The following is a 129,307-nucleotide window of genomic DNA, read 5'->3' as shown; positions in this document are numbered from 1 at the left end:
GGGCCTTAATCCCTGTCCATGTAACCCCCATTTCATCCCCCCAAACTTGGGAACTGGAGCATAACTTACAGGGTGACAGCTCGGGAGGGCAGGGGAAAGCCGGTCTGTAACAATAAAACTCTCACAGATTGTATCTCAGTTATTCTTCCAGTGTGAAACAATAGGACAATAAATAGAAAGGGTTACTCTCAACCCGAACGCCTTGGATGAGGTTCCCAGCTGATGCAATTCAATACGGCTCCGTGGAGCTAGTAACCTTTTAGTACAGCAGATTGCACACCGTGAGGTAGAGCCTGCTGGTTCCTTGTGCTCTTAAAACCATTTGCAGAGCTTTTCTTTCCCAGAGGACGGGGAAAGCCGTTTTCTCTGCCCTCTCCATCCCGTCTGGGGCTGGGTGCTGCTGTCCCGGGGGTCTCTCCTTCCCTCCCAGCGCCGCTGCTCAGCGGTGGGTGTGCGGAGAGGCGGGCAGCATGATCTCCAATGCTCGGCCGAGACGCAAAGCGAGGTCAAAAATGTGCTGGCGAGGTTCTTGCGTCAGAGGCAGCCAAGCATCCCCGGGGCTCTTCCCACTGTTTGCAAGAAGTCCTCACTCCGTACAAGCAGCAATAGCCAAATAAGGTGCCGAAACGCACGGCCGCTTCCATCGGGACAGGGATGATACCTACCAGATCTGCCGGCCCGCCGCTCCTTCTGCCTCTGCTCCGTGGAACCCGGGATGCTTTTTCCGATGAAACCACTCGACGGGCATCTTTGGGAAATCAGCGATGAAGCTGAGCGGCTCCTTCCCTGTTGTGGGTTTATCTGACTTGTTTTGCCCCTTTTTGTTTTGGTTCGTGACCTTTTTTTGTTTTTTAAACTGTTAGAGGCAGTTGTGGAAACCAGCTGGCTCCGGGGCTGCGGGCAAGCCGGTCAGACTGGCTCTTTGCAGGGTGACCGGCCACGGAGCTCTGCCCTGTGCATTTGGGTGCCTCGGCTGGGTGACTGCAGCAGGAAAAGCAGCACGACTGAGCGCCCGGCCTGGGTCCATGTACAGAGGCAGAGAAATTCCCCAAACCTCCGTGTAAACAAAAGCTCTGTTTCCTCAAACGCTCCAGCGCGGGCGAGCGCTAACCTGGGGTGGGCAGCCCCTGCTTGGCCCCCGTCACCCCTCCGCTTCACCCAGGTCTCAATATTCCCTGTCTGCAGCTTCTTCCTTAACAAGGGCAAAGTTTCAAAAGAAAACCCAAAAAAGGAGAAACGCAGATGCTTATTTTTCCTCCGGCACTTTTTGTGTCTCTAACACCTCCCTGCCTGTGTGCGCCCTTACAACCCACTGCCACTGGTACCGCTCCTCTTCACACGGGGTTTGCAAGCTCTTTGCTTCTCCCCAAGTTTTACTCTGAGCTCTTTACAGACATCCCTTAAGCGACTGGGGACTTCGAGCATCAGTTGAGTCCCTCTGAAAAAATGTACTGCTAGAAATAAACTTGGGCAGCAACTGAACAGCAGCACAAACCACTTACTGCCTGTTCCTGCATCTCCAGCACCGTGTAACAGCAGGTGAGAGAGGTTCAAACCACCTGGGTGGTTTTCTCCATGTGTCTCTTCATCCCCTTCCACCTCTAAGCATCTTCAGGATGTAGCCAAGGTTCACTGTTCACAAATGACCATTTCCCAGCAGAGAGAAGGTCGTGCTCCTGGCAAAGGAAATGTGCTGGGTAACTCCGCTTCCTTGTTTATTCCCAGCCACATTCGTTCTTCCCTGATTTTGTCATTTCGGAAATGTCCATGTGACTTGGCGTTTTTATTTTTCTGGATGTATATGCAGAGTATGCAGCTGTCACAGATATGCATTGTACAAATGTGCAAGCACCTGGTATACGCATGGAGTTATTCAGCATCCTTGTAATGAAAGGATGGATAATATCTGGGATTAAGGTCTTGAAGAAGCACTTGAGTTGTGGAGGTTTAGCCTTTCTAGATTGTAGTAATTCCCTCTTGTGATCTTGCAAAGATTATTCAGCCTCTCCATACCTCAGTGCCCAGCAGTGAAATAATATTTGCTTATGTCCCTTAGGACACAACTCCAGCGATGCAGCCCCACCGCTTTGCTCATGCGTAGCCTTCCTCCAGGCTCGTCATCTCAGCTGGATGTATGTTTGCTTCTGATGAATGAGGTCAGAAGAATTCCCAGGAGTTTGTCTCATCTTTGGGCCTGTCCGTAATGGAGCCTCGGCACCCTTTTCTGGGAGGGTTCGTAGCTGACATGGTGTCTTTGTGTTTTTCCACTAGCTGTGGGGGAGAAATGACAGCAGGTATCAGAGCTGGAGGGGTACGTGGGGCCCAGGGTTGAACACATAAGGCAGCACTGTGTATCTTCAGAGAGTTTGAGGGCCAGGAAGGACTTGTAGGTCTGTAGATTCAAGTCCTTGCATCTTCAGGATAGGATGTTTGTCCTACTTACCCCAAGAGAAGTTCAGGCAACCTGATGTGGAAATGCAGCTGGGTGCTCTGGGCAAGGAGTGCCAGTGCCAAGATGGGTAATGCTTACTTAAAACAAGAGCCATCGACCTTAGGAGGGCTGTGTGGCTGGCTCTCTCCTCCTGATGGCCAGGGACACATGGGATGAAGCCAGAAACCAAGATTTGAGACTGTCACAACAATCCAGCTTGGTCCTTCATGCCCAAAGGTTACAAAATACATCCCTGCAGCTGGAATAAATCCTACCTTGCAAGAGATAGTTATGCTCAGATAAGAGACGTGGAGCCAGAGTTACCTCCTCCCTTGGTAAGTCAAGCCAAGGTTTCATTGCCCTACAGCTACAAAATCACATCTCATTTCCATGCTGCATGTGCCTAACATCAGCCGTGGTGCACTGGAGCCTGCTAGGCTTGTGCCGCAGGACAAACCCTGCTGCAGGGCTCTTCTCTGTCCCGTCTTCACCTTCTTTCCAGGAATTGGGGTCAATTAAGCTCTTGAAGCCTCAGGCTGGGAGGTTTGTTTCCCAGCCTCTTCCTCCGCAATCAGCTCTTCATAACAAATAACTCAGCTGGCTCTCCTGACTTGGCGTGTGTCAGGCATTAGTTTCCTGTTGACATTAAGCCCTGTGCTGTCGTTTACTTTTACCTTTTTTCTATCATGCGGTTGTGTCCTTCTGATGTTTCCAGCTGCCAGGAGTGAACTCCACAGAGTGTGACTCTTGCCTTGGCCCAGAAAGGAGGCAACGTGCTCCAAATCATTCCCCTGTCGTCCCCAGGATCAGAAAAGTCCTTGAACTTTGTGTCTCTTTGAAAGAGCTGGTAGGTCCTAGAGCACCCTCTTGACATCTGTTTTAGCCAGAGGGAATTGTTAGCTGAACACTTGAATCCATGTGATGGAGAATTTGGATAAATCCCAGGTAAATGCTCCTAAAAGTTGATTCATCCCAGGGGCTGAAAATGTCCTTCCAGCTCCCTGCCCGGTGTCTCACAATGGCCATACCCAGGACCCCGCTCCCATTGCTGATCTTCCTCTGCATCATCTGCGCCTGGCTCGTGGGTTTGGTACCCCTCATCATCCTCACCTTGGACTCTTAATGTCACCTCATGACTTGTGCAGCAAATCACTCTGCTCTGCATAGCCTGTGTTTTAGTAAAAGGTGGGACAGAAATGCTGCACCAAACAGCCCCAGGACCCCCAGGGATGTTGGACCATTGCCTCCATCCAGCCCACCACCAAGGTTTCCAAATTCTTTCGACAAAACCTGTCCCAAACATAGCTCTCAGAGGGTGCTCTCCTGCAGATGTTGCGGATGCTTTGCATGGTGCTGTCAGCAAGTGGTTGAGGTAACTCATTTTCTAGAAACCCAGGGTGGAAAATGCTGTGTTTTGATGAGGTAATCCCAGAACACAGTCAGTCTGTAGAGTTTTTTGGCTAAAAGTGACTTCGAAGGGTACTTTACTGCAGTACTGGTTTGCACTTGCCCAAGAGAAAGGGGCGTCCCAAAGGTTCAAATATCTCACACCCTGCCTCTTCTCCTGTAATATACAACATATTAAACCACTTTCTATTGTCCATCAGATTTTTTGAGCCTTTGTTACTCCCATTCTGGCTTTTCTCCACCTTCAGAAGGCCTCCTATTCTTCTGCCTTTACAAATACAAAGTACAGGCTAGAAGGCTGGATTTCTCCCATGGAGCAGGGGCTCAAAGAAACACAAATGTCACGCAATGCTCAATCACCATCCCTGGAGCTGGTGACTCTGGGGCGTTAGAAGAAACACCCAGTGTCGTTTATTTACTGCTAGTCAGCAAGAAGGAAAAACAAAAATCCCAAATAATTCATCTGATGGCTCCGACACCATCATCTGCAGAGCCGGCCAGATAGTGGAAAGCCTCTATTTGGAAGTGATTTACTGGGAAGCAGTAGGGGAAGAAAAAAATAAAATCCCCAAATCACACCATCAATTATCCACATCTGCTATTCAAGCCCTTTAAGGGCAACCACTTGATGGGAAGCAGAGCTGGAGGAAAGCACCCTGTGGTGGCACCCAGCAGATCTCCCCAGATCATGAAGGAGGGAAGGAAAACTACCCCCAGCACCCTGCATAGCCCCGTCCTGTGTATTTGCAAAGTGGCAGCCCCGCAGTCGACATCACCAAGCTACAGCATCAAAGCCCCACCCCAAGCCCTGGCACTGGCACTTCCCGTTATCTCTCCAGCCCCAGCTCTCCCCTCCCCAACGGTCTGGGGGAAGCTGGCTCCCAGCCCGCGGGTTTTCCCTCTATCAGTGCTGGGAGCAGTGAGGCGAAGCTCATCCATCACACTTTGTTGGGGGCCCGAGGGCTGCGGAGGCGTAGGGCATCCCTGAGACTGGCTGGGCCATTCCCACCCCGATGGACGCTCTCCGGAGAGGGGTCAAAATCAGCTCAGGATGTGTGGGCGTCAAAGACAATGCCCAGTGAGAGCAGATCTGTGTCCTGCCCAGGCCTGGGGTTTCAGCACACCAGTTTTTCTTTGCTCAGCATAAGATGAGCTCCCCAGGGCACTCTTTGACCCCATGGCATTGCAAAATTCCATGAAATAGAGTAGCAAATCCAGCCCTGGGGACTGTCTGTCCAGCAGTGCTCAAGGGACATCAGGATGGGGAGGGACTGGGATGATTTTCCCACTGTGGAAACCCCAGCCTGGGCCACCCATCCCCTCTGGCCAGTACTGGGATGTTCCGTGCTGGCTGCACCACCGACCTACTTGGTGCCAGTGTCCTGGTCCCCACCCGGCAGCCCCAGAAAGATGCTCTGAGATGGGTTTATTCTTCATCTTCCACGACCAGGGGTACAACAGCTGCAGCTCAGGGGGTGAGTGGGGATACCCAGACAGCACCCCACCCCCAGTGTGGAGAGCAAACACCAGTAGGAAATTGGGACACACTCGTGGACTAATTAGGCCCCAAAACCCTCCACTCCCCTTCGTTTGGCTTCCTGAGAAGGAGCCATGTGGCCTCAGGCTCCCCAGAGAGGAGCTGCCTGCTGCAGAAGGAAGGAGAGGCCAGCAGCAATGGCCTTACAGAAATTTTGTTCCCATTGCCCGGTCCCAAAAGCATCCAAATCCTCAGGAATAAGGGTTTCGGAGCAAGCCACACTGGCGCAGGGAGCTGGGAGTTCCCCACATCTGCAAAGCCCCAGGGGCCAAACAAGAATAGCAACGGGCCCATAAATCACACCTATCCTTTAAATCACACCCTCCTGATAAATCTCACCCCTGCTGCGGGAAGCTGTGAAGGTTGGAGGAAGAGGAGGAGGAGGGCACCACGGACGGAGCCACCGGAGTTTGGCCGCCTTTGCTCATGCGCTGCCTGAGAACAAAAAGCTCCGAATGAGGGTTTTTATTGAAACGCACGTCAGAGCTCTGCGAATGCCGGGCTGATAACAGACAGCCGAGCAAAGGCACCGACGCGACGCGGGCACTGGGGGCACCTGCAGCACAGTGGGGTATTTGGCCACGCAGCCCTCATGGAGCCGTCATGAAGGGCAATTTCATCCTGCACAAATAACCCAGATTTGACCCAGACCCCAGGTCGTGGGCGCAGGGGGAGCAACCCAGCATCGTCCCCTATGACCGCTTCACTTGGGCATCCGTGGGGCTCCCCACAGCCCCCCAAATGGCTCTTCTGTCTTGTTTTTAACCAAACACAAGCATATCTTGGCTCCTCTCGCTGGGTTTGGGGTGTTTGCTGGTCAAATCTGAGTACAAACGGCTGCAGCCAAAGAAACTGCAGTCATTTTCTCCCCATTTTACAGATGGAGATGCTGAGGCCGGTCACGCAACAGTGACTCACAACCACTGAGGATGCAGCTCCCCCCTGGAGCTGGGATTGTTCTGCCCAGGATGGCTGGTGTGGTTTGGTACAATGGAAAAGCACAACAGCCCCTGCGTGCAGGTTTGGGTCAAAAATAACCCCAAACTTCTTCCTTTTGCAGGGAAAATAATGCTGGGCTCAGATTTCCCAGCCATGTCTGCATCTCTCCTCTGTGGATCGCTTCGGCTCTCAGTGCTGTGCTGAAGTTTTCTGAGCTGAATAAAGGCATTTGGGGAACATCAAGCAGAAAACAAATGCATCTATTAAAGGGGGAGGGAAGTTGATACCTTTTACTCGCCTCTCAGACACCCGAGATGCCCTGTGTAGCTGCAGCGGCTGAGCACATTTGGGAGCCTGTTGCGCCGAGGGAGGCTGGAGATGGATGATGCCCGGACAGCTGGATGGTTTTGTGCTTTTTCAGCTTCAGTCTTCACTGGAAAGGTCAGATGCAAGCAATATGGTAATGCAGTTAGTGCTGGAAAAATAGAGACAAGAGCAGATCGGAGTGGTTTAATAAGGGAGATGTTATTGAATCAGCTGGGTGGGATGAACTTCACCTCCAAGCAAAGTGGTCTGAGGCGATCAGCGTCTCTCGTAGGAAGGAGAGGTGGGCTCTCAGCTGGTCATGAAGAGGCAACGCGGGGAGATGTTGGGAATCCCCAAAACCCCACTGAAGTGTGAAATTGCCATGTCCTGAGAGCTCCTAGAGGACACACAGTGGTCTGCAGCCAAGGGTGCTGTCGTGCACCTATAATTTCTGGTGCAACCCCACATTCCCTGCAAACTGGGGACAGGTGGGCTCAATAAGATCCCTGCTGGGGACCTCAACTTCCAGTTTATCAGCGGTTCATGGCGAGATGGCAGAGTGACTGATGAGGAAAGGTTAAAAGAATTCAGGCTGTTTACCCTAGAGAAAGACAAAGACAGATGGCCGATAACATCTTCAGGTAGATAAAAGAGGGTTTATCTGGAGAGGGAGGGGTGGAAGAGGGAGGAAATGCTCTGTTCCCCGTTTCCGCAATGGATAGGCAAAAAATAACGGGCAGGTCGCCCAGAGAAAGGTTCTGGTTAGCTCTTTGGGGAGACTGTTTAGGTGCAAAGGACTGAAGGACTGCAGATGGAGGGGATTCACCATCGTCAGAGGGTTTTAAAGCTGAGCCAGAAAACACGCATCCTGGATGGTCTGTGTGCCTGCTCTGTGTCAGTGTGGCTCTCCCACCTTCTCTGATCAGTAGAAGCTTTTGGTGGCTCATTGCTTAAACTGGAGGATGCTGGGGCTGCTGCCTGATCTAAAGAGCAACATCTTCATTCTCTCCAAAGATGGGCTTGAAATTTGTGCCATGCACAGACTTGGCCCAGTCCCCACTTGTAGGTAAATCTCTGTGCTCCACTGTGTGCTGCATCCAGCACCGAGGATGCCCCAACCCCACCGGATGCTGGGAGGATGGCTGTCCACTCGTGTCCTTGCAGCTGCGTGTGGCTAAGACCTCTGGATGGAGAACACATTGTTGCTAGACCATCTCATGGGCCAACAAAACTACCAGCAACACAGCCCAGGTGGGAGTGGTGGCAAGTGCTGGGGAATCAGGACCCTTCATCCCTGCTGCCCGTTACCGCCATAGAAAGGTGGTCTGGGATTGCTCCTGAGGTGCAGCAGGATGATACTCATGGGATCAGCAATGATGGCAGGTTGGTCACATCTTGGACCTGCTGCTCCCCGGGGAATGGAGAGGCCGAGACGAGGTCATGTTGCATGTTTTGCGGCCTGGTTAAAGCTGCAGCTCTCGTGCACCAGGCACAGTGAAGAGTCAAGCACAGTCACTAGGGCTAGAAACTGCAGAAACCAGCTGGGGCTTGGAAAAGAATAAAAAAAAAAACAGCCAGAAAATAACCCGCCACATTGAGAGCTGACTCTAAGCAACAGTTGTTTAAACATGGCAGAGTATCAGAGCGCTCAAGGAGCTGGATGTGTGTACAAGAGGAAGGTAGCCGGAGGTGGGTGCCAGTATTTTCTGGCAGCATTGGGTTGGAAATATCCTTCAACTCCTTAGATAGCAAGCCGGAGATTACGATGCGAAGGAATGCACCGCGAGCCGCTGCTGCACACAGCCGTGGGAGGGTGAGAGGAGAAGCCAAGCCCCATGGCAGCATGATAGGAAACAGCCTGGAGACGCACAGGGAAGAGGAGAAAGCCAGGCCAATGCTCTGAAGTGGCTTAACAGGCCATCGGGAAGCTCTTGGGAAGGAGACTGGAGCAGGGGGAGATGCGTTGGGTGAGAGGAGGTCTCCATGGCAGAGAGATCATAGAATTGTAGAATGATAGAATGGGTTGGGTTGGAAGGGACCTTTAAAGGCCATGTAGTCCAACTCACCACCATTAGCAGGGACATCTTCAACTAGACCAGGTTGCTCAGAACCGCGTCCAACCTGGCCTTGAATGTTTCCAGGGAGGGGGAATCTACCACCGCTCTGGGCAACCTGTGCCAGCATCTCACCATGCTCATCATAAAAAGTTTCTTCCTTATATCTAGTCTGAATCTACCCTCTTTTAGTTTAAAATCATCACCCCTTGTCCTATCAAGATGGGGCGATGGCTATTCCCCATGATGGACGTCATGGTTTCAGCTGGGACTGCTGCTCCATGCAGCACAAATGCAGTGAGAGCCCCGGGGAGCATGAACTGAAGTGACAAGTGGGGGGGAGGTTTAGTGCCACCTTTTAGGGGATGGCAGGGGCACTGGCCACATTTGAGATCCCAACCCAGGCCCTTGTTCCCCTCCCACCTTGGCCTGTCAAGCAATGGACAAGGCCAGGACATACAGACCTGGACTTCACCACGAGCGCCTCTTATGCAGAGGTGCTGTGCTCATGTGCTGGAGAGCACAGGAAAGCATTTATCACCGTGTTTGGCTCCCCAAAGCTCTCCACACCGAGCACCGGCTGCTTTTGGGAAACCCCATCTCCATCCGACAGCCCCAAACCTCACAGGTCTGTGTCACCCTGCATCCAGCACCGTCCCCCATGCTGGCGGTCACGCAGACAGGGAAGGGCAAGTCTTGAACGCTTCTCCTTGGCAGGGGACCGGAGGGAAGGGAAGTGATACAGGAAAGTATCTATCTCAACTGCATGTTTGAATGTACAGCCAGCAAAAAGATATTCCCAAGACCTCACTCATTTTCCCAACTACACGGAAACATGGCAATGGAGAGGAGGAGAGACCTATTTTGGCTGCCCAATGTGCTTTTCCTCCCCAGAGGGCTTTAACTAAGGTTCTGAGAAGCCACTGCCGTTTATACTGAGCTTGCAGCCTCCAGCTCTTTATTTTGCTCAGTTTTAAATAACATGAAAATTGTACTCCATCAGTTCCTTTGGGAGATTACTTTTTTTTTTTAAAGGCAGAGTCCAGGACATTGTGCTGCCAGAGTATTTTTTCCAAGTATCAAGTCCCCTGTCCTTCCTTTCAGGGCTGCGGTATGGCCAGGTTTTGCTTACATCTTTCCAGTGTTTTGGGCACTGGAGATGCTGCCAGCTGAGCAACGATGGCTTATTCCAACTTTTGTTCCTTGCAAGGAAACACCTCTGCTTCCTCGCAAGGAAACACCTCTGCCTCCTCCTCCATCTCCTGGGTGATGACACCCGATGATGACAGTGCCAGGCCAGGAAAAAACAGTGATAACAGCACTGGAAAGAATAGGAAATAAAAACCCCACAGAAAAAGAAAAAAACCCAAACCAACAAAGTTCTGTCAAATTGCATGGAAATTAGGCACCATCTTGCAGGAGTCACTCCTGGATCTCAAAGGAGAGGTTACCAAGGCCATGTGGATAACTGGCATGCGGTGGGTTGGTTATAAATGATGTGTCCTTCCTGGAAGGGACCCTGGCATGGAGACGGGACCTGCTGTCCGATGAAGCAAGCCCCTTCCTAGGAGAACCTGAGTCCTGGGAGCAGGGCTGGCATCTCAGGTGGCTTTGGCACATGACACCACGATAGCCACCTTCCGTACCCAAACGGCTTGTGGTCACGGCAAGTTGTCTCGGTGTGATATCCCAAGTGGCCCAGGGAAGAGCAGCTCTCAGGCTTTGCAGAGGGACAGGGAGGATCTGATTCCCAATTTCCTTTCCCTGGGAGGGGTGGGTGCCAGGTTCAGGCAGGGCCACCCTGCGGTGCTGACTCACAGTGCCCTTACGTGTCTTTTGCCATCAATCCAACATCCAGGGATGTGCTGCCGGAGAGTCACTCAGCTGGAATAACTGTAGCATCACACTAGTGGAACGGCCACTGGGAAAACTCCCAGCACGGGTAAGCCCGTAGTTAACTTTCCAGGCAAAGTTGTAGGAAATGAGAAGTGCAATAAGGGAGAGCACAAAGGCTGGCGCGTTTCGGCTCTCCTCCATCCCAGAAGATCAAACAGATGGGGATTGTCCTGTGAAGCAGAGCAATTTGGGGAGGTAAAAAAAAAAAAAAAAAAGAAAGGAGGAGATGCTTCTTTGCAGCAGAGCTGCTCCAGAGATCATGGGTGACATTTCCAGCAGGGCAAGGCATGCTACACAGTCATGTCCCAGCTAATACAAGGAAGATATGGGCTCGTTTCCAAGCACTCTGGCTTTGGGCCAGTCACTTAACTCTCAGCATCTCAGTTCCTTTAGCTGGAAAAGAGGCAAGCTGTTCTTCCTGGCCTCCGCTGTGCCGTTAGGTCTTTGGGAGGTGCGGGTGGGGTGTACACCTACAGCCCTACCACAGCAAGCTCTCAGTAGTAGGGTAAGATGGACACTGGTTTTCAGGAACCCAGTCCTATGCTCGCAGGTGCAAGCTTGTTTTCTGCAGGGTCAGGTTCAGGAAGCATCGTTTGAATGATTTATGGTCTGCTTTTTTGGGGAGCTGTTTCCTTGTTGGCCAAGTGCTGGAAGTTACCCACTGCTAAGGACAGGATGCTGGGAGCACTGGGTTGGCTCTGACAAAAGCCCCATGCCCTTAACTCGCTCTCTCCGAGGAAATTTGGCATCAGCAGTGAAGGTCACTGCACCGAGAGCTCTGGGGGACAGCAAAAGGATGCCTTAAAAGAAGTCAGGAAGGGACTTGTCTGTCTGTCTGTCCCTCTAAGCTGTTTTACAGCCAGCATCTCTCTTCCTTAACTCACAGTGATTCTAAAAGCATCGCGGGGCAAACAGATAAAATGTTTGAGACTCCCTTGGGCTTCTCCTAGACTGCCCAGGCACAACAATCCACATGCAGGATGCAAAAGGCACTGGCAGGCACCGGAGCAGGACTGCCTGGCTTCTGGAAAACTGTTTCTGGGGCGGGAGAGCTACCAAACACACAAAGCACCCAAGAACCAGGTAAGTGTCTTGCTGCTCCCTCTGCTCTCCAGGACACCCATCCTCTCCTTCCAGGAGCTGGGATGTTTTAGAGCTCGCAGAGGCGATTCACAAAGTTAACTGCAAACTAGAAAACCTTATGTCAGGAAGAAGTCACAAGGCATCCTAACCAGAAACATATTTGGGGAGTGAGTCAGTGGAGGGGGAAGCAAAAAGAAAGTTGCACCCTTTTACTTGATGAAAAAAGCATATGGCAACAGCCAGTATTGTGAACAACATTCCCCACTCCAGCAACCCAGCCAGAAAGAAAACTCATGACTCAACCATTGCGTTTCATCCAAATCTGAAGAAAAAAATCTCATTCAGGAGGGGTATCTTCAGGGAGAGTCAGCAAGAACTGATTTAGGCGGTTAATTAACTAAATTGTTTGGAGAGGGTAAAATTATTTTGCAGACACTTTTAGGCTCATTTTAAAGCCTTGATTTAAACACAGCTTAGACTGTGGAGAAACAAGTGCACTCTGCAGACACACATAATGCACAGAATATATGCATCCGTGCTCGCATACACACACGCTTTCTCCAGATACCACAGAATAAACTCGGGCGGACCTTAACGCTTACACAGAAACAGCTTGCATCCAGAGCTCCTGCTTCCCCCAGGAGGCTGCAAATATGCCACCATAAATCATAAACCCGAGGAGGCCAAGAATGCCATCACGATTATGGAATATAACTAGAAATTGGCAAAACGTTTACTGCAAAATCCATACAATTCTAATTTTCTTTGGGTAACTAGAATAAAGGAATAGGATGCATTGCAGAATGCAGGATGAACACAGTCTGCAGACGTTTTCAGGCACTGTCGCTGGCTGAGGCTGTTCAGAATCAAAATTCACTGCAGAGAGAGGCAGTGTGAAGCAGCCAGTCTTCAACTTTTTTTTTTTTTTTTCCCATGACTTTGTGGTTGCAGATGTCAAAGCTGTAACGCTCAGTCAGCCCAGTGACTTGGGAAAGAAAGTGAATAATCCCTAGAAAGCAGCCTGGCGATGCTGGGTGGGAAGCTGTTGCCTGCAGGAGGTCAGACAAAACACATTGGTCCCTCCTGATTTGAGCCATCCGTCAGCATCCAAGTTTAGGTGGCTCTGGGTGGGGAAGTGATGGCTCCTGTTGCCTCAGCACAGAACCGCAGCCCAGCTGCTCCTTAGAGGCTGCCCACTGAGAACGGGCTGGAGAAACGGGCTGGAGACCGTGCACCAGAGAACCCCCAGCATCGGGACAGGCTCAGAAAGGTGTTCCTGGAGCCACATGTGTGCACTATGGGCTCCCTGCTCCAGTTCTGGGAGGTCCCACCTAAGCAGACAGGACAGAGGTTGCTTTGCAGGACTGTCCCCTGACTGAGTGTGGCCACTGGAGTAATTAAATACCACCAGGACAAGCCTTGGGATAGCGATGTTCAGGGTGCGCAGCAGTACTGTGGTTCAGGTGTGCTCGCGGCGAGTAGGAAGGGATCTCTTGACCCCAGAGAGTCAGAGGGTGTGAGGGGCAGGCCCAGGGCTGAGCCCCCCGTGGGAGGAATGGGCCGTAGCTCTGGTCCTGCTCGCTGCCATCCGCCTTGCGCCCACGTCTCCTGATGGGAGAGCATCAAGCTACAACATGTGTTGAACACGTGCTGGCTGATAAGCATCAGGCTGTTCCACAACGCTGCCAAGCTTTGCCTTGATTTAATCAGCGCTTCTCCTGCCTGTTTTTAACTCCCCCTCCTTCCCCCGCCCTGTCAAATGCAGATGTGGTGTCTCCAACACCAAGGAGATCGCAGGTTTCTTTCGTGACAGCAGAGCACGCATCGGTGGAAGGAACATTTCTACCCTCTTCCTTTTTTTGCAACCACCACAAAGCATCCTCACCTCCCTCCCTCCCCCCTGCTGGTTTTTAATACTCTAGTTAATATGAAAATTAAGAGAACCCACACATTCAATTGCATGCAAGGGGCAGTCTGGTAAGCATAAAGGAGAAACCCTGAGGAGCGTGCCAAGCGACATAACTGTCCCATCCAAACATCGTGCTTTGTAAACACAGAATACTCAGCTGCTGTTTCAATATAAACCCTTCCTGCAAAGCACACAAGGCTCAACACCAGTGCCACATCCGAGCTCTTTAAAGATTCCTTTCCCAACAGTACCTCACCTTATACGAAGCACAGAGATTAACGGAAGGACCCTTCACAGTCCAGCAGTATTAAAACTAGTTGGGGAAATACTGGTGAAACGTAGCGGTGGCATCGCTGGAACACACTCCTCTAAGACACCAGCTGGGAGATAAATGGTGTTTGTTTTGGAAGCAGTCTGTCCTTCTTTGCAAATAAGTCTAACCATTTCCTTACTGAAAGCACGCTTAGCAACATTGAAAGTGTTATTTTTAAACTTACGTATTGGTCACTTAGAAGTAATTATGAACGCGAAAATTTTGGACAAATCCTGCATTATTAAACATTCTGGAAAGTTATCAGAGCAGGACATTGGCATTTTCAGGCTGCAAACGTGCATGCTCCTCATTTGGCCCTTCAGCACAACAGAACGGGAGCGGGATGAAAAGCGGGAAAGATAAAACATCTGTGCACGTTTCAGAGGGTTCTCCTCATCTCGCAGAGATTTTTGCTGTTTTGCATTTCCTGGCCGATTCACAATGGGAAACTCCTACCCTGGGAGGCGGCGGGGGAGCCTGTTCCTGCCCAGCCGGACGCCCGGTGGCAAAGCCCAGGGCTCGTGGCAGCCCCACGCCAAACCGTGGTGAGGGGGAAGCCCCGCTCGCTCCGTGCAGGCTGGCTTTTGTAGCACCGGCCAACTCAGCACCCAGGTTTCACAAGCACCACTGCCCCGAGACCACGTCCATTTACACCGGCTCCTCCGCCTTCGCTCAATCGTTCACAATTACCTTTTCCACTACGGAGGGTTAATCGAAATTGTCTCCATCCCCAGCCTGCTGGTCCTGATGCTGCAAAACCTGAATATTTAAAGTCCCCAAACCCCAGTGCGTGTTAGTGACTCAGTTCTGAAAACACAAGCTGTGAAAATACACCAGAGGCGATGTGGTCTGTCAGCCTCTTTCCGGTGGCAGCACAAACTCGTTTTCAGTTTTAGGTAGGTGTGAGTGACAGCAGTAGATGGAAAGAGATCACAAATTCAAAATCCCCCTTCCCACTTCCTGCTTTCCAACCAGTCTGGGCTTTGCAAGGCAGAGGAATATGAATAGAAAAGCAGAATTCAACCCTTTGCTTGCTGAGAGGCTGCTGGGCATAATACAAGAGTGCAACAGCGCACGGAGCCCAACACGGATCACAGGGTATCCAGAGATTCAAGGGTTCAGTGCTGGCCAACTTGCCAAAGTCTTTTATTCCCCCACTTAATCCATATTACATAGAAAAGGCAGGAAGAGTAACAAGCACTAAAGGCACTCAGAACGTGATCCAACACTCGCTGAAGTCGAGGGAAGCCCTTTGTTTCAACAGGGTTGGGATCTGGCTGTTAGAGAAGCAGCATAAGCAGGACCACACCGGTAGCTTGAGGTGGTTTGTCATGTTACCAGTGATATCATATCAGAGAGAAAAAAAATCTGGACTCTTAAGGCACTGGATAAGGTTAATTTCTACTTGAAACAGCTATCACGAGTTCAAAACCCAAGCTAAAGGAGCCTTCTTATAAACTGAAGAAAGTAGTAAAACCTGGAAACCTGAGATGCTTTGGCACAAACATGCTTGAAAATTCTGTTTTAAAACGGAAGTCGAGGATCTTCTTTATCAAGGAGTATGGTGAAATGGTAAGATCCTTTAAGTAGCTGCTCTTTAAGTACAAAGTATGGGACCACTCTCAGATGACATACTGACTTTTAAGGAGATATTGGAAGAGCCATAAAACCAGTAAGAAAAACAAATTGGACATGGGATCCTTGGAGCTCCAGCGTCTGGTCAGGGCTGCAGCCTGTGAAGTTTGCACTTTACCTCTCCCATGTCCATGCTTACAATCAGCGAGGCACCAGGGAATGGGCAGAGGAGCTGCAAGAAATGGTATTTTATTTAAGAAACAAAGAGCGAAGTTAATCTGTGGCAGATGCTCATAGAATTGTCAGATGAAAACCCTCCCTTTGGATAAATCAGCAAGCATTTCAAAACCACAAGATTGCTTCTGGGACATCTCATGTCTGCAGGGGACTCATTGACTTTTCACTCTTGAAGGGAAAGGATGGGCCAAGGTCTGCTAGTCAAGAGCTGCTGCAACTGCAGCTGGGGAGACAGGGTATTTTGGGAGGAAAAGGCTGATGTTGGAATTTGCTTCCTAATGGGACTGGAGAGCACTGACCTCTGGGACAATCTGAAGCTCTCATAGCCAGGCATTTCTCTCCATGTATTAGGACTTCTCTGATTCCCTGGAAGAGGAGACCATGTCAACACACTGTCAGCATCAAGAGCTGTGCATGCAGTTTTAAGTGCTTCTGCGATGGCATGCAGAGAAACACAAAACATTGTGACATCTACAGCAAAGTGTGGGTCAAATGGGCCTCAAGGGATGTAGGAGAAACCCAAAGAGCAAGGAACCCATCTTGGGAGAGGCCAGCCCAGATCCACTGCTCACTAACATGCCAAAATTCATTGACAATGACAGAAAATGCTTTGTCAGTCCCGGAGTTAAGCTGACTGATGGAAGACACAAACGCAGTGAAGGGAGAACATGCAAATCCATCCTGAAAGCTAAACACATCCAGCTGGGCTTTGCTAACGCTGAGCTTTCAAAAGTCTCCAGGATCACAACGTGCCTCTTGGGTTTCAGAGTTTCCACTTTAAGTCTTGAGGATGCACAGGCCATGGTCAAACATGCATGAAACAAGCTTCAATTCCAGCCGACAGAAATCAAAGCAGAAATGAAACGGTTCAGGAAAGGTTCAAGTGCAACGGGTAAGAGACAAACTGTGCTAAAAAATACCTATGGAAGAGGGAGGGGAAAGCCAAACCAAGAGAACTTTGCTTTTGTTGAAAATAATTAAATGCAGATCAAACACGGAACGCAAAAAAAGCGTCAGGCTGAAGTCTATCCGATAAACCAGAAAATGGGATTGTCACACGGGTGACATTTTAAAAAAAGATTTTAAAGCTTTTCGCAAGATCAGCAAAGACAATAGGCACAGACTCTGGGGAAGCAATGAAAAGTGGTCGCTACAACTGCAGATGGAGAGCAACCAGTAAGATAATGCTTGGAAAATGGAAAATAACTCAGTACATGTGGCGGTCTATTACCAGATCTGGGTGTGTAAAAGCTTACTGAACCCCGGACAGTCACTGAAGATGTATGGCAGAGACGGGGGAGATGACCCTGTAAAACACCACGGGTCAATCACCTGCAGTTCAACTTCAGTAGAAAAACGAGGTGCAGAGGCAGAAACCTAATCTCCAAGCTAGTAAGAGAAAAAAATGGGAAACAAGGGATTTCAAATAAACTGGCTGGGCAGAGGGCACACAAATATACATTAACTATCTAACTGCAAACAGTTGACATGGTGATTCATGAACTTGAAAAAAAAAAAAAAATCAATCCCCACTGATGTAGCCACAGGCAGAGTCATCTCGACTGACAAGTGGCACGGGACATGAGCACCAGGACAACAGAAAACCGCAACCAGGCATAATATATCTATGAGAATGCGAAACATGTTTCAGAGTTCAGCCTAATAATACTAATTAGGAAAGGAGATAAAATAATTGAAGTTGGCCAGCTAGACTACCACGGTGAAATAAAGCAAAGGGCCTCTGACTCCAGAAACACGGGCAACATAAGCAGAGAGCATATACAAGGGGAAGGGAGGCTTCCATGTAAAACCATGACAGAATAATTAGGAGCAAAGGGATGGAATTCAGAAAAACAAAAAATTAAAATTTAAAGCTTATTATCTGCAAAAATGACCTCAGAGCAAAAAACCTGAAAGGGTCAAATTTGGACAAACTACTCCAGGACAAGTTTCAGAAAACTGCTCGGTATCAGTCAGAAGACTGACAACAGTGCAGCACATTTCTCTTATCTTGGTTTCTCAAGAAAAACCACCAGTCAACACAGCTTGTAAAGCTAAACATTGTTCTTGCAGAAGAAAACAAGTCAGTAATTGGAAGCCAGGACATTCCAGCTCTATATTATGCCACGGACCATCTGACCAGAAAGTTTTAAGCGTGAAATTTAGACTCCAGCATGCAGAGACGTGACCCTACTTGGATCTGTGTTACACTGCAGAATAGAAATGGGGCAACCCTTTTCCTAACAACTTCAGAATTTAATTTTCAAATAGTATTTCATCTTTGCAGGAAGATAAGAGATCTTTTTTGAGGAATGGAAAGATGAAAGTCTGCCTACAACATGCTTAACATCTTTGCATACACTTTAGAATAAATCTCCATTTATTCTTTCAAGGTATGTTTTGTCCTTGTAATTAAGCTTGGAAATTACCAGATGCTCCATGAAGTTACAAATTAGATCGGAATCATACATACATATGTCCTTTAACTGAGCAAAAATGCAAAGCAATGAACAGGTATTGGTCCTTATTATCCCTTCTCCTAGCAGCAATATGGTTTACTCCTCAGCTCTATATTGTCCCTGATTTACCAAGGGGTACGTACGTAAAAGTAGGATCCCATCCCTTATAAGGAGAGCAGTCAGCAAGTACCAGCATGTTCTGATGCGAGAGGAACAGCTATTCCATAAATCTGAAACATGTTCTGGACAACAGCAGAGTTTACACAGACCACAAGAATTGTAGGAATTAACCCCCTTTTGTTTACAGCACTTAAATAGAGATCTAGTGTAGATCCAGTAGTGTAAGGGGATAACGCAGCAGCGACATGATCCGACTCACGGTGCTGAAAAACAAACCATGCACATTTGGAAACGTTTTGCACCTTCTAAATATAAAAGGAGATTCGCCTTTTGTGTTTAACTTCTCCTAATTAGGAAAAGCTGATTAAACAACTTATGTGGAAAGGCAGTAATGTAAACAAAAGCCTGTTTTCTGGAGCAGAGGTGTCAAGCTTCCTTCTCTTAGAGGGTTACTTTATTTTTTTTATGATTGTTCATCAACCAAGGTAAACATGTCAGGCAGGAGAGTTACAATTCACTGAGGCAAGAAGGAATTTTTTCAGAGATCTACACTGAAGCAAGGTCCTTTACGCCATCTGAACATCTTTGCTGGGTATTGGTTCAGTGCACTTATAGCGCTGTTTCTGTCATCGTCTTCCCTTCCCATTCCCCTCCACTCCTCCCTTTCCTTCTTCTTTGCCTTGTTTTTGATCCCTTCATAACTATTCCTAAATCCATAACCCCAACATAGAGGCCTAACTCCCAATTCCTCCCCCACTGCGCCACAGACCAGGGAAACAAGCAACAGCCCGAGCAATATTATTTGGGAGAATAATTTCTGGGAGAATCTCCCCCCAGAATTTCAGAAAGGGATGTGTGGGTGGTTTCCACGCCTCTGAGCCACCGGCTGAGGCTGTCTGCTGGTGTGGGCTGATGTTGCCACATCTGTTTACACTAAGAACATTGCTATTCACCAACGCCACAGCCTGATTTTTGGTTTTTAAAGAAAAGTTTAGATTCTGCAGCTTCTACATCTGCTATACAGATCATAAATACCTCGGGCAGAGGCAGCTCAGAGGCCATATATGACACTTCTACTCCAGAGCCTTCCACATTGTTTTAAAATCTCAGCAATGACCTTTTAGTGTTTCATTTGGAGATTATTTCCTTTCATCACAACACTTCTCTCTTGACTTCTTCCTGAATTAGTTTCAGATGCAAACCTAATCTAAGCTCTGGTATTCTCAGGCTTCACCAAGTTTATTTTATGCTGCTCTCTTTCCTTTAGATAGGATCCTTGTGCATAAATACACATTTATTTTTATACAAACACGTGCACACATAATACACATTTAATAATGGTAAGTGAAAGACAGCTGGATCCTCTGCAAACCAAGTCTAATGTGCTGGAGAAACACTTGGGACTTAAAAAGCAAAGGCAGTTACTTACCTTTGAGAAGAATGTGACTGATGTCATTTGTGTGAAACCACAAATATTTATTTTTAATGAAAAAATACTTAAAGTGTGCCACAGTGTCCATATATTCATTTGAATAGTAGTACAAAGATATGTATTTCTGAGAAAAAGTCTTAACACTGTAGAAAATAAATGTGGTTCTTAAATTATGTCAAAAGAAACCAGTAAAAAAGTAATGTTTTATACACTGGAATAAAATGAAACAATTAGAGATAATAATAAATTATAATTACAGTATTTCAAATATTTGCTTCATGCTTTTTTCAGCATTAGTTTCTAAATGTGTCACGTATAATACGCCCTCGGAAGCCAGCAGTCAGAATGGTCTTTCAATGATACTGTGGATAATAGGATGTGGAGCTGAATAAAGTCTTAGAAAAATGACACCACCATTTGTTATTTACTGATACACAAAACATCAGAACATGGCAGTTTTAGGTTTGTACCTAACATATATTTTTGTTAATGGAAATTAATTTAGGTTTTTTTTTTTTTAATCAACTAATCTTTTATACTTCAATGAACTAAACAGCAATTATGGTCATTAACAAGTATGTCACCCAAGCACACTGCACAACCGTGCTTACGGGATGCTACACGCTGCATTGGCTTTTTATACAGTCAAAGTTAACAAGAATTTGGAATCATTTCAGGTCTAATTAAGCACTGCAAAATGTTTAAAACTATAAAGTGCTTTTAAATATAAATCATTTTTGCTCTTTAGAAATAAGAAAAAATCCAAACATGCACTTAAACCTGAAACCTCCATGCCATATATACTGCAGTTTAACAGTAAAACATGAGTTTTGTGCCATTTGTTTTAAAATTTCCTTTCCCACCCCACCCCATCCCCAGTCAAAAATTCAAATAGTGTCTAAATTGGATTTGTCAGTATCTTCTTGGTCGGGTTTGCACATGAAGGTTAGAAGGAAAAGAGCAATATCCAGAGATGACCAATAGGCAGTGTGTGATGTGACTGCAGACCAGTATCTGCTCTCCACGAGACCTTCCCTGAGCTCGAAATCAATCCTGTGCTCCAGTTCCACTAGAAATTGAACAAGAAACAAAAACGTTGTTAGAATTATATGTCAGCAGAATAAAAAACACCGACATGTTTTTCTATCAGGTTTGGGTTCTGATTCTACTTGTTGCATATAAAATGCACAGAGTATCTCTATGTTTACATTTAACACTACACTTGTCTAAATCAACTGTGATTTTTTAATAATACATACATACATTCTGATGCACACGCATTTAGCACAATGACCTAGGAGTGGTGCTTAGTTCAGGGATAAAAAAAAAAGAAATTAAACCTTGGAAAAAGCTGGCATTTTTTTTAAGCAGCTGTTTTCCTTATAGGAACTACATAAATACATTTATTTATACTCCTTATAATAACCACACAGCAGTACCCAGCAAATGTTGAGGTCCTGTTAGGAACCACTGACTTTCAGAAGGTGGATGCTCAGAACTTTCTGAAATAAATGGACTTCTCGCAGCTTTAGTGGCTCTACAAGGAGACTACAGCCAATATTACAAGCCCTTTCTGAAAACCAGCCATCCCTACACAGCACTAGCTCTTTTCATTTCCAGATTATTCAAAATATATTTCAGCAGTTATCCTTTCATTTCAATGGCTGCTTTGATTAATACCACATTCAAAGCAATTTTCACTGTATGTTTAACTGGGCCAATGGCTAATCTATTGTTAAGACACTTTAGCAGTCAGAAAATCTCTACAAGGAGCAATAGAATAAAAAGGACAAAACTAAAAGCCTGCTTAGCTACAAAAGCCAAAACCCCATATTGAGTAAAAAATGCAGCCATTTATCAAAGCCAGTTTCAAGGAATTTTAATTCTTGGCTCCAAGAGCACATAAAGGGAGCATCGCACAGGCGCTGCCTCCGCCGTCACGGCACAGTGGCACCCGGGGAACGAGATGAGGGCCTCGTCTTTTCACAGGAGCACTGCACCGCTCTGCAAACGCAGCAAGGAGAGGGAGTCAGGGCCTTCCAATACCAGGAGACAACCACAGTCGTTTCCACTAAGACGCATACATTAAAAAAATTAAACACCCAACCACCAGTCCCTCTGCAGGAAGGACGCCCCGAACGACTCTGTCTCCCTCCGACGAGAGGCCGTTACAGGAGCTTGGGCGGCTGCCAAACCCCACCACAAGCCCAGCGGCCGCCCTCTCAGAAGCAAATACTTTGGCCATGGATTGCATCATTCAGCTTCAGCCTCGCTGGCCTCTGCTCCACGTTCTCCTTCTATGGAGCAGGGATGGGCTTGCAGCAAAGAGGGACGCAGGAACCGTTCAGAAGGCCCTTGATGTGCCCCCACCCCCTGCCAAGGACCTCATGGGCAGCTCCACAATACTCACTGTCATGCCACTCTATTTTCCTCAAGTTTAAAACAAAGTCTCTATCCTCAAATACTGACTCTGACAGATTATCTGTTGAAATTAGCAGTGATGAACGGACAGCAATGTATCATGTGAATGATATCACAAGATACAACATACTTGTGACTCCTTAGATTGCAAAAACCCTTGCCTTGCAACAGTGCCAATGAGAAGTTTAGAAATAATATCAAGTATGAATTTCTGTAAAGGAAGTACCTATACTTTTCCAAAAAAACTGCTGCTAAAGTTGCACTTTCTGTTTTGGGCAGTTCAGATCAGGACAAGGACAGCTTCTGTTTCCAGTCACACATGCCTTTAAATCCGGATTGCATCAGAATTGCAAATGTATGTGGAAATTTAAATAAATCCATTTTATGATAAATGGTGAGAGGGATTCTCTGCACCAATTATATTGCTTCTCCTAGTGGGAGTCTAGGAACTACTGATATGCAGATCTCATTAGCCAAAACTCATACATGCATATGTAAGTACAAACACATATACAGATAAACCTCCTTTAAGAGGAAAAAAAGATTAAACGGAGAACAGAGGCTGTCCTTGGACAGCAGGAATGGATTCAATATTTATCATTTTAGAGCAAACCAACAAAATTAAATAGTGGCGTATGTTGTTATGGTATTCCCAGCCTCCCACAACATACAGATGCAGCCCACTAAAGGTCTTGTTTCCATGGGGTTTGTAAGGTGGACTCGTCACTAACCTGTGGGCTCAAGAAAGCCCGAGCTGCTGTGAGGCAAAGGTGGTGTCCCAACAGTTGTGGCCTTCTTGTCATCTCCCCCCTCGGCTCCATCTTTTCCCGTCTCGAGTGTCTGTGGGGTGGTTGTACTAGATCGACCAAATCTTGAAAAAAGCATCCCGCCGAGGCCCTTCCCAATACTTGCAGCTCCTGCATTCATCATGGAGGAAAAAAAAAAAACCCAACAACTAAGCACGAGGGCAGCTAAATCAAACCGCAAATTAAAATCACTGTAGCACCCATCAATTAGAGTTGAGTGACAGACGGAGAAAAACACTATTCATACTTTTCTAGGGTGGGAGCAGCTTATCTGACTTAAGTGTACACTGTTTATCATGAGACTAATCTAGCGTATGAGCAAAGGCTATAATTTGAAAACTGTAGTTAGGGGAACAAAAATACTTGAGAACACTTCCTCAGCAAGAAATCTGGTACTTTTACAGACATGTTACATTGCAATTCCTCTTCGATAAAAAGTCTTAAGACAAAAATGCTTCATAACAATGTTAGTACTTTCTGCACGCAAGAATCCCATCAGGACATTTAAGACATTCCTCTCATTAAGGGTCCTTATTCTGGCATCACCCTTACAGACACTTAGAAATGCTACATCACCCTTTAAAAGGACTATTTTGGTTGCTCAGGAAGAGGGGTGTAAAAGTTAAGAACAGATACGTGATGTTTTCTTCTGACTTTGCTGCCACCTTATGGACAAGACATTAAAGTTATTACAGTAACACAGAAAAAGCAACCCTGCTTTGAAATACCACATCTTTCTACTTAAGGACTAAACTGCTTTTATATACTTTACTTATTTGATTGGGAAGATTCCTGGCACTAGCCTTCCTCCAAATCCCACGCAGAGAGCTAAAGAAAAGCCTTGAGTCAACAAAAACTGCAAGTGCGTGCTCAAATATAAGCTTTGGGGAAAGTGAATTTAAGCTCACTTAAACCAGGGCTTATTTTGAATCAGAAAGCCAGAAGGGGACAGACTTCATATTAAAACAGTCTGAATTTCCTATTGTAAAATCATGAGTTAAATGTAACAGCTTACATAGAGTGATTTTTCTCCTATTTGCCAATATCAGAAAATGTAGACACAAAACAAGCTGTATTTTTTTTTCCCCCATGAAGCAGAGTGGAAACTATTAAATCGCCAGGATGTTACTTCAACAAGGCAGACAACAATAAGGCAGCAATAGCATAAACTCCCTGACCCACACCCTCTCCCTGCAAGCCTTGACTCCAGTGTATGTAAACCATCTTTTCGCCAAAGTAAATGTCAGTTGGGATTAAAACAAGCCCCATACGCCTACATCGAACAAACCAAAACGGCCAGGAATAGTTTGCTTACGGTTGCACCTCAAACACCACCCCACAGAGTGGTGAAGCTCTACAAGAAGGTTCTATATCTAAAACAAAGGACATAAAGAACAATCACCTAATATACTCGCTTTGCCTATGTTTGTTATAGACTCCCCGTAGTGGCGTCGAACCATGACTGGTGAAGTAGTTGGGCTTGGTACAGTTGAAACACTTTCGCTATCGGTAACTGAGGTAGGTTCTTTTGTTGGGTTGAGAAAACTTGGCTTCATATGTTCATAAGGTAGAGGGTTTGCAGTGTTGTACCAGTGGATCTGGACAGGCGAAATGTTGCTGTAGTGTTTCAGAATTAAAGGTTCTAACCTATAGGCCTGCAAAAGTAATTCAGAAAAGAAAATCCTGAGCGTCAAGACTGAAAAAATCACCTTCCCTTCTCATACAGAGTCCTCTCCAACCTCAAATCCAAAATATCTGTAATGAGTGAAGCCTAGAAAGTGACAGAATGGTGGAGTTATGTTCTGGTTCACTTTTATTTTTACAGCCTGGAAAATATCTCAGCTGCCCAGTTGCTTGTGCATTCACTTTTGCACATTTCTCTGCAATGCTTCTACTACATGCTCTTACAAACATGCAAGTTACTGTTAACAGGTATTTGTTATTGTGCACTGACGGAGCCAATTTTACATACAGTTGATTCTGCACAATACAACAGAGGAGGAGGAACTGGCTTTGTAAACATTTTGCTTGATGACTGCATTGATCCCTGTGCAAACCATGAATTGGTGTGCTTATTAAAAAAATCATTTTCTATTGATTCTTTATTTTTCTTTGTTTACTTAGATATAGAAAAGCATTCTGCACTTCTTTATCTCAAAATTAAGTTACTATTTGCAGAGTGGGACCACAGAGTGCAGCCTGACCAATCGTCCTAGATGTCCCAGGGAAATTCTGGTTTTGGAGTAGCTGAAGCTGAACAAGATCTTGAGATGAGCAGAACCAGCATGTTTGGTCTGAAGTCTGAATATACGCAGATTCAGGTAGAGTTTAAACACATAAGTACCCTCAAATTACTCTTCTACTGTAGGCATGAAATCCCTAATCAAGCTTGCATCAAAAAAGTTGCCAAGGTGATACAGATCAAAGGCCCTTTGATAACAGCAAACACTGGCTGCCTATGGAAGAGTATAAGGACAGGGTGAAGCTGTACCAATACTGCCCTCCCAAGTGCTATCCCGCCCTCTAACAATCTGTTACTCTGGATCCCTTGGGGATAAAAACCCAATGATTTTGTTTTTCTACAGTATTTCGGAAACTGCTTGTGAAGCCTTTAGCAGCCGTAGTATCTTTGGACAGATGATGGTTAATGGAAGACTAAGTTAAACACAAGTTGGAACTTGACTGAGAAGGATTATTTCTCTGCAAAAAAAAAAAAAAAAAAAGCAGAGTAATCTCGAATCTTATGTTTATTAATATGAAAATAGAAGCAAAGTATATGGTATTTAAGGCAATTATTTGTTGGAACTGTTATTCTACAGTTACAAAAACCAAGACATTGTACAAAAATCATTAACAAATAGTCCCGTGCTGAAACATACTTGCGTTGATTCACGCGCTTTGAAGTTAACATCATCACACAGCTGATGCTTAAAAATAGTCAAGGTAAAAGCTTGCAACTGCAATTAAAACTCACCACTGGATCTGTTGGATGAAAAATATTTAGTAAGCGGTTACAAATTGTTCTGGGCAGAATATGGTCTTGACTACCGCTGTTTCCTGGACGGATGCCACGCAATGCCAAAAACACTGCTAATGGAGATCCCATACAGAAGAAATTCTCAACCTAAGGAGAGATTTCATCCACATTAATAAGGATGGAAATAATGCTTTCCAACATGGCTGGATTTGATTTCTCTCTTTCAACTGATTTCTCAGTTTCAACTTAGTATTACTAAGTCAGAATGGGGAAGACCACTGTAACATACATACTGTAACATCAAAGTTAAGTTTCGCATTTCCCTTTGCTGTAAGAAGAGAGTTACATGTTGTGGTGCTACATCGCTGGAAAACTAAAAAACAAGTCAGATACTTGAACTGAAAGAGGTCTCCCAACACTGGAAAGGCTGGAGCAAGAAGAATCTGGAAGATGCTAAGGAAATGTGATGAGTTTCACAAGACTGAAGCCTGATTTCTCATGAAACTTCCCAAAGCTTACACACCTTCTTAATCTTACCCTAACCAAGTACTCCATGATTTGTTTTGCTACACACATCCATCGAGGAAGTAGAAATGCAAGCTATGCTGAGTATTAAAGTTAGTAGTAATACAGTAGTCACACACATACAGGCTGGTGTTATGTACAACCTCTTAAAAACACCTAGTGTTAAGTGAACACAATGGTGCTCGTCAAAAGCGCCACCACGTCACACGTTAGGACCCGCTACCCAGGAACAGGTACTGCACACTGAGCGACTCTGTGGGCTACTCTCACGTCATCCAAAGCTCCTGTGACCTTGCTCTGAAAGGACTGCCTCTAACACCAAGAGGCAATTGAGTAAACCTGAACTGCAACTGCTACCCCATCTGACAAAGGTCACTGAACATGCATCAGTGGTAACGACTTTTGGTCGCTACCAACCTGGGCCGGGATTCAACAGTGACCTAGAGGTGAAATGGCTTCGTATCCCATTACCAATCCCCAGACATTGTCTCCTAGAAACATCAAATGTAAAACTCTGTAGTCAAATATATTTTTGTAAGTCAAAGTTACTTTTTAACCTTTATTTTCTTATATGAAAAATTAATTTTACCATTAGCAGACCTTCACTGCAGCTTTCCCAATAGTAGTGCCCAGTTTGCAGGGCACTACAACTGAGCAACTCCTAGTGTGCTGCTACTTAACCAGCAAGAGAAATCTCTGCATTCTTGCTAAGTGCACGCGGAGGATGCTTGGATTCCCATGTGCCTTCGTTACATGTCAGTGCATGGAGTGAGGGTGTAGAAATAATGGTCTGTTTGATCTATCAGATTCCAGCACTGCACAAAACATTCCTCCTCCTCTGACTTGGCACTGGCACCCCACCTCTTCCTTCCAAATGAATGCGCAAGTCCCAGTTCAATGGAAAAAAAAAAATAATTTAGGTCTTCAGCAAAGCTATTCAATGTCATATGCTGCAAAGCACTGCTCTGTCATCTATACCGTCACTCTAGACTGGTGCAAAGCTGTTTTCCTTTCTTATAATCAGGCTCCACACAGACCCTTACATTTTTGCAGTTTGGACAAAAAGCTGTCTTATCTTCAAATACAATAGAAACAGATATTCACAGTGCAATCCTTTAAACGCAATAAGTAACCTTTAACCCTGTCCACCCAATAGTGCTGTATCGAGCGCCTGGAGTACATAATTATGGTCCTTCTGCTTCAGAAAGAAATCAGAGAGTGACTGCCAGCTTACACTTGCTAGCAGATGCTTAAAAGATGTTTTCATGAATTCATCTTAGGCAAGCACAGACTAGGCAAAAATCTCAAAAGGTAGATAGTTTCAGTGGCTACATGGTGCGTGGTTTTGTTCCATTGTTTTTATTGGTAAACATAAGATTAACAGTGATCACAGACAGATGCTTTTTTCTTGGAGGGTTGTTCTTTGCTATGTATCTTCTTACACGTGTAAGCCTTTTAACATGGTCTTCCACCTCTGGAATTGCTTACAAAGTACCGATCGGTGGGTACCTTAATGGGTAGCACCAGAGCAATACCAAAGCAGTGAATGCTAAAAATCAAAAGCAAGCCTTCCAAAAATAAAATCCTTTAAATTGCAGCCATTAGACTCTCAGTGCTGTTGCAAAGTGGCTGAAGATTGCCATGCGATGAAACCTACTGGGAATAGAGGACTAAAATCTTTCTAGAAAACATTTATTAATTTTGGTGTTTCTCCTAGAAGCAGGAGTGGGGCACTTCACATATATGCCTGTAAATGTTTAACAAGAGAAGACGTATTTAAGAACACGACCTTTCAGGATAGCACTTTTCTCCTGGATAGGAGTCAAACAGAAGACTTAATGAATTTATTTGTATTTTAAGCGGAAGCTAAGCTAAACAGTCATCCATTCTACTTAAGACTGCAGTATCTTCAGAATTTAAAAAAAAGAAAAAGCTGAATGAGCCAACAAAAGCAAGGCAGCGCAGCTCTTTTGTGCACAGGTAGGTGTGGGGAACAAATGTTCTTTAGTGGTGATGTTAAAACAGAAGACAATTACAATTTATGTTTCTATGCTGCCTTTCAGCCTGGAGGATCACAAACATCTTCTCAAAGTGAGGAAATACAGACCTCTGCAGCAGCCTCTACCCATTCCTGCATCCAGGAATGATCTGCAGCCCTAGCAGACAAAGGGAACAGAGACATACCAGTACTACACGGGGAACTGAACTGGGCAGTTGCGTGTTGAACTACTACAGCACATTTCTGCATTCAGTTTAAAGGCTTCCTCCTCTCAGGTAAGGCTGCATGTCAGCATCCCATTAAGCTCTCATAGTTCTTGTACATGTAGTAAATCACTAGTATTTTATAAATAACTTGTGACAGTTGTTATCAACACTGTCAGATGATGCTACATAGAAACCACAAGGTCAAGTACAAGCTGGAGCTTCTTTCAGAAGAGTTTCTGTAACCCTGGGTGAATGAGAAGTGCTAAGGAATCCTGAAGCACATTGACAAGTCCAGATTTAAATGAATTTCCACCTCAGTACTAGGGAGCAACTGAGGTACGTCCCACCCTCCTCTTCCCTAATGTGATTGAAAATCATCCTACAACACAGTTATTTTCATGCACCAGAGGCATAAAGAGTAGGTACTGCACCATTCCTGATGTTTTCATGTTCTTTAGCTCCTTTAGCCTTTAACTCTGACTGCTCTTACATAGCTGGTAGGGAGAAGGCTGCCCTCCCAAGCTTTACGTTTACAATGGGCTGTTGGCTTTGCTTTTAACGCACACAGGTCCTAATGATTTAGCAGATTATTCAATTGTGCCATCTGAGGAGTAGTAGAGGAAAGAGAGCCATAAAATACCTCACTCTCAAGTTCTCATTCTGGTGGTTTGTCCAATACATGATTAGAGTCCAAGACACTCCATATCTTCAAGGGTTTTTTTTTCCTCCCCAAAGGGTCAGTTAAACACAATCATTTCTTCTAATATTAAATACCAGCCAAGTTAGCTGCTGTATTTATTCTCACATTTGTCTTGCCAAAAGCTACCTTTGTGCTTCCTCAACATCAAGCACGCTTAACTCCAATTAATGTAGGACTAGTGACTTTCATCCTGGGAAGCTTAATTTGTTTCAGTCCATAAAAGAGGCAACGTGTTGACAGTGGCTAGCCTTTTTCATTACAGCTGTACATGCCTGTTTCCTCGTGTAATACAGCCTAAGGAGATCAGTGACCAAACTCTCCTGCATCACACAGACCAACGTCATTTGTGGATCAAGCACTCGTAGTTAATAGCAACTCATGATCAAACCAGAGCTCTGATCTGCCGCGAAGAGCCAAGGTGCTGGTAGTTGGTACCTACAAAGCAGTTAGTTCTCTTTCAACAACCTAGTCACCCTCCATAAGCGGGACTGGCTTGCTGATCAGCAATTGTCTTTCAATGACACCCTGCAGAAATCCTCCCTTGGCAGAAGCACTTTGCCATCACGTTCACGGAAAGCCTCTCTCTTCCCCTGGAGCTGTCTCAGGCATGGTACTCAAGCAATGGGAGTCACTAGTGTAAAGCTTCACAGAAACAAACATCTTCCTTTCAGTAAGGGTAAGAAAAAGGATGTACTGCAGTAATTTGGATTGATACAGTCGTCTTTCTTCCCCCTTTCTTTTCCCCTCCTTTCCTACTCCCTCTAAAAGCATCTGTTCAAAAAATCTTCAGTCTAAACGCAACTGAGTGAAGAATAATCTTTCACAGAGCTGGAGAAGTATCAGCTTGACTCCAGCTTCCTTGATGGTAGAGATAATAGCGTGATACATGCTTTTAAGCAGTGATGAAAAGGAGAAGGCTATGACAAATTGAATTATGGTTAGTTTCCTCTTTTTTATGGTTCAAGGTTGACCTTGGCTTCTAGGAGTCCTTCTGAACTCAGAAGGAAAGAAAAATGGCAAGTTAAGAAACAATAATCTGTTTTGTTCTCATCTATCATGTCACACTTTTATGGTTTAATATTTCAGGATATAGTCAAGCAACTAGAAGGTGTTGCACATCCCATCAAGCAGCTAGAAAATGCCTTTTCCCAGTGATGAGAAATCCTAGCAATTTGTACAGCTGATCAGCAAGCAATCTATTTCATAAGACTAAAAGTAACTTGTGCTAACTGTCAGACCAGAGTAATTTGGAAGGAAACAGGTTGCCCAGAGAAGTGGCTGCCCCCGCCCTGGAAGGGTTCAAGGCCAGGTTGGACGGGGCTTTGAGCAACCTGGGCTAGTGGAAGGTGTCCCTGCCCGTGGCAGGGAGGTTGGACTAGATGGTCATTAAGGTCCCTTCCAACCCAAACCATTCCATGATTCTATAAAATCCACTGCTGGAGGAAATTCAATCAGATTTTCTCAGAGATGTGACATGTTAGAAGTAGTCCCCAAGGAAAATGGTTTAGTCAATAAAGTAGAAGTGAAATTGTTAAAGATAGGTGATTAATGTAATTTGCCAAACAGCTTTTAACTTCCCACATAGTTGTACGTGTGTGTGTAATATGTACAAGTAATGTATATATATTATGTAATCACAGAATCACACAGAATCATCTCGGTTGGAAAAGACCTTGAAGCTCCTCCAGTCCAACCATGAACCTCACACTGACAGATCCCAACTCCACCAGATCCCTCGGCGCTGGGTCAACCCGACTCTTCAACCCCTCCAGGGATGGGGACTCCACCACCTCCCTGGGCAGCCCATTCCAACGCCCAACAACCCCTTCTGCAAAGAAATACTTCCTAAGAGCCAGTCTAAACCTTTCCTGGTGCAACTTGAGGTCATTCCCTCTTGTCCTGTCGCTTATTACTTGGTTCAAGAGACTCATCCTCAGTTCTCTGCAACCTCCTTTCAGGGAGTTGTAGAGGGCCATGAGGTCTCCCCTCAGCCTCCTCTTCTCCAGACTAAACAACCCCAGTTCCCTCAGCCGCTCCTCATACGACATGTGCTCCAGACCCTTCACCAGCTTACACAGGTTTATTTACATAAACATATATATTTGTACTAAATAGTAATATATGAATACAGTAACATCTTTACACACACTTCAACCAATACATTAAGATTATTCTCTAAACATCATGTCTAGGGACATGGAAAAAAAAGTAAGTAGAATAACTCATATTGCAGGTGTATTTTTACAGCAAGTAGAACATTCAGTAAAACCCCTTGAACATACATACCTTAAACTTTAAGACAGGTGGTTTTGATATGGTGGATGCCTTTAACCCATGTAACCTCTCTTCTATCTCTCTCAACCTAGAAAATAGAGATCTTTCTGAGATCCAATAAAAAATGTAGCCTTAACCTCTCTGATCCAAACAGGCATTCCTGTGGGGTCCAACACAGTTTTGTCTGCTGGGAAGAGAGAGTGATGGTGTCAGTATTTCTTGGATGCAGTCCAATTGATTAAGAATCAAAGTATGTGAAATACCATTTCTCTGACCACAGAAGGAATCCATCAAGACATGACAGTTTCCTTGTTCACCACCCCAAGCATCTGCTCACCCTCCTTCCTCAGGAGTAGGTGACTCACCTCCCGTTTCCTTGGTGTTTTTGCAGCCAAATCACCTGCTTTGTTTGGTGGGTTTTTTTTGTTTTGTTTTTTAATAAAAAAACCCAACAAAAGCCACAGGAAACTCCACAGCCCAAGTGGAATAGCTGGAGGACAGTATCCCACCCTTTCAACTATCACTAAAAAAAGGTTGTTCACCTGTTTTTCTAGTTAGCCTGAATTTAAAGAAGCAGCTACAAAATAAAGCACCATATGGACTGGTAAAACTGTTCCCCATCCCAACACTAGAACACTACGCCTGCTTTAGAGCAGGAAAACACCATCTCTTCAAGTTCCACAAAAGCATTATGTAAACAAATACACTAAGCTTAACCTCCGCCATCCTGATCACAAAGAAGCAGGTCTGCAGCTGAAACTTCCCAAAGACTTCCCAGTACTTTCAAAAAAAGTTTGTATGCTTTAACGAATGTGATTCAGTCCTAAAAAAGGCTGCACGCGGAATTCTTGACTCTTGTGAACTGTTGTCGAAGATTTCCAATACACAACCTCACATGCTGTATGTTATTCTACAATTTACACATGCTACAACACAATCTACTCAGGCATAAGCATTTCCAGAAATCCACTGTGTGTTTGCCAACTTTACAATACTAGAAATCCAGAAGTTACAGGACGTCAGCAGTGTGTTTTCTATCCTTTCAGACTGAATTGCACTAAGATGGCTCACAAAATGGAGAGCCACTCTAACTACAGAGAAGTGCCAGTGTCAAATGATACTTGGATTACCGTGGATGCAACCTGAAGCACCTCAGAGGATGACTAAGGAGCTGGAGCTGTGTGAAAATGGTAATTTTTCCCTGATCATATGCTAGTGATATGCCTGAAGGGTCATCTTACCACTCGACAACTTCATTAGGTTTCTTGCTTCCCTTCCTCAGAAAGATAATACTTTATCCAGCCCTGCAGCTGACAGAGATGTCCTGTACCAATCCCTAATTACACACATACTGATTTCAAGCACTGCAGGAGATCTGATGCTATATAAACGCTTCCAAAGCACTGCCAATACTAAGATAGGTTTCGAGAAGGAACCCAAAATAACTGATATGATTTTTCCTCACTTCCCACTGGAAAGATGGAACCTCAAGATACTATTACTAGATTCTCTATCTACAGGTGTCTCATAGTACCTCAATATCCAAGTTAGGACAGGGAAGTCACCTTAACACTGTGGACACATCATGATGATGTGCAAGGTCCCCTAACACTGAAAATCCCTACCAGCACTTGCAAGGTGCTGAAAACAAGATCCTGTTTGTCACAGTGGGCAGTGCTGCTTTGCACTCCAAACAGCACCATCACTTCTAGATGGCAGCAAGAAGCAGCTAGTAAATGATCCAGAGCAAAGTAGCAACCCCATAAGCCCCATCACAGCAATTACAACACCTTTATCCAGCTGGTGAAGGTCAATTTCCAAGCTGAGCCTAGGACAAAACTTCCCATTTTCCTCTAGAAATGTAGGAATTTCACTGCTCAGGTTCTGCTCAGTATTACAGCCCACTGCCCACCTGCAAGCTACTTTGTTGTGCTTCTCCTCAAGTATCTGGAGGACTAAAGGCCTGACCTTCTTTCTTCCTGGCTATGATCTGCTCCCTGAATATCTGGTCAGTGAGCAGTAGCTAGTTGCCCATAGGACATGGATTCAGAGCTCCTATTAGTGGTGCCAGCTCCCTGTGCCTGCTCAGTCCTGTGCTTAGCATTTCCCCCTGCCATTCAGCACCAGCAGAAGAACATCAATCACAAAAGATAACAGTCATGGTGGGTTCTGGAAACACTCAAAGGGCGTCATCTAGGGACGTGGCTTTCTCCTTTAATAATCAGAAGTGGATGTATTACCGTTGTTTAGTTATGTAAAGTTCTTCAAGTAAACGTTGCTCCTCATAGCTCATCCAACGGTCTTCAAGCTCCTCCTCTTCCTTCTGCAGCAACTGTTCATACAGCCTGACCGGGTTCCAGCCAGTCATGATGTCGTAGGTGATTACACAGCCCAGCGAGTGGGACACAATTGAGACTTTCCCTCCTTTCTCCTCAAACTCTGGATTCCGGGAGCAGAAGAGTGTGTATAGGCGGTTCAGCTCCTGCTGCAGCCCTTTCACCAGCTGTTTCAAGAGGGTAAGGAAAGAAAGTTTAATATCAACATCTTATTACTCCTGTTCATGCATGTTGATGTACTGCACTGACCAGCCTCTCGAGCATGCAACTAGGATGAGCATGATGGTCTGTTCACTTAGGCTGGGAAGATGAGTAAACTCTTATGGTCAGCAGCAACACCTTGGTTGACTGTCACTGACTCCAGTGGTTCATCTCTCCCCTCCAGACCCAGCAGCAACCACCACACACGACACATGGTAACCCTAGAACTGCTACACTACACAGTCCAAGGCATTAAATTGAAATAAACCCTTAAACAAATGACAGCTGGGCTTAAAATGCTTACCAGCATCCTCTGAGGTGAGCAATAGCAAGGGTCCTTGGTTTTCACTAGCAGTCCATTAGCACAACAGCAAGGATTAACACAGCTGTGTTTCCCTTATTGCTCGTTTCTCTACCTTTTCACAGCACTGAATGTTTCTCCTGTGTCAGAGGTTCAGCTCCTTTTTTAACCTAAGGAGGCTGGAAGCAGCCTGAGCCACACATGATCTGGAATCAACTCACATCTCTGCCACAAGCTTGGCACATAAGCCTAGACAAGTCATACTCTCTCTTCTCCATTTATCAAAGTGAGCAGCAGCAGCATTCCTACCTCATTGCGGGGGACTGGGAAGATAAATCCACTAAAATGGATATACTCAGATACTACAGTGACAGCCTAAATGGGTTCTGGGAAAATATCCTCAAATTGCTTTTGGATCTTTGTAAAGCATACTTGAACTCATCAAGTCTTTCATTATTCTGCCCACTGCTTGGCTACAAGGAGATGCAGCTTTCTGTCCCACTCCCCCTCCTACCGTACCGCTCCTATTGTAATTTCTTCCAAAGGAATCAGAATGAAATGATGCTGCTAAAGAATAAAAAGCCTCATCTCAGGCAAAAGGAAGATCTGGGAGGAGAAAAAGCACAAATGAGACAGGCAGAGCCAGAATTTGAACATTCGATAGAAATAACGCGAAGAAAACCAGTTCTCTGGTTATGGGTTTCTAGGAGGGTTTTGGGGGGAAAAGCAGGAATGCAGCATGGTTCTCAAACATCATAGGCTAATCTTACAGTCCTACTGCAATAAATATATATTGGTCCTATGTTAATTGAGTCTTAAGAGGCTTATATGCTTCAAATCCTACACTAGGGTACATATCCATAAAAATGTTCAGATTCACAGAAAGTAGAAACGGTGAAAGCCATGAGATTTAGGAACTAGACAATACAAAACCAGCAGCTTTCTTTGTGAAACTCAGCATGGTAACTGAGCAATGCTTCCAGGCTGTGGCATAGAGGAGGACAAACAAGAAATTGCAAATCATTCACTTGTTAGCAACAGGAAATTAAAGCTATAGAACATGTAATTTGAACATGATTTTTCAAGAGCCTGAATCATTACCGAATATAAATATGAGTGGCACTAGGACTGTCAGTGTTTGGTACACATTTTACTGAGCGAGAATCCACACATCAAACCCTGTGCCTAAAGGACTGTGAAATGATTAACAAAGCCTTGCAACAGCTTGGAGAAATAAGGAGAAATAATAGTACATTTTCAAGTATTTTTGACTGTGATGCTGCCTATTCTTGCATTTGGCTCTATTCAGACTTTCGCACATGAACAAAGAGGCAGAGGTTTTAGCAAGAGTTGGAGCTGAAAATAGAAATCAGGACTAGTTTTGGCTGGCTGGCATTTTCTCAATTTAAAAAGGTTTTGATTAAAACCCAAAACAAAACAGCAGAGACGTGTTGAAATCAAAGTGTTTTGGGATTCCTGCCAGGAGCTCAGTGAACTGAGGGAATGCTGATATCCAGCAGTTTGCGTGGCTGGCTGCTCTGGTGCCCTCCAACGGAGCCAACGTTGCCATCAGGGAGCTCAGCAGGGAGCCCGGGACCCCCAGCCATAGAGCAGACACTCTGGATGGAGCACTGCCTTCAGATTTCAGAGTTGGCAGTGTAAAAAATGCCAAGCAAACCAGTGCTGGACTCATCACAGCTTCCAGCATCCCTGTCAGTACAGCAGGGAGAGAAGTAATGTCATCTTGTTTTAAAAAAAAATCCTAAATAAGCTGTATTAATATATCTCAGCATCCCCAAATTTCTTCCGTGGTGGGAAAAGTAAGATGCACAGCAACTCAACCACTTCCCTTGGTTTCTTGTTGCATAAAAGCTGTCACTCCCAATGTCCTGCCCAACTTGCTCAACAGCCCTGTACCCTACTCTCCTGTACCCTATTCCTGCACAGCTTATTTCCCTGGAAAAGCAGATATCTTCCAGGAAGAATGATATCATGTCAGTCTCCCCCACAGCCCATAGGCACAGAACGGGTAACTAAGCTTCTGGCATCATGGCATTTCATTACAAAGGCCTTGTTCTCTTGCAGTCTGGGGGCATAAGACAGAATATTCTTGGGAAGTTCTGGTTGGACACCAAGTCCAACCCTGTTTTTAACTGTCCTGCTCCTTAAAAAACATGCTGTTACTGAGAAGTTAGGCAAAAACATGAATAGCAACTAAGAAACTGCATGGATTTCCAAACAGCTGTGTATTTGGAAGTTTGCAGACCAGAGTCCAAGCACTTAATTCAACTAAATCATCTGATCGAGATTGTTTCCAAACTCCAAGTCACTGGTTACCTAGCTTAATTGTAGAGTAGAAGGTCTGCTGTAGTAAAGCCTCCAGATTTGCAGGCACTATGAATGGTCTGGTTTGCTGCTATGACAAAAACAGAAGCCCTCCACCTGCAGCGAGTGCTTATGGATGTCTGTATCTTGCCAACAGTTCTGTATCAGCACTAAGATTAGAAACGGAAACTTTTAGTATAGAGTAAAGAAAAAAAAAAGGAGAAGAAAAAACATACTCACTTTAAGTCCCAGCTAAAAAATTATTTGGTTAAGCAGTATATGAAGATAATATTTAATCCTGATTTGCTTTCTTAGTCTTAAAAAGCGTACAGTATTCTAACTTGTAAAAGAAAAGCTTGGTTTGAAAAGGGCTTTAGTCCAGCAAGGGTAACATGAAGTGCTTTCAAATCTCTTGTGTAGTTACAGCTTGATATATATCCTAACACTCCATATAATAATACCTTCTATAAACACCAGTTGTCTTTATATTTGTGAAAAACTGACTTTTTTCATTGGAATTAAACATGAAAAATAGAACTACCTAGCAAATTTTCTCTCCTAAACAGCATCATTGTAATTAAAACCAACTTTAAGAGCTGAAGTATTTTTTTTTTTAACCACAGCTTGTCTTTTTCCTGACCCAGAGCTTGCTGACAGCTTCTCCTGCTCTCACAGCACCTACATCCAAAGACCTCCTGATAAAGGGAGCCCTTTCCCCGCTGGTTTCCCCGGTGCTTCTGCCAACCCCAAGCCTCACCGTCTGCCAGTCCATGGGATCTATTATGTGCTTAGGAAGCACCTGCTGTTTCTGCCTGAAAACAGGAAAGCAGGAATCATCCAAGAAAAAAAAAAAAGTCAACAGTGAAATGCAACATGACCAGACCCTTCTCTCTTTCCATCAACCCTCTTGCCTCCTCTCTCCCAGTTCCCAGATTATACTGGGGACCAGTGGGACCGAACATTCACAAAGCGCTGTTTCTTCAGCCCCCCCAGCAGGGCTTTCAGCAAGGTTTTCCCCACAAAAAGCCTAGAGTTTCCTTGAGTTACTGCCCGACCCATATTACCATCTCCTAAGGCTTCTCCCACAGACTAAACAAGCTCGAATATCTCACAAAAGAATAAATGTGGCAAGCAGTTGATTGAGTTGAATTTTTTTTTCCTGTGCAGCTGCTCCCACCAACGCTGCTTGCTGCTCTGACTGCTAATCTGCTGGCTGCTCTGCTCTGCTCCATTACCCTCAGCTCTTCCAGGAGGACCAGTGAAACGCAGCACGCTTACGTGTCTGTTACTGAACAGATCAAACATCTGTAGAACACTTCCTATTTCTTAAAAAAAAATAGCCATATCAAATACCTTCCTCCCAGCTGATCTTTGTACCACAGCATTAATTCAGCATCAGCCTGAGGACACTTCAATATTTGAAAGAAAGGTACAGAAAATTTTCCAGTGTTCCTATTTTCTTCCCCTGAAAAGTCCTTTCTCCCTGTTCTGATTTTTCAGGAAAAATTTCCTAAGCACCTTTTGCAGACCAATTGTTTCAGTGCAAAAGTTTAGTGCAGGATTAAAATGCTACAAGCCTTGTAGATGTACAAATAAAGCAGGACTTTGCAATGACTTAAGCCTTTAATACAATCAAATTTCCAGGACTGATTTTATGGCAAGTCATAATCAGGGACATGAAGCACCACACAATTCTCAGGCTGCCCTCACATACTATTAAATTTTCAGACCTGCTCAATACCAGCAGAAGCACAGGCACTCGAGACACAGCCTATGATACAGTTTGACAGAGCAGCGTGCAAGAAATCGATGTGTTTCCTACATATTCTAGTCTGGTCCCAAAGGGCAAGGGAGAGACTTGACTTCCATCAGTCAAAGATCTCAGCAAAACAAGGTGAATGGAGAAAAAACGCCACCGGACAACTGAGCAGATGTGCTACACTGCTGTTTCTCTGCGAAGCTCTTCTGGGAACGTGTTTCATTTTTTGCTTCATGAGAAGGAGATTGATTACTAGTCGCCTGAAGCTCCCTTTATCAACTGAAGTTTTGCCAATAAATCTTCCATGTGGGGAACTCAAGCCTGCAGGATCAAGTTGCTCAGAAGTCATCAGCCTATATTCTGACAAACTGAGGTTAAATGCTCTATGCCCTTCACAAACCAAATTAAAGGCAGACCAAGGAATGGTCTTTCTGCACATTCACAGAGAGCCAGCGGGTCAGCTGTGTAATTCAAGGGGAAGCCAGAAACCAGACTGTCGACCGAGGAACAGGTTTCTGGATTTGATCAGGCCAAAAATCCCCTCTGCCTTCTACTTCTACGCCTGCTTGGCATATACGGCTTCCAAGAAGTCAACAAAATAACAGCCCATTCCACCTGTTCAGGAATCCTGGTGGCAAGGGCCTGTGTTTTATAAAGACAAGATGGGAGGCTGATGCAGATGAGACACGCTACTGTCATCTCAGGCAGAAGAAGGAGCTGTGGCAAGGCTGATAAAAGAGGCAGAAGGATCATGTCTCTAATTACCTCTTGGGTATTGGGTAAGCCTGAACTGCTGGATCTTGATGGGGAGCAAGTAACCACGTAAGCAGTGAAACACCCAGAGCTGCTGCCTGTCTCAGCTGAAGCCCTTTTGTGCAGAACATTAACAGCATCCTGTGCTGAGCTGGAAAAAAACAAACCTCTAAATCCCTGGTACCAGCATCCAAAACAGCTGTTTGTTCCTCCTCTGACGCAAAAGAAGCCTTGCAAGACACCAGCATAAATAAGCATGCCTGTTTCTTACAAAGCAAAAGGAAGTCGGCTGGGTGCGTGGTGGACAAACACCTCCTGGACCCACACCAAGGAGATCCAGGCAGGAGGAAGAACTTCACCCCCAGCTCATTCTAGCGGGCAGATTGCTGGGGTTGAAGGGGCTTTTCAGTACATGCCAAAAGTTCTGGGGTAGAAAATTACATTTTCCCCTCAATATCCAGGAAATGAAGGGTTTTTTTTCAAGAAAACAAGGAGTACAAAACCCCTGCTGGCACCCTGAGTACAGAAGTAACACGGAGCTCTTGCTCAAATCCTCAGTGACCTGCTTGCTGCCAAAACTAGGCTATAGCACTCCAGTCCCAACCTCTTTGATCTGTCAAATCCAACAAAAACACTTGTTCTCCCCTTGGGCTATGCTGATTGTCCTCTTCTGAGACTGCTCTCAGCTCTGACCACCCCCTTGCTGTAACTTTCAGAGCTCCTTTCTCTCTGCCGTCGCCGCAGGACCCTCACCCACTGGACAATCTACTCAAATGAACAGCTTGAAGCCCAAGAGAAAAAAAATAAGATTAGCTACATATGAAAAGGGAGTGCAGGAAACCTGACCTCTGTACCCCTCCAGCTTGAATAGCATGTCTGTTTTTGTAGGCTTCGTGGGAAAGGAATTTTAAGGAGATCTGAGGAACAGTGAGTTATGCAAGCAGCTCCCTCCAAATGTCAAGAGAACTTCAGGAGAAAGTGCAAACTCGTTTGAAATTCAGCAACCAGGCAGTAAGAAGGTGCGTGAGCCAACTGGAGGTAGAAGAAGGTCCTTAAAAGCCAACAAAAGATCTGCAGTTCAAGGATGGATTGTAAAGGACCATGAAAGCAAAGACAAGGAGTGTTTGCTTCACGTGAACCAGGAGAACGTGCCAGCACACAATGCAGAGATGGTGAGACTGTTGACCCTTCAGAATACAACAGTTGTCACACTTCCTGACTGCATCACTGATGTATGCCAGGAGATTGTCACAACAACAGATGAGAGGCCAGAACAAGCTGTGTGAACAGACAGGAACGGCTGCGTGTCTTAGTGACGTTACAGAAAAAGGATCTGCTCAGACCCGAGTCTCTCTCTCAGTGCCCATCTCTCTGTTGAAAAGCAGAGTCTGACCCATTTCTAACCAAGTCACTGTGTTCAAGACTAGGTTTAGGTTCAGGCAGAACCAGTAACCAATCACTTGATAAAGTTGAGTATACATTCAAGGACAATCAAATGAATTAAGCAAGCCATGAAAGTGCTGCCAAGCAGCTCCTTGTCTATGATGTTCAACAGAGTTGAAACCAGTGTTGAAATAGTCTCAGCTAAAAATTTCCTCCTTCACATCCCTCTTGTTTTCAAACACACATAAAACAACTGCCTTTTATTGCTGAAAGGAGCGCATAGGAGAAGGACATTTCCATTGCAAAACCTCATATCAAAGAGGGATGCTCTAGTAGAAGTTAATACTTGTCCTGAATTTCAAGAGCATAGTCATTAATTCTCCTTTTTAATATGTGTATAATAGCAAACCATCAAGCTGTTTCAAGCTGGACAGTGGAGTTTGCCCAAGGGAGCAATGCTAGGTTAGCTGCATTACACTGCATTCCCCCTGGCCTCCTAAAGCCTGTAATGCACCTCCAACCCCAAGCCCACAGCCACCACGTCCCAGACTCCGGCTTCTTCGTTTCCTCTCCTCAGCTGGTGAGAAATGTTCAATAACCACCACGTTTCCCTGCACTTCAGCTGTGGCGGAAGTAATCCATAAACATCTCCTACTAATCTTCTGAGGCTACTGCAATATTTGCACCAAATCTTTAGAGAGCTTGGGATGACGGATGTAAATAATCTTTATTCTGTACTAAAGGCATTTTCTGCCAAGACAGATATCAATAATTTACAGAATTACAATTAGCCTGCAAGTAAGTACAGTGAAGATCAGTAAAATAAGCACTTAACAATATAATGAAGGTGACAACACTAAATTTACTATGCATCAATTAGTCTTTTTAATCTCTGCTACAGTCATTTATTATTAAAGAAATATGAAGCTACAGTGACACAGATGTGAAACGAAGTCAGCCACTGAAGACATTGAAACCCAAGATTACGTTACCATAGATGGGACTAGCAAGGTCAGAATTAAAATGTGAAATGATTGGTCATTTAGAAATAGACATGTGTGCATCAAAATATCAATTTATTGCTTTTCCTTATTATCTGTGTAATGTTTAAAGAGGGATTCTGTTTTACTCCCTGGGGATCATTGTACAGGTGAGGACTGCACAGCACAATTCACCTGCAGCCACGCACAAACACCACAGCTGAATCTGTTGGCCGCAGACATCGTCCAGAGTGAACTCTGAGACCAGGCTGAGATGTTCATAGGGCTGTACTGAATTATTAATACCTGTCTGGTATCACATTGCATGTCAGAAGTCAGCGGCACCTTTTGGATATTCTCCTACCATTCCACAGAAGAAACAATACCTGAAATCAGAGAGGAGGTCATCCACCACACTCCCGTAACGCTTCGCAGAGCAATCCATCTGCATCTGAAACAGCTCTCTGCTACCTCACGTGAAAGACAATATGACAAGGTTTCCTCCCCCTAAAAGAAGATAGTGGCTACCCACTTGCAAATCCCTTAAGTTGTTTAAAGGGTGGTCAAGAGCTTTAAAGAAGCCGTGACGTTAGTTCTAGATGTGGGGAAAATCCTTAGAAGTAGAAAGAAAATTCATTATCAAAGTACTGTTGAGTGTTGTCAGGTGAACAGTGGCTTTACTCTTCTCTAGGCTGAACTTGCTGCACTGCTCAATTTATTTCACAGGAGCACAGCAAAGTTTAATTAGCTCCTTTTGAGATACTTTTAGGCTTTCTGGATGGAAAGCATTAGGAGCGTCCACAGTACACAAAGAATTGGGTTGGCGTGATGAAGTGGCGAGCAGGAATACTAATTGTGAGCAACATGTGACCATGTGAATACTTGAAGACAAGGCTCATTTCTGAGCACTCAGGGCAAAGTGCCACAAAACAGCTCCACAATGAACATGGGAAAATACCCAACTGTTTTTCCAGAAGAATGCTCAACTTGATACTATTGTGCTTAAACTCTGTCAAGTTAGGTCACAGAAAATAAACTGGGATAAGGAAGAGTAACCAAAAAAACCCCCTAAATCCCAAACCAAGTCTCCTTTCTGTAGGTAAAGGCAAAATAAAAGGTGAAAAAGTCTGCAAAAAACATTTAATGACTATGAGCTTTATACAACTTCTAACCAAATGAGCTGAATCAAACAAGAAGTCACACCCCTGACAACTCACTGGCAGAACACGAGCTCTGTAGCTGAATGAACAAGAAAAAAACCTGCATCCCAAACATTTTGGCTGCAACATGAAAGATGCATTTCAGAAACCTGTTCTTCAAGTTTTTAACATTTCATTTGTAATAGCATTTTGTTTTTTGGACAATACAAATCGTACAACTTTGCTTTTGAGCAAGTTGTAAGATTTATCCATGCAGTCTGAATATGGTAAGGTAATGATCAACTTGTTGCAAATATTTCAAGAAAACTCCCTTGATTCAGTGATGAAAATGTAGTCTTTTGTAATCAGATCTAAGCACAGCCACAGCACACCCATTTTATTTGTCAATTATTGTATGTGAGGGATGGTGATATACCTGCAAAACTACAGTTCTACTGAGCAATGAATTAAATTTTTCATGCATTGTTGGCCAGCATACCTGAACTTTACTCACTAATCCATTTCCCATAAGATGCCCACAGACATGCTGAGTGTCTAATGCAGTTTAAAAAGAATCTATTTTAAAGCTGCTGGAGAAGTTTTCATCGCTTGTTACAAAGTTCATGCTGGCTTCAGTTCCGTAACAGAGAAGCCTGATACGCAGTGGAGAACCCAGAAGCCCTGAACAATGAACTCTGCATGACTGAGCAACAAGAGAGGTACAGCTTTTGCTACACCTATTGCTAGTGTTGGAAGCTTAAAAGGCTCTTAGCAATCTCACCATCACTGCTGCTATCAGGAAAAGAACTATTATTAGGTAGTTTATGTTTTAAAATTATGTTGCCAGTCTAAAGGACAAACATACCTAATTTTAATAAAAGGCAGCATCAAATTCCTACGTAAGCTTTGAAAGTCTCTCTCCTCTCACCCTGCCCCAGTCTAACCACGCACAGAGCACCAAGGCTGCAAGAAGATTATCATTGCTCCATACATAATGTAGTCAATACAGAAAAAAAACTACAATTCCTGTAGAAACTAATCCTAAAACGTCCCCACAGGGGTTTTCAGAAGTGTGACACACAAAGGAGACTTTGTCCCAAGGCTAATGCCAGCTGGTTACACACTCAGGTGTTCAAGATCTTGACACACAATCCTGAAAGAAAAGCGTTTCTGTCACCAAAAAAAAGACTGCATTAGCAGCTTCTTAAATACATATATCCTTTGACATTTTTCTTTAGGATACAGCTTATCAAAGGAGATGGCATGAGCCAGACAGACTGTGCTTATGGGGGTAAGGAACATCCCACATTTGTTCACTCCTTGCATTTCCCTGATTTTACACAAAACTATTTGGACTGCCACCATTTGTTCTTTAACAAAATGGGCAGTCTACCCAAAAACACTACTTGTAATTCAAAACTCAACATAAGGCATTTTCATTTGGTAAAATACAGAATTCCCTCTTCATGTTTCAGTTTGCCATTTATTCTACCAAATGCCAGAGCAGCCTTGTTGCCCTCATCGAGTATAAAGCAATGCATGAGCACCAGCTCCTATTGCACAGCAAATTGTCATTAGTTGTAAACAGATTTCATGTCTAACAGAGCCCATCTAAAGCAAAGAAAGGATTTCCAGAAGTTCTGTATTTATTTCTAGTCTGTTCTACATGTGTTCCTACACTACATGAGACTGAAATTTGATATTCTGGACTGCACCACGAATCAGAGAATAAACAGATTATCTTCTTGTGCATGTTTGTCCTCTCAGCAGGGAAAAAAGGTAAAGACCAAGACTAGAAGTTATAATATAAGACGACTTTTTGGCTCTACTGACAATGGTTTGCAGGACAGGTCCTACATGGCACTTCAGATTTTATTCTTCCCTGTGTGACATTTGTTATATGCACTGCCTTGAAGTGGCATGGCAAGACCAAACCCACCCATCCTGAAAAGTTCTGTGCAAGAAACTTTTGCAGAAGCATTATCTTAAGACGTAACTTTGACAGCATATGATGAAAGCATAGCGTATTTGAAAGCATAGTGATGCACTGTACGTGTTTTACAGGCTACTTTATCATATATTCAAGGCTTTTCCCCTCTGATTAACGGGCTCACTCTACAGCTACACAGATTAAAGCACACATGTACCTACAGACCTGTGGCAAGGTAAGATGGGAGCGCCCAGGATACGAACACTCCCCTAACGAACAGGTAACTGAGGGTCATCTTTCTTTTCTGCAAGGCAAGTGTACACAAATGCATTAAAACTGGCTTGGGCATGTTTGCACATGCTGTCATCCCATCCGCCTGCAGAACTGACAAAAATGAAATGACAAGCATCCACAGATTTTGCAAGAGGTAAGAAGAATCTCAGCTCTGTGGAGTCCCATTGCTCTGAATATACAGATGGCATGAAATACTGTAAAAAACCTTCCCATTTCCAAGCTGCTGTTACAGACCCATCTCAGCTCTGCTCTAAATAATTACACTGATTGTACTTTTTGCTGTTTCTCTACTCCTATCACTCTTAAAACTCTGTATTTTGATTACTCTGGATGACCATTACATAGTAGCAAAGTGTTAGTATTCTTCATGCAGGATCTCTCAGAAGGAAGCTTTGCTTACATTCCTAAGTCCAGTTTGTTTCAGCCTCTATGCCCTGCTCTAGTAAAACTTGCATAAAAACACACTTACTTCATCTCTGTAAAGAGGACTTGTATAATACATGATATCCATCGCGCTGCTGTTCAGCATATCCCTTAAACCTCGTACTTTATCTGGAGTAATGGAATCCACAGTGTCTAAAAAAACAAAACGAGAGAGACTTGAGTTACCTGCAGGAGAATGATAAAATCCAAACAAGGCATGTGCAGAGTCAAGGCAGGTGGTAGAGTCCCCATCCCTGGAGGGGTTTAAGAGTAGGGTCGACATAGCGCTGAGAGATATGGTGTAGATGGGAACTGGCAGTGCTAGGTTAATGGTTGGACTAGATGATCTTCAAGGTCCTTTCCAACCTAGTTGATTCTGTGATTCTGCGATTCTGTGAACACGGTATGAAACTTCTGGGGACAATTTTGCAGACTGCAGCAACTGGAACAGTAAAAGAACCAAGTAATGTACCTCCATCAAGGGTAAGTTTTGATCTCCATTCAACCGGAAGAAATTCAACATGAGTTGCAAGATTGGAAAAATATTTTTCTTCTATTTTTCTTGCAGTATCTCGCATCCTATAAAAAAGAAAAAAGGAACAAGTTCCTGTGAAGACTACTGTTGGGATTCTTATCAAATAAAGCCCATGCATCCAGCAACGACACATTTCTTGCATTTCAAGTATGCAATGCATGCTTACTAACACAGGTAATCACCTCAACCTCATGCTTTTGTTATAAAGTGCTTAAACTCTCATATAATGAAAAATTCTGTGCATTACATGCTCAAAAGAGTTTAAAAAACTTTAAATGTATTACACTATGGGCTTAACATAAACCACCTAAATTCAATTGAAAGATATCTGTTAGTTAACTCTGGGGGGTTTGGGGTAGAATGTGACTGAAAATTAAAAATTTTACCACTGCCTTGAAACCCTGAATCCACTTAAATCAACACTTTAGACCAGTGTGTAAGGAAGATAATTCAGTGCTTTTAAACACATAGAAAACTATTAAAACTATTGCTTGAAAAGTCAGAATTCTATTTTAATTTCACGTATCAAATTGGAAGGCTTGATAGCTCTCAGAGTGAGAAATAGGATCATTTATTAGCATTTTAACTTGTAGTAGCAGATGGACAGGCTAACTGTCCTTTTAAAATACTTTTCCTTTTTGAAGCACATTTGAACACGAAGATTGATGCACTTCTCTGAAGTGATGTGAGAAACTTTGAAGTACCTCAGAAGCAAGTCTATCTGACGCTCTTTGTTGTTCAGGGGAGATGGGGACAATGGTATATTCTATTCTTTTAAAAACGCTACTTTAGTAGTGCTGTGTGAAAGGCTGATCAGCAGAAAGTGAAAACCACCATGAAATTATACAAGTTAGTAAAATAACCATGCATTCTATCAGAAACATTCAGCAACCAAACAGAGGAAGTGTTGTATTTTCCTTTCTTTCCATGAATCTTGGCTCCCAATAGCATTAGCATTTTTGAAGATGAGTGCGACAAACTAAATCTGACCGAGGGGCAGCAGTGCTGGGTTTCCAGCAGCTGCTTCCCAGTTCCAAGCATCAGAGGGGTTTTTATTTCTGAGGCAAAGCCCAGAGTTTCAACATGGTTTTCTTTCCCCCCTATTTTCAAAGCAAACCCCTTTTAATGACTGCTACAACTAAAGCCATGATGACTTTAATCTCCCATCTGTACTTCTACCAGTCCGAAAGCAGTTTAATAAGCTTAACCCCCTAGTTGAGACACTTTCCTTGAATATATTAATGCTCCTCTGTTCTCCTTCAACAGAAATGAGACAGTTTAACCTAAATCACTACCAACACCTGAGACAGTAATCGCCTAAGCTTCTCCATTTGATGAGCACTTTCTATACCAACACAGCATCAGCACTAAACAGAGATCCCACATAGACAACTCTGCGTGACTCCTGTCTTGTGTTTCATCCCCCTTTAAAACAAAGGCAGCAGTACACAGCAGGTAGCTGCAAGATGAAGACAGGAGCCGCCCAAATCTCCTCCAGGAGGTTGCCACCGGAGGTGACAATACAGATAAAAAGGAAAAAGTATTGACAAAGTTTGTTCTTAATCTCCCCGTGTAGCTGTCGCCCCGTTTGGACGTAGCTCACTAGCGGGATTTAAGCTGTGCAGGAGAGCTGAAGGTAGACATGTCTGGTGGAACAAGCACAGAGATGAATTTCAGCCATCAGCAGCAGCTCCTGAGGGCTGCAGAGAGGTGTCATGGTGGCTTTGGGCAAAACGCCTTCTATGTTTTTAATTCAGCCATATCAGCTGCACAGTGAGAGAGAAACACACTTCACTGAGGAAGGAGTATGAAAGACAATGCCTTGCCAAAACATTTTCCACACAGATAATGAATTCTTTCTCATGTTTTTCCCAGGAAAAGCCCATCACGCTACTAAAAAAGCAGATCAACGTACCAAATTTTTGAAGCAGACAGTCAAAACACTTTTCCGTAACTGACACCTACTTTCTGATGAAGGAAAGGAAAGCAAGAAAGAGAGCATCCTTCACACCCTTTCTTCCAGAGCAGTTACTAACGGCATGACCGAACAGTCAAAAAATACAACTGATCAGCATCTCTACTTTTAAATCCTGGTTTGATTGCACTCCTCATCTCCTAGTCTCTCGTCCAATGAGATGGCCAAGGTTTAAATAGAGCAGAGTGTCCTTCCCGTGATGAGAGGGGAAAAAAAAAAAAAAATCAGCACAAGGATCTGCATAAATCAGGGTTGATTTAAAGCCTGAACCGACCTAGCCTTGCAAAGCACAAAACCACTCTCCCCACACAACACGCCTCTAAGGACACTTATTTGTGAGCCCAACTTCAGCCACACCGAATTTCTAGATTATCAAGAAGATAAAAATTCAGTAAACACATTAACAGTCCTGGAGTCCCTGAATAACCAAAACAAAAGAAAACCACCTGTCTGAACAAAATCAGACAATTACCAGCACAAGAAAATCTAAGGACCTAAAATCTAAATGAATAGTCTTTGGAAATGCTAACTATTCTTTGGTATTGCCAAGTCATCTTAACTTCCCCTGCATGAAGGAGGATGATGGTCAGCTCAGATGAATTCAGAAACAGTAAGTTTAACAGGAAACCACTGAGGCAGCAATCTAAAGCTGCTAGGCTTAAAAGCAGTAAAAGCATAGAAACGTCGTATGAATAAAGCACAGAATTCTACACAGCAACAATTACTTTAAGTGAAGGAACTTGCAAAAAACCTGGTCCTAATAGTGCAGGAAAAAAACCATCCAAACACATCAGTAGCAGCTGTAAACATTATGAACTAATAATTGTTAAAGCTGTTGACATCCCCCTCTTCGAATATTACAGCTACAGGGTTTCTTCCTGTTCAAAAGGGTCCAGGTCTTACTAAAGCTATTCACAGGCAAACTGACACAGAGGATATTTTTAACTAAAATTCTCCTTTCTAAAGCTAGATATATGAGTTTGGAAAAAAACAGTGCAGCTTAGCAATTCTGCCAAAGCTTTTGGGAAAAGCTTCAAGTCTCCCCTCCTAAAAGCTGTGACAGCTTTGTGTTGTTATCCAAAATTTTGTGAAATGCAAAACCTGATTTTACTCAGATCTGGAGGGTTCCCCCCATATCATTTGAGGTTGTCCAGACATGGTCCAGCCTCCGGCAGAATAGTCCCAAACTTCTGCTAGAACAATTATGGACAAACATTCAAAAGCACTCAGGTACGTTAGAAAAACAAACCGCAATTCTGTGCGCAGCTTCCTTATGCCTTGCAAAATACATTCTGGTAGAAGTGCACAAAAGCTCTGTTTCAACAAATTTTGGTTAACTGCCACCTCACTGATGTCCAGTCAAGTATGTAGCAATTGTTTCTCAGTGTTTCAGGTGTGCTCATCCACCACAACATACTGCATTGCACACTAACCTTACAAACTACTGACTGGAGTTCTGCAGATTACAAACTATGCAGTTATGAAAATATTTAAATTTTTGCCTTCCACTAAACTTTAAGGCAATCCAGTTCAGTGTTATTATCCAAATACTGTCAGAGGTGCAATTATTCTCTCTTTCATTATTTTACAGCAGCAATGTCACACTGATCTCCTGATCACAAGAAACGTGGAGGCACTAAAACACACCAGCAGAACAATTCCCAGTGCAACCCATCTCATCTACAGCAAATGGCACTATACAACATGTCCCACTGATTTTGATCAATAGTTTGATATTATAAATTCTAAGGAAAAACTGTGGTGTAATTGCCAAGCAATGTGACTATGCTCACACGCAAAACCCCAGCATATATACGTGCTTATCTGGTCTGCTATAAAGGTGTTGGGTTTTTTTCTCCTTCTGTGTTTTGTTTTTTTTTAAAGAAGTATTTTGAGCTATTTTATTAGATGGCAAGTCCCCCTACTCATCTGCTAAATTAACACCAACTGAAGTAATAAATCCTCATCTGAACAGGGAAAGAATTCTTCTCCATTCCAGTATGAATGGATGTTGAAATATTGACCCCAGAGCAACAATTACTTAAATCTATACATTGGAACACATGGTAACAACTAAAATTTATGATTTTTTAAAGAGAAAAAAAATCACTTGGGTGCAGATGCAACACATACTTTAGAAAGCATCTTGACATATTGGTGTTTTCCATGCAAGAAGTAATGGCCTGAAAATAGATACTTTGAGACTCACCATAAATAAAACATGCTTGGCTGCCTTTCTCTGATTAAAATAATAAAACCATATTTTCACAGGTATACATCCTTGCTTAAGCAAGTATCTTCCAAAGGTATGTTAACATATTTATGATTATTACTGTGGTTTTTTTTTTAAATCTTATGCTACTAATTTTACTCTTGTAGGGAATTCACAAACACTACATTAAAAACTGGAAAGCTATAAACAAGTTAGCTTCAGCTAGTTCACAAATTTTATAAAATGACCTTGATAGCTGGTAACAGAGCAAAATGCCTGAAGGCTTGAATATGTTACTCATTTTATTCCCAAGCCATCTTTGCAGACTCTCTTCAATCACATGATCCATAGCCAAGAAAAAGGGAATGAATTTTAATTTTAAAAGCATTACACCAGCCAACTTCTTACACTGAACTCTTGATTTAAGAGATAGGGTAATGGGATCTCCCCAGAAAAAAACCTAAACTCTCGCTACTGCCTGCAAAACTGTGGATTCATCCCTGGATTTTGGTCACACAACTGGTAAATTATGCTCTAAAGCACTCCCCAACTGCTTTCACCACTCTGGAGTTCCCTCAAATGGAGCACAGCACTCACTGCCTCTTTGAGGAAATAATACCACGAGTTATTGAGGAAATTCAGGGCTGGCTTGAGCTAAATTTGGTAAGTCAAAGTGAGAGTAGCAGGCATGAGTAATAAAAATTGAGATCTGCTCAAGCCAGAGGAAATGAAAGGGAGGCTGTTTTCAAAAGCGTAGCTGCATTGCAGGAATGCAAACAAGTCTTACTCAAGGCAGATTTCAAAGAGCAACTGCAAGACATAAGTCATCTTCTACCACTGTTCTTCAGGGATTCATCTGCTCTCAGACCAGACACATTAAGGCCGCTGCTCTGGGACATGTGCAGACTCATTGTACTCCTGAAGGAAGATGGAAATTCTAGCATGCAAACAAAGTAAGCATGATCGTGATTCACACCTCATCCTTTTCAAGGATAATGGGACACTGCACGATCAAAGGAACTCGAGCTGCTCGGTTAGTTGATTATGGGATCTCCGAGACAAGTCTGCGGAGATCCCGGTGCTCCGAGGGCGAGTGCCTCCCTCCCCAGCACTGCTTTCCAAACGGTGGGCAACCTTGCCCCTTAGGGAGATGCTGGCTTTGGCATAAAGCAGATCCGTCATTCCCTGTCCCTGTTGTCCTCCTCTGCCTCCTCACCGCTCACTCCCATCTTCCAGACAGGGTTCCAGTTTTTCAGACTGACTGCAGTGATCCGGTTTACATACAGACAGTCGTGCTGGTGTGGGCAGGGAAAGGGCAGCGCCGGGCAGAAATGAGGACGGGGGGAGGATGGGAATGAGAACAGATCTAGAGATACATCTAAGTCCTAAACAGGCTGTTACAGCTTCCATCCAATATGCAGTCATGTGTTAATTAATAAAATGTACGCAAAACAAGCTCTTATGAAAGTATTTAATGCCCTAACTATCACCTTTTACCTTTTGGACTGAACTTCTCACTTAGCTTGCAAGACAAGCTCAAGTTGAAACCTGTAAGACAATTTTTACCATTTGAATACTTAATTTCAGAAGAACATGCAATTATTACCAGCACCGAAGAATGGAAAATAAGCACATAATATGTATTTAATGCAATGAAAGCACTGAAATGGAAAATAAGCAAAACTACCAAATTAGAGCAAAGATTTTAGAGGAAATCTTGATTTAATATTCCAGCAGCGCATATTTAATATACTAAAAGGCCTCTGAGAGGCTCTGCACTCTGTAAGGGCTTGCATACCACTGGAAATTTACCAAAATAGCTATTCTGAAGTAATTATTATAATGATAATCCACAATTAAAATGCTTTCAAATGGGACTTGCAATAAAAATGTAATTGGTGATTATGGAACGCCAAGATGATGTTGCTTGTGCAGACAGCAATTTCAGTGCTATAAGCAGCAGCTATAAGCAAATATAATTTTTGAATCAAAACAGGAGATTCAGACAGAGGCAGACAGACACCAGCTTTAGGGTAAGAGCAGCCAAGATGTGTCACATTACAGCTATTATGGAAATACACAGAACAGTTACTTCAGTCAATTTTCAAGCACAGGAGCTGATGAAATTTAGAAGGTCAGCCTAAAGGTCTGACCTTTACCTAAGTCAGGTAAAAAAACAGGAGTTTTTAAAGGAAATTAGAAACATGGATGGTAACATTCCTAAATTTTATTTAATGTGTAAGCACACCCCCCACACCCAATCTAGAAGCACAAGTTCAACAAAATCAGAGATTAGGCTTCAGTGAAAAAAATATTACAAATAACAAGATGAAAGTGTGCACAGTAAAATAAAAGGATATGCCCAAGCTATTTTTTTTTAAAGTTAACATTATACCTTATCAGGAACCTAGTAACGCCAGAACACTGAACCTGATGGAAAATAAAAAAATCTCCACTTAAGTACATTATGCCATAATATCTTAGTTTCTATCACACAGAAATACAGAATATACTATCTTCTTCCTTAAGTAATCATCCCTGTGCTACCAAAGTGGCTCACAGCACATTATTCTGTTCACGTTAGGTCAGCTGAATCACTCTTCCAGCCTGGAGGAGGTACTGTCTCTTCCCAGACGAGTTCTGCAGTTAATATCAGCACTGACAGGAGCAGCTTGTTGTACCAGCTGCCGTGCTACATTTAGATAATAAATGTGTTTAACTACACTGTGAAGAAACAAAATCATGTCACATCTACCAAAGACCTGTTCATTCAAGCATCGATAAAACGCATCTTTTCCATTTACCTACTTACAGGACACCCTGCAACCCTAGTGTCTAATCACATTAATGATTAGATTGAACTCCATTCCTTTAATGAAATTAGTGTATATAATTTTAAATTACCCTAGAAGAAGAGTTCTGTTTTCACCTCTGTAACCAACAGGATCTGCCTAATGATGCAGATGTATCACGTGAGCTGCACCAACGTCTTCAAGGCGGTAATCTGAGGACAGAGCATATCAAATGAGCTCTGGTAGGGTCTCTCACCAGCCTGGGTTACAGATAGAGTATTCCATATCTGGGTTGTAAGATGTATTTTTGCACTTTTTCTTTATTTTTCTTTCTTTTAGGACCACTTGTTCAAGTGAAGCTATGTTTCTGTGCAAGGAACTGAAGAGTTGCTCTCACACAGGTTGAGATAAACTCAGGGTAGAATGAACCCAAAAAAAAGCAACAGTAAACGTACATGGCAAAGATAAAATGCACAAGAAATTTTTTTTTGTGGATGGTAGAAAGAGAAGGCACCTGAACAAGCTATGTCCCTCTGCAGATCCCAGAGTTCCTCCAGGCACCCTAACAAAAAAAAGCAAGGTGTCACGGAGTTTGCCTTGCCCAACCTGCCTCATCTCTGTTCTCTCCCCATCCATGCTCCCGAGTCCACAGAGAGGACTGGTGGCACTCTGCAGAGGAATGTGTCCTCTCAGATGTCCTGGGGCCCGAACCAAAAGCAACTTTCTATTTCTAAGGGACCCACACACCACTTACCCCAGGGTTCCCACACCAGCACATGCATATCACAAGTGACATCCAAGTCCTACGAAGCTGCACGCAGCCCAAGACGATGATGAGCTCTGAGGGCTGATAGTGCCTTCTACATCTGCTGGTGGTACCCAGATATTGATGAGGGAAGAAAGGAGTATAGAATCATAGAATCATTCAGGTTGGAAAAGACCCTTTGGATCATCAAGTCCAACCATCAGCCCCACTCTACAAAGTCCTCCCCTACACCACATCCCCCAACATCTCATCTAAACGACCCTTAAACACATCCAGGGATGGGGACTCCACCCCCTCCCTGGGCAGCCTATTCCACTGTCTGACCAAAGTAGTAGTTAGGAGTAGTGACAGTGATGGGCAGACCTATGGCTTAATTTACAGATTTAGCATGGCTGCAACTACAAGTTTCCTTCTAAAGAATGTGCATTTAAAAGATAAAAAACTACTGAAGTCTTTTTCTCCTTAGCTTCTACTTTAAAGTGTGAACAGTCAAAAAATATTTCTACTTATCCCTCTTATTTTTCAAAATTCAGCATTTGACTCCCTGTGTCCCTAATTCAAAAGAATGTAAAAAAAAAAATAATACACACATATATCACAGATGAAGGTGCTAACAGAAAGTGCTAGTACAACTTGTGGCCATTGTGCTGGCCTGGCAGACATTTCTTCTAAAATCTCTTCCTAGAACATATGGGATGTTCTTCACTGATAAGTTTTAAGCTATAAAAAAGCCAAACCAAAACAAAACCCACTTCAATCTAAAACGATGCTTTCATTTGCAGATTTTGTACAGAATACACAATTTATGCTGATAATTAGCATTTTAAAGGGCTATGCAATACTGTCTGATACTTCCTGAGGATATGAGCAAGATTTACTGAAGCACGAAAAGTCTTGTTTCTCTTTTAGATAAAAGAGTTTACATAACAGGCTGCCAGTTAAAGCAGGCCTTCTTATGGAATGAACGCCTATGCACTGTGTCCTGAGCTGAAGTTAATCCACCCATACAACCTGAAAATGGGGTAGGGAGAAAGAAAAAGCAGAAAACCTTAATGATTCCAAAGTGGAAGTTTTATTTCTCATTGCTGTTAAAACGGCAACTTGTATTTAGGGTATTTCCATTTCCAGTGTAATTGTATCCTACAAAAATTTAAGTTTTTACATTTATTTTGGTGACTAACTTCAAGGGCTGTGGATCCCTTTCTCTTTGGTTTTGATTGCTTGCTCTGAACAACACGAATAAAAGAGCAGGAAAATGCCAGAACAACGGGAGTAGGGAGTAGCAGGTTGTGGCTTTGAGCTGACAAATGACACAGCAGTGAAATCAAGAGGTCTGCTCTACCACACCAGAGGACACTAGAGTGGAACGACGAGCTGAACGAATACAAGAGCCTGCTGACACGATGGTACACACCACAGTGACGGCACATAAGCACTGACCTACATTGCCATTCTGCATTTAAAGGGAGGTTCACAAAGCTCTTACCATCAAATCAGCAGTCTCAGCTCTACACACACTTTCACAGGTGTCACTGGGTATGTCACTATTCCTGTCAACTTTGATGGAACGTGGAACTTTTTGGGACACACATACTAATCCATCTGTACAGTTCAGATCTGCAGTTAATGTTTTTTTAGCCTCTTCTTTCAGCTAATGAAGCATTCCTTAACACCACCCTGTCTCCCACAATACTGTCATCAAGACTTTACAATTTCTTCTAATATTAAATCTTTCCAGGTACAGCATTCTCAATAGCTCAGGAGTTTCTCTTCCCATTCACCAGCACCCTAATTGGCCTTCTAAGTTAGCTCAGATGTCAACTCAAAAACCATTTGCAAACCAGTCTTCACAAAAGACAGTCAATGAAAAGATCTGGCGAGCTTTCAGTCCTGTTTTACTTTTTATCAGGCACCTATGCACGGAGTTTGATGAGCAGATTCACAGCGATAGATTCCAACTGTATGAACTCTGTCCTGTTAGGAATGCCAACATTCCTGCTAGCTCCCCATTTCCCCTCTCTTACTGGTAGGTACTTCACTTGCCCACTATTCTGACAATCAGCAGAACAACAGAGATTCCCCGTGATTTAGACCAAATGAAAAATCTCTCCCCGCTCAGTCACTGACCACAGGTACTAGAAATTCACAGGCCAGACCCCTGAAAGCTGCAAGTGCTGGTCATGAAAAGAATATATCTTTGCTCTTCTGTCTTGCAGCCGCTCTCACTAAGTCCACATATCCAAATTCACACAGAAAGTAGCGTACCCACAATATAAAGACTAATAACTCAGGGGAAGAGGAGGAGAAGGAAACGGGGAAAGATACAGCTTAAACCAATGGCTCTGCTGTTATTTATAACGTCAGTCTTATATTCAGGCTAGAGTTGGTACTGCAAATATTATGAAGCACTCACATAGCTGTATTTTTGATGATCCTTCCTTGGTCCATTTTCTGCCCAATACCATGCACAACAAACACAATGTGACTAGTTTGTGGTGGTTTGTCTTCTAACGTAGCTTCTTCTACATAGCCTCTATGTAGCCTTGTCCCACTACTTGAAGCTGTAGAAAAAACATTATCCTAGATCAGTTACATTCTATGAAATGCAATGGTCTTATATACGTTGACAGAAGCTTGACTTTTCTCAGACCAATACATTAAAGTATCTTGAAAATAAGATTATACATAAAGGAACAGCATTTATTTTTAAATATCTGCAATTTTAAATTCCTGAGAGATTTGAGCAACTAGGTGATAGTAATTGTATCAATTTCTACTGTAAAGACAACTAATTTCAGAAATCTTTTGAAAAACAGCTTTTTAGAAAAAAGTTGTAGAATTGTCCATCCACTTTTATAACACAGTATCCTTCATTAAGCTTCTTTATATCTCCACCTTACCTCCACAGCATGGAAGTATTATGGAAATGATCTGGCCACAAAACTGGTAAGCGTTGTCATTCTTTCCCTGACCCAGTTAAGCGAGCTGGTTGAAAAGCTTTACCATTTTTGATTTTGTCAGGGAAAACCTACGTTTTGTTTCAAGCTGATCCAACCTCAAATTTCCCCACCTGTTCTCCAGTCCAGTGACCAAACCAAAAATCAACTACCCAGGGCAAATCTGGGTGTTCTCTCAAGCCCTGCAGATGGCTTGAGAAACCCACTGGCAGAGCGTGTCTCCATCCCCCTCTAGTGACAGACCCATGGAGAGGACTGCAGCCCCGCACAAGTGCCAGCTGCTCAGGAGCCTGCCAACCCCTTCACATGGCCATGTAGAGGAAGGCAGCATCATTCCCCACCACAAAAATTGAAACAAATAACTTGTTTGGTTTTTAAAAACACTAAGGACAGTTTTTACACAGGACAGGTTTCGTTTACCAAGTGGGCTTCTATTTGATATTTCTCCCTTAAAATTGTTTAGGGTAGATCTTTCTTATTATTTATTATACACTATCCAAATCATGTTCTGGATACAGAAGACTTCATTTCTTCTGTCAGTGAAGCATTGAATTGTATTAATTTTTGGAAAACATCAAGTATCCACCCAAGAGCCCTGTGGGGTAAAATGGCTTTAATTACAGGACAGCGGCATGAGAATTAAAGCCAAACCTATTACCTGATCTTGTCTCTTCAGAAACCAAGGAACAAAACAGATGTGTATGTTCTTGTTTTTGTAGCTGTCCAGCAGTGCATAGGAGCACCACGACAGAGAGGACAAGTTCCAATTTTCTAGGTTGGCAATAATCTGCCTTTTGCTTGAGAGAGACCATCCTCTCTTTCAACCATCTCAGCCTCATTGGCTTTATGACCGGTAGTTTTGAGCTTAAGTGAGCCTGGATTCCTACTGCAAACAATTTCTGTCTAAATGCTTTATCCCTCCTCTCAGTTCATACATCTGTTTAATGAATGGAAAAAAAGGCAAGAGGTGGTGAGAGGGGAAGGTATGATCATGTACGTAAGGAATGCATCACAGTACGTAAGCACACAGCAGTGGAGTTAAGGTTGCAAAGGGGACTGTAATTCTTATGTTGTAGCTGCTAGACTCTGCCACTGCAATATTTTCATATACTTATTATGTCATGTTAACTGCTGCATCCAAAATAGTAATAAAACACATAATAAAAATAAGTCATAGCCTATTCACATCTAGTTACCATTACATACAACCACCTAAGGACCCTAATACACTCTTCTGTAAAAACTGCAACGGCCGAAGTGGGCTAGTCACATATTAAAACTTCAAACTTGAAATCTCTCTCTAGTGTTAAAGTAACAAACTTAAAATACTGGTATTTACAATATTCTTTACAAACTGAGAAATATTACCTTTGGAAAAGCCCAACTTTTGTGTAACAGTTCTTGCAATTTTAGATGTTGTTGCATCACTGTAAAGATACACTTCATCCACACTGTGCCAGTCCACATGGTTGCGACTCAACTTTAGACTATGAATAGCTGCAGCAAAAAGGAACAACATTTATTTTAGATGAGCAAGAGGGGAAAAAAAAAATGCCTCTTCAAACAGAGAGAGAAGGGTATTTTACATACAGGTTAAAATCTAGAGCTCCATTATATCTAAATCTGTATCACTTCTTACCTTTTTACCTTTAGGATTAATCTGACCAGGGCAAGCAGCAGTTTGGAGAACACCTCTGAGTGTTTCACACCATTCTCCTCCCACCCTCATTTTGGGATGGTAGGTTTCCAAAAATATTCCCAAAACCAAGGGGTGGCAGGGCAATGCATGCTGGAATATTGCAGGTTGGTGTGATGACCAGGTGGCTGTCCCATGCACTCTCATCACTAGAAAAAGAGCAATTTGACTCCTATCTTATCTCTCCTGTGTCTGTACAGCGAGATCCCTGGTTTTGACTGCACTCGGCAGTAACACAGAGCCTTTCAAGGGTCCATTACTAGAAGGCTCCATTGCATTTCTTTCCTTTCAGAAATATCTAGGAGCTGGAAACGCAGTTCACTGAGAAAGCCTCTGAATGAGTAATTTCTGGCACAGAACAGAATCTAGCTCTTTCAAAAGCCACTAAGAGCTCTAGTGTTTTTTGTGCAGTTATTGTGTTTTCCAGATTTGGAACTGATTGAGCTCTGGGACCAACCTCATGACACACTGCCTGATTGTCGGGATTGAGCACAGCAGGCACGTTATAATGCAAGTCAGAATCTCTCATCTAAGGCTTAGAGCTTGCTTGAGCAAAGCAGTACCACTGCTGTATTACTAGTAATTCAGATTTCACCTGAGATTGGAATCTGCTGCTTAGGTCTCATCTAACATGGGATGCACAACATTTGGAGAGCTGACAACAGCAATAGCCCTGTGACAGAAAAAAAGTGTTATTTAAGTGTCAGCAATCTTGCTAAAAAGTTCAAAGTCATGGAAAACACCCAGAGGGGTTGTTTTGGGTTTTTTTGTTTTGTTTTTTCCATAACAAGTGGTGCTCTAACCTGTCTCCTGCTTGAAGCCACTCAAATAAACATTTTATAGTCTTCAAAAACATTCTGAGAAACCCTGTGCCATCACTATTTCATATTTTAAATCTGCTACAGCACAAACTAGCCATGTTAAGCTAGATATTGTGACCTTTCTCCTGCAGTATTTTTTCTTTGCCAAGGCAGGTGGACCTGACATTGATGGAAAACTAAATGAAGTCTGTAAGAAAGAAGGGGATTAGAAAAGGATTACCCCTTCTGTAATAGCAGACAATAGATTCACAAAAATAACTAGAACTGTATTGCTGTTTTACACCGACAGGGCAAGAACAGGAAGAAGTAAGCCTGACTTTGAGGACCAGACATGTCAGCTTAGGGTAATGACTGGCCAGAGCAAGAAGCAATCTAGTGAGAACTCAATGAACATGTTTTCATAAACATCCTTGCAGGTGCAAAGATGAGTCCATGTCCAGAAATCTCAATTTAGGATTGGAGAAGGAAAGGAAATTCCCAGCAAAACTTCCTTTTTCAGACTTGGAGACAATGCAACAGACTGTGATGTCCTGAGACAGGCATGTAGTCTAGTGGCAAAGGCAAGGGACCTTCTTGCAGATGTCTCTGCAATCTCCTCCATCCTCAGTTCCATGACCAATGTAGACTTTTTACACGTTGTCTAGCAGGTTTTTAAGAGCTGTTCTACCTGTTAGACTAGATACTAGGAAGCATTTCTTTACAGAACAGGTTGTTAGGTGTTGGAATGGGCTGCCCAGGGAGGTGGAGTCCTCATCCCTGGAGGTGTTTAAGAGTAGGGTCGACATAGCGCTGAGGGATACGGTGTAGTTGGGATCTGTCAGTGTGAGGTTAACGCTTGGACTAGATGATCTTCAAGGTCCTTTCCAACCTAGATGATTCTGTGATTCTGTATTCTGTAAAATCCCTCTCAGAGTATGTTCCTGGGGAGGCTGACTGAGAAGGCTGGAAGCTTGATGCCTTTGGAGAGCGTTGTGTGCCATGTCCAAAGCATGCAGAGAAAGAGATGGACAGGTCTGCGGCTGAGTCACTTATTACCACTGGAAGAACAGCAGTTTGGGGAGGAGCAATCCTCAAACTCCTTCTGGAATCAAGTCCAGCCTCTCTATTGGAAAGAATATATAGAAAGAAGGTTTTTCCTGCCCTGCATGACTTATTCTCACTTGGGAAGAACAAATTCCTAACTTTTACGGCGTTCTTCAAAGACACTTATGTTGAAGGACACGTCAAAATGAACTACAACGCATGCAAGCGCTGAGGAACTGCAAATGAAATATCCAACATATTTCTCTGCATATCTAATAAGGTCTTCAAAGGGGAACCTGAAAAATTTGGTCTACTCTTAACACAAGCACTACATGAAAGCACCAGTAACCTTCAGTAGGACCATACTTCCTTGTCTCTTGACAACAGAGTAACTTACCTGAGAGGTGTTATCATGCACATTGGATTCAAGCTCAAATACAATTTTTACAGCACTTGGACTATACACCCTTGCTTTCTACCCAACACCCAGGAAAAAAAAAAAAAAAGTGTTTCTTTGTTCCTGCTTCTCAGTTTTCCTTCAACCACAAAACATCAGGACTTTTTAGGGAAGTGGCAGTATCTAAAATATGAAAAACATTTGCTTTTCAGAGAATCTACTAATTTGCCAGTAAAATGATACATTTTGCATTTTTAGCTGACATATTTACATTTTAATTTGCATCGCTTAGTAAATTTTGTTTACCAACATGTTCACTGCTTGGCTTTTGAGTGCCTATCCATGTGCACACTCCAGAGCAAAGTCCAAACCAGCAGTAGAGACTCAATCACTGAAAAACAGTGACTGCAGGACATTTCAAAGGCACCATCCACTCCAGTGCAGTATTTTGCAGAAGTCTGGATAACACCTCCAGGGTGTCTATCCTGCCAACCAGGAGCCGACACATTCCGTCAGAAGTTAACAAGTGTCACGTGGGTCAAAACAAACTAAGCTGGGTGTTCCACCTTGGCACTCTGTTTTGAAATCCCATGGGATGCACTGTTTAAAAAGTCTGCCTGAGGATCAATGCACCCATTCCACAGACCAACCCACCCTCTTACTGAGGTGGGGTGAGATTTTGTCTCCCCTTTTTTAATTTATATAAACATTGGGATGTCTGTACATCCTCAGACCCCAGATGTGATCACAGAATCATGGAATGGTTTGGGTTGGATGGGACCTTCAAGATCATCCAGTTCCAGCCCCCTGCCACAGGCAGGGACACCTTCCACTAGCCCAGGTTGCCCAAAGCCCCGTCCAACCTGGCCTTGAACCCTTCCAGGGAGGGGGCAGCCACAGCTTCTCTGGGCAACCTGTGCCAGGGCCCCACCACCCTCACAGGGAAGAAATTCTTTCTTACATCTAATCTAAATCTTCCTCCTTTCAGTTTAAAACCATTCCCCCTCGTCCTATCCCTCCCCCCTGATCAAGAGTCCCTCCCCCCTTTCCTGTAGCCCCTTTAACTCCTGGGAGGCCACTCTAAGGTCTCCCCGGAGCCCTCTCTTCTCCAGCTGAACACCCCCCCCAACTCTCTCAGCCTGTCCTCACAGGGGGGTGCTCCAGCCCCCCGAGCATCTTCGTGGCCTCCTCTGGCCCCGCTCGAGCAGGTCCGTGTCCTTCTGATGTTGGTGCCCCCAGAGCTGGACCCAGCACTGCAGGGGGGTCTCACGAAAGTGGAGCAGAGGGGGAGAATCCCCCCCTCGCCCTGCTGGCCACACTGCTCTGGATGCAGCCCAGCACACGGGTGGCTTTCTGGGCTGCCAGCGCACATTGTTGACTCACAGTCAATTTTCCATCCACTACTGTTCCCAAGCCCTTCTCCTTGGGGCTGCTCTCTATTCACTCCTCGCCCAGCCTGTGTTTGTGATTGGGATTGCCCCGACCCATGGGCAGGACCTTGTCCTTGGCCTTCTTGAACTCCATGAGGTTTGCATGTCCCACCTCTCCAGCCTGTCCAGGTCCCTCTGGATGGCACATCCCTTCCCTCCAGTGTGTCACCGCACCACGCAGCTCGGTGTCGTCGGCAAAATTGCTGAGGGTGCCTCGATCCCACTGTCCACGTCACCAAAGATGTTAAACAGTGCTAGTCCCAGCACCGACCCCTGAGGTCCACCAGTGGAACAGAAATTCCCCTAATAAGGGAAAATCTATCACTCTGAGCTCCAGGCCCTCTTGCTGTGCAAGAATATTCCTTCAAAATAGGAGTGACACCCCACACGATGATTGTCATTGCGCTTTCTCTGTCCTTACATAAGAATCTGTCCCAGTGATGACAATGTCTGGGGAGAAAAAAATGGCACACCCTTGCAGATTTGCATGGCAGAAACCCAACTGAGAGAAGAGCTGCCTAGCTGAGATCAGTCACGGGGATAAATGATCCACAAGCCATGTGTGCATGCACAGCTAGGCAGACACCGTGGTTCTCTGTCACTATGCATAAGAAATACTCTAGGTAAAAGAAAAAAAATAAACCTGCAATAAGGTACCTCTTCATGAGGGCCAACACCATACCGGAGACTGTGAAGAGATTCTCAAGGCTCTTGAGAGCCCAACCAAAAAGAGCGTCTGCTGCTGAGAGTCCCAGGGTGTGTTAATAGTGAGGCAGGAAAAAAGACCAAGTGTCTTTGGAAAAGATTTGATAGCAACCTAAAAATAATAATCAAAATATGCAAATTGTGTTTTCCAAGTACAGGATAACAAGGGCTGCCATTGCTGTTTTGAAGCTGAACACGAGGAAGAGAAAGTTTAGTTTTCTTGAAGGTGATAACATGATTTACATTCTCTTTGCAGAATGGTAACTGTCCTATAAACCTCTTGCATGCTGCAGAGGTGGTCAAATTGACAGCTCAGGAGCTTTTCCTACTAAGAGATATCGCAGAGCGTCAGGAAGTCACCAAGGCATGTCGTAGCATGGCTGAGGAAGCCAAGTCACAGAATTCAGATTAGGCAGTGGGTATGGCACAGGGGAATGCTCTTCGTGTTCATTCCTCTGCCTTCCAGGCCCTTCAGAAGCACACTTTCTACATTTGCAGATTCTCTCCAGGGCACCAGGCTAGGATGCTGCCAAGCTTCACTGAGACCTGACTGCGGCTATGGCATCTCTGAATGTCAGGCACAGATTATGAAGGGTCTCTCGTAAAACCATGAGACAGGAATCTCCCTCTGGACCCGACTTCTTGCAGCTTTGTTTTCACATGAACCACTTCTCTGACACTGAAAACGTGCACAGCTTTCTCAGTAGGCATCTCTGTAGGTGCATCTTCCCCAGTGGCAGAAAACCCTCCATATCCTGCTCACTGCTTAGTTTTCTAGTTTGGGATTGAAGGCCAAGCCCATGGAAATGAGACCAAGTTTTGGTTTCCTTTGTGGCCAGAAACAAAACATTCTGCAGGAACACCAACCATGACAGACACCTAGAGTATGAGTACGTGGAAGGGACAACCCCACTGTAAACGGGAGACTGCCTGACGTGAGACAGTAGTGAGCAAGCCATGCAAAAACAAGGAGAAAAGCATAGGGGAAGCGAGAGGGATCAAGAAAGGACTCCTTTCAGCTGAAGAAATCAATAGTTACTATTCACACAAACCTCCAGTTTCACCAATATAGATGAACACAGATGGAAAAATCCCTCTAAAAAGTTTAAATATGAAAAATGAAGTAGTAAACGTAAAATAGAGAATACATATTCCTAAAGCCTTGAAGAACCTGATCTCAATTAGACTGCAGAAACTCACCTGGAGTCAAAATAACTGGAGAATAACTGAGGAGCAGAAAGCCTGCACTATTTTTTATGCTCATAGCACAAAATGGAGAAGCTGGGAATGTGCACACTGCGTGTACACTGCTAGTGCACGCATCCTCCCAGCTCAAGGGCTTGAGGAGCTGAACACCTACAGCATCAAGTGCAGACAGGCAGGCACTTGAACATGGCATTTCACAGGGCCAACGGTTTAAAATTAAATACCTTTTAAGGTAAGCACCTGTTTTTTTTGCTTGATGCTTTCATCCACCTGCCAAGACCAAAGCATGGGCTGATTCTCTTCTACCAGACTCTGACTATACTCAAGTCAAAAATCAACCTAGAGAAAAGCACCTTTGAAGTGCTAAAAGCTGATATTACCTCCATCGCCTCCACAAAGGCACTGTCATTCCAGTCAGGGCTAAAGACCAGAGAAGTATACATACTGTCTGAAAACCTTTTCTGCCCTCTTTTTTTTCCCCCAGGGATTTTTAATTTAATCTTGCAATCAGTAAGCAGTAGTTTCTGCACAAAAGCCTGACACATCATACAGGTAGCTGAGAGCATAATTTGGCCACTAGTGTTCTTTCTTAAACAACCCTGAAGTTCTGGCATGTAAACCTGAGGTACAGATGTAGATTTTAAAAGCTTTTCTTATTCATTTAAAAGACAAATGCAAAGCAATTAAAAATGCTATGGCTCTTAATTTAAAAGGGCTGTTTTGCATTGCTGTCATTTTTATATTGCACTTCATTACCTCTCAATTCATCAATGTCATTGTTAGTTACATAAGCACTTTTAAATTTTTTAATTCAAGCACATTCATTACCACAACTGAACATGATTTGGAGAAAAAAATGCACAAAATTATTTCAAAATCACAGTCACAAAATAAAAGGCAGAAGTCCTTTCTTACTGCTCAAGACAGCAGTTACTCTTATTCACCTTTAACAGACTTGAGTTCCATGGGTGAGAAGAGGCAGGAAGAAGTTTACTATTAAATATTTTGATTTCAGGCATTTTCATTTGGACCCAATTATAGAAAAATATAATTAAAGGAAGTCAAAAGGCAAACATTTATGCATGTCAGAATAAATTCTCATACTTTACAATATCCCCAGGAGCTAAAAGAATATACGGTATGACAAGAATAGCTCTAAACCTACCATGTGCATTTACATTTTAAATCGAGGGTGTAGTTTTCAGAAGTCTACTTCCACAGTCACTGAAGTGAGCAAAAGTTTAATCACTACTGGCTTTAACGATGGTAGAGAAAGACCAGTGACAAGTACTTTTGAGCCTTCTGCAATCATTAATGGCTCCTGTAAGATCTACTCCCACTTTCTGAAACAAATTTGCACAAACATCAGCTGCTGCAAAGTTCAAAGTTGTTTTCTGAAACACAGCAGCCTTTATCACATATTCTATACACCTCCCCTTGTTATATCATATGTTCAAAGTCTCATTTCATTCCAGTACTCATACAAAAGCTGCAGTAAAAATAATTTACAAGATTAATTAGACGCATGCATTTTCCAAAAAAAAGTGGCAAAACATTATCTGGTATAAACCCTCCATTCCTTCTCTGACATAAATTATCTTATACATGGCCTGCTGTGATTCTAAAAAAGTTGGGTTTAGTTTATTGAAAAAGCCAAACCACATATAAAGAGCGTAAAAACCAAATGTTTACAGTTTTCATCACAGTCACAAACAATTATAATAAGGATTACTGCATGATACTGTTAGCATCTACTTTTCTTCTAAGATTTATACATTTTCCTTCCCTTTTGAAGGAAATGGCATGAATACAGCTCAAGAAATTGAAGCATGTAAATCTAACACATTTAACTGATATAAGCAAACTAGAATTTAAAGCTTCCTAAGCCAGGAGTACTACAAAAAAGAAATCTACAATTACTGTACCTTGGGAATGCTTTCGCTTAAGACATGCAGCATCTGAATTCTCCTTATATCCTCTCCATTTGAACAAAGAAGGAAGGGAGAAGGGAGGGAGGTAGTAGAGAACTAAAAGTAAAAACACTGAGCTTCAAAGTAAAATTTTTAAAAGGGGTGTAGTTTTTTCATTAGTATTACCATTTTTAGAAAAAAAGTTGGCACATTTTCTGAAAGAGTATATGTACACTTAAAAAAACCCTGGGTTTGTAGCAAAATGTCAGGTCACATTAGTCAAATTTAATTTCTTTTCTCTTCATAAACAATCATGACATCACAACAAAGCTAAAGGCATCAGTAAAAGACAGCTGGAACACAGCGTAATCAGACTCACCAAATGCCTTTGCATTTACATGTACAAAAGCATAAATGCTCTATTTGTATAGGGTAGAACACAGTAACCCTTCTTAAGTATATGCTAAACATCTGAAAAAAAAACAATAAACTGCAAAACAACAACAAAAACAACCCCAACCCCCCCCCAATCCCTCAATTTTAAGCATAGCTCTATTATTTTTCCCAAAGAGTGTAAGAGGATCATTAAAAGATTTGACAAAATATCCTGCTGTTACCCTGTTCTGTAAGTCCTCAAAGTTGCCGTCCACAGTGAAATGCAACGCTTTGCTGCTGAGCTTCCCCTTGATGCTAAGGCAAGTCAGTAACTTTTATTAGACCTTCAATCACCTTATTTCACTCCTCGTGAGAACATCGAAATATTGCGCAGCAATCCAGAAGACTCTTTTTCAGGTACTTACATATTTGTGCTGTGTGATTATGGCAGAAATACTTTAAGGTAAGTGAAAGCTGCTGCTAAGGAGCAGGTGAAGTTATGTGAGAGGAAGAACCTTGCCATTATACAACAGGAGGCTTGTAGTCACTGTTAACTCAGTTACGATGGATACCTTTTATGCTTCTTCAGGGGTTCCTGAGCAAGGCTGAAAGTGAAGTCCTACAAATCTACATCTCCTGTGTTACAGCTCTGTGGGCCCTCAACTCTCACAAAAAGTCTTAATTTCAAAATAGTTTAGCCTCCAAAACATGACATAGTCAAGAGAGAGTGTTTAAATTCAATGAGGAGTCAAGGCTCTCCAGCCTGGCTTCTGAATCCACAGTCATTAAGCTGTCATTAATCAATTAGTCTGTTGGAGAGTGGGGAGAAACGCAACCAAATGACATCCTCCCTTGCAAACACCAGGAGTAGTTAATAGTCTGTGATCCAGTAACTTATGCCAGCACAAGTGAGTGTTACTCCATGCTTGTGTCAAGGGCTTTGACTGCCACAGTTATACCGGTCCAGGATCATGCTCAGTCACACCCTCAGCTAACAGCTCTGTCAGCAGATGCCTTAATACAGATGCAAGCGAATTACATTCCTCGTTGCACATCACTTTTCTAGAGGAGAGGAAAATTACGCTCGTAGCCATTGCACTTGGGACTTGTTGGAATAATTTAGTCTGCTGAATATTATACTGGTTGTGGCAATACAACACTCAAGAAGAATATATGCAGGAAATTCAAGAAACGTGTAAGAAGAAATGTTTTTCACGGTGAGGATGGTCAGACCCTGGAACAGACTGCCCAGGGAGGCTGTGGAGTCTCCATTGTTGGAAATACTCAAACCCCCACTGGAAACATCCTAAACCTGGCTCTTGTTGACCCCGCAGCTTTAAGTGGGAAGGTTGGACTAGATCATCTCCAGAGATCCCTTCTGATCTGCACAACTCTCATTCTATGAATATGACTTTCCCATCTAAAGGTTAACATAGCCAGCTGTGACAAAAATTCATTGTTAATATAGATTTATGAACAGTGAAAATTTTATTTGAAATTTAAGGGAAAAGAAATAAACTATTCCAAATGCAACTTTTAAAATTTTGTGGCATCTAACCACACACTGAAAAGCCATAAGAAAAAACAATAAATTTCTGCAGTTTCAAAATGCATTAAAAAATTCATTCTGATTCTGACTCTCAGTATCTTTTTCTACATTTCTTATCTATCACAGAATCATAGACTTGGTCACAGAATTTCTGTCAAAGGGACTGCTGGGGTTCGTCTGCTCCAATCCTCTACACAGAGCAGGATCAACTTTTAAGTCAGATCCAATTTCAAGTTTGAATCATGTTGCTCAGGAGATTTCCAGCTGAAGTTTGAGCATCTCTCTGTGCAAGTAAAATGAACTATGTCTATTCCTATCTTATTATCACATATATTAAAGCTTTCAGCTTCACTTCATCCTAATTAAATGAATATACCTGAAAAAGATGATGGAGCAACAGATGATAGGTACTCAACTGTATTTACGATAGTAATAGCTAACCAAGGATTCTTATGGCAGAGATAACAAATGTTAAAGCTGTTAGAGGATATTATTTACACTGGGGACCACTTTATGATGTACCCTTTGAACTACTGCTTTGTGGTCTTGAATGGAAGAATGAGAACTAGCCCTCATGCTAGCCTAGAGCAGTGGAACTATGACCTGCTGCTTCCTCCCCAGGAGCACGCTGAGCACTTGCTGCTCCTGCCCTGCCGGGTGGCACCGTTGCCACTGTACAGAAGGCAAGAAGTGGTGGTTTTACCAAGTACCAGCCAGCTGTGGGTCCCACTGATTGAACCTCCAGCTGGAAGTCGGACTGTGTGACAAAAGCTGCTCTTCCATCCTTGACCACCTCCCAGCACCTGCTAACAGCTCCTCTGTGCTCAAGGAAATCACAGCAAGGGATATGTGGGCTCTCACCACAGAGCAAAACAGAAAAAGCAACGCTGAAGTTAGCAACTTTGACCCTTTGTCAAGAAGCTCTTGGTCTGAACATCACTGCCTTTACTGTGGTTAAATACCATTAGCAAAATATCTAGTCTGGGAACCCTTAAGAACCTGCTACAATCGGAGTTCATAGTCCAGTTTTATCTTACAATGGCCTTGATATTACTGAAATCTCCTGAAAACACTGCTCCTCTGACACATTAGAGAAGTCACTAAGTATGCATAAAAAGCAGTTTCTAAATTTTATGTTAATCTGTAAGTTTTAAGCTTACTAACTGCTAAAAAGGTATTACGATATCCTTTTTGTATTCCCTTCAAAATGATTTCAGTGAAATATTGCTTCACTGAACAAGTGTTATAACCTAGGTTTTCCTCAGAAATATTTATAGAATTATTTTACAGTAGTAATACATTTAAGTGTAATCACTGGGTATATGCAATACAAGAACGGTCAGTATTTCTGCACAAAGGTACAGAGATATAACCCATTCTCGGTGTGATCAAATAAACACCCCAGATATTTCCACATTTTAAGGGTTGAAGTTTGCATCAAATATTTAAAATTTTGAACCTAAGAATTTAGATCAAAACATCACCTTACATCTTGTGTTGAAATTAATTTCTGTATGTTAAGTTTGAAGAATTAATTGTTCTTAAGAAGGACAAGCAAAGCCAATATACAAAAAAGCCTTGTGTTACCTGGATGAAAAAAACAAGTACTGGACAAACGAATTTGGGGGCCCAAAAACCCCCAATGTTGTCTACCTATCAACAGAGTGGCAGAACAACAAATCAGATCTGGAAGCCCACATATACTGTTACAGCAGTGCAGCATCTCATTTAGGGGTTTAAGGTGTCATCAGAGTTGACTTTTTTTTAGCACAGACTTGAGTGGCAAACACCAAGCTCTACTCCTCAATATAAGTATAAAATGACAATGTGATGACTCTCATTTTGCTCAGAAAAATTAATGTAAAATTACTTTATGTAATAACAAGCCAAAAGATGCCTGCTTGAATCTGCCAATATGCAGATTTGCATTTGTGCAAACTGGTGATTTGCATTAACTCAAACGCAGGCTGCAGACATTCGGTTTCACAACAAAGCAGTCGAAATGCAGCCAAACCCTTAATTCCTCATCTGAAGTGTGATTCCTTCCTGTAGCTGTATCAATTGCTCTGTCTTGAAAGACAGAATAGCAATGTCCTTTCCTGTATCTATCAACAATAAAATGAACTATTTAAACTGAAAAAGGTAAGTGGAATTTGGCCGGGATCAAAGCAGACTCCGGGGCGATGAGATGTGAACCAGAGTGCGGTCAAGCTGTGGAGGAGATGGGTGATGCCCTTGCAGCATTTGCTTGCACCAGGACTTCAGCAGCATTCCTCTGGCCTGGCTTTAGCACCTCAGGGGGCAGAGCTCCCTGCAGAGTCGATGGAGAGAGAGACTCATGCCCGCAGCATCACTCCCCGACATGCAGACATGACCTGTAGTGGTCTGGGGAGTTGGCTGCCACACGCCAACACCTCCTATGGACGCTGCACTTCAGAGATGGCCGGTCAGGGCAGCTGGCCTTTTACAAGTGTTACAGCTGCCAACACATTCAGAACCAAGTATCCCTCCAGAAATCTCAGAAATTTGACCAGCTTCCAAGCAGCAGAGAGAGCTCTGGTACCTGTGAACCATGTCTGTGAACACAGCATAACCTTCTTGAACGCAAATCCAGGTCAACTGGATATGGCAAATCTAAAGGCCACATGAACCTGCTTGGACAGTCCTAAGAAATAAAGTGCCCCATTTCTGCGTTCTGCCATAGCAAATAATTTATCCGAGAGAGTCATGCCACTGCTGAGACCAGCAGCCCACTGAAGGGGATCAGACACCAAGAGGAGTCAGCGACATCAGGCACCATAAATGCAGCTCATTTTGCAAGGCATGAAATTAAATACTTTGTAAGATGAAAATCAAAATGCAACTACAGTTTTCTCAGCAGAGGGATGTCCCGTTGAAGCAGTGGTCTCCAGGTCGCCCCACGGAAAACAGAACTTGAGAAACTCTTCACCTAAAGACTGTCATATGCTTTCTGTTACCTTCAGCATTTACAGCTTCCTGTGCATGGGCATTATGCTACTTATAGGCCACAGGTCGGAGACTCCTATTCTGAAATATTTTGCACTTTTGGAGGAAGGTTTGTTTGGGTTAAGAGTTTAATGATGGGGCAATTATTCATCAACATCCTAACACAAACAAAAGCCCTGGTTAAAGCCTAGTTATTTCCTTGTTAACATGCTGCAGTCCAGGAGCAGAATTAATAAATCAAATCAATGGAGTGGGAAATTGTATTTTTAGTCTTTAGAGTACCCTTCTAACGTGTGTCCCAAAACTAAAAATATGAGGAAGGAAGAGGGGCACTGCATGCTGAGCAGCTACCCTTCACAGGCAATGTGCATAGTGCTCACTGCCAGCTTCTGCAAGACAAACTGGTCTGTAGGGATGACTCCACGTGCCAAGGGGCAGCAGCACCACTTGCTCTGTGCTGAAATGGGGTGATTCCATTGCCAGCAACCCACTGGGCAGGCTGCTCAAAAGCTGATGGTGCTAAACACTTAGTAAACTTGCTTGCAATTCTGTTTTCTTCACAAAAATATTTCAGAGGACAATAAAATAAATAAAGATGATTGATTAAATTGCAAATAAATTCTCAACTGAGTCTTGGATACTCAGTTCCAGGATATCATACATTGCTTTGAGTTAGCAGGCTGAAGAAGAGAAAATTATCGAGAACAGGAGCAGCAAAGTGCTCCTAACTTTTCAGCCTACTGCCACCATTCAGAGCGTGGCTGGGGTCAAATCAAGAGCCAACAGGTTTGTCTACTGCATATGAACAAGATGCTTGCTGACAAGCTAGTTTTTCATTATTCATGACGCAAACTGGCATGTTCATATAAGACAGTAATTATGTTTAAGTACTAAGAGACTGTTACAGCAGATCATCTTAATTTTGCTGAGGAATTAGAGGAGATGGCTAGTTTTTCATCATTTACAACACTTTATCACAGCATTGTGAATAGTCACTTTGCCACTCAATGACATTTACAGATCTATTCTAACTTTCACTAGTCTTAAATAACAGCTACCTGTAAACCTTGATGGGACCAAAGTGTGTCATACAGGATGCAATTACAACAAATTATAGCATTTAAGAAACATATAAACTGCATTCAGCTCTTCTCCAACTAATTATGTTTACTTCACCAGCAATAATGCAAGTTATAAAGCTTCTCCCAGTGCCACGTGCAGATGGCAGTCGTGGATGCCAGCTGATCAGAGATGCATTGAGAGGCATATTATAACGACAAAACCACTTTTCACACTTACTGTTAGCTATAATTTTCCTGCAACTCTCCTATTACTACAAAAAAAAAAATCTATTGGAAGTTTCTGGTGACTTGACATGTATTCCATTTTGAAGTGACTGCATACATAGCTTGGAGGGTGGTGGTTTTTTTTTGTTTTGCTTTGGGTTTTAACTTTGGTTTTAGAAAAGGCACTGGTGTCTGAATTTGGAGTTTCTTTTTCTGATCTTTCATGTTGTCATAAATATCAGGGATTATATCTATCTTTCTCATCACTCTCTCCAATCTCTCCTACCTCAAATCTGAAAATTTCTGCTCCACAGACCAGACTTCTGGGGAAATAAAAAAAAAAAAAAAGAAAAAGAGAAAATAAGTCCCTTTCTTACTCGATGAGGAGAATCCAAGTACAGCTGAAGCCATCCTTCCTTCCTTCCATCAGGAGTTAAGCTACCAAATGCTGGAAGCACTCAGCAGCCACAAAGACGTGCTCTCCATGTAAAAGCATACTACCCTACCACAAACGGCATCGCACTCACAGTGGGGGTGCAACTGTACTGAGTGTTGTACCAGTACACTGGAACAATAAACCAGTACAAACACACAGAAATACAGGTAAAAGTGCCTTTTGAAAGGGCAGTTGTACTGGAACAGTGCTGTGGCTCATGGATTCACCATTTTATGCACCTACCTGACAGAGCTGTTAAAGCAGAAGACTGTACTGCAGGCTTGGCCAGTGGAAAAGATCTTTTGAAGTAGTACAAACAGAAAAAAAAACTGAGTCCTTGCTAGGTTGTGGGGAGTTAGAAAATTAACTACTCTCTGTACTGTTGAAAAATCTAAGTCAACAAATAATAATCTGGTTTTCCTTACAGTAATTACAGAAGTAGCCTGAATACTGCCTTGCTTCCAATTTATTAACAAGCTTTTACTTGTGTTGTCATGTAGTTCATACATAAGAACTCCTCCATGCTCATGGCCAAAACACAGCTATTCCTACACTCTGTAACTGCTTTGTACAAAGTTGTAGTTGAAAGAGTTTAAAAATAAAGTTGCTTTATAAAGAATAACACAACCAAAACCCTACTAAAATATATTGTGAGGCCTCTGTACTTGCAGCTCTTGGGTTGTAGATTGTTCACCAAGTGACAACCAACAAACTGAAATGAAGAGTGAAAGCCAAAAATACTGAACTTTCTCTGTGCTATACTTACCCTGAGCAATCAATTCAACTGTTGTCCTGGTTTTGTTTGGGACAGAGTTAATTTTCTTCCTAGTAGCTGGTATAGTGTTGTAGTTTGAATTTAGTATGGGAATAATGTTGATAACACACCGATGGCTTTAGTTGTTTCTAAGTAGAGTTTATACTAAGTCAAGAACTTTTCAGCTTCTCATGCCCTGCCAACAAGGAGGCTGGGAGACACAAGAAGTTGGAAGGGGACACAGCCAGGACAGCTGACCCAAACTGGCTAAAGGGATATCCCAGACCATATGATGTCCTGCTCAGTACATAAACTGGGGGGGAAAGCTGGCTGGGGGCTGCTGCTCGGGAACTGCCCGGGCATCAGTCAGCAAGTGGTGAACAACTGCATTGTGCATCACTTGTTTTGTATATTCTAATTATTTTATTATTATTATTACTACCACCATTATTATTATTTTCTTCCTTTTCTGTCCTATTAAACCATCTTTATCTCAACCCATGAGTTTGGTCTTTTTTTTTTTTTCCGATTTTCTCTCCCATCCCGCTGGGTGGGGGGGCAGTGAGCAAGCAGGTGCTTAGTGTGTGATGCTTAGTTGCCAGCTGGGGTTAAACCACAACAATTGTGTACATTAAATAATAGATCAGTAATTTCAGAAGGCTATTCTTAAAACTGTTAAATGCATTTGACCGAGAGCCCCGGGAACACTAACTGAACGTCCTCAGCCTGGTCATTAAAATACAAGGTCTTCCGTAATAGAATGAACGCCCAAGATTTACTATAGCTGAAGACTACTCTAATAAATTCACAGACTGAACAAGAATGGAAAATGAAATGTGATCTCTAAAACTGATACTCCCTTTAGGGCAGAATTAGGAATGCTGGCCAGAGAGCTAATAGCCAGTTTGTATTTGGACACTGACTCTTTTTGTCCCATCAAGAGATTTCAGTTTGACGTGAGATTTCAAACACAATTAAAAGATATGAAACACGAAGCAAAATGGGAACAAGAAGTTTATCCATGAATATAATTTTTACAGTGTTCATCAAATGTGCTGCAGCAGGAAATTCTACAACATCAAGATGCACTGAAAAACAGGAGAACAAACTGATGCCTGTAACAATGTTCCTCCTATGTAGGATGGAAAACCATTACAGATCACGTTCTTTCTTAAGAAAACCAGACCCCAACTGTTCATAGAACATACTATAAAAACAGTGATCTAAACACCCTTACCTTCCTTTCCGTCAACAGGTTTTGATACTTCCATATCAAAGCTCTCTTGCAGCTGCTGGCCTCTGAAGCGGTTGAGATGCTCCTGTTCTATTAAGTTACTCTCCTCCTCTTCCAGAGGTTGCCACGTACCATCAATAAACCACTGTCCGCGCATTACAGGGATCTTTTCCGTTTCTAAAAGTCAAACAAGAGATTATTTTTTTTTAACGCAACAAAGCACAAACTGACAGCAGATAAGAGGGAAAGGGAATTCTGTTTGGTGTTTTGATGAAAAAGTTACGCGTCCACTGCTGGGACCCCTAACAAGGTAACCACAAATGCCTTGAGAAACCCCACCACCTCTTCTCATGGGGCTGAAATTAGTAGTGAAAGTAGTGTTAATCTGCAAACAACTGAGCTAATGAGGCCAAATTTTCAGTGTGTGAGAGGATGTGAGAGATGGACAGAAAGATGCAGAGTCTGTAAAATTTATTAAGGGTTAAGTTCAGACAACAGTCCAGCTGTAATGAGATATACTCCTCTCTACCCAGTTTCTTTGAATTTTCAAAAAATTAGGAACTTTGCAAGGCTCATGCTCCTCTCTAAAATTTGACTGATAATAACCATTGGTTTCAAAGTTATCAAGAGGGTGCAGAATGAGGAGGAGATACAAAACCACTCATGCTTACCCTGACTGCACAGAGCCTTGTTTCCTTTGGGACTTACAGTAACCCAAATTACACAACAGTTAGCATAGAGGGCGATTTTAAAGATGAAAGTGGGTTTTTTTATTACAATCAGTCTTTCACCAAGGGTTGCTTTCAGTCACGGTCATTCTAGTTTCAGTTTCAGCACTCCAAATGAGGAAGCTGGGCGCTGAACATTTGCTATCTATGTGACAAAAGAGAAGTCTATGAAAATGTATCCTGCTGCCTCCTCTTCATCAAACTGTGCTTGATGTCCTCACTAACTACTGAGGCTGTAGGGAGCAAGAATTCTCCCTTATACCCATCCCTGCAAGCAAGCCGAGACAATAATATCCATTGTAGCTCAGCTCAGAATTTCTCCTCCTACATCTGGAAAATCAAGAAGGAGAAATACTGCGTGTGCCTGTGCTCCACAAGCCTGTAAGCGCCCAACCTCCAGCCTCATGGGACCAGCACAGATACAGGTCTGCTGAGACCCCAGACCTCCAGTGCACGCTAATGTGTGTTGCTATACACACATGTATAGAGAGACTCGGCCAAATGCAAACGTCTCGGGGGGGGTGTGCACACTAACCACCAAATTGAGCTCTCCAAAGCAGCCAAGAACTCAAGCACAAAAGAAGAGCCTCAAAAAAAAGATGGGGGAAAAAAAATAGGCTTTACTACTCAAAGATCTGTTCCTACCTGAAAGGTGAGGAAAAAGCTGGTGAGGACAGCTTGGAAAAGAAACAATAGATGTAAAGAAACGGTAAATGAAAATTAAGTAGAAAACAAGACACAATAGAGAGCATGAAGTTTTCAGAGTTACTGAGCAAAGGAAGGGATCTATCTGATCTATCACCAGACCAGTACAAATGCAGCTGGGTGAGGTGACCCAGCCAAGGGCAGAGGTTTTTAGCCTGGCCACACCGCTCTGTTAGCTCAGGTCATGAGAGCACCTCTCTCCCCTCCGCAGAGCACCACATTGGCACTGAGCACGTCCCACCGAGCTTGACGGCGGGTCAGAAGTCTCTGCACTGCCCTCCGTTACAGATATGCCACTAGTGCTCGCTGTGCCCGTGGACACTAGTACACACCAGAAGTGTTTTTCATCCTAACCGCAGAAGTTAACCATCACTACAAATGACACAGAAAATTGCCTATGAAAATTCAAACTAATTTTGGAGTCTACATCCCATCAATGATGATGTGAAATGTCAATGAAAGAAGTAGTTTTCTTGAAATTAAAGTTAACCACAGCTGTGTTAGCTGTCACCACGTACAGTAGCCTCTCATCATGCACTTGTCTTAACCTTTGCTGTATTTCCCTACATTTTACACCTGTCATATATCTGCATTTTTCAGAAGAGCTAATACACACAGATCCAGTCAGGCTGCCCTTACAAACAAAGCACTGTCTGCAGGAAAAAATGAAAAGCACATAATATGTGAGCGTAAATAAAGGATCGCATTGTTGCTGAAGCAGTGACACAACTACGTCAGACGTTAATCCTTACTTGGAAAATCTGTAAGCAATTCCTTAATTCTTGACTAAGCATTCTGATGAGGGTCCATTCATTGAATTATTTTTTTAAAAAATAATAATCATATGAATACTATTTTGTACTCCAAACTGAATTAATACAACACACCTCTTTTTCAGTTTTGAAGGGCTTTATTTCTCATGGGAATTTCCACCTACAGATTTCTAAAATTCTAAACATAAACCATTAAAATAAACATTGGCAGGCTCTTTCTGCCTGAAAGAAACCTTCTCATAGTGTTTTTTCACAAGAGTAGACCGTAGCACTCAACAGCAACTCTGAAACATAAGACGGGCAATGCCTTTTCCAGAAAGGCTCAGCCACGAAAAATTGGCATGTTTGAAATAAGAAAAATTTTATTGTAAATTTTTTACAGGACAGTTTAGTTTGAGAATAAACTGATATATCTGGCTCTGGAAAGGGCATTTATATGGAAATATAAATCACTTTCAGATCCAAAGACAGACTATTATGAAGCTTTGTTTTCAGACTAGGGCTTTAAAACCTGAGTGAGGCAATTCTGTTTTCCAAAGCTCATTGGGATCTTAAGGGGGCCCAGGAGTTGCTTTTTTTTTTTTTTTCCATCTCCTCCTTTCAACTGTTGCACACTATGCGTGCAGCCCAGCACCCTGAACTACAAGCTTGTCTTATTTCACATCGTTAGCTGGATGTCAGGTTTGATCACTGTGCTACTGGGAAACCTCAAGAGAAAACCGCCTGGTAGAGGAAGCAAGTAAATGACATTTCCTTCCATCAGAAGCACGGCTTGGTTTTAAGAAAACTGAACACTGTCTTTCAGAACTGAAACAATCAAATTTGTGAAAACAGCCCACAAAGAATCATTTCATCTTCTTCTCATGAGAGAGGAGGTTTGGTAAAGTGGAGAACAACAACTTCCCATTAACATCTGTGTCTTCAAAACTGAAAAATGATGGCTATAATATTAGAATTGTGTAATGCTGGATTTCAGTCCAGGTCAAAGTCTAACTCCAGTCATGATGATAATGACAACCTACTGATGCTAAGTCACCAGCTCCAAAAGCAAGTGGCATTTCAGTTACAAAGAAAGAGGTATATTAATGGTAATTACACTGAATACTCTGGATTGGGTGGCAAAATGAGGTGATTGCAACCCAAGAGGAGATATTTCAGTATAACCTGTTGACTGGGGGAATGAGTAAAGGCACATCTTCATAAACACAGTTCCTCTGTTTAATCTTGGACGGGTCATTCAAAGATTTCTGTGATTCATCCGGAGAACTTGATGCAAGCTATTACAGTGTATCACCATTAAAAAGTGATGAACAAAAAATGCCATTTTAGCACCCAGTTTCACTCACTCCTATCCACCTTCAATAAATTCATTCGTATCTTGGATATTCAGATTTTAGAAAGCTTAAACTACATTCAGTTATTTTTGTTTTATGGAAGAATTAAACACACAGGTATTTATATCATTGTAGTTTAACTTTTGGTTTTGCCAATACAGCATTCCAAATTTATAATATGAAGTGTTATTCATCTCTGTCCCTATGATCTTGATCCCTAGGCAAGGATTTGCCATGATTTCTTTGCTGCCTTAAGTCTTACGCCATATAATCTGCAGTTGGCAGTGCTTCAAACTGAAAGATACCAATATATTTGGCTGGTTATACACTTGCATGGTTTATTTATACAAGAATTTCTAAATAAACCTGAATGGCAGGGATTACAAGCTTATGAAAGGCACTTTATTTTAATTAGTCATACATATTTTACCACTGTTAGAGGAAAACAGTTTAAGTGATCTAGACTAAAACAAAGGATTTAATTTTAAACAAAAAGGGCTTTTTCCCTGAAAATCCAAAGAATAAAAGAATACAAGTGCTGTAATTAATGATGTGAAGGGACAATAACATGAGCGATTTGCATTATGATAATCACCTAAATCTTCCAAAGAATAAAAATTATTTTAAAATAAAAACTATATGCAACCTATAGTACACACGTGCAGTAATTTATATATGTATGCCCTGGCTACTCCTTTTTTGTGAAGATCTTTAAACTGTGTGATCACATCCAATATAAATTGCATGAAAAAGCTACGTAATCCATCAAAACACAGTATGAAAAGTAATAACTGCACAGAATTTGCCTTCATTTTTCTTCTTGTACTAGTACATCAATGCTACCATTTGTTTCCTGCCACCACATTGGTCAGAACAGTGTATACCTAAATTTAAACATTGTACAGCTCAAACTGTGGTTCACATAACCTTATTTCACCTTACTTGATTCAGAACCAGGAATCTGTTGCAAAACGAGGATGTTACAGAGCCAATAACTAAAGGTTAACAAAGAGAGCTTAAACACGTGCAAAAGGAGGTCTGGTTAGGAAATACCAACACCAGCTAGCATGCAACCTGGAAGACAGGCAGAACAAAATTATGAGAGATCAAGATTAGTAAACTTCTGTTTCATTGCTTCAAAGCTGACATCCTGTTCAGATGGCTTGATGACAAAGTTAAGGCACTTCTGGCACCACTCAGTCATCAGTCTCAAGACAGCTATAACAATTTATCCACGAATGAGATCTAAAAGGTTAATATAATATTCAAAGGCTCAGAAAATTAAATTAAAGCTTGTGTTTTGCTAAAAATTGACAATCCCAGTTTCCCAGCTTTCCAAGCCCAAAGCCAAGAGGTTGAGCAAGAAACACGAGCTCATAAAATGCAGTCAGCTCGAGATGTTTTTCAGTACAGTAATTTCAGATTCCTGCTTTTCAGAGTAGTAACTTTTCTGTTCCTTAGATTTTTCTGCTTTATTACTACAGTTGCAAACAATTTGCAGTGCGTGAGGATAACATCTGCACAAGCTGAAGGTAACTGAGGCTACCATATGTGACATCTCAAGCTGAAAAGTATTTAAATAATTAAGTGCCCACACATTTACCAAGAGAAAAAAACACCCAGGCAAAATGGTCTTTTTTTTTTTTTTTCTCTCCACAAAGGCCTGCTAAAAGTGCTACATGTCATGTGTCTTGGAGCACAGCACTCCCAACAATCGTAATACACACAAAACCTGAATGTTGCCACTGAAATAAATGTATTCCAGAATAACATCAACAGTACTATTGGCAACTTTTTTAAAATTTGCTGTCCATTCCTACTGTATCAGGCCTAAAATTATATTTTGGCTATATTAACTACTGCACAGCCTGTAAGACTTTTCATCAGAGCAAACACTTAACTATAAGGACAGGTATTACTTGACCTCGGCATCAGTGTGCCTCCTAGCCACCCAGCAGCCACGGCCACTGCTGCCTCCAGAGCAATAATGATTTGCAGATTCTGTTTTCGCCAATGCAAATACACAGAGTGCAGCCTGCAGGACAAGATCTCTTCCTCTTACTCTGTTTCCCTCATGGCTGGGTTTGTAGTCTCATAAGGGGAAAAAAAGGAAGAAACACTCATGAGCACAGGAAGCTTTGTTATGAGAATAGATGGTTACAGAAACTGATGGTGAGATTGAAAATTCCTACATTTTACTGTGACATGATCATGCATGCCAGATGATTAAACAGATGTTATAATAAAACAGCCCAAAACTAAAATTTCATCATTTCATGTTTGCTAGGTAACTTTTTTTTTTTAAATAGCTTAATGTTCTACAGCTTTCTAGCTATTCCCTAACATACTATTTCAGAATAGAGCAGGTTACTGACACTTAAGTAAATTGAACTACTCATTTAATCACAGCCCAGGTTACCTTCCTTTGTTTAACCACAAACACATGCAATCTGTTCTGCTCTTTCAAAAGTAACAACATAACCTGAAGAGGAGTTCAAAGGTGAAATCGCAGCCTTCGAAAACTTAACAGAGCTACACAACTTTACAAAGCCAGACTTTTATTTTTTGTTCAGTGTCCGAGCTGAAAAAAGATTTGATTCACTGAGCAGTAAAGGATATTATTTTGCTGGTCCAACAAATAAGTCTAAATTGCTTTATTGAAGCAATTTCAAAATGACAGGTGCAAGTTACTTTTGAGTTTCACAGAGGCTAAGCACATGAAGAGCAATCTGATTGACATAGATGGGATTTTCCTTCCAGACTCTGATCTGCAGAGCAGCTACACACGCAAGCCTCCGCGTTTGCTTCGGTGTTAGGTGCAGCAAGGGAGGAACATGCACTTTGCTCCACTGCGAATGCAAAATTGCCTCTGTTTTACCAAGACTGTCTGAAATACTCAAGCAACGGCTTGTAACTGTTTTTCCCTGAACCATTTTTAATCAGTTTACGCTATGAACTGAGCAATCCAAAACAGTAATGACTTTGGTCTGGTTCAAATGTCAAAACACAGAAGGAACCCCTTAAGAGATGAACGCCCTCAAAGTCATCTCTCATCTCAATTGCTATATATCACCCCAAAATATAGTGCGTATCATGTTTTTCAAGATGGACTTTTATGGTTTATGATAGTTTAACATCTCTACAATTGTGCTTTATACAGACCTGAACCCAATGGTCCAAGCAAAAATCCGGGAAACGCTCATCAAAAAACCTTGGACTGCTGAAACAGGGCTACAGTTTTTAGAGCTTTACTTTTATTGAATTCTTATCAATTAAAATAGTTTACCAAATTTTAATACTAGTACTCTGAAGTGAAGCACTTCCACCACCAGCGTTCGCTGCTGGAGTCAGTAAGCTGTAGGACCTAGTCCCTTATCAGCTCTTTTCTCACCCAGAGAAACTTGTATTTTTTGAAACCGCATTAGGCGAAAGCTAAACTGACCCACAAAAGAAGGACTGTGCCGCATGACAACCACGTGAGTACCTCCTAAAAGGTAAGCATGTGCCCAAATCCCATTGAAAGTCACGGGATTTTTGCACAATCACACCCTAGGCTCAGTGTGTGTGCTCTCCTTGGCAGACGCTCATCAATCCGTCTTTGCTAGTGAGCTCTCACCAGCGCCGAGCAGCAATGATCATGTACGTACAGTTTGAGCAAGGAGGCTCCTACACAGGACTATCTTTTTAAAAAAAGAAAGCCAGATTTTTCCTGTGCATAGCTCAGACTAATGAGCAAGATGAAGATATTCAAGGGTACACCAACTTTTGCTCTCAACTCCCCCTTTCTCCTCTTCAGGGATTTTTTTCTGCACTCTCCTCCTAACCCCACTTCCTTTTTTCTGTCTACTCCACCCCAACTCCAGATTTCCTAACACTTTCATCCCCAGATTTCACTTTCTCCTTCAATTTTTTAAACCTTACGGTGTTTTATTCCCCAGAAAACCAGCATGGTTTTAGTTTCTTTCCTCTTAAATATCACTGCCCACTTGCACCTCATACTCCCTCCATCCCAGCGCTCTCCAACCATGCTCTTTAACACTTAATCTCTGGAGCTTCTCCTCTCCAGTTCCATACCAGGCATACTCTAGTGTGGCTTCAGCTACTTGCAGCCCACTCAAACAGATCATACCACACTGGTGACCTTTTCTCTGGACAACACTGAAAACCACTAGTTCATCTTCACTTTTTTCAACCTTACAGATACCACTGACAGAACCGTTTATGCTGCTTCTTTGAATTTCTTGCTCTTTTGCAAATTTTTCTTTCACCTAGTCCTTCTGCTTACTAACTTACACAGTGTTAGCTCTTCCAGATTCCTCTCATGCTCTGTGGGCAAAGAGGAGCTCTGCCCAAGGTCTCTCTTTGATTTCAGTAGCATTTTTTCCTTAGAGAACATCTGCCCCTCACACACACACATGCAGAAATTCACCTGTCATCTATCTTTAATTTAGCCCTGTCAACTCCAAATTAAACCTCATCCTATTTCTTTGATATCGCCACAGCTGAATCAGTATTCAAGCCTTAATTAAGTCAGAACAGAACTCCTGATCCTTCTCATCCCCCAAACATTTTCTGCTTTCTCAGTTACAGTAGATTAACACCCCATCACCCACAACTTGGAACTCAAGTGCTCTCTGCATCTCTGCCTTCTTCCCTGTTGACCACATCCAGCAGAAGTAGTGCTGGACCACATTGAAGGGCAAGCACAACTTGCTAAGTCAAGCCCATCCTTAGCTACTCTGCTGTAGCTGACACTATCCACCGGAGAGCAAGTCTGTGACCCTGGTATCATTTACAGGAGTAAGACAACAGATTCATTTTGCTTAAATAATGCTTACAAATCACAAATATAAGAGCTGAGGACACAGAAGAAACTTTCCCTCAAAGACACATCCAAGCAAAGTGCTGACATCTCCTACCTGTTCTAGTGAAAACATGCTAAATGTCACAGGTTCTCTCTAGTGAAAGAAGGAAAGGTAACCACAGACCATAAACAGAACATACATACAAATGCAATTTGTGATTTATGTACAGAGCACTGCAAATCTAAAAATTATTTCAACTATGTGTATTAGGCCTTCTGGTCAGGAAGGAGCTGGCCAAAACTAAGCTATAAAACACTTTTGGAAGGGTGATATGGTAAGAACAGAAGGAAAAAAGTAAAACCCAGGAAATACTTTGAGTAGCAAAAGTAACACTTTACCTTGCCATGTAAACTATCAGTATTTTATTTATAAATGAATAACATACCCAGAGAGAAAAGCAAGAAAATAGTATTCAGGAATTCAGCCTTTGATCACAAGGTCCTTTTCATAAAGGAAATTCTATCAACCAAGTTCAAAGACTGTCCAATACACCAAAAGCAATGTTCTAAGCATGCTGTAAAGCAACTAAAAACGTGTTCTGCTGCTGAGAACAGACTGAAACAGATGCCAGCCACAAACATACTGATAAACTCTTGATTCCAAACCCTTAATTTTCATCTTGCCTCATGAATCTGTTTTGATACTATTTTTGTTTCAGAATGCAAAACAAAATCCGTAAACTAAAGATGCAGCCGCAGAAGAAATATCCAACACTGATTAAAGCAGCCAGGCAAGAGGTCTAGTGAGGCCTCAGGTTTAAAGTTGCCAGTCTGTAAAGTGTCAACATACAAATTTATGCTGCCAGCTCTAGGGAAGGCACAAGCACCCAACGCTCCCACGCAAAGCAGTCTGCAGAGAAGCACCTTCCTGCTCTGAAATGTTGATTTTTAGTCTTGATGGTGCAGCCCAAAGAACCACCAGTGGCTGAGGTACAAAAGGCTTCATACCTTACTGCTAACGTCTACCTCCTACACCAAAATAAGCACATGATAAAAAAAAATCCACTAAGAAAATAGCCTTATGTAATCATCTGGTGCCAAGCATCAACTACCATACTCCAAGACTTCTCAGTAATCTTGACCGACTCTAGGTTCAGAGGGCAGATACTCTGCCCTGGCATTCACGTCTCATTTCACAAAAGCTCAACCTCCAAAGGCTTTTCACCAAGTGCTCATGGCTGCCTCTTCTTCCAGTTTACAAAGCACCTCAGAGGGCTTACAAAAGAAAATATAGGGTCTTGGATACTTCCTTCAGTCCAAGCTTAAAGGTGGCTGAAATAGATTTTAAAAGCTGTCCAATTCCAGCCTGAGCATACAATTTTTAAAATTAAGACTCCGTGATGCACTCTGTACTCACAGGTATTTGCAGGCTAAGGTCAGTAAAGTATCTGTTATATCAGTACAGCAGAAGCTATTCTTACATCTTCACTCAAAGCCAGTCCTAGTGAACAATTATTTTTTAATACAAGAGGTATTTTACTTAATAGACTACTGGAACTACTAGGTACAAAAACATACATGTTAAAAAGAAAGTAAACCAAAAAAGCCCTTACCAAATCTGTGTGCAGGAGTAGAATATTTTACACTTCCCTAAAACACAATGCTCCACAGACTCCCCAAATGGCTGCAGAAATGCACATTTTTGTTGTTGCTTCTGTCCACATGCCACCGAATTTTACAAAAGCCCTACTTCCATTTTTAAAAACTACTGTTGCAAGACATCAGCCAAGGTGATGAGTATCCCCAGCACACAGTCAGAATTGAAACTGGAGAGCAGGCTGGGATGAAGACAACTATGTGGAGAGCAAAAGTGTTATATGAAAACACTGCAAGAACTAAATACAGGCAACTTGACAATATAACCATCAAAAAGCAAGAGAAAAGCAAATACTAGATAGGGCAACAGTCGCACTGGACAAACTCACAAGACAAGGAACAGGAGAGTCACCCAGAAGTGCCCAGGCTGCAGATTTAACAGACTCATCCAAGACTTTGAAAACTAGACTGAGGTATATCTATAGAAAAATGGTTGTGAAACAGCCCTCCAACTAGGAGGGCAGAAGAGGGCTGTATAACCTAAGAAGATTCAAACAGAAGACCCACATCTAAGATATTACTCGTTGTTATGTCCACAGAATACAAGAAGCAGCCCAACTCCAACTTACTTATCTGGAAGCCTACAGTAATAATTTTCATCCACTTCTGCTGTCTTTGCTAGTTCTACAATACTAATTAAATAAGTCCCAGAGGTCACAAGGTAAGGATAAAATTCTCAGTAATTAATCTGCTCAAATTGTAACTCAGTCTGATACTTCTGATGTTACAAACGAATCCTGTGATGAGCTTAAGATGTCTGAAGACATGGAGTGAAAAAACATTCCAGCACACGCCAAGCTATAATCAACATTTCCCTGTCATTAAGATGCCACAATAGCTGAAGATCTGTCAGCACGTTCAGTATTGTAGCTGTGAGATAGCAGCCTTCCCCGAAATACAGCACATATGTGAAACAGAACAACAAAACAGGCCAGAACAACAAAGATAAAAGCTTTTGACCTTTGCTCTGAACTGAAAATGTGAATCAGCAAAACTGGATAGCAGTTTCTGTACTCTTTAGCCTGTACCTCAGAATATTTAAGTCAGTTGTACTCATTAAACTTCATGCTCATGGGATCAGAGAGCAAGATTCTCCTTCCTTACTCATGGGCTTCACTCGTGTGAGATCTTGTTTGCCACCACCATCTCCCTCCCACATTATAGTGAACTAACACAGTAGCTACACTTTGGGTCTGAAATTATATGCACACTATCAAATGGGAATAATTTGGGAATAACAGCTACACCAAGGCCTTCAAAAGCACAGATGAGACTGAATCCCTGGGATCTGATCTTGCTGTTTTCTGTGGTCTGGATGCAGCAGCTAGGAGGAAAGAATGGGAGGAAGGCAAGGGCGCAGATACACAGGGAATTGAGGCAAGGAAATGTGCAAGTGAAGGAAGAGTTAGACCAGAAGACACTGACAGAGCCTTGAAACACCAGAAGTTTATCTCAGTCTTACGAAGGAGTGGACTTGCTAATAAGAAAAGACTTGAGCGCTCTCCTTAATCAGCTTTCTGAGGACTAAAACACAGCCCCATCGTTAGCCTTCTCAGGTCCTTCTGAGTTTATTTCTCCCCTGCCCAGCACAGCTTCTGGTGTTAACCTCTGGGAATCTCCTTCAAGCATCAGAAACCGTCTCTGCAGAGTGTATGCTGTCATTTGAAACATCTGCTCCTCAGGCTTAATGAGCCTGAATCAGCTTCCAAAACGGACAAGGCACAGGGTCAAGAAATTAAACCTTTAAGCTGCTGACGAGTACAGCCTCTTGCTCCCATTAACCGCCTCACCTGACAGCTCTGCTCATTTGTTCCCCTCTCTCCCCGTGGCACAGTTACAAGAGGGACAGCAGCAGTTTCCTCATCCCTTGGATGAGCTGCATCATCTCTTTCCAGTAACCCTGTGGCAGATGCAGGGGCTTCAGTGTGGTGACAGCGAGAGCCACCTCCACTTTCTGCTCAAGGAGCTGTGCCCAGGCTCCTCTAACTCAAAATATGCATGAACTGAGATCTCTGCTCGCTCCTCGAGCTCAGTGTCTGTCTGCTGGGGCAATGATTTGAAAGGCAAATTGTCACACTACAAGTGAATTGTACCACCTGGCATTGTCATTTATGGATTTCCCTCCTGTAAAGATGCTGATAAAGAAGAGGGGAAACAAGCAAAAGCTCTAGTTTTTATATCTGAAAGAGTTCTGTTGTTTCTCTGTAACTCCCACCTGAGTCTCAAAAATATGCAAAGATGAGAGAAACCTGCCTGCCCCTCTCCAAAGTCCATGCCAGGACAGCGTCTACTGCTCAGCTACTCCGCACCTCTCACTCTACTCCATAACATTTCCCTTGTTCTTGAAGGAATGCAGTTGGAAAGCAAGTCCTCAGGGATGGAGAGTGAGCAGTGAAGTTGAGGGGGTGAAGCAAATTCCCCTCTCCTGGAAGAGTAAGAAGTAAGGACTGTGCGTGTATCTGAGATGCCTGTTGCATCCCATTTCATGCCCCCTCCCAGTGGACAAGTGATAGGGAAGCACAGTATCATCATTTTCCTAGTGAAGAGGACAAGGGTAGCAGAGGGGAAGCCAGGCATCAGCCCTTTCTTCCATCATTTCTCACTAAAGAAGAGGGATCAGAAGCATGCGTGAAGCCCGGAGGCAGTGGACCAATAATTGCTGTTTCTACCCTGCTCCTTCCGAAGGAAGGGTGTGAATCTTGAGGGAAGGGAAGGGAGGGAGCGTCGAAGGCACATACCCACCCTCACTCACCCTTTGTTTCGGAAAAAGGAAGCATAAGCAAGAAGGTTCTCAGTCACCTTCCCTCCCACTTTTTTCCACACATGTCAAAAAACGAGACCTCCCTTTCCCGTGTCTCTGTATGCCCGGAGTGAATGCCCGGATCCCCGTCTCCTTCAGGTGCATGTGTGCAGCGGGGCGAGGCAAGATGCCCAGTTCCCTTTGCAGCTGGAAGGGGCTCAAGAGGTGCCCAGTACACCCTTCCCCCACGACCCTGCACGGGGGGCGAGTGGTACCCAGAGCCTCTCATCCTTTTGGGGGGTGGGGGTGGGGGTCCAGTGCCCCCTCTCTCGAGTGCCGAGCGATGCTCACCCTGCTTCCCCTCTGAGTTTGTCTGGGAGGGTGGGATGCCCAGCGCTGCATCCCCCGTCCATCCATCCCCACCGTGTCCCTGAGACTTGGAGGGGAAATTCCCAGTCCCTCCTCGCTCGGGTCTGTGTGAGAGTTGGGTAACATTCTCCAGGGAGAGGGGTTCTCCTGTACCCCTTACCCCCGAGGCCAGCAAGCAGGGTGCCCTGTCCCCTTGGTGTGCTGGGGAGTGCTCAGACCCCCGTTACCTGTGGGGGTGCGCTGGAATGGCTACTCGGGGGATGCCCAGCGTCTCTTACCGGGGAGAGGGGGAAGCGAGGGGCAGCCCAGCCGCCCCCCGGGTGCCCCCCACGGTCTCGGTGCGAGGCCAGCGGGACCTCCCGGTCCCCACGGGAAGGGAAGGGCCCCCCTCCTCCCCTTTCCCCTCCGGTCCCCGCACTCACGGTTCCAGTAGACGGGGTAGCTCTCCGCGTTGACCACATCCACCTCGTAGAGCCCGCTCCGCACACACACCGGCTCCACCGCCGCCGCCTCGCCCTCCCGGGGCTCACCGGGTCCGAGGGCGCGGTAGGCCAACTCGATCCGTAGCGAGTCGTAACCGATGAAGGGCTTCCAGGTTTTCCGGTCCTCCCGGTAAAACCAGCGCACCTCCTCGGCGCCCAGCTCCCGCACCACCTCATAGCGGGGCCGGCCGCCGCCCGGCCGCCTCCTCTCGGGCAGCGCGGCCGCCGCCAGGGAGAAGCCGCTGCCGCCGCTCTCGCTGCTCGCCAGCCCCGCGCCCTCGCTGCCCTCGCCGCCCGTGCCCGTGGAGTAGCGCGGCGAGGCGCCCGATTCGGCCGAGTCGAAATCGCCGCCGCCGCCGCCGGCCTCGTCGCTCAGGCTGGGCTCCCGCGGCAGGGCGGCCGCCGCCTCCGGTTCCCCCTCAGAGGAGGAGGAGGAGGTGGAGAGCGCGGCGCGGAGCCGCGGCGCGGAGCGCTGCTGGGGGCGGCGGGGCGGGCGGGCGAGGGGATGCTGCACGCCGCGGCTCGCCGCCTCCGCCGCCGCCGCTTCCTCCTCGCCGCGGGTCGGCCGCTCGTAGCAGCCGCCACCGCCGTAGCCGCTGGCTTCGCCGGGCAAGTCCCAGGCGCCCTGCGGCGAGCCGGGCTCGGGGTAATCCATCCCGCGGCCCGGCCCGGCCCGGCCCGGCCCGGCCCGGCGGTGCCGCCTCTCCCCGCCCGCCCCCGCGCTGCCCGGCCCGCGGCTGCCGCAGCCGCCGCCGGCTCCGTCCGGGCGGGGGCGGCGCCGCATCGTCACGCGCGCCGCGACGCGGCCGGGGGCGGGGCGGGGCGGTGGCACGCGGCCTGCGGGCGGGCGCGAGGGGCGGGCGCGAGGGGCGCCCTCAGGCGCGGGCGGCGGAGGCGGGGGGGAGCGGGGGTGCGAGGCGCCCTGCGGCGCGGGTTGGAGCCGTGCCGTGTCTGAGGGACCCTCGGACACAGCCTGCACCATGTCCGTGTGTGAGACACCCTCAGACACAGCCTGCACCATGTCGGTGTGTGAGACACCCTCAGACACAACCTGTAGCCATGTCCGTGTGTGAGACACCCTCAGACGCAGCCTGCACCATGTCCATGTACGAGACACCGTCAGACACAGCCTCCACCATGTCCGTGTGTGAGACACCCTCAGACACAGCCTCCACCATGTCAGTGTGCAAGACACCCTCAGACACAGCCTGTAGCCACGTCTCTGTGTGACACCCTCAGACCCAGCCTGTAGCCATGTCTGTGTGTGAGGCACTCTTGGGCACAACCTGTAGCCCTGTCCGTGTGTGAGGTACCCTCAGACACAGCCTACAGCCCCAGCTCTGTGTGTGAGATCCTCAAACACAACCTGTAGTCCCGTCCATATAGTGAGACACCCTCAAACACAGCCGACAGCCTCATCTGCATGTGAGACACCCGCAAACGCAGTCTACAGCCCTGTCTTGTGTGAGACACTCTCACACACAGCCTACAGCCCCATCTGCATGAGTGAGACACCCTCAAACACAGTCCCTGGCTCTGTGTGTGACAGGCACCTTGAACTACAACCTGTGTGCATGAGATCCCTAAACCACAGCCTGCTGCCTCGCGGACAGGAGTGATGCCCACCAACACGGCCTATGGCCCTCTGTGTGGGCAAGGCACCCCAACAGGCAGACCAGCGCACTAAAGCACAACCTGAGGCCCCAGCATGTGTGAGATACCCTAAAGCATAACCCACGGCCTCACAGGCAGATGAGACACCCTGAAACAAATCCTCCAGCCCAGTGTGTGAGTGATGGGCACCCCTAATACACAAACCATGGCTTGGTGTGTTTATGTCAGGCGCTCCTAAAAGAACCCTCTGTGAGTGGGGCCAACACCCCCAAGACACGAACTGCGGTCTGCAGCCCTGCAGGGGATTGGTGTCTATGTGTGAGGCACCTCCAACACACATCCTGATGTCTTGTGGGGGGTATTTGACACTCTCAGCACTTGTCCCGATGCCTGATGGGAGTGTTGGTGTTGGTCTGTGTGTGCATGTGTGCTGCTCTCTACAGCCTGCCAGGGGGGGTGACTGAGGTTGGACCTGTAAGTGCGGGTGTCAGGCCCAACACACACCTGCTAACTTAACGGGATGAGCGGGGTACACATGTATGCAAGAGAGACAACCCCAGTCAACACCTTGCAGTGTTCCAGGAAATACTGGGGTTCATGTGCAGGGGGGAAAGTGGACCCTTCATCACACCCCCCAACACCTAATGTGGAGGTAACCTGTTCATCTCCATGTGTGCTGGGGGTGTCACATGCTGCAACTACCAAAGTGCAACAGGAATTCCTCCTGTGGGCATGCAACCCTACCCCCCCACACCAAGGAAACCCTACAGGCTAACGCTTGACAATCATGCACAGGGTGACACTGTGCGTGGGATGTCCTCCCCGAGCTCAACACCCCAACAGTCTGTCAGGGAGAGGTGGTCAGGTTTGACCTCTGCTTGTTGGTGTGACACCACTTTTCCCTTCAGCCAGGCATTTCTCAGTTGTGTAGCGGTGTGTGAGGCAGGCATACCCCGAACACACACTCCGAAAAATAACAGGGAGCAACAACCTGGAGTCACCCAAATGCTAGCTATGCTCCCCTAAATTGGAGGGGCTGGGGTTCACCTGGGCTTGTTTGTGTGTGAGGAAGAAACACCTGCCTCCACCCCCAATACACACCTTGGAATCAACAGGAGGGGGTGTTGAGATGCATATCTGTGTGATAAAACACCTGGCAGCCTGTAACAGGAAAAAGGATGAGGGAAAGTGCCCAGGTTTTACACCTGTGTGAGACAACTCCACGTCCCAACACACACCCTACAGCCGAGTGAGGGGCAGTGATGGATCACCTCAGTGGTGACACTTCCCGCCACCATCTTTTCTCACGGGGTGAGGGTTGGTCTGTGTGTGTGGGAAAGAGAGAGACTCCCAGCAACACACCCCAGCTTACTGGGGTGGGGTCACCTGTTTATGAGACACCCCCCCTTTTTTGCAACACGCCCAGGAGAAAGCAGGCGGTGAGAAGGTGAGTGATACTCCTATCTCAGTTACACCTCGAAGGGTGAGGGAGCTGATACCTCCGCATGTCACATCTGTGTGTACAATGTCCCTGCTGCCTTACTCATATACACATCACAGCCGGCAGGACAGGGTGTTGGTCTGTCACCTCTAGCCATGTACACCCTGCAGCCTGACGGGGGGATGTGGCTGTGCGCAGATTGTACCCCCAACCCAACCTTCATACACACACACACGTTTTCCTAAGGTGAGAACAGGAGAAGAGAAGACAACTAGATATCACCTCTGAACATCAATTACCCAAAACACCTGACTGCCTGTGCTGGCCTGCAGTGGATCGCTGGGTTTTACCCCACCTAAAAGCAGCTAGGGTGGGGGTATGTACAGTTAGAACGCAAGAAGGAAAGTGGTTGGTTGAGTGTCATACACATCTGTGTGCCCCCACCCCTAAATCTCTGCGTGTGTCATTCTCCTTCTTGATTTACAGCAAAACCCCCTTTCACAGTCCTGCTGTCAGAAGTGGGAAAAACCCCAGGGTACAGTGCATGTGTTCCCTGATTCCCCTGTCTCCTACACATTCTGCTTGTCTCCATCCTACAGTTGCCAGCGAGAAGGGGACTCGCATTGTATGTCCAAAAATAGGTTTGTGCCCTACCTCCTACATCCTCTTTCAGCCAGGGAATCCTGTTAATGGAGTGTGTTAAAACACAGGGAGAGGCCAGACGAAGTTCAGGCTGGAAGGGTAGGTCAAGCTTTTAAAAATGTTCACTGCTGGCGTGTTGTTTCCCTGAGTCATTAAAATCATGCTGAAAGACTGCACACAGATCCTTGAATGCATCGGCAACGCTTTTCAGTCCTAAAAGCTCCAAGAAGCATTCACAAGTCCCCACCGCAGGAGCTATGTGCGTGCTTGTTCTACCTTTTCAGATGGAGAAAGAGAGGAAAAAAAGAGAGGAGATAAACAAGGTACAAGCAAGAAGTCAGGGGAGGAGGCTGTGCTGGTTTGTTTGACCACATTGCTCCAGCAACAGGGACACGATCTGTTTGTTTAACTTATCTTTTGCATTTCTAATGAACTCCACAAGGTGATCTCTTTGTCCCAGATTTTTCTCCACAGTGGGGAAGAAAAAGGGAATGTTACCTACCTTGTAGATCACTTTGAAGGCACAGATTGTAGGATTTTCACTTTTTACCCTCATTTCCATCAAAGCCAGGGGGTATTTCACCATCTTTTCTCACTCAACAGGTGTTTCACCCTTCTTCATATCATCCTACTCAAATTCTCCCTCCTTTTGCTCCTTGTCTGACATCAAGGAAAAGTTGCTCAAATCAACAAGGGGCACTTTAAATGTTCTTTACCTTTTTAAAATATTCTTTCAGATGATTTGATTTATTTCTCGATCTGTGTTTCTGGGGGTATGTGTCTGCTCTCCATATGCTACATTCTTGTGCATAGTCTCTCTGTAGACAATAGGCAGGAACACTGAGCACAAGTGGTTCATCATCATCAAGCTGAACCACAGCACGGAGAGTTGCAATGTGACTGTTCTTCATTACAGCCATCTCGAAGACCTGTGGAGACACATGGCCTGAAAACTGTTTTTTTAAAGGCAAAGTGAAGGGAACTCCAGAGCCTGAAGCCCCTCCCGAAAGAGTCCCTATGGCTTTCTCTTTGATTTTTTGAGGAAAGGCCTTTGCTGGAGTGGGTTGGTATGAATGAAGTTGAGAGCCCATACCTCTCTCATTTGAGCTCAAAAAAGGAGTATTTCCCCCTTTTTACTGTTAGCAGCTCTGAGCTCACAGGTGTGGAGTAGCTTGAAAGTTTCTGGCATGACACCGGACTCAGGTTCCACCACCACAGAGTTTCACGAAATGAAAAATATGACCAAATGTATAAACTGAATTTGCCACCAGAGGAGGAAAATTTCCTTACAGTGGAATAAATGTGGAAGAATGTAAGTGTCTATATGGAAGTTTTGAAGCAAAGTTACCTTTATTTTGTAATGTCATTTATAAAACTGTGAATTTCTGTGCAGGCTAAGAGCAGCAGATGCTGTGATCCTCCTAGCACGAGACCTTCACAGAAGATTTCCATAGCCATGTGTGTATGCATGTTTCCTTTCTGCTGAGTTAATACAGTTGGGAATTCCCTGGAAGAGACCTAGAGAGATACCATGAGGAGCTCCCAAGGACCTCCCTTTGTCCAAGAGAAAAAGAGGTACCGTGAAGGTAGGGAGTATGTGTGTAATTGAAAGTATAACGCACTGCAAATCATCTCTGAATATCCTCCAGTTTTTAACATTACTTTAAAAAAAATCTGCACACAAGAAATGGACTCTGAATTTCTGCAGCAGCTTCACCAAAAATGAAACTCAGCAATGCCTCCTATTCATCCTGCTCATTTGTCTGAGGTTGCTGTTAGCTCCAGTGGCCACAGCATTGCACTGGAGTTACCTCACTGCAAATGTCCCTGAAATACAGTTTTCCACAGTACACTCCGCTGCTTTCCAGGGTATGGACTAACCAAGAGGCACTTCTGCATTTAGAGATTATGTCTAGATGACCCTGTGCTGTGCTGGATATTTGTTCCTAAGTGTAGGACTTTGCACTTCCTTTAACTAAGCTTATTTTACCAAGTTCTCCTAATTATCTTCCTCCCAACAGTCTTTGTTTGCAAGACAAGCTACTCCCATTAGTGCAATTTTAAATAGTGTAGTTTTGAAACTATCTCTCAAAGTTCACAGATGATGCAATCATCTTGCATTTTCTTGCAGATCCTAAATAAAATACAATGAATAGCACAAGTGCAAGTGCTTGCAAGAATCCATTAGGAACAATCTTTATTCATTGATGAATCCTTTATAACAAAGGCATTTTAAGATCTTTCCATTAGCTATTTTTAAACCATTTATTATGCACTCATATTGATTTTGTATAATTTTTTTCCTCAAATCTGGATACTGTGCAGCACTGAGTCAACACAGCTACTGCTATCAACATTCCCCGTGATTTTATTAAAGAACAAGATTAAAATTATTCTTTGACAGGAACCACTTCCCATGAAAACTATTGGTTGCTGTTTCATCACATCCCCACCCTCCACCTCCTCATTAATTGGTACAAACCACTTCATTATACCTAGGTCAGGAGCAGTGTTGGAGTAGCCAGCCTGAAACTACCTGGGCTTACCTCAGTCACACTTTTCAAATATTGACACAACACTGTTTTGCTTCTTAGAAATGGTCTTCTGGACTGTTTCTAAACTCTCACATTCCCACCTTATGTGAGAACAGTCATCTGAAGAACCAGCACTTAAAATGCCGACATGCAAGTCCTCTAGATGTGCTGCTTTTAAAATGTTAGTTGTGCTGTTTGATGTTCTTTTTCAAGTTGCTTGAATAGGAAGCGTTTCATCATGATTATATAATGTGGAAATGGCATTCAACTTTGTCCCAAATACAGGCAGGAAATATTTATCAAACACTTCTGCTTTTTCAGTTTCACAGCTATCCAAATATATTTGGACACACTGAGAGTATTAGTAATTGGACCTCACTAAAATATTGTTCATCAAATTAAGAAGGGTTCCAAAAAATCTTTGCTTACAACATGGTATTTTCTGCCCAGGGAATATTAACTCCCTGGCTCTTTTAGAAGGGATGTTGGTCAACTGGGTTAAAAATCCCCCTTGCGAGTGTTTTACCCTACTGTCAGACATGGGAGGCTTCTCTGTTTATGTTTTTCTTTCCCTTGAGCACCAGCACTTTTGGCACAGCTCTTATGCCAAGGTCAAAAGTGCCTTTCACTAGATCTGAAATGTTCTTCCAAAGCCACAGCTCCACGTTTCTTTACCCCTGCTGCAAGCAGCAGCAGAATATCACCCTAGCTCTAAAAGACAAGAATTAGGGGGCAAGGAGAGGGTCATTTCTGTGATATCAGACACTCTCTCTCTCAATGCAGCATTGTTAAATCGTACAGGCTTCCCCCCCCCCCCCTTTTTTTTTTTTTCTTTTCCTATTGTTCCAGGGCAAACAAAGGAAGAAAGCAAAGTAATGCTCCCTGGCAGAAATATTTACTCTTTCAGCATTTGATCTGGTGAAGTCCTAGTGTTAAGTGTTCACCGATCTGTCGGTGAGACTCACAGAAAGCCATGCACAGGCAGACTGCTGGCAGCACTTGCAAAGAAAAGGCTGAACTGGAGCCGTGCTGCTGGTGTGGGCTCAGCCACCACATCACCTCCTGGCTCCTCTGTATCTCCTTCTGCATCTCCAGGGGTACAGATTTTGCCCTTCATGCAAGAGTGAATGAGAACGGGGTGACTTGTTCAACAAGACATAGTGGGGTTGATGGGACTAAGGGAAGAGTTTCTGATTGTGAGTCTGTCTGTTATCATGCAAACTAATGTTGTCATAGAGATGTTGGACATGAATTACTGCTCGCTCTTTCTCTAAAAAAAATCCTGGACCCGCACAGGTCCCCCTGGTAAAGAAGGGGGAAAAGATGCCAAAGATATAAAAGCATCAAATTGAAGGGGCCTCACTCCATCTTCTAGCCAAGACCCCTTCAGTGTTCTTCTGAGGAGTGTTAAGTTAGTCACAAGGTAGGCTCACTTACTCAAATAACGTTCTCTGTGTGTGTGTGCGTGCACGTGTGTGCTCATAGAGATGGGTAAAAGGCCTCTCCCAAAAATATGACTGCAATCCAGATGTATGTCCTGCACCAGAGACAGTCCTGCAAACCCCGGTACCTCTCCTCACAGAGCACTGACGTAGCCCATCTCCAAGGATGCCGACAGCTGCTCTCTGTACACACTGTCCCAGAAATGATGCCATATCATTTCCAGGATATTTCCCTTCCTTCCAGAATACTCTTCCAAGAGAGTTTTCTCACATGTCCCTCGCCTCTGGGATTGGGGCAGTTCCCAGTATTAGAGGGGTTGCTATTACTGATTTTTTTTTTCCTTGCTAGGGATGGTGAGCACATGGATGAAAATAGTGTAGAAAAGGTAGTTCTTGTGGTATTTTCTCCCCTCAGTTGTAGCAGGATGCAGAAGGTGCTTGAAGTCCCACTTTGTCCAGGTCTTTCATTTAGCCAAAGCCATTAAAATATAATCTGAGAGTAAACATATTTCTTCCCATGGTTGTTTTGGTTTTTGGTTGGGTTTTTTTTTTTTCTTCCTGATGAAATACTATGAGTGTGGGTAATGGGAGGCAAATGCATTTTGTAGATCCAGGAACAATAAAGTTGACACAGATAATTTTTTGGTGTGGGGAGAAGAGGGGTGTTGTATAACATTCTGGTAAGTGTTGATTGTGGACTTGACCAGATCAAGGTTGAAAACAAGGGCTCTGTATTCATACTGTGATGACCATTCAGCCAAGAGATGAAGCACAAAGACCTTCCAGAGGAAACTGTGACAGGCCGTTGGGAAAACAGAAACCTGGTTCCCTTCTCTAAACACTGAAGTAAAGAGTAGGAGGCTGCTGTCTCTCCCACACACCTTGAGGTTGGCTGTCTGAAAGGATATGATACACACAGCACAAGCTGGAAGTGCCAGAAGGAAAAGCAAAAAAAAAAACTTTATCCTGCACAAAAAAACCCTGTCTGATGAGTGGCTGAAAAGCCAAGAACAAGAGGTGGTTACAAGTTGTGAAAAACTCCTGCACACAGTGATTATAAGGGAACAAATCAAAAATACTCCCTCATTCACTTGGGAGTGGGTTGGTGTACACAGGGCCAGGGCGAGGAGGGTTTTATGGGGGTGTGGGGCTGTGCTAGAGTTCACAGCTAAGGATTTTGGGAGTGGGGTCAGATGTGGAGTGAAGAAATTTTAAAGCCCTCTGTACCAGAGTCACAAGGTCTGGAGGGTTACACACGAATGTTTCGTCTCATAATAACACCCAAAAGCATTGCCGGAGTTGCAGAACCTTGGGAACACTTGGCACTAAAAGTGACTTTGAGGTCACTGTCAGTGTGATTGTGTGTGAAATCCTGGCTTTACTGAGACCGATGTGAGTATTGCCATTGATTTCAGCAGGCTTAAAAATTCACCTGCTCTCTGTGGTTCATCCTTTCCCTTCCCAAGCATTTATTATTGTCAATTGATCACAATCCACTATATTTCTGGCTCAAACTTGAGGTAACTTATGCATGATGAATCATAAGAGAAACAAAATATATTACCTAGTCCTTGCAGTACATTCTGTTCTAGGAAAGCATAGTAGCAATGCTCGTCATTGCATCCTTGATGGAAGTACTAAGGGACATACTTAACTTCAAGCATGAGCACAGTAATGGAAATACTCATGTAAAGTCAGGTACTATCTTAAGTATCTTACTGAAACAGGGTCTGATTGAGGAGACCTTTAAGTCTGCACATATCTACAGAGATACAAATACTACATCTTGGTAAGATGACACCTGATGTAGGTGAGTGACCTTGGATCATCTGACGCCGTCATATTGCCCCAAGGGAATGTCCTTATGACTTGTGTTGTAGTAGGTAAAATGGGATCTTTGCTGCCTGTGGCTGTAGCACGTGTGAAAATGTGCAGGAGGGTTGTGGAAAACTGCTACGGTAGCGTGCGGTCAGAGACACTGCGCTGTCATCTGGCTGGAGCTGGCTGTCGGTCAGGTGGCAGCGAGGACCAGATTCCAGCTATAAATATACCACATTTTATTCATTACGTGGAAGAGCTTTCATCAAAAGCCTCCAACTCCTATGGGCCTCAGGACATTCCGCTTTTGCTCTTTGCTGAATATTCCAGCTACTTTGTTCTGCCTCCGTTGCCAGATTTGTTCACTTCTCCTCTAATGTACCGTTAAAAGGTCTCCTCTTTTATGTCATGTCTGGCAGGTGGATTGAACTGTGGTTTTGCAAGCCTGAGAGGGACTGAAGGCCAACTGTTCCTACAGCCTGGGCCAGTGGTGCAGGCAGGAGATCTCCTTACTATTTATGGTGGAATTACTGTTATAGCAAGTAGTAAAGGGCCTGGCAAGGAAAGTCAGGAGAGGGGCCTCGGAGAGTGAGATCTTTCCAGTTAAACTTATTTAGCCTTCACATTTATCCAAGATCGCTGCTGTCTTATGGACGGTCTGTATTCACATGGTACAGGGGGATCCAAAAAAGAAAGAACAAGCATCTGATGTGGAAAATCCTCCTGTGGTAGAAAATCTGACTGCAGTAGGAAATCTGACTGTGGTGGAAACCTTCCAAGGGCTCAGATTATTGAAAAGACCACATGAAGAAATTTTCTCCCTGTTTCTTTGCAGAGGTGGATGACCATCTAACTGTGAAATATTCCCAGTGATTTGCATTCCTTTACAGTCCCAGAATTTCCCATTTATATAATGCAAAGTGAATTATTAGAGTATTTCCAGCACCTTCTGCCTGGGCAGCATGGATAGGGACACTGTGTGGCTGCTCAGGGGACCAGATCCCTCCTGCTTCTGCCCTGTGGATCTGTCCCTGGGCTGGCATAAATGCAGTAACTGAAATCTTTCAGTATATTTTCCCTTCTTCAGTAGGTTGAATCATATCCCTTTTCAGAGTATTCTGGTTTTCCAAAGCCTTCCTAGGGAAAGGCTTGTTGGCTATTTAAGTTCCAGGTCACTGTCACCCTCTCACCCCAGGTGAACTACATGAGTGGTTAGAAGCTTACAGTCATGTACACCATGTTTGTAAAGCAAGGTGTAATGGGTGGATCTGCAAAACAGCGATATCTTTAATGATCCTTGCCCTGTTTCCCAAACAGGTACTCGTGCTGGAAAACAGGTGCCTGCCCTTTCAAATTGGCTTAGTACAGGAATGACATTTTAGGTGGGTGAGGGATGTTTTGTGTCATTCTCACTGCATCTGATTTCACGCCCTGATCTGAGGGTTTGTTTTGCCTACTGGACTTTATCACTTGGCTATTTCATGGGATTTGTACTTCATAAGGGAGATTCTGGTAATAGAGTCACATATCCAAAGCTGGCGTCAGCACTGCCATTGGCTTGCTGAGCAGCACGAGTAATGACAGGTTTAATGATGTGAACATCCTTATTCAGACAGTAATGTCCCGTGCCTCATTCTCTTTTTAACAGTGATTTTAAGTCAGCAATTCCCGATGAGGGGAGGGGGGGACTAAAATCAGAACCACATTCTGTATTTTCTCCCCTCCTGGCCTGAGTGGGTGGCCAGCACTGCAAATCAGGACTTGGGAAGGTAAAGCACAACCAGCCAAAGTGGATATGCTGCAATTAGACCTCTCCAGGCAGATAAAACTCCAAGCAGAGGGTCTATTTGTGCATCACTTTCTGTTCAGATCCTTAAGAAAATGGAGAGAAGAATAATTCTGGGGGGAGGTATGTGGAAGGCAGTGAGTAGGCTTTATCATCGTGGCTTCCACATCCATAAAGTCTTGAGCCCCTGGTAAGTATCAAGGTGCCAGTACTGGACCTTTCATTGCCTTGTATCTGAGACAGACCCCAGTAAGATTAGCCTGGCAAAAGTGGCCTTTCTGCTGCCTTTCACTATGCCCTGAACATCACTCAAAATGAGAGGCAAAGCTTCCACTCTTGCTACTATTCTTGTGAGGTTTTTTTTCCTTCTCCATCAATTGCATCTGTTTTCCTTCTTTCCTTTCCTAAGGCCTAGCAAAGCCAGCCAAGAATCCACATTTTACAACTGTTGTAACTGTTGTAACTGTTTCTGATGCTAGAAAAGCAATACCCAAGGAAAGAGGCCAAAGCCAGCAAAAATGTGTCAGGTTTCAGGGCTGCTGATAAGATGGGGAAAGTGTCTGTTGCCCCAGCAGCCAAATCACAAATGACACTTGAAATCAAGCAGTGATTTCTATTTTTATTCCTCTTTTCTCTCTACTTTACCTTGCAATCTTTTTGTAAAAAAAATCTAAAGCCTCTTGCTTGTACCACCTGGGGAAAGCCAGGGATCTTGGCTTTCTTTGTGGAGCCTCTGTCCCTTTGTGGGACCAAGAACAGAAGGAAGGACATCAGCATCCCCTGTGGATTACATGGCAGAGTAAATGCCTGCAACATGGGCTATCCTTGATGTCAGATTTTTGTAGGATTTGGTTAAGTCTCACATGATCACTTCACCTGGATCAAAATATTTGGTCACTTCACTATTTTCCCTTGTGGCTCTGATCATTAAACATCCATGCTTTGATAAGAGGACACTGTAGAGAGGTTGTAGAGAGATGGTGCTCCCATGTTCTCACAGGTAATTAGTGACAGAACAAGAGGGAATGGCTTTAAACTGCAACAGGGGAGGTTCAGACTGGACATTAGGAAAAAATTTTTCACAGAAAGAGTGGTCAGACAGTGGAATAGGCTGCCCAGGGAGAGGGTGGAGTCACCATCCCTGGATGTGTTTAAGGGTCGTTGGATGAGATGCTGGGGGATGTGGTGTAGGGGAGAACTTTGTAGAGTAGGGCTGATGGTTGGACTCGATGATCCCAAGGGTCTTTTCCAACCTGAACGATTCTGTGATTCTGTGAAGAGTCTGAGCACCTTCACCATGTGCTTTTAGGCCAAGGACTGCAAAAACCTCTGAGCCATGTTGTCCCAGCAGTGGGGTTATGGTCACAGTTTTGGGTACAGCTACACAAGCAAATACAGGTACCACAAACATGCTATCCCTCCTTTATCAGTCACTTCATGGCAATCACTGGTGCAAAAAGCCTTAGCCAAGTAGTTTTTCCTCAGTTTTGTGGTCTACTCAAGCTCATCTATTCCATCTAAGTTAAAAGCAATGCTACGCTTAGGAAAAACAACCCTCTGCCTTGTGACTTTCTCTTGGGGCCGTGCTGCCTCCCTTTCTCTCGCATCCAGCTTTTTCTCTTTATGTGGCTTGTGGATGCTTCGGCTCATGGATGTGCTGGCGAACAATACCCACCTCTGTGTCTGTGCTCAGCATGAACAAAACACTCCCCACACACAGCTGAGCTCCCACTGGTGTAGGCTGCTGCTCGTGTTTTTGGTGGTTCTCTCTTCCTATGACAAGAAGCTCGTCCCCTTCGTGGGTTCACTTTATCAGGTCAGCTTGAAAACGCTTTGCGCAAAGCAGCCAGGAGAAGCTCCTTGTTTTCACCTCTGTGTGCTGGTGCTTGTTATAAATCAGTCGATAGTGCTCGAGTGGAAGGGCTCTTTGACTTGATGTGAATTCATTAGTGAGCTTCTCTAAGGGTTTGATTCAGTCAAGGCAGCAGGAGCCTTTTCAGGAGGTTCTATGTGCTTCGGGACCAGCGCTCTTGGTTTATTTATTTTACTCAGCTGTTGGTACCTGAGCCACCTCTAGCAGCTGCCCTCTCCATCCTAAAGATGACACGGGGTCTTAGCCCTCTTTCACCCAACCTTGCTGTGTGTTTTCCTCCAGCCACGCTGCAAAATTCAGAGCAGGTCCTTTGCAACCATCCCCATCCAGTGCCCTGGAGGCACGAAACTGGTGGAGGAAGGGTTGCCCCACACCGAGCACCCAGCCCTCTTACCGCCTCTGCTCCTGCAAGATGAGATGAGGGAGCCCAGGAGAAGGGAGGGCTCCCCTGAGAGCTGGCAGGCACCAAGCTGGTCCTCAGAGCCAGGGGACAGCAGGAGAGGGCAATGCAAAGAGAAATACAGCCACCATGAAAACTAACTTCTTTATGCCACGGAGCAGCACAGATCATGAAAAGCATCTCATATAGCCTGCTCCTTCCTTAACCCCACAGCAACCTATCAGAGACTACCTTAGTGTATGTAGAAAGATGACTCTAGGCAGCAAATTCTGGAAATTCAAGCTTCCTTCTGGGTTGATTTCAGCCTGGCAGGTGGCAGAGTGCTGTTTGGTTAATTCTTCTTTAAGATCTGAAATGGCTTTCATATCACAATTTGTTTTGCACATGATGATGCTAATTTATTTTGGATCATCCTTCCTCCCCTTTTAGCAGTGACATAGCTGGCGATCCAGAAATGCCTGGTCAAGTTGGAACATATCTAGCATGTCCAGGAGGCTTTAATAGCTCTTAATAAATATGATTATGAACGACTTAAAGGCCTTAACCAAAACAGAGCATTACTGTGCTGGGTGTGGGGCCAGAGAGGTGCAGCCATGTTTGCTCCCCAAAATGTGCAAGCTCTAAGGAGAAACTGAAAAATTAAGAAAAAGAAAGTGTTTTAACATGTTGGCAGAGAGTAAAGTGGGGCACTGAATGATTGAATGGTTTGTGGGAGGGCACATGGGGCTCTTGCAGAGTCTGGATGTGAATCCTTCTGCCTTCTGGCAGAGCGAACTTTGTACAAATAACAGCTGTTCCCTCTCTTACATCTGTCTTCAGGGACCGTCTCAAAGAAGCAGTGGGGAAAAAAATCTCCATGATGAAAACAGCCCTACAAGAAAGGGCTGGGGAAAAGGACTCATGTCTCCTGCAGCCCTGCTTCTGCCCCATCCTTCTGCCCTCTTGGCAGGAGGAGAGCATGAATGCTGGGGAGAAAGGAGATTAATGCACAGACCATGCACAGATCTTTCAGCCATCTCAGGGAAGGCACAACTGTGTCCATGCTCTGCAAAAGGCAAGTTCAGACATGTGTAAGCACAGCTAAGCTGGCTGCATTTCTGTGTTAGATAAATACTGATTGATCGAAAGCTGCCAAGTGTTTAAATAACTGGCTTAGGAGCCTTTTTTTTTTTTTTTTTTTTTTTTTTTTTTCTGGAGTTTGCTAGTTTTTCTGCAGTAAGACCATCCCAAGCATTTGGAACCCATCTGCAGTGACTGTGCATCCAATGTTGTCCAAAAGGACGTGATAGAGGGATCAGAGATTTAAACTTCCTGTCCCCTGTGGCTCCTTACAAGCACCGTTAAAAGCAGTCTTTTCAAACTTCTCCTGCGATGATGAGACACTGCTTTTTTCCCATCCCATCTCCACATTTTCATTTCCAGGATTTGCCCACCGGCGGAGAGAACTGCTCATGAAAAGACAGCCCTTCATCACTGCTGGTAAAATGCTGAATTTTTCATGTCATGTAGCTTCTGTGAAACACTACCAGGAAATAATATAGCGAGTGCCTTTAGAAATCCATATAGAAATTTTAGTAATAAGTCTAATTACAACAAATCGGCACTTATCTGAGTCTCACACACAAAGTCTGTGTTTTTCAGATGTACCTTCCGTCTCTGCAGGAATCTGACTGTTTAAATGAAAGAAAAGAAATATATAAGCAATTAGAACGCTTCTTTTTGTGGGATGCTTTCTTCCTAAGGTAATCAATGTCCTGAAGACATCATCTGCAGCATATAGTCATAGGAAACACATAGTAGTCCTGAGGAATTGGAACTGTGCCTGAATCCTTGCTCTGCAAAGAGCATATAGCTTACTTTCAGTGCAAAAATCGTATCGTATGGAGTTTCTTGAAGGTCAATGACTGTAGATAGAAAATTTCTTATTAGGCGACGTTAATCAGATTGAGGCTGATCTAATCAAAGATGTGAAGAGTCGGCTTTGGCTCTGCTTGGCAGCGCAAAGCCTGCTAATCCAAGTGCCACAGATGCTGAGACATTCCTTCATATGGTATGAGCCAAGTCCTGCACCCTGCCAAGTGCTTCCTCTGAAATTCATGGGAACTGGGAGTGTGTGGCACCTGGCAAGACCAAGCTTGCTGTAAAAACCCTTTGGAAAGAACAGGGTTTGCATACCAAAACCTGGTGTAGTAAACTGACTGTGGCCCCAGTCTTGCCGTTTGGCAGCACGAGCCGACATCAGGATCATGGTGTAGGAAAGCTTGTAAGGCAGGGTGGGGAGTCTGCAGCCTGAGTATTTACAGACTGGAATTTCATTCATACAGCCCTGATCACATGGCTCATTCTTCCATGGTTTTACAATAAAATCTTGGCTAATGTGTTAGTAAAGCCTATTTTGCCCTGAGAAAGGAAGAAGTTCCCCACCATTGCTGCTGAAAAACATCAGATGCATTGCACAACTCCGCTGGGAAACATGCTGAGGAGCTCAGCAGCTACTTAGCCAGCCTGTGCCTAGACTTGGCATTGTCTTTATAAGCACAAGAAGCCTGAACTTGATTAAACCTTCACACCAAATCCAGACAGAGAATAGAAAAAGGCAGATTTTCCCTATTCCACCTGAGAGTGCCAACTTTTTAAGCTTCAAAGTCCAGATGCACAAAGGCAAACATGTGCTGACGAGATGTGCACCCACTTCTTCAGAGAAGGTCCCCACAGCTCACCAGCAGCTCAGCACTGCAGGAGGGTAGTGCAGGTATTGCTGGAGTTGTGGTGGTGGCTGGGAATCGCCAGGAGATGATGAGGTCCCATGGCCAAGACCAATGGCAGAACAAAAGAACCAAAGGGCAGAAGTGCTTTGCCAAATCTTTTTGCTGATATTTTATGTTTTGAAGCTCATCCCTTTAGGTGTTTACCTGAAGCCAAATTCACTGGAGTTGTCATGAGGGTTTTTTTTAATCATTCCTGCAGCACAATGCTGCTACAAATCTTGGTTACCTGGCAGTTGATATCCTTTCTTACTGATGATTCTTATCTCTGAGTTAAACAAGGTACATGAAACATGCTTTCATTTGATCTGAAAGCAGGTTGAGCTAAGAAGGAACTGGTTGGCCAGTGTGAGATGCAAAGAAGATTACAGGAACCTTGCATCAGCCCCGCACAAACAACGAGCTGGCTGATTGAGCCTGCAAGAAGCAATAATCAGGGCTCACCCCAAAATGTTTGGTGTACCTGGTTTGCTGGGGATATGACTAAACCTCTGGCACAGAGGTGTTTATAAACTTTGGCACAGATGCCCGGCTAATCTTCCCCCAGCACCCACCCGGATCCTGGCGTGGGCAGTCGTGCTCATACGGCACTCGGCCTGGGGTTGTCTGCTCTGGGCGCTTGGCTGGGGGGACCCTGCTCCTGCAGCAGAAAGCAGGTATTTTGGGGTGGTTCCTCGTGGAGTCAGTGTGGATCCACACAGTGGGCCCTATGTTACTTGAATTTTTTCATTATGTCGCCTACTTCAGCCCCCATGAGCTGGACAATGAAATTTGACCTAATTCTGAAGCCATGTAACACAGTCTAGCTCTCCGGGGCATTAGAAGTCGGTGTAAGTGACCTCTTCTCTCCTTACACATTTACTGCCCTATTTCAGGCTGTAGGTCCCATTAATTTTGCTGTTTGCAGATCCCAGTTTTTCAGGAGAAAACTTTTAGATTTTATTGTTATATGATGTGAAGGTTTGATCCAAAATCTACTCCAAATGAGAAAAGCATATAAAAAGAAAGTGACCTCTTCTGATATGAGGACCTTACACAACACAACCATGAACATTTTTTTAGCGATGGCTGGTCCAAGGGTCCTACTGGGACATGATCCTTGCTTTGCTTTTGAGACACTTGAAAGTGCTCTTCTGAGGATTTTTTGTAGTCCTGGATTGACTGCCAGGTGATGCAGGTCTAGAACTTAGATTTGGTGCCAGCCCTCAGCCCTTGGCTTCACAGAGATCAGTCTTGCCCCAGGAATTAAGTAGCACTTGGTCAGGTGTTACATGACTGGCCATGCACCACCGTTTGGTTGTACATAACAAAGCAATGGTTGAAAACAGAAAATTCTTGCTGGACATTGCCTGACAGCTAGAGATGTGCTGAGCCACATCAAGCATGGAGTGTACCGGTGGACAAGCTCTTCCTCATTGGCCTTACCTCTCTAAAATGAGACACAAACACCCATCCTGGATTATTTTTTGAGTTATTAGTGTGCCGCATTTAAATCGGTGTAGTCATCTAAGGCGAGCCCTTCTCTAGACACCCATAGAGTAGTATTGCAAGCAGGCTTCCTTTCCTCTGCACTGAAGGAAGTTAATACAGCTAACGTGTAGATTTTAAGTTCAGAAATAAATATTTTGACAGTTTAATCTGATGGTACCCAAGCTTCTTGCTGGACTTCAGGTTTTGTAAGTGCTGGGGAAGGACTTACTGCTCAAGATCAATTTCTGTGTAGAAAACCCAGCATGTCTGATAACTCTGGATCAACTTGGCGTGTTCTGTACTGCACAATGCTGCCCCAGAGAAGACATGATTTAGAGCAACCTGCTGCCTCTAGGACTACCCAGATACCTGGCATTGGAAACCAGCTTTGCCACCAGACTGATACAGATCTATAGCTGACAGACCACAGCCAAGAGATGATGATGGGAAGCAGGATACATGAACTGTTGTAGGAGTGATGGGCCACGCACAGGACTTGTGTTCCCTTTGCAGCTAACTCCAGACAGTACCAGCTAAGGGAAATGTCTTGGTGGGCCATCAGCTACTTTTTAGATTGAAGATTTCTGATTAACTAATGTCTTGGAAAACATGGGAAAGAAAATCTCTGGAGCTGCCACAGCCTGGCTCATAACCTGTGGTGCAGTGCAAGGTACAAAGCACCACTCAGCCTTGGCCTAAAGCCTTCAGCATCAATGAAGTCTGGCTTTGAAGCCTGAAATATTTTTTCTTAGCTAACTTTAACTGTGATGCCATCAATGACTCGCTCTCAGGTGGTACCAACCACATCTCGTGTCAATGCACAGGTACCATTGTACTTAGTATACACATATCAATGCACAGTGTCTGAGGAACCCAGGGCCTTACAATGGTGACCACACAGATGTCATTAAGTATGGAGAGACTGAATTGAACAAACCTTTTAGTCAGGTGGTTTCTGGTCCCTGTCACATGCAGCAGGACAAGGGAGCAGTGTACGATGTGGTCGTTATACACATCAGCTAATAGCTAGACCAGAACAGCTTTGGGAGTGTATCTTACTTTATGCACAGAGTAACCCCACGAGTATCTGTAAATCCCACTGACACTCTGAATCACACTGAATGAGTCTGGAAAAGAGAACAGGGACAAAAGCTTAGTCCCGCTGAAAAACCAACCAAACTCCCATTAACTTCACTGGAGCCAGGACGTTACCCTGGGACTCTCCGTACCACAAGCTGTTCTGTGCAGATGGACCTCTGATTTTGTTCAAAGCTTCACTGTTTTTCCTGGGGCTGCAGATGGCTCTGAGATCTGCTGCACAGAGCAGGGCTGGAGCAAATGCTCTGAGGAAGGAACCAACAAACAGTGTCTCCAGCTCGGAGGGGCTGCAGCTTGGCCCGCTGGCTTTGCAGACCCTACAGCCTTCCAAAGCTGCCCTGCCTGGGGTGGTGGGCCAGAGGGTATTAACCAGGAGTCAGGGGAAGTCAGCAGCAAAGTTCAAGCCTAAGCGTATTGCTGAACACTGCTTGAAATTCCCTGGAGCTTTCGAGGATGACAAGCAATGTTAAACACCCCCCCTCCCTTAGAGTCCACTTTTTTCAAATGTCACTTGGTGGAAAATAAAGTATCCTCTCTAATGCATGGTGAAAAGGTCAAAATCACTGCAATTTTGGAATACGGTGCTTCCAACAAGGGCTTTCCTGGGGAAAACATTTCCCAGAAATTTTTGATGTTACCAAACCTGGAAAAGTACTGCTTGAGCCACGAGTGGTGGTAGATCAGAAGGAAAAAAATCAGAAGATGTCTCATGCGACCACGAGATGGCAGCTGGAGTCTGGGAAGTTTTTTGCAGACACAGTAGCTCCCATGGAAAACTGAGTCATTTGCCAACCCAGTTTTAAATCGCACGAGACAAGAGTCTGCATTTGGGAATATGCACCTGCACCGCTTTGGCTTTGAACATTTCGCATGTGTGCTCAGAGCGGGCAAGCTCCGGAATATCTGATTACCCCTTTCATTTCCCAGCTCCTCTGAGCCTTCCTCGATTAGTCAGTATCAAATAAATGGTTTAACCAATGTAATCCCTGTTGATAGGAAAACAGCAGTGCATCTGGTTTAACACTGCTGTTATGATCTAGTCTGCTCCAACACCTAATTCAACAGAGATCTGCAGCCAGATGCTCTGCCCCCCTCATGCCACAACCACTTCTGTCTGCAATTTTTCCTGGAGCTGTACTCTTTCACTCGCCTCTTTAAATGGCCGATTGTGTGTGTTGTTAATCGATGATTGTGTTTCATACCAGAAGAGACCACATTTCAGCGGCAGTTTAAGCAAGCCCTAGGATGCCCTTCATCTCTGCAATGCAGCTCAGCTGGGCTCGGGCTCTGCAAAGGTCTGTCATGTGGAGCTGCTCTCACGAGTGCTGCCCTCACCAAGGGTTGGGAGATGATTCACAAGCAGAGTTAAACACCCCTCAATGCAGGCAGCATGAGGCCTGAGATTTCTCAGCCTGCTTAAGATCCTCACGGAGGCCAGAGAAATGTGAACTGGAAAGTGGAGGCTTAGGGTAGAAATTAATTATCCTGGTAGAAGAAAGGAATAAGCATTTACATAGATGGATTTTAAGACCATAGAAGAAGCACACGCGGTGGTCAGGGCAGCAATTTGGAAGTCCTGCTGTAAAGCCATTTGGTCTAGAGCCAGCGTACGTGAAGAGTGTCAACGCATTTGGCTGCTTTCCCCAGAAATGACAGCATGGTTTGCTCGATCCCCACCTTTCGCAGCTGCTCAGCATATGCCAATGCCGCACAGGAATCCTGTCCTTTGCATAATGGAAAATATGCTAATATTTCCATATTTCTGCCTGTGGGAGATCTTCACGTGATGTGCAGCTATCACTGCCCATCTTCACTCTCTTCCAGCTCTGTATTTCCCTGTTGAGCCGTTGCTTTCCCAGTTGGGGCGGTGGTAATTATGCCACAGACCACTGCAGTGCTGAACAATTTCTCAGCTGAGCCAGGTAACAGCACCTGCCGCTTCAGAACCACCTTCAAAAGCAAAAGAAAAAAGTATTCAGTTTATGATTTGTGTTATTGTGGCAGTCTGAGCTGCTGGCTGACACAACTGGTGCTAGAGGAAGGTGAAGTGATTCACCCACACCCCAAGCTAGGGCAGATCTGCCCCCCTAAATCCTCACACCACCCATGATACCTCCTGCCAGAAGAAAACATACCTGCTCCTTCTCCCCGTACCACCTTGCTTTTACATGCCATTGAGCAGATAGTTCCTAGGAGCTGTCACGCTTCTCGCAGCAGCGGGAGGGTTTTCTTGGCAATCAGGAGGCGGTAGGAAACAGTCGCAGTGGGAACGCTGAACAGAATAAGGAAGAAATTGTTATCGGCCGTGGAAAAAGGTGAAGAATCATCACAGCGATTTCTGCGCTTCTTGAATGGTTTGGTTTGTGGAATGGAAACTACCACCGCTCTGGGTGAATTTGTTTAGCAAGCTTTCCTCTTTCTTAAGAGCGTAAGCTTATTTTATAGGACGGGGGAACACAGCCAGATATGAGCTGTTAGCTTCTTTTTTCCCTGACCTATCGTGAGTTATTTACAAAGGTTTAGACTGAGTTAAAGCAAAGATGAATTTCTGAGTCTGCTGGTTAATATCTTGCAGCTGCTCTTCTAAGGCCTGATCCAAAGACCAGTAACGTTACCAGGCACCTTCCCTCTGACATCAGGGGGCATTAGGATGGGATTTATGCATTTGGCAGAGGTTTTCCTATAATTTATTTAAACACTGGAGAGAGAAGCAGTGATTCAAGTCAGGTTGAGGGTTCAAGATTAGAGCTCTCTCGAGTGCCAAGTCTTGTGGGTTTCCCTGTTTGTAAATGAGGCACTAACCTTGTGAATGATATGGTCCTCATGAGAAAAGAACAATTCCTGCCCCATTGTCTCCTCATCTTCCAAGCTGTTGTATCCTGATAGCATCCCCTTGCTGTCCCTGGGGCTCTGTGGGCTCTCAGGAGCCAGGTAGTAGAGCTTATATGCTGATGGATTCACACTGCTCCTGTCCCACTGCTTTCTGAGCGTTATCTATAACCAGCAAGCTAACCGTCCATGGATTCAGGCTTCTTGAGATGATTCACCGGTGCAATCTGAAGCATTGAGTCTGTGTGTTTCAATATGAAAGTGGTTCTGCAACCGGGAGTTACCCAGTTGATGTACCATGCAGAAGAAGGAGGGAATTAAGAGAACAGGAAAGTGATCTTGTAGATCACCTTAGGGATGGTGAACTGCAAATCTTGAAAGCCAGGAGGTGGTTAAGGAAGGTACAGAACCAAAGGGTTCAATGGACAGGAGATAATGGAGGTTTGAGTTATGTGAAGAGCAAAGGAGACACTGAAAAAAGTTAAACCAAGATCACCTCTTGGTCACTGCAGAGGCAGTATCTACCTGCCGTACGGCTGTTTGCAGGCTGCAGTGATGTCCCTGGGAATGCAGCTCTACTGCTTGCTGTGAGATGGGACACTGGAGAAGGAGTGGGCCTTTGCTCTGCTAAAACATACAGATCTTCTGAGGCTTTTGGGTCCCCCTCAGCGTCTCCTAAGGCCCCATCCCCTGCTGCTCAGTACATGCACGGTGACTCCTGCATGTGTTCCATCACAGCGGTGCACATGGGTGTGAACTCACAGATGCAGAGGGAGCTCTGAGCACAGCAAAACCTACCCAGCTCTGCTCGCACAGTGCAGATGCAGTGAGTAGATCGGTGGGAAGAGGCATTGGCTGTAATGTCCCAGTTTATACCTGCTGCTAGAGAGGATCCAATGTGAGGCTGCTGGAGTTCCTTTTGCCTTCCTGTCCTGGTAGGACTTGAGCTGAGGGTCCCTGAGCAAGCATGAACCTGGTGCAGAACTAGTTGTATCATTCACAGAGACAGCACAATGAACCCTTTCCCCCCATGCAAAACTGTCACAACTGTGTATGACTTTATGAGTTGAGCATGGATTTGGCAAACCAGTGGGTGAAAGACTTGGAAGGCCTCCTGGTTTTAAGACCCTTGAGCATGTAAAGAGCAGCTCCTTCATGCAACGTGCTCTCTTGAAGCTGTTGGGGCAGCCAAGTGCTTTTCAGCTACTAGCATCAGTATCTCGTTGGGATGTTGGTTCTGCAGCCTGGCTAAGGGAAGCACTTGCACAACTGCCAGCCCATCCCTTGGCCCGACACACAGAAGCTGGGCTGCTATGGATCCTGTCTAACCAGAGGCGGGCTTGCAGCTGTGCCCCAGTTGTGTGGAGGCCTCGGGATCATAAACAGAGCTGGAAATTGGGACATCCCTGAGGTTTCATTTCCATAGCCATCCCCAGCTATAAATGCTGGGGCTGCGATTTCTAAATCGCAGCCTCCAGACTTCTTTCTGGCGGATGTCTGGGTCCTTTTCTCATTGCATCCTTTCAGTTTCTAAGTGCCCCTTCACAAATTTCTGTGCACAGCACGGGATAAGCATGTAGACCCAGGGTCTGCAGTGAGCAGGGTTCTGTCACCCAAAGCAAGAAGTTGCTGAAAGTGGAGGGAGCAAATGGAGCCATTCCCAGCCTCTCTGGGAAACTGGTATCAGTTGATTTCTTCTCTGAAGATGTGCCCTTTGGTGCCGCTTCCTCATCTCCTACCAGCAGCAATAAATAGAAAGATAAATCAGTGTTTTCTCAGCAGTGCCCATAGCCAGAGTGAGGTTCCTGGTGTGGAAATGGCACCTGTGTCATGGTCCCTTCGGCCATCGGAGGAGAGTGCACTCCTGCCATCTCATGGACATCTTGGAGAACAAGGAGGAATTTCTCAACAGGAAGAGGGGATTATGATGAATTTTTCTTCAAATCTATTTCAACAGTTGAGAATTTAGCTAAGTATTAAATAGATTAATATTTTTTTTGCCTTTATGCAGGCTTTTGATTATGCATTTTTCGTAATGAACTCAATGTGGTTGTTTCCGATTTGGCCCTGTAGCATCTGGCAGGGAGCCTCTGTCTGAATGCGAGTCTTGCTGCATCCAGATTTGATTCCTTTTCCTTGGCACGGCTTTCCCTCCTGCTGATGGAAGCTTTAAAGAAAAAAAAATACCATGACATCTGAGACACTGCCAAAAAACATCAACATGCTTTCTGACTGCCATCTATTGTGCAATGCAAACCTCTTAAGATTTAATATTTCTAAAACTGCAGTGCACCTGCTTGCAAGAAAAACTACCTTGTCACATGATGACATGTTTTGTTAAATCACTTGTTTTTATTTATCAGCTTCAGAATGTGGGTTTCTTCCCTTTCTCCCCCTTTTTTCCTCCTCCACCCCAAGATTTCTCCATGAAAAAATACTTCCTCCTAGAATTGTAATCTGTAACCGTATGATGCGTTTCCCACTTTCTGGTTTTGACAGATCCTTGTCTTCTATCTATGGTGAGAACTTCCATGACTGGGTGCATTTGGTTGTGCCCTGAAGGCGCTGCTGCCCGCTATACCCAAACACCAGATAAACTCCAGCTTGGCCCAGCTGGGAGATTGCCAGTGCCTGCAAGGTCACATTGGTTCAACCAGCTCTTCACTACCCGTCGCTGGACTGAAGAGGGCTCTGCTGTCTGGCCAAAGCAAGCTCTCCTGGCTGCCACAAAAGAAAATTTCTTCTTCTGTTTGATTTTTTTTTTCAGTTGTTTTTCAAGGTAGATTTCAGCTCCACAGGTGTTTTGCTGGGGTGGGAATCTGAGACGGAGCTGGATGTCGCAGGTGAGCTCAGGTGGGCCAGGAGAGCTTGGAGTGGAGAAGTCTCCTGAGAAACATGTGGGATCCCTTCATTTTGCTCCCACCTGGTAGATCAAAGTATTACTCAGTGATAACGTCTAGCAAGTCGCCTTCCAGGTGTCACAGAGATAAGGCGTTTTGCTCAGGTTACATTTACCTGTTGCTAGCGCTTGCTGTCACTAGAGCGAGTGCAAACATGTGCTCACTTCAGGGATTGTTCTTGAAAGATCTTTTCCCAGTTTTCAGAGGGGTGGCAACATGGTCTCACCTCCATCTCCCTTTGTTCAATTGTTTCTCGAGCCCCTTGATGCTTCTTCTGCCCTTAGAAGGTGACAGAGAGGGTAGAGTTCTCCATAAATAACCAAAAAACCATGTTGTTTTGATAGATATTCTACCCAATATCTAGCAACCTGGCCCATGGGAGAGTTGGGACTGTTGAGCGACAGCACCTGGGGAGCGCCATCACCTTTATGGTCACTTTTTTTGTCACATTTGCCTGTTGCACAATGGCAACAAGTAGAAATCCCATGGAGGACAAACACAGCCTCTTTTTGCATGTTTGGACCCTTTCTGGGATGTTTAAACAATCTGTTGAGACCATGGTGGGAGACTCTCAGGGGAGTGTAGGAGCTCTGCTCATCTGGCCTCTGATCACCAAGCTCCTGGCTTACTCTGGCCTGTCAGCTCCTTCCTCCCACAATTCACAAACTGCTTTTGATTCTCCACAACTAGGAAGGCAAAAGTGCTTGTTCAGGTTTCTTTCCCTCTCTGGCTCCATGGCCTTTGGGAGAAGGATCATGGAGAGCTTTTGGGTTGGATGACTGTAGCTGCTCCATCTGGAAAAAAAAAAAGGTTGCTCTGATGTGCTCCAGAGAGAGGATCTCAGCAGCTGAATGTGGTGACTGTGGGTTAATTTGGATGGGTCAGAAATAGCAGTCTTTCCTACCCCCATTTTACAGCTGAGGAGCTGAGACACAGTAGGCCAAGGAGACCTGCCCAACGTCCTGCAAGAAGCCAGCAGCAAAATTCAGCTCTCCAGTTCCTTCTGGGTACGTGTTAGCAGCTTCCAGTGTCTGATCTCTAGCAGCAAACCGAGACAAGGAGGAGTTCACACTGCTACTCTGAGCCTTGTGTCTGTGTGACCGGCCTCTGTGATATTTAATTAGAAGAGGAGGACGTGGGCAACCTCTTCCTTGCGCTTGGCTGTGAGCTGCCATAGGGGTGGGTGGCAGCTTGCGGTGACAGACAGATGCACCAGGCTACCAAACCACCTGGTGCTTTCAGCAGCTGCCGAATAAATGGAGACCCTTGCAAAGTTTGTCAATATTTATCCTTGCTGCATATAGCAGATGAGTGTTAGCTAATTACAGGCTGTACCACCACAGACAGGCAGGCTCTGGTTGAGCAGAGCCGGGCTTGCCAAGTGTCCTCATTGATGTTGCCTTCATCAGCTGTGCTTGCTAGTAAATCAGCTGCTCTTCAGCTCACTGTTTGCCTCTGCAGAGGGGCTGGGAATTATCTCAGATTGCTGCAGACATTCTCATGCGATCCAGAACAGTGTGGATATACGGAGATTGCTGTAGGAGGATGTCACTTACTCTACAGTGGTCTGAAAAACACACTGGACCTCTGGAGAAATGCAGCCTACCCTTGTTCGTGAGGCCATTTCTTTGAGTTGGCCAAATTCTCTTCCACAGGCTGAAGGTGACTGTTTTTGCCCCAAGCCAGCCCTTCTTGTTCTCTCCTCCATAAACGTGGAAAGGCTCTGCCTAGGTCCATGCTCAAAACATGTCTGTTTGGTGTATATATGGGGTCTGGAGATAACCAGACATGACTAAAGTACCCACTTTCCCCAAGAGACATCCCAGCTTCTCCCTTTCCCCCGACCTGTGGACAGCATGTTCTGCTGCTGCTGGTGGTGTTGGGACAGTTTGGTGGATGCTCTCTCTTGCCAGTGAGCAAAAGGGAAGATCTCCCCTCCTGCCTTTTCCACCCTGCACTTGAGTAGACACAACATTTCTCATCGTTTGCCACAGAACAGCACAGGTCCCAGTTCCCATATTGTGAAGCCCTCTGCCATAAATCAGGCTGATAGGTTTATTCTCTACGTAATGGGAAATTATGACAAATGCAGCTGTATAATCTAGTTAGTAACTCACCATAATGACTACTTCTGGGGTGATTTATGGGTTTTGTCATATGTGAGCTTTCAGAACATTAGAGATTACATTTTTCACACTTTTTGTTGGAATCTCAGTTTATTAGACTTTACTGCAGCATTAATCACTTGCAGTACAACCCCGGACTTCACAAATGTATCAGATTAGCATGAAAAAGGCAGAGAAAACAAGAACTGTTGTGAATTAATGAGCCGGGTAACACATGTCTCACAACCAGTGATGAAACAACCTGTGTTCTTCTTCAAGCCGCAACAGAAAGCCCTGAAGTCTGTGATTTTTTCACATAACACAGGCAGCAGCAAACAACTGAAACACCACAGCCAGGCTTGAAACCTGAAAGATCTGTGAGGCTGAGTCTATTCTAATTAATGGTAAAATGATGTGTGAATCTGTCCTAAATGTTCAAATAAAGAAGATTGATTCCCAGTTATAATACGGCTTGTAAGCAAAACACAAGGATTATATAGGAGAAATGCATGTGTCGTGAAACAACCGATAAATCAGAGAGACAGTTCCAAGGTCTACTGTGAAGGTCTGGGAAATGTTCAGAGTTGCCATCTATGGAGTTTGGTGTAGGATAAACGGGACCAAAAGGCCATCGTTACCCAAATTGTTTTGGTTTATGTTGGTTTTTTTGCAAGAGGCCCGTTCAGATAACGCTTTATAATGCTCCAGGAAATATGTTGAAAAGGTCACCACGATCCATCAGAAACAAGCAGAGGGGAAGGCTGGGAGTGATGCAACATGTTCCCTGCACTGGGAGGGAGGACAGAGGGAAGGCCTGTTTTGGGGTAAATCAGCATGGTTCAGGAAGGAGGTTTACACCCCAGCTCAAACCTTGGCTGGCAAAAGCCTTAGCCTGTACTGATGGGCAGCAGCACCCAGCTGACTCTGGTTTTCAGCGGGTGGGTAAGATGATCTGGAGGTGGTGAGGAGTATCTGTGTTCCCCGAGCACCTGGAGAGCTGCAGACACTGATAACTGATAACAGCACCAGCCAGGGAGGTGACCTGGGGTTGGTGAACTAGTCCTGGTGTCTCCTTTCTACTGCTGCTTTCTGCTAAAGATAACAGCCTGTTACCAAGCTCTTCTTGCTGAGGCGATAAATGACTGGTGAGATTCAGTGCTGCACGTCCCTGGTTTTGCCTGCACTTCTTCTGTGCTCAGCACCAAGAAGGATTGGGCCAGAATGGAGGGATTTGGGGTCTCAGAGCAGGAGCTGAGATCGACAGACAGGCAGAGCAGCTGAAGGTGTCACAAACCCTCTGCCAAAACCCCGCTCTGTTAATGCAAGGAGGAGATACTGAGCTGCACCGTGAATGTACTGATATCAGTAGGGTGCCACAGTGCTCAGGGCAGCGTATCTTCAGAGGAGAGGTCCTGCCCTGGGTTGAGCCTCTTTGGGTACTCAGGGACCAGCTCAGGCACAAACTTTTGCATTTTCTGTGAGCCAGGGCTTCTTTCTTAACCCCTTTTCCCTTCACTACAGGAGTATCACAGAATCATCTCGGTTGGAAAAGACCTTGAAGCTCCTCCAGTCCAACCATGAACCTCACACTGACCGTTCTCAACTCCACCAGATCCCTCAGCACTTGGTCAACCCAGAGACATGGGGCCACACAGTCCTTCATGCCTCCGTAAGACTGATAATCATGATAACCCTCCATGGCTGATGACCCCATGGGTGTTGTGGTGTTGGGTCTTTGCTGGGAGAAGAGATGGTGTAAAGTGAAGCTCCTGAGACTGGTAGGTCTCCTGGAAGCTGGCCAGACCCCGCCTAACCGTAGAGCTTGCTTGGCCGGCTGCACTCATGACAACTTACTGGGTTGTGCATGGACAGTTGTCTGTGGAAATGTGGACATGTGAATGACCATCGATGGGCATGAAATGTGGCCTCACAATAGAAACAGCTGGCCTGAATGTTCTTTAAAATAGGCCCCAACTATGAATCTTTGCTGTCAGGAACAACAGACTATCCTTCATTAAACCAGAGCCTTTTTTTATTATTCTGAGGAACACAAAAGATCTTTCTTGTTTATTTTATTAGCATTTTTATTTCATCTTGTTTGGGTAGTGCAGGCCACCCATTGCATGAAACTTTAGATATTGCCAGAGTGTGGCATCTGCAATTAGATGTAAATGTTGTTGAATCTCCTTTTAGAGATTTGGAGATGTGGGAGTCAGAGGCTCAGGTCTTTCGGTGACCGGCAGCAGATGGGAGACCAGCACCACACAGCCACAGAAGGTGACACATACTATGGCTGAATCTTCCCTGTCAGACAAAAGCAACTGTGCTTGTACATGTAGTTTTGATTTTAAAAACACAAAAGGAGATAAAAGTTTGCTCTTGTGTTTCCATCTTCAGCTTGTTATAGGCTGGGAAAGACTTTTTTCCGGGAGTTTGATGCACCCATTCCAGGCTTCAGGCACCAATCCTGGTCCTGAGCAGATATAACTCTGCCTTGCAGGAGGCCTTGCCAGTTTGGGTGCAATTCAGTGCTGCCTGTGCAGAAGTGTGTGTGTTTGAGCTGCCTGCAGAGGGGCTGGGCAGAGGCAGCCCTGCAGGGCAGGCAGACAGCCAAGGGTGTGTGGGAAGGGCTGGGAGCATCGCTTACATCCTGCTGGGGAAATGTGGTGACAAAGAGGGTGAAGGCAAGTAAGGAAACAAACCCGGTTTTTGCCGACTCTTCAGCCATCCGGATTGAAGTGGTCAATGTGGCAAATGTGAAAAACTGGGGACTCCGATGGATAAACCCCAGCAAGTCCCATTCTCTGCAGGTCTAGGATGATGCCAGCAGTGTCTCCATGGAAACCCAGGGATAAGGTAAGCAAGAAGAGCATCCCAGTGACTGCACAGTTGCAGGTGCTCACTCCAGTATCACCTTGAGCCCAGGGGACCAGATTGGCCCACCAAAGCCTGTCCCTCACTGGTGCCTGCCCCTCTGCGCAGAACTCAGCACAGCCAAAGGCAGGGGCTGGACAAAGCCCTTCACCAGCTCAGCCCTCCTCTGTCTGCACCAGCTGTATCAGGCCAAAAATACAGTCACATCCCAGGCTCAGCCTACATGATGTGGGAGAGATTTTAGCCTTGATTACCACAAGCACATGATGGCCAGTTACCTGTCCTCGGAGAGGCTGTAGGCTTTGCATCCAGAAGTGACCTATGGATGGAGGATGCAGGACATGGACTCAGGAGAGAAGCCAGAAAAAGCACCTTGCAACACCAGACCTTTAGGTCTAAGCACTGTGGTGAGGGACAAATCCAGCTCAGAGCTTCTCAACCTGTGCCCACTGGTCCTCAGAAGGAGAGTCAGGGCAAGGATGGGGAGTGGGAGAAGAACTCAGCTCTGGTTGCTGCTGGTGCAGCAGCTCCCCCTCGGTGGCAGGAGCCCACCGGTCTTGCAGTACTCTGGCACAGGCAGGGAGGCCTGGGCTGCTTTGGGCAGCTGCCTGATTTGCCTGTGCCTCAAGCCAGCCCGGCTGGATGCTCTCAGCTCCGACGCGGTCCAGAGGAGAGAAAACAAGAGGCATTCCTGCCGTGTGAGGGGGAACGCAGGGAGCAGAGCTGTCACACAGTGCCGTACGTCATGTCCTGCTGACAGACACTGGCTGCAGCAAAGAGGCTATAAACCAAAAATAGCCCCTTTCTGCACACATGAAATAAATAGATGGGAAGGCGTGCGTGTGCCCAAATCTCCATGTCCTGTGCTGTGTGGTGCGGTGCCCCGGCAGAGCAGCTCAGCATCGGGAAGGGAGGTGCACCCGCCTGCCCCCCAGGAGGAAGGTGGATGTGAAATGGCTGGTGCAAAGGTGTAGGATCACTACATCTCCATGCCATATGTCCCAGCTTGGCGTAGGCCAGCTCTTGGTCTGCAGTACCATGTGCGTCTCCCACCTTCCACCACCTCTGGGGCCTGTCTCCATCATCTCAGACAGCTTCTCCTGGAAGGTGTTGCTAATAAGTCCCATGAAATGTTTTAACTCTGTTTTCTACACAGCACAGAGCAAAATGTCCCCATTAGGCTTGCTGGCATCTTGCTGTTGCTCTACTGAAAGCTTATTTCTCCCCTGCTTCTTCCCTTCATCTTTCTTGTGGGGAAACTGTCCTTTATTTCCAGCTAGGGAAAATGGAGATCATTCCTCATCCCCAGCCCTGCACACTGTGGAGTAAAACATCAGTGGTGGCCTAATTCCATTAAAATTGCTTTCTCCCCATGCCCATGGCTCCACGTCTCCCTCCACTCCCAGCCCAGGGGGTGCTGGGTTGCCTCCTGGGGAGCAGTGCACAGAGTAGAAAACCGGGGGCAAACTGGTGAAAAGGCTGCGTTGGAGCTCAAGTCGACAGATCTGCTTTGAGGTCAAGGAACCCTCTTTTTGCCAGCAAAAAGAGCCCAGATGTTTTTCAATTTACACAGGCAAGCTCGCCAGACACAGGTTAGCACTATCAAACTGCACGTTTGCAATGGCAAGGACCCCCTCTTTGCAAAGTCCCCGGCATAAAATATATGCTGTGAAATGGGAGGTCGGAGTGCTGAAGTGATTTAAGAGCCTTTGCTCCGACTCAAGGATTTTGAAGGGGTCTTCGTGTTTGTTGTGTTTCTGGGTTCTAATATCAATGAGAGAATTAAATCATTATATTAAAACATCAAAACACTAATGCTTTGTTTTCATTGGCATGGACAAAAATGATCTAACTCAAAAGCCATGAAATATCAGCCTTTTTTTTTTTTTGCCGATGAATAAGATCTCTGGCTGCTTGTGATAGTAAATTTAATAATGTCAGTGATTTGAAAGGTTTGAGGCCGAAACGTGAAGAAATGTGTTTTACCCCCTCCACCCTCTGCCTTTTTCTACCCCCCCCCCTACTACTGTCAGGAAGTTTTGTGGTAAATAAACCAAAATGCATAGATTAGAGCCCATCGGTCTCATATACCAGGTGAGTGCCAAACTCTACATACCCAGTGCAAACCTCCATCTCCCAGGTGGTCTGAATTTGCTTATAGCTGGGTCCTGTAAGCAGATTTAATATTTCATAAGCACTGCTCCATCTCATGCCTATATTATTGACACCACATGGAAGTCAGGAAATTGGTTCTTTCTGGGAACAGTTTGCAGAAATATGCAGCCTGTCAGCTCCTTTCTCATGGGGTGCATTAACAGAGGGGCTCGCAATTACAAGTAATGAACCTTCTCCAGATGTCTGCAGTGACTCAGCTCCAACTTTATCTTCAACGTACGAGATGGACTTGACAAGATGGATTATTTGTGGATATAATATCATAACTTTGCAAAATGTGGAATTCCCAATTATTGCAAGGCAGGCGAAGTATTTGGTAGGAGAGGGAACGCCAAGGTTTATCCCCTGGATAAACAACAACAACCAAAAAGGAAATATGCTGTGCCATTTCCCCCTCTTGAAACTACAAATACTCCCATGCTGTTTTAATTCTTCCTCTTTACGATACCGTTTATGTTACACACATTAAAGTTAAGTCATGTCTTTAATAAGATGGAAACTGGAAGTGAGATTTTGAAGGAAAAGGAGCTCGGCGTCCTAAATTTACTCTGCTCTTGGAGAGCACAGAAAAACAACAGAAAGGATGGGATATACCAAAGAAAGCAATTTTAATTGTCATCTTCCATGGAAAATTGAATCCAGTCATTCCCCACCGCTGTGAGTGCCAACGTACTGTGCTATATATGGCTGGGTGCTTATTTTAGCAATTCAGCTGTACAGAAAAAGTGTAACCAAAGTGAAATTTCTTGGGTAAAGTTCTAGCTGCAAATGATGCATAGGCTTTCTTGGGTTATAAATTTTAAACTGGGTATTTCAAGGCCTGCGTCAAATAATTGGGACAAATCTGTTTTACTTTGGGTTTGATTAAGAGCGATAATTCCATGCTAATGTCCTCCAAAGGCATACTTGTCAGGCGTGGATAAAGAGATGCTGAATTATCTTTCTTTTAAATCACAATTCTCCTGATACCCAAGTTACAAGACTGGGGTCTCCTTGGGGAAGTATTTGTATATCTTCTTGGGCTGAGCTGCAGGTTTGTTTGATGTGGATCTTCAAGATAAAATTACTGTGCTCCAGATGTTACAGTTTAAATGTTTGTACATAGGGATTTCCTTGGTTGTTGAAGAGAGGAGACTCAAAACAGACTCGATCATTCATGCATCTATTTCTAGCACATGCTTTGCTATGTTTGAGGAGGCGAATGTCAAGAGGAGCTTTTATAAACAGGCCTTTCTTTCTCAGAGCACAGTTTGTTTAGTGGGTAACGTGCGGAGCAGGCTTCTTCAGTGCTAACAGCAAACTGTTGATTTAAACTATCACGCCTCTCCCCCCAGCTCTAAAAAATCTTCCTTTCTGGTCAGGATGAGAAAATAAAGGGGGAAATGCTGCTCCCTACCTGTTACCTGCCAAGGGTGAGATGGGCTCTGCCTACACCCCTGCCAGCTGCTGTTGCAGCTTCTGCAGTGACTTTTTCCAGTCGTGGGAAAGGCTGAGCTCTGGGGATGCTGAACCCTGCCCAGCCCCAGGTTCTGCTGATCTGAGAAACCTCATAATCAGGCTCTTTGCTCCCCTGGGGGTCTCCTTGTGCTCCCTGCTGTGCCCTGCGGCTCTGCCAGCCCCGTGCTGTGCGCTGCGTGTCACCAGGGTGGTGTGGGGACCTGGATGGGGATGAGCGCAGCTGCGTATGAGTTTGCTGGCTGCATCCTCTGCATTGCGTCAGTCCTGCAACGCGAAACACAGCCGGGATATCAAATTTAATAATGCCAAACACCATGTCATCAGCCAGCTGATAGGAGGGAAAGACCAATGTTATGGGTTTCTCTACAAGATGATCTCACTCAATATCATACCTGCAGGAGACAAGCACTGTTGGCACTGGTAGGGAAATCGGTACCTATTTGGGAAGGAGTAGAGACCTTCCCAAAGTGGTTTTGTGACAGGAAAGAGACTCTTCATGGGTGTCCTCAGCAATTTAGGACAAAAACATGTCTCAAAGCAGCAGCAAGCATGTGTGGAGACACAAATGACTTCAAAGGGAACAAAAGCACATCAGTGTGGTTGATAATTATCAAAAGGAAAAGCCAGCCCTTTGTAAAGAAGAAGAATAAAAGCCCACTGCAGGATGGGGTCTATCCTGACTCCAGTTTTGGTGGCATTGCATGCAGCAGTGGGGGAGCAGGGCTGGGTCCCCTCTCTTGGATGTCTGTAGAAGTCAAAGTAAAGGGTTGTGCTGCTTATGTGGGGATGGAGGGAGCCTGGGGCTAGCTCAGCAGTTGTTATTCTCATCTGGTCATTTGGGGTGGCCTTCATGTCCCAAGTGATGGCTTTGTCAGAATGGAGGTGCAGAGGAAGGGTTTAATTCTTCACTTCCATGTATCTAAAAACTGTGCTTTTGACAGTAATTCAGAAATTTGGGGAAGAATAGACAACCCTATTAAATGGTGGGGCAGAGAAGAGGCAGGGGAATGAAGAACAAGGTGATGGAAAGGAGGCCAGTTCTTAAGTCGGTCCCAGTCCTCTGTGCCCCACAGCTAAGTGAGGAAAGGTCTGTAAAACCCCATTTGAGGTGAAAGCACAAAGCTACCGCATTTCTCCCCGTCTTCCCAGGAAAGGGAGAAGGCATCCGGGCATGAGCACCACATGGACCTGCAAAACACATCCCCGCAACAACATGCTCTCCTCTCCCTCTTTTTCCATGCACACAGCCGAGGAGCATCGAGCCAGCACCGTGGGCCGCAGACGAGGTGAGCCTGCTGCGTGCAGCCACCTGCGCCCGGCACAAGCGGCGATTTCCAGCCAGAGCATCTGGGGCTCAGGCTGCCTCTTTCCGGGCACCTCATCCCTCTCCGTCTATGGTGGTGGTCTCGGATGAGCCTGTGGCTCCGCGGCTCCGCATCTGCCGGAGAGCAGGACCCACGCTGCCGGCCCCAGGGTGCGAGCGGGCGGCCTTGTCGGATGTTTCCCAAGCGACTCAAGGCGTTTGTAGTGAGAAAGGAATGTTCTTCCTGTCCCGCCCCATCCCCTTTCAAAGCCCTGCGTTTCCCAGCCAGCCATATGACTCCCTTCCCAATATATTCTTCCCTTCAGCTGTATTTTGCTTTTTTAGGGTTTTCACTAGCCCGTAGGAATATAGGCAGCCTTTATGCTGTGCTCAGGAGAAACATTCCCCTGCAAAACCCTGTGGAGGAGAGCTTGCCCTTGCCACCTTACCCAGGAGAGGGGTTCACCTGCAAAGCTCATGCAGGCACCTCCGTGGCCTGTTCAGATTCAGCCCTTGGTTCATCCCTGCTCAGGCAGGTCCAGGTGGGCATCCAAGACTTGGGTTTTCATACTGTCATTTCCCACTGGAGTGGCAAGAAATCTGGTGGTTTGATGGTGTTTTAAACAGTGCTGTGACCTAGACACAGCAGTCTTCATCCCGAGGAGAAAGGAAAGTCAAGACTGTCTGGTTTTGTTGTTACTGCTGCAGAAGTTTGCATCCTCCTTCTTTGCATCCAGAAGAAGATGCACATTCCCCAGTTGAGGGGATAGCACGGAGGGGCAAGGATAGCAGCTACATGCTTGTGACTGTCCTCTGCAAGGTGACCTAGCACACGTGGTGACCACCATGTTCCAATCCCAGCAAGCCGGTGCCTGGAGAGCTGGTCTGGCCATTGCTACAAGCTCCTGGGGTTTGGTCCAAGGCTTGTTGCAGTGCTATGGATGTCAGGTCCTGGCTGGCCAGAGGATGTGCTTGGTAAACTGAAGGCCTGAGGAGAGTAACAGGCTGACAAAGAAGAAATAAGAAGCACAAGGAGGGCCGTAGCCCAGGGACATGAGCTTTCTAAAGCTGGGCAAGGAAATGATGCTGCAGGATCTTAAACTTACCTGTGGATGGCAACTAGAGGCATTTTCATTTAGTCTAATTCTGCCTTTTGCTTTCAGCTTGTGATGTTTTTTTACAGCAAGAATATGCAAGAAACTGAGCTGCGGTTTTCCTATTGTGCACAGGTTCCCCCCAAAATCCTCTATACAACATCAGCCTGCAGTTCTTCGTATTACAGTTTTGGGGGCGGAAATGCTTGGTGTGTGCAGGTGTCGACAAAAGCAGTGGGAAAGTCACAGCCTATACTCAAAAAACTTCAAAGCTCTGTTTTACGGTGGTTATGGTGACCTTACATGTGTGAGAGAGAGGAGGTTTGAACCCATTTACAATATCTGCTCTAATGCGACTGCGGTTCCCCAAAGAGCAAGATCTTTCTTGAAAGATTCCCACAGGGTGAAATATTCCCAGGGTTAGGAGCAGATTCACTCAGCTGTCCTGGGTGCATGAAAAGCAGCTTTGCTATAGACCTCCTTGACTGATTTTTCACCAGCTACACGTGGCCATGCAGTTGCTGGAGGTGTTTTTGTGACCACCCCACCCAGAGCATTCATCTCGAACAATGCTCTTGAGGCCGTTTGCATGAGGACTGTGAGTTCTTTGCTCACTGGCAGGAAGACTGAGTGACCAAAATAATCTGGGTGATGGTCAGGGTGAGCTTTGAGAGTGAAGCCCTCGTGCACGCACAAAAAGTTGGTGCCTGCCAGCACAAAACTTGGGATATTTTGGATGGGAAGACGTGTCTCAGGAATGCCTCGTTCCCACAACATGAGCGCTGCACCCAGATCAGACCCAGCACGCACCAGAGCAATGCAGGTGAGTACTTTGAAGAAAATGGACTTTGCAGCATTTTTTACACTTTCCGAAGCATATATGGAGGACTGCCCAGGTTTTATACCCCTCCTGGTTCCATCCATATGACTTCTCAGTCACACCAGGCATTGCCACCTCTTACCTTGGCCAAGAATGGCTGTCTGCAGCTTGTTGGTCCCCAAGAGGACAGTCCTTGACTCCATAGCTGGATTTTCTCTGCAGAGTGGATTATTTAGTTCATTCCTGAGGTGAAAACTGGCATATATGCAAAATGAGCAGCAAGGAGGCAAAATTCCTTTTGGGGTGAAATCAGCCAGAGCATGATGGGGTGGAAAAATGGGAAAAATAGGGGGAAAAGCAGCCTGACAGTATAAATGTAATTCTTAGGGCTAAGAACCAGCATGTGACAAACAGGTACAATTTTTCTGGGGTGAAAGGAGGTGTGCCACTTCAAATAGGGTAAAAAAGTTGCCCATAGTTGAGCGGGCTCCCTTGCAGTGCTATGCTGTGCAGCTCTCCCTTTAAGCCATTGGCGTGGGAGACCAACACCACACTGCAGCACGAAGGATGGTCCCAGGTGGCTGTGTGGCTCGTGTCACTGTCCTTGGCCAGCCGGCGGTCCCCTTTGTTCCCCGGCACATGGCACTGGAGGAGCAGACCTCGGCACGGCTGCACAGCCGGAGCAGCAGGACTCCCACCGTCCCGTCCCAGAACACTTTGTCCTTGGATGCTGCTCGCGGTGCGGCTGCGAGGACAAAGACCTACGAGCCAACATAAATCATCGTTTGAAGTCTGCAATGACAACATGGAGAAACATTAATGGGATCGTTTAATAAAATCCACATTGTTTCCATCGGGAAGCTGTATAAACAGCACTATCAGAGGCTGCCTAAGCCAGCCCTTGAAGGCCGTGAGTGCGTGCTGTTCGGCTCATGCTCGTTGCATGCCGAGGGAGGCAGGGAGCTGGATCGAACGATTGATTAATCAAACGGTAGTTTGGCTCTGGGGTGGCTCACATGGGAGCTGGGATGCTGCACTAACACACCCTTCCCTTCAGCAGCAAGCTGGCCACCTCCTCCTCGAGCCCAGCTGTAGGTGAGGGATGCACAGAAGAATGCATGACGCCTCTTGCTTGTGTTTACCCTCTCATCCAGCCAGCACCCATGGGTCCCCTTGCGGCTGGTCCTGGCTGACAGATCCCCCTCGCTGCTCTTTCTGGGAAAATCAGCTCAGTTAATCAACGCCAGCTTCATCTCTTCCTGCCCGCTGTTGTTTAGGGACTGCGAACCCTCTGTCCCAACATGCCATGCTTGGAGTAAGGCTGGATGTGGATATGTTCATGCATTTTGGCTTCGAGCCACCACCTAAGTCCATTTCAGTTTAATTAATCTGATTATGACATGTATAACAATCCAGGGGGATCAAGGAGTTCTCAAAGCCTACCCATGACAGACATCACCCAGGACAATGGACTCACCTCTCTGCCAAAATTCCCTTCAGGACCATTTTCTCAGCGCAAGATGCACAAGTTGGCACAAGTTTCTTTCTGGAGTTTTTGTTGATGCCGATGTGCCGACTGCTGCCTTGGCAGAGAGTGTTTTCCCACAGAGGAGCAGAAGAGCGCAGGCTGGAGGAAGCATGGGCTGGCTTGTCCATATTTTGCAAAGGGATGAAGCATTTTCCTGCATTGGCTCAGGGCACTTGAGGAGTGCTTTGGTTTTTCTGGTATTTTTAGGAACTGCAGTTCTGAACTTGATTGCTCTGAGCAAAGCCTAAAGATGGGCAGAGCCGCCAACTCACAGGATTTTTTTGCAAGCCCTGTGGTATTTCTTAAGTCCCAGTTCTTGGCGTCATGTGACTAAGTGAGAATTTCGGTGTTTGAAAAGTGTTCTCAAATAAGTTATGAAACCTGAGATCACCTTCAAGACTCAGAAAATATAAAGAACAGAAAGTGGGCTTTTAAAAAATATTGGGGTTTGAGTGAGTGTCACAGTTTCAGGGAGCTGGACTTGATTTTAAATAGGGTAGTTTATGCTGAGAAAGTGTAATTTTAGTAGCAAGGTAACATCTGTGGGGAGAGGGCAATATGGGGCATGGTGGAGCAAGAGCATGAAAGCCATCCCTAGGAAGAGAGGCCCTGCTGGGTTTTTCCTGCCCTGAACTTGTCTCCTACCACTCAATATGGGGCCCTCTCGCCTGTAGAAGAGCAGCCCTGGACAGGGCAATACGTGCCACCCCCAAACCTGTGGCATTGCACCAAGCCTGGGTGCCCTCTGCAGCACCCCTCTCCTCTGCTCCTGGATGTGGACCAGCATCCATAAAGATCTGGCTGCATCTAATCACACTTGAGGTGCCTCCAGATGACTGCAGAGCTATGTCACAAGTGGCTAGCAGAAGATAAAAAGATAGCCAAGTCATTTCATATCTGCAAGAGGTGTAAGTCTGAGAGGTGGGACAGACCTCAGCCCTGTATCCATCTAAGAAGAAACCTCAGACCTTATTTCTAGGTTTCTAGACCTCCATTGCTACACCTGCTGCCATAAAATCTGAGGAGTCCACATCCCCATCAGCGCCAAACCTCCACCTCTGAGGGCATCTTCCCTCCCTTTTCCCATCTTAAAGCAATAGCTGAGAGAGCCAGAGCAAGTGCTGCTGTTGCCATCACCGCTCCTGGAATTTCCTTGGCAAGGCTGGTTTCCCTCCCCTTTCTGCTCCCTGCTGGCTGCATCCTTTCAGCCCCTCTCCTACCTGTGGACATCTTGGTAGACTCCATTCTCCAAAACATCAACTGGCCTTTCAGCAAATCTAACCTTTCTTCCTGTGAGTCCTCAGGTGAAACCTTGTGGCCATTGCACCTTTCAGTGAGACCAAGAAGCTCGATTTATGTAGCTTCAACTTGTTCCTGCCTCCCATAATTACTTTATCTTATGTTGATGACCACCATCCTTGCCAAATTACAGATCTAGCATGGATATCTATTGCTATGATCAGTGATTAAAGCAACGCAGCAGTTCCCATGATGCCTCTTGATGTTTGTTAGCATTTGGCTTCAGTCTCTGTGCTGGTGCAGTTTGCCACCAGATTTATTGGTGTCAGTCACAGGTATGGGCACCTCAGGGTGGATCCCTTCTCTGCTCTCTGGTCTTCTGTAGTTTCCTGGCCATCTCCAAGAAAATTGCTCTGCGCTAATCTTTTTTTCATCAGTTGCTTTTTATTTGTGCAGCAGCAACTTGCTGGGTTTTCTTCTAAAGCTACATGTTGCGCTCCCAGATGTCTTTGATCAGCCAAGGCAAAACACTTAGGTGTTTTTATTTTCTTCTGAGCTTTGCCTTTCTCTTGAATACAGAGTGCAGCCACACTTGCTTAAGAGTTTTTCTTGTGAGAGTACCGCTTTCCTTCCTATCTTATGGACAACATTTTCTCTGTTAATTTCCATGGGGGTGACACCTTGGTCTGGCAGAGTCAAGTGATTTCTGCATTTGGTCAGGTGATTTCTGCATTTGGATCCAGCGGGACTAGGATTTCCAGCCCTATACACCTTGGACTGTGGTATAAAAAACTGGATCATAATATCACACAGCAGTGTGTTACTGAAAAAAAAAAAAAACAAAAACCAACCAACCAAATGATTCACCAGCTTTCCTGCACTGTCATAGCTGTGGTTTTCCTAGATCCATCATTAAGCCCAGATCCAGTCCTGGGGGACTGGACAATGCTGACAGCAAGCTGAAGGCTGCTTCTGCCCCTGCTACACCTCCCTGCTGCACTGGGAACAACACATGGCAGAATAAGATGATCTTTCTGAGAATTTGCTGGTTAGTTTGTTAACTGTTTGGCAGCCTTCATGCACCCAAAATGACACTGTAACTTTAAAGAGCATAAAGGAAAACAGAAGAGAGAAAGAAAAATCTTTGCTGAATCTAATTAGTTGAATCTAATCAAGGGCTACAAACATAACCATGCTTGAATTATAACTGCGTCATTATTTCTTGACTGTAGGGCAGAGTTAAAGAAAGAATATCCTGAATGAACACACCCTGGACTGGTTTGGATTTCTTTCCCATTTCAATTTAATTCTGATTTTTCTGACCCTAGCTCCTGGGGCTTGGGATGAGTCCAACATCTCTGTAATGGTGTTGCTCCACCTGCAGCCTCCACTTCAGCCTGGATATCTGTTTGAGACTGCATATTTTTTGAAATTGCAGCAATATCTGAAGACTCCCCTCCAGGACCAGACTCCATTGTACAAGAACGTGCACCAACGCCTACCAAGAGGTGGCTTCAGCTCAAAAGCTGCATGTGGCTGCATTTGAGGGGACAGCCCTGTACATTAGCTGAGATTCACCTGCTGCCTTCCATGTGCTCTCTTTGCTTCATCCTCCTGTTAACACGGTGACTTGAACCCTACTGCACCATGTGCAGCCCCATCTGTCACTAAATCCCACTCTGTGACTATGCTCTGGATAATATGGGCAGTGGAAGGGTCAGTAAAGCTGTAACCAAGGTTTTAGGATTGATTTAGGTCTGTGTCTAGGTTTTAGGATTGGGACAAATGCACACAGAGAGTATACTGAGTGTGATCCCTGAGTATAATTTCTGGATATATAGAAAAACCTTTTTCGTGATGAGGGCAGTCAACCATTGGAACAGGTGACCCAAAGAAGGTGTGCAGTCTCCATCCCTGGAAGTTTTCGACTGGCTAAAGCTCTGAGCAACCTGGGCTGAGCTCAGAGGTTGGATTAAGGATCTCCTGATGCTCCTTCCAGTTGGATTAAGGATCTCCTGATGCTCCTTCCAGCCTGAGTTACCTGGTGATCCT

General features: G+C 44.7%; 1 protein-coding gene across 2 annotated transcripts; it reads right to left on the bottom strand.

Annotated features, from left to right (window-relative positions):
* Positions 1-19,721: 19,721 nt before the first annotated feature.
* Positions 19,722-88,797, bottom strand: DDHD1 (DDHD domain containing 1). Of its 2 annotated transcripts, XM_074869179.1 has the most exons (13): positions 87,988-88,797; positions 74,460-74,633; positions 65,871-65,972; positions 58,036-58,164; positions 56,124-56,271; positions 45,903-46,009; positions 45,477-45,583; positions 33,847-34,109; positions 31,619-31,694; positions 25,900-26,049; positions 24,328-24,580; positions 22,851-23,036; positions 19,722-20,767 (listed from the first exon to the last, which is right to left on the bottom strand). In XM_074869179.1, the coding sequence occupies exons 1-13, from the start codon at positions 88,700-88,702 to the stop codon at positions 20,586-20,588; spliced, it is 2,592 nt and encodes an 863-aa protein (XP_074725280.1). In that variant the 5' UTR covers positions 88,703-88,797; the 3' UTR covers positions 19,722-20,585. The 2 variants fall into 2 exon arrangements, with proteins under 2 accessions (XP_074725280.1, XP_074725281.1); XM_074869180.1 differs by lacking the exon at positions 65,871-65,972.
* Between the last annotated feature and the right edge of the window lie 40,510 nt (positions 88,798-129,307).

Source organism: Strix uralensis, chromosome 4 (assembly GCF_047716275.1).
Source record: "Strix uralensis isolate ZFMK-TIS-50842 chromosome 4, bStrUra1, whole genome shotgun sequence".
Classification (NCBI taxonomy): domain Eukaryota; kingdom Metazoa; phylum Chordata; class Aves; order Strigiformes; family Strigidae; genus Strix; species Strix uralensis.
Note: the sequence above shows the minus strand (reverse complement) of the source record. Positions and strands in the feature narration are given on the sequence as shown.

What these genes read in the sequence shown, in the direction of transcription:
- DDHD1 (XM_074869179.1), bottom strand. Translation starts at nt 88,702, where the DNA reads ATGGATTACCCCGAGCCCGGCTCGCCGCAGGGCGCCTGGGACTTGCCC. An exon ending in TAAGCGAAAGCATTCCCAAG is followed by an intron (nt 58,165 to 65,870) that starts GTACAGTAATTG and finishes TTTTTGCTGCAG; the next exon opens with CTATTCATAGTCTAAAGTTG. An exon ending in CTTTACATAACTAAACAACG is followed by an intron (nt 31,695 to 33,846) that starts GTAATACATCCA and finishes TCTATTTTCTAG; the next exon opens with GTTGAGAGAGATAGAAGAGA.